This window comes from Mustela erminea, chromosome 3, assembly GCF_009829155.1.
Source record: "Mustela erminea isolate mMusErm1 chromosome 3, mMusErm1.Pri, whole genome shotgun sequence".
Lineage (NCBI taxonomy): Eukaryota > Metazoa > Chordata > Mammalia > Carnivora > Mustelidae > Mustela > Mustela erminea.
In genome coordinates, this window is record NC_045616.1 from 110,869,425 (window position 1) to 111,013,603 (window position 144,179).

The 144,179-nt window shown below is 37.0% G+C and overlaps 1 long non-coding RNA gene and 1 pseudogene across 1 annotated transcript; both read left to right on the forward strand.

Moving 5' to 3' along the window:
• Positions 1-6,062: 6,062 nt before the first annotated feature.
• Positions 6,063-101,425, forward strand: LOC116586739. The gene is made up of 6 exons (XR_004284129.1): positions 6,063-6,171; positions 18,787-19,051; positions 46,074-46,177; positions 47,266-47,435; positions 93,018-93,288; positions 101,379-101,425. It is a non-coding gene; the product is annotated as an uncharacterized LOC116586739 (long non-coding RNA).
• LOC116587409 lies at positions 71,051-71,150 on the forward strand (annotated as a pseudogene).
• Positions 101,426-144,179: the final 42,754 nt, after the last annotated feature.

A 144,179-nucleotide genomic window follows, 5' to 3' on the forward strand; every position in this document is an offset into this window, starting at 1 on the left:
GGTCATGGACTCAGGGTCCTGGGATTGAGCCCCACATCAGGCTCTCTGCTCAGCGGGGAGCCTGCTTCCCCCTCTCCCTCTGCCTGCCTCTCTGCCTATTTGCGATCTCTCTCTCACTCCCTCTCTGTCAAATAAATAAAATTAAAAAAAAAAAAAAAGAATCGGACTTCTCAGAGTTAAACTCTCTAGATTCAAATCATGTTGCACTATTAGATGCATGAGCTTGGAGAAGTTTCTTAACCTAGCTAAGCTTCTGTCTCTGTAAAATGGAGTTGATAGTATTTACTTAACCATGTGCCAGAATTGAACAGATTATGGAAACAAGTAACAAAATACATCTATCAGCTCACCAAATGATAGCTACTAACATTATCATTATTTCTTACTATAGGAGTACTGAAGAAATAATAGTAATAGTAATAGCAACTATACACTGAACTCCTACTATGAGCCAGGAGCTATTTAATCTTCTTGGCATTCTAATGAGGAAGACACTATTATTACTCTTTCTTCACAGATGAGGAAACTCCAGCAGAGAAATGAAATAACTTCAGAGGGCTGCACAACCAACAAGTGAAAGTCATCAGAAACATGTTAAGAAAACTGTTTTCCATGGAGCCCTCTAGCTCATAGAAGAAACTTGTCCTCTTCTTTAACAAACAAAAAATAATACTGTATTCCAAGCTTCTCTTAAGAGGTATCACGCCATTTCTAAATTTGTCTAAACTCTTTAAATGTTCATTTATGTTTTCTGCCTCAGCTATCTGCTAATGATTCTGTAGTGTTTTCCTTTATTTTTTTCCTATAGTTACTTTCCTCAAATTACACACAGTATTTCCTTAGGCTGGAATTTCCCGATTTGGACAGAAAGTCAATTTGCTGCTTACAGCAATGGTTCTAACTCTAGCTTCATGCAATAACCCCTTGTCCCCAGTCCTTTACTAGATCTTTTTTAAGTGCTATTATATCTTTTTGAGGTGTGATGGCTAGAGTTATATCCAGTATTTCAGGATAATTTTGGAAGCTGTGTTAAGTCTGGTTTGAAGTACCCTTTTTGTTTTTAAACAAGCCTTGCTCTCAAGAAGCTTAGACTATAGTTGAGAAGAGAGATTAATACGTTGACATAATGTCTGTTGAATGATAAAAATATATTTGTTTGTTCCTAGAACCCACAGTTCATCTTTCCCTACTTACCTAAATACCATTTAAGAGAATAGCATGAAACCGTGCATCTACAACTGATCAATAGTTCATCATTGTTTTGTGGGCTGTTAATAAAGATGCTACAAATATGTTTAGTTCCAACAAGCTGGAGAAAGGCTGATTTCAACAGAGTAGAAGGTTGTTGTTGTTTTTGTTGTTGTTGTTGTTGCTGTTGCTGCTGTTTAACATCATAGGAATTTTCCAAGGCTTCAGTATACTCCTGCACATTGTGAATCTCCAAGGAAGGGAAAGCTGTAGTATTTCCCAAACATGTATGACCATGGAATTCCAGTTAATACACTCTGGAACTAGTATACTATAAAACAATTATGAAAACCTATTAAAAAAATAAACCATGGAGATAAAAACAAGCATTATTTAAGGAGACACAAGAAAACCAGAAAAATTTAATTAGAACATCTATCATGGGGATTCCTGGACTGTGAAAAGTGGAGGGCAGGGAGTAACACCAGGCAAAGGGATTCAGTCTCATGCTGGACGAAATTGGAGTTCATTTTCATGGAATATATTAGTTTAAGTATTCGGTCACATAAATATAAATGAGTTTAGCTACAGTTTAATATTCACATTCAAGATTGTTACTGCTTAGCAAAAGAGAGCTCCTGGCATATCACTATTGTTTTGCATAGTACAAACATAAAAGGTAAAACATTTGACCTTCTGCCATCATTAATCTCCTACTGTGCACAAAGTTCTATAAATTCAATTGACACCTAGAAAAAACTGGTTGTCTGTTCAATGGAAAATTACATTATGACTATTTAGAAAGACTGAGGTATAAATTAATTTTTCAAATCCCCAAATGAAAACTAGTTATTGTTTTCTGAAAATGGGCCAAAAAGACATGCATGACAGAAAACTTTCCAAACTGTCATCCTTGGTATAATTATATCATTCAAAAAAAGAAGTATGCTGAATAATCTTATTATTTAAAGACTTGGGGGTTAAATCTCAGATGGAATAGCTAAAATAGAGAATGGAAAATTATGTAGGGGCAGGAGGTTGTTAGGGAAGGAGCAGGGGACAGCTATTTCTAGCTATGCCTTTTAGTATTGTTTGATGTCTGAACACTTGTAAAAATTACTTTATCAAAAAAATCAAATACGGGGCACCTGGGTGGCTCAGTGGGTTAAGCCGCTGCCTTCGGCTCAGGTCATGATCTCAGGGTCCTGGGATCGAGTCCCGCGTCGGGCTCTCTGCTCAGCAGGGAGCCTACTTCCTCCTCTCTCTCTCTCTCTCTCTCTGCCTGCCTCTCTGCCTACTTGTGATCTCTCTCTGCCAAATAAATAAAAAAAAAAAAAAAAAAAAAAATCAAATACTTTTTACAAAGAGTGCATAAGATGCCATTTAATGCTCATTTGCTAAAATATACAAGTGCAGAAATAAATATTTAACCTAAGGATGGTATGGCTATAATATATGGCTATCACTGTGATATGGGGCCTATTCAAAGTCTGATTAGTAATAAAATATCTACACTCTATTTCCAAGCAAAGGAGAGAGTTTAAAGTTGATGAGGGCAGCTTGTTTAATGAGAAAAATTTTAAATTTGAATCATTTCAAATGAGATTTTCTCCCTTCAATTTGAAAATATAATTTACTTTTTTCTTCCCTATGGCATTCACTATCTGTATTATTTATCAGACAATTAATCTTTTACAACTAGTCCATAAACTCTTTGATGAAAGGTCTATATTTTCTTCAATTTTTATCTCATATAATCACTTCACACTGAGGATGCATGATGAAGGAAGAAAGAAAGGAGGGAGGGCAGGCAGTTAAAAGAAATAGAGAGGAAATTTTTATGCAAGGGTTTTACAAACAAAAGTGTTTTAAAACCATCTTGAACTCTAGCAGCATTGTTTTTCTGCTCTTTGGGTGTTTTTATTTAATTACACAAGAATGATCTCAGAAGCTCATGGTTTAAATTTATGGGATAGAGAAAGTTAGAGAATTACCCTTCATAATATTTAATTAAACATTTCTATCAATTACATTGAATAAATATAGAGTCACAACTACCACTGGTTCAGCTGGCTTTTAAAAAGATGGCATATATTAAAGCCCCAGTTTGGCTATGCAACACATTAGATTCGGTTAGCAAACAAAGCAATTGCTTTTCCTAAGAAAACTGTTCCTTTTAATTAAAGCATTTGCTCTTCTCTTAGCATTTTACAATATGTGATGCAAAATAAACATAAAATAGTTAACACAGATTTTTTTTTCTCAGCTTTCTCAGTCCAGAATCAGAATAATTTGATTCAGAATAACTTCTTAGATATTTACTTACTTGGAGTAGGAGAAAAAAAAATACTACTGGCAATTCTGGTAATTGGCAAAACCACTTTATCAATACTACTTTATCATACTACTTAGAAAACTCCTATAGAAAACATGAGGAGATAAACTGATTGGAATCACTTCACTTCTTTTCACTAAGTGACTAACAAACAAAATAAATCTTCAGTCTTGTATTAAGATGTATGTTGAAAAAAAGTTGAGTCACATGGGGAAATGACTGTTAACACCAAAGAGCAGGTAGAAATATAGAATATGGATCTTACTGTGATATATATATATACAATGGAATACTATGCAGCCATCAAAAGAAATGAAATCTTGCCATGTGCAACAACGTGGACGGAACTAGAGGGTATTATCCTAGTGAAATGAATCAATCAGAGAAAGACAATTATCATATGATCATATGATCATATGTGCAATTTGAGAAACAAAACAGAGGAGCATAGAGGAAGGGAGAGAAACAAGATGTAATCAATTTGATTAGAGGGAGATAAGCCATAAGAGACTCTTAACCATAGAAAACAAACTAAGGGTTGCTTGAGGGGAGATGGATGGGGGATGGGGTATTAAAGAGGGTACATGATGTAATGAGCACTGGGTGTTAAAGACAACTGATGAATCACTCACCTCTACCTCTGAAACTAATAATACACTATGTTAATTATGAATTTAAATTTAAAAAAGAACATGAATCTTGAGCCTAAGGTAATTTATCAGAACTCAGTGTTATTTCTTTTTTAATTACCGCAATTAGGTAAAAAGAGTAAGCTACTTTTGTTTTCATTTTCCTTAACTAATCACTGATCATAACATATACTGACCTACTCTTCAATTATAATTTAGAGATGTTGCAATTCTTTTGTTTGTCTCTTTTTAAAAACAAGTGTTAGATGAAAAATTGTTCATCTAGTATGCCTGAATCATCAAAAAAAAAAAAAAAAGAAGAAGAAGAAGAAAAAGAAGAAGTGTGATTTTGCTGGATTTTTCTCTTCCAGTGAATGTCAGCAGAGATGCTGAAGCTCTAGAATCAGTTTCCTACAGAACCAATTCCAATGGAAACTAAGTACAGAATTGTCAGCCTATACACACACCTGTGTGACTGAACTTTTTAAAGAAAAATGAAACCATTTTTTGTTTCATCTGGACCCCAAGTGATGCTAAATAAAATACAGGTTTCACTTTTTAATCAGGTGTTTAGAATTGTAAGGTTTTTTTTTTAACTACGGCTAAAAGAAGCAAAAAAGCATCCCACTCCCCAGAAATGTGTGTGTGTGTGTGTGTGTGTGTGTGTGTGTGTGTGTGTGTATACATGAAAGTTAAAAAGGTATGTCACAAAACTAGAGACACAGTTCATCTTTTCTCATGAGAACACACGATTAGGAATTAAAACCAGAAACTAGGGGCACCTGGGTGGCTCAGTGGGTTAAAGCCTCTGCCTTCGGCTCAGGTCATGATCCCAGGGGCCTGGGATCGAGCCCCGCATCTGGCTCTCTGCTCAGCGGGGAGCCTGCTTCTTCCTCTCTCTCTGCCTACCTCTCTGCCTACTTGTGATCTCTGTCTATCAAATAAATAAATAAATCTTAAAAAAAAAAAAAAAACAGAAACTATGCCTTCTACCCCTCCTTGAGTCTCTAAAATAAATACAAGCATGCCCACCACCTGCCTCATATCTTTGTCCCTTTTCCCCACATTCTTCTGATTCTCCTCTCTCCCCTTTCTACTCAATATAAAGAGAGTCTCTTTTTTTATTCTGAACTAGGTCCCTACTCCCTCACTCAGAAAAAAACAAAATTAAAATGTTTAGAATTTGATTTATCAACTAATATGAAAATCTCCGTCAAAATTCCAAAGGAATTGACTAAGTTAGTATGCATTTTAGGACTCTGTTGACAGTCACTTGGAACAAGGACTGGGTGATATATTCTGGTCCTTTCGGGAATACATGTCCTGCAGATATGGGTATACAGAAAAGGTGACCAGCTCCTGTTATCTGCTGTTTCCCAAACACTAAACATACTCCAGAAATAAATAAGGGCATTTATGGATATAAAACACTAGAACAGAAATAAAACAACAGAAATCCAGTTTGAGGCAAGAGAATTAACTTTGAAACTAAAACACTTTGATTCTATTTCTGACTGAATTATTGTTAGATAAAGTAACCCTGAGAAAATAACTTATCCTCCATGAGTGTCTGTTCCCACATTTGTAAAATGGAGATAATATTATCTTCTTGGTAGGATTGGAGAGATAATGAGATAATGTATACAGGAAGTTTGTGACACAGTGACAGTCTTACAAATAGTGTGTATGGCTCAGAGGGGAGGAAACGTAGGTTATCAAGTGTAATTCAAAAAATATAGAAGAATATCTGTTATTCTCAAATCTGGTCAGGATCTTCTGTACTGTCTTAATCCCTAAACTTTCTTCTCCCAAAGTGCAAAGTGCCAGAACAAAGGGCACTATGGCAACTGGCAGCTTAAAGCCTGCATGGAACATGGAACATGTCTTCATCATAGCTACCCCTGGCTAGCCTCTATCCTTTCATTCTAAGCTTCAGTGCTCCAAGACGCTTTATCTTACTGACTGGTGTGCCTCCCAAATCCTTCTAGCTGGTCCTGAAGCTATGCCCTGTGCCATAATGTAAGTCATTAATTTGTTGCATCTTTTTTATCACACTAGGAGATTCTTCAGAGCAGGGAGAATTTCTTGTTCACTGTTGACTGAGTCTCTAGCAGTGAAGACAGAGTCTGACAAATGTGTGGCCACAGTTAGCATTTGCCATTTGTGTTTTAGTATTCCAGCATCCAAAAACCCTTCTGACTTCTGGGAAACCTCTAGTGCATGAGTCAGGGATGATATGATACCAGGAAAAAATCTCATTTTTCTGACATATGGAAGTTAGTTAGACCTTGAGCATGAGACCTAGGCATGGCCAACTGGACAGCCCTACCTAGGACTCTGAATCCACAAAAAAGAAAACAAAACATATGAGACTGAGATGATTCACAGTGGCATGTGTACTATCAGTAGTTCTGTACTGGCAATCATAGGCATAAAAAGACTGTGGGCAAGCTTTGGCCCCTTCCTGACGATAGTCTATGTTGTCATGTGTCTTGGGTCCAGGTCTCTGGTTTTATAAACTACAGTTTTCTACAAATAAATTAACCTGTTTAAATTAGTCAATTAGTTAATGAGTTAAACAAGTGATTTATATAAGGAAGGAACTCAAAATTTTAGTAACTCGATGGTCAGATGGATAAAATAAAAATAATAATAATAATTAAGCCAACAAATGAATGAGTAAAACAAAAAATCAAAGGAAAACTAGATTTAATTTCCATGGTTATTTGCCATTCTTTCTCTACCTCTCCCCATGATTAGGCCTCCCAAACTTTTCCTTAAGAGCAACTAATTTTTAAAATGAATAAACTTTCCAGTTTCCTAGAAACTTCTATGGTTCTCATATAACTAATATTAATGATTCCTAAGATACTGTTTAATTACATTCAATGAGACTGTGAATTGGTTGAAGTAAGAGCTCTGTATTCTCTCCTTTAAGTTCATTTAGTATTTTTAAACTAAGAAAGAGATTAAAACAAAGGAAACAAGAGTCTTTTCGTTTAAAGAAATGAGCTGAGCTTAGTACTGTATTAAAGCTTGAGTTTCAATAAATAATTCTACTCATGAGTCTAAATAGCAATTAGAGATCTTCCTGTGAATATCCCTCAGTTACCCTACATTTAATAAGTCTTTAAAAATTAATTTACATTTTTAATTCCAAACAGGGTTTAAAACTTTTTCGTTCCTCATGTTCTAGATGAAAACAAAGTTCTATAGACCTCCACAACATTTTACTTTCACATTTCCTTAAAATTAATATGCAATCCAGTAGAACAAATCTGTATTACTACTGGGGAAAAAAATTTTTAACTGTCCCACCAAAAGATAGATATTTTGAGGAAATTTCATAACAACAGAAGGAAGAAATAGGAAGTGGAATTTCTATTATGCAAAGGAAATGCCAAGATGGGAAGTAGTCCCCAACAGAACTATCATTAGATATAAAGAGAACTGATCCTATTAGAGCAAGTTTGTAACATGGCAGCAAGTTCATTAACACTTCTCATTAAGATGTGGCAATCTATGAAATGTCCATTTGAATCAAAGCAGGATTTTGAATGCCTTGACCATAAACATAGCAGACAGGACTCTATGACTTGTAAGACTTTTAAAGAGCTAAAACATGATGAATTTGTGCTCTGTTCCATGTACACTCACTAATGGAACACTGGACCTCCATGTAAAAAGTCTTACTGTTCTGAGAAGCCCATGCTGGGAAAGTCAGATATAAGCACTCTGGTTGACACTCCCAGCTGAGGCCAGTCTCCAGCCACCCATGTCAAGCTACCAAACATGCCAATATTCCTAACCAGCCTTTTTGCTAGCAGAATGTCATCAAGTGACCTCCCCATCAATGCCCCCTTAATCAGAAAAAAAATCAAGTAAAGCCCTGAATGAATGCCTAACCCAGAAATTTGAGAGATATAATAAAACGGTTGGTGGTTTAAACCCCTGGGTTTTGTAATAGTTTTGTATGCAGCAACAGAATTTAATAAAAGAAGTGGTAAAACTAAAGGTATGCATGTGGCATGGATTTAGAGAATAGGCAATGAATGAAAGTATTATGGGCTTAAAGTTGGCTGTCAAAGGGTTTAAATGGAAAGCAACAACAATCTTTTGGAAGCTGGAAGAAACACTTGGTATGCAGTAGCAGGAAGTCTACAGACCCTATTACCTGGGGTACTATGCAAAATAGGAAGTACACATCATGGTTTCAATGACCTAGTTAAAGAGAATACTGGACAGTGCTGGAAATACCATCTGACCTATTCTCAATGCCTATAATGAAGTGAAGAAAAGAGCAATGAATCAAAGAATGAACTCAGTTTTTGAACAGAATTTGGAGGAAATGTAAAGAGTCTGGGATATGCATTCCAAGCAACCTAGTGTTCTCAAAGACATACAGCTTTAGGGAAAAGATCAAATTCAGAGTACTGCAAATAAAATATAGCCTCAAGGTATCCAAGTTTTGGCTATAAGATCCTTTCATAAGATGTGAGAGATTCAAGTCAGCACCTCAAACACTCTTTCATTTATACAGAGAGGCTTCTAAGAACATTAAGAGCATGACTCATAGTCCCTCTCAACTAGACAACAGTGCTTCTAAGACTCCTAAGAACCCCCAAATCTACAGACAGAATAGACTAAGAAAGTTACTCAGCTGTGATATTGGCTATGCTTTAGGGAAGTACAACTGAGAAGGCAGAACCAAGGGTTGCAGAGAATCATTCACAGGGAGCAGGACTGAGCCCCAGTAATGAAAGTGACAATATGTACACAGCTGAATTTCAGAATTGCTCTCACTCGTAACGCCACATAGCTGCCATTTCCCCCCTTTATATGGGGGTATCTAGTCTGCCTCGTTCTCTTCACTGTATCTTGCCTGTATGTGTATGCTGGGGAAGGGAGGCAAGGCATTATTTAAGTTCACAAGACATCAGAACAAAAGGAATTGTGCCCAAGTAATTGAACTCTAACAACTTCATGTGCTACTGGAGAGCATTTAAATGAGAGCCCAGACTTCAAGGCAGATTGTGACAGTTTTAAATGTGGATGCAAAATCCGTGATACTTCTCTCAGAAAGAAGTGAGGCATACATACCTTTCTGCCAAACCAGGTAAGCCAGTGGATGCTTCAACTAATAGGATATAGTATCCTATTTCACAACCAGTGTACGCTAAATGACTTCTGAAAATAGCCCTTAACAAGCCATGCGGCTTCCACCTTGTGCAATGGGAATCTGACCACCGTGAGCTGCCATGCTAGAGAGACCATCTGTTAGCACTTTGGCTGATACATTCAGCTGAGATCAGCCTCACAACCATTCTCATCAAGTTGTGGAAAGTTACTGAAACCACTCTGGATATGCTAGCTTGGCTCTCAAAACCAGCTGAATACCATGAGGTGACCTCTATCCATACCATATAAAAGAATTACTCAGCAGAATGGGTACAAATTAAAAACCAATTCAGCTGTGTACATATTGTCACTTTCATTACTGGGGCTCAGTCCTGCTCCCTGTGAATGATTCTCTGCAACCCTTGGTTCTGCCTTCTCAGTTGTACTTCCCTAAAGCATAGCCAATATCACAGCTGAGTAACTTTCTTAGTCTATTCTGTCTGTAGATTTGGGGGTTCTTAGGAGTCTTAGAAGCACTGTTGTCTAGTTGAGAGGGACTATGAGTCATGCTCTTAATGTTCTTAGAAGCCTCTCTGTATAAATGAAAGAGTGTTTGAGGTGCTGACTTGATATTACTTCAAGGATGATAGACTGCTAAAAGAGAGTGTTGGTGAGGATGTGAAACAACTAGCATTCTCATTATTTGTTTGGAATGTGAATGATACAACCACTCTGCACAACTATGGACAGTTTTTGATAAATAAATCACAGATCTACCTCATGACTCAGCACAGCTACTATTGGCTATCAATTCAGGGGTCACCCTGCCTGAATTGTCAACTCTGAAAATCATAAGCTATAATAAGATGTTTGTGCTTTTAAACTACAAATTCGGTGGTAATTTGTAAACACTCACTGAAGTTTCAGAGTATTTATCAGGCAATTCAGGCCACAGAATCAGGAATCTACTGTGGGGGGGAGTACAACTCGTACCTGTTACAAACAATAAACTAAGTAATGTGGGGATTGCTGCTAGTGCCACAAAAAGAAATTAGTTCCAGCTAATTATATATAGCAAGCCACAAAAGAAAAATTCCTTATTCCTTAAAGGATCACTCCCCCACAGATATTTCCAGCCAGTCACAGTAACTCCCTAATTCCTCACTGAGATTCATGCTAGGAAAACTAAGTTACAGTGACTTTTTCTCCCTAACCCCACCCCTTCTTTTGTCTTTCTCTAGAATGTGTGTATAGGCACTCAAAGAAACTAACTGAGCTTAAATCCAAATTCTAGACAAATATAAATATAAGTAAATAGAGAAGAGTCTCTGAGTATACAGAAAAATTTAGATATTGAAAACAAAGGGAATAACCTTCTCTGATCTTATTGGACTAGTCTGCTTTGGACAAAGTCTCCTCCTAAGAACACCTAGAAATCTGGATTAAAATTTTTTATCCAGAGTGAAACAAAGAGTATCACTTATTCAGTCACCTCAATCAATAAGTTAAATAACTAAAAAGCTGAGCAGAAATTTTTGTAGTCGACTTCTCTAGCCCTCCATATAGAAAAATGTGATAAATCATAAAATCAAGATGTAAAAAAGAACATTCTAGAAAAAAATGTAGAAGAAAATTTCTGTGACAGGCTTGGGATCTCATGGGATAGGTTTGAACAGGACACAAATGATACTGGGGGAGAAAATGATAAAATGGACTTCAAAAAAGTATCTGCCCACACCAGGTAAGAAAATGAATAAGCAAGCCACAGACTTGGAAAAATATTTTCAGCATATCTATTTCACAATGGATTTGTATTCAGAATAAAGAACTCCCATAAATACCAATTTAAAAATATCCCAAATTCCTGGGGCACCTGGGTGGCTCAGTGGGTTGAGCCTCTGCCTTCCGCTCAGGTAATGATCTCAGCGTCCTGGTATCAAGCCCCGCATCAGGCTCTCTGCTCAGCGGGGAGCCTGCTTCCCACTCTCTCTCTGCCTGCCTCTCTGTCTACTTGTGATCTCTTTCAAATAAATAAATAAAATCTTAAATATGTGTGTGTATATATATATCCCAAATTCCCAATTTAAAAAATGGATACAAGACTTAAATACTTTACAAGAAAATATATTTAATTGGCCAAGAAAATGTACTCAGCATTATTTGTCACCAAGGGAAAGCAAACTAAAAACCACAATGAGATATGATTTCAAAGATGTTAGACTGCTAAAACAGAGTGTAGGTAAGGATGTGAAACAACTAGCACACTCATTCTTTATTCGCTGGGAATGAGAATGATACAAACCATTTTGCACAACTATGGACAGTTTTTGATAAAAAATAAAACAAAGATCTACCTCATCTACCTCATGACTCAGCACATCTACTCTTGGGTATCTACTGAAAAGAAATGAAAATATCTATACAATGACTCCAAGAATGTTTATAGCAACCTTCTTACTAACTAACCAAATGCCAAAACAAGCCAAATGTCCATGAACAAAACAATGGATAAAGTTTAGTCATACAAGGAATACTACTCAGCAATAAAACGTGAATTAAGTATTGATATATGGATACCCTTTGTTCTATATGCTCAATTTTTAGGAATGGCACAGGAAATAAATTAGAAGATGTGTAAAATTTAACTAAGATAATCATTACAGCCTGTGTACAATAGTAAATAATTTTTTTTTAAAGATTTTACTCATTCATTTGACAGACAAAAATCACAAGTAGGCAGAGAAGCAGGCAGAGAGAGAAGGAAGAAGGCTCCCTGCGGAGCAGAGAGCCTGATGCAGGGCTCGATCCCAGGACCCTGGGATCATGACCTGAGCTGAAAGCAAAGGCTTAATCCACTGAACCACCCAGGCACCCCCAACAGTAAATAATTAAATCAATTAAAGTTCGTCAATTGGAAATAGGTTAAATTATCTGTAGTTTATATGTACAATGAGATAATATAAAAAATTAAAACTGGAATACAGTTTTATGGAAAACTAGTCACAATATGTTAACTGAACAAACCAGCTTACAGTATATAAATTATAGACAACAGATGCCCACTTAAGTTTATATAATATTTATGTATTTGTATATATGTGTACCCTTGTGTATGATGAGCATGTATCCTAAACACATTGCATAAGTGTGTGTACATCTGTGGAGAAACTAATGTGGTAGAGGTAAGAAAGAGTCATGTAGAAATAACGTTCTGGAAAGTCTTTCTTCAATGACATTGCTGAATCTTATTTTGTTGTTAACAGATGTTAGTTGCTAATATAATAAAAACAAACTGAGTGTTTTTGAAATTGAGTGTTCACATCAAATAATAAAATATGCTTATTGGTATGCTTTTTATATAACTTATTCATTAAAATGAATCACAACTTTTCATCAGATGCTTTTCATACAATAAGTATACAATTGCTATTTCCCCTAAATCTGTGAAGCCAGCCCATATTTCTATTGAGAAACACCCAGAGGAAAGAGCTGTGGATATGCTTTTTTTTTTTTTTTTTTAAGATTTTATTTATTTATTTGACAGAGAAAGAGAGAGATCACAAGTAGGCAGAGCAGCAGCCAGAGAGAGAGGGGAAGCAGGCTCCCTGCTGAGCAGAGAGCCCGATGCGGGGCTCGATTCCAGGACCCTGAGATCATGACCTGAGCCGAAGGCAGAGGCTTTAACCCACTGAGCCACCCAGATGCCCCGATATGCTTTTTAATGGTTTGTGAAACTACATAACTAAACTCCATGATACCATGCCCAAGACTCACCTCACCAAACCCTTTTAGGTGTAACAGGAAAAGGTAATGTTTCCATTGACTAAACTCTCCTTAGAGCACTTAAAAAAGATAATAATAATATTTATTTATTTGAGAGAAACAGTGAGCAAGAGAGAAAGAAAACAGGAGCAGGGGCAGAGGGAGCGGGAGTAGGAAAAGCAGGCTCCTCCCGTAGGCAAGGAGCCCAATGCAGGGCTCAATCCCAGGACCCTGAGATCATGACCAGAGCCAAAGTCAAATGCTTAACCAACTGAGCCCCCAGGTGCCCCTACTTAGAGCACTTTTTAAATCACTTTGCAGCTTTATAAGAATAAGCAAACTTTTTCCATAAAGATCAAGACAGTAAATATTTTTGCCCTGCAGGCTACTGGCATCTATCACAACATAAAATCTATTGTTGTAGTATAAAAGTACCCACAAATACAAAAAAAAAAAGATTGTGGCTGTGTTCCAGTAAAACTTCATTCATAAAAACAGGCAGTGGGCCAATTTAGCATACAGATCACAGCTTACTGATGCCTTCCCTATATGATATAAGTAATCATAATAGTGATATAAAGAGTAATGAAAATCTGGAATTAGTAGAATAGAAATGGCATGGACAAGGTAAGACAAAGACTGATAAACAGATTTTATACATTGAATACTAATTTTGCTAATGTAAACTATTTTGCCAAAATGTTAGTAATATGTTTTTTTCTTATATGAATATACAGTTTCTAGCAAGTATTTAAAATATTTATCAAAGAGGAATCTTGTAGTAAAAGGAAGAATTACATTTGAAGAACTTTCTTTTTTAAAGATACGTATTTTCAGAAAAATACATACAAATTTACTAATGGCAATTATTTCTGAATATTAAACAGATGAGTTGAGTGACTAGATAATTGGAAAAATTGGGGAAACAAAACAAAGCTAAAATAATTAAAATATATGCTTTCTGAAATACATATTTATTGACCAATAATTTTGTTTCACTATCTATTAGATTTATAAAAACAGTTCTATTCAAAACTTATTGCCAAAAATGAAGGAAATTATTTCTAAAAATAAAAATATGTACACATGTTCACTCAAGCAAAATTTTTTCTACTAATTAACTCTACTTTTAAAAGCAGCATAAGGGGCATCTGGGTGGCTCAGTTGGTTAGATGCCTTTGACTCAGGTCATGATCCCAGCATCCTGGGATCAAGTCCCACGTCAAGCTCTCTGCTCAGCAAGGAAGCAAGGAGCCTGCTTCTCCCCTTCCCTCTGCCTGATGCTGCCCCCGCTTGTGTTCTGTCTTCCAAATAAGTAAGTATTTTTTTAAATAAAATAAAAATAAAAGCAGCAAAAGGGGATGGCTGGGTGGCTCAATCAGTTAGGCATCCATCTCTTGATTTCAGCTCAGGTCATAATCTCAGGGTTGTGAGACCCTGCAATCAGGCTCCATGATGAGTGTAGAGCCTGCTTAAGATTCTCTCTCTCTGGGGGCACCTGGGTGGCTCAGTCTGTCTTCGGCTCAGGTCATGATCCCAGGGTCCTGGGACTGAGCCCCACATTGGGCTCTCAGCTCAGCAGGGAGCCTGCTTCCCCCACCCCCCTCTCTCTCTGCCTGCCTCTCTGCCTACTTGTGATCTCTGTCTGTCAAAGAAATAAATAAATTTAAAAAAAGATTTTCTCTCTCGGGGTGCCGGGGTACCTGGTGTCTCAGTGGGTTAAAGCCTCTGCCTTCAGCTTGGGTCATGATCCCAGGGTCGTGGGATCAAGCCCCACATTGGGTTCTCTGCTCGGCGGGGAGTCTGCTTCTTCCTCTGTCTCTGCCAGCCTCTCTGCCTACCTGTGATCTCGGTCTGTCAAATAAATGAATAAATAAATCTTTATTAAAATAAAAAGATTCACTCTCTCCTTCTCCCTCTGCCCCTCCCCCCCACTCTCTCCCTTGGTAAGGGAAGGGAAGGGAAGGCAGGAAAGAGAAGGGAAGGAAGGTGGCTTAAGAATAGTTATTCCTGGGATGCCTGGGTGGCTCAGGTGGTTAAGCAGCCGCCTTCGGCTCAGGTCACGATCCCAGCATCCTGGGATCGAGTCCCACATCGGGCTCCTTGCTCAGCAGGGAGCCTGCTTCTCCCTCTGCCTCTGCCTGCCATTCTGTCTGCCTGTGCTTGCTCTCTCCCCCTCTCTCTCTCTGATAAATAAATAAAATCTTTAAAAAAAAAAAGAATAGTTATTCCTACCATTTGTTTTACAATATCTTATCACAGGCACTGTTCTGAACTCTGTCTTTTATATAATCTTATTAGTATTTTATTTAAAAGTTGCTTACAACCTTCAAATTTGCATTTTCAGTTCATAAGTTTTACATTGTTGACACTTTTTTTTTAAAGATTTTTATTTATTTATTTGATAGACAGAGAGAGATCACAAGTAGGCAGAGAGGCAGGCAGAGAGAGAGGTGGGGAAGCAGTCTCCCCGCTGAGCAGAGAGCCCAATGTGGGGCTCGATCCCAGGACCCTGAGATCATGACCTGAGCTGAAGGCAGAGGCTTAAACCACTGAGCCACCCAGGCGCCCCGACACTTTTTTTTTTTTTAAGATTTTATTTATTTTATTTGACAGAGAGAGAGATCACAAGTAGGCAGAGAGGCAGGCAGGGGCGGGGGGGAAGCAGGCTCCCTGCTGAGCAGAGAGCCCGATGCCGGGCTCGATCCCAGGACACTGAGATCATGACCTGAGCCGAAGGCAGCGGCTTAATCCACTGAGCCACCCAGGCACCCCCATTGTTGACACTTTTAATTGGCTCTTCACTATATACTATTTTTAACTGAGAAATTATTCTCTATTTAGGTTCTGAGGTAAGCAGAACAAACTGCTAAATGGAGAATATTCTCATTTATAATATTTTCATGTAAACTTTGTAAATATTTTAGTCCATTATATTTATAGGTACTGACTTTTTTTATATAGATATGGATTATATTATGAGAATCTTTCTTCACAACCATTTTTACAAAATAAAACTTTTCAGGGGCACCTGGGTAGCTTAGTCCATTGAGCATCTAACTCCTGATTTCAGGTTGCATCATGATCTCAGGGTGGCGGATAGAGCCTCCCATCAGGCTTTGCACCAGGTGTGGAGCCTGCTTGGAATTCTCTCTCTCCCTCTCTCTTTGCCCCTTCACTCCTCTTTCTCTCTCAAAAAAATTTAAAAATTTTTTAAAAATTAAAAAACAAAATAAAACTCTTCAAATAAGCTTTCTCTATGTTTGATACATTCATGTCTTTCACCAAATATAAATGCTGAAAACTGATAAAATTACTCAAACTCAATCCTTCCCATTACAAAATATAAATTTAGTTAAAAAAATATAATTTAAAAAATATAATTTAAAGAAATATAATTTAGTTAAAAACAGGGGCCCCATTTGAAGTAATGTACAATGGGTGTTATACATAAGAAGTAATGTACAATGGGTGTTATATGTAACTGATAAATAACTAAATTCTACCTCTGAAACTAAAAAAAAGAGAGAGAAAGAGATACATACATATATATATATTATATATATAACTATATATATAGTTTTGGTTAAGCTGATCTTAGGTGCTCTTGCCACATACATACAGACACACAAAGAATGGTACTTTTAAAAGTGAGGTCATTGATATGTTAACTAGCTTGATTGTAATAATCATTTTACAATATATTTATTTGTCAAAATATCACATTGTAAAAGTTAAATATATACATTTTTATTTGACAATAATAGTTCAAGAAAATGGAGACAAAGAATCATTTCAATAAGGAAAAAAAAAACAAAAAAACAAAAAACAAACAGAAGCCCTATCAAAAAAAATTTCTCCACAGTTTGAAATATTCCAAAGTACAATTACAGAATTTCAAACTTAAGAAGAAGAATATTTTATTTATTGTGATCTTCCTTTGCTTTTATAGGGATACACTGCAATAGTTTTCTGTTCATAAATTTTGTTTTAAACAATTGTCATTTGCTGAAAAGCATTAAGAGCTGGTATTTCTTGGGGCACCTGGGTGGCTCAGCTGGTTAACCATCCAACTTTTGATTTCAGCTTAGGTCATGATCTCAGGGTTTTGAGATTGAGCCCTGCATAAGTCTCAGTATTAGGCATGGAGCCTGCTTAAGATTGTCTCTCTCCCTCTCCCTCGGGCCCTCCCTACTCCCTCTCTCAAAAAAAAAAAAAAAAAAAAAGAACAAGAGAGAGGGCTGCCATTTCTTGGTTCTCCATTCATAAATACATTGATTAAATATTTCTGCCTTATTCTGCATAAAATGTAACAAAAATTTTAGATGATTCATTATTTAAAAAAAAAAAAAAACAGTATCATCATTGAGCACTTAGGTTTATTTCCAAAGTTTTCAGAGCCTCAAACATTTCTATCTGATAGTGGGCAACAAAGATGCAAAGCACATCTGCCAGCTAAAATTCTTTTTTTGTCCTTATTTTTTGTTTTATTCTCATATAAAAATTGTGTAGTTCAGTTACTATAAAGTGTGTGTAAATCTGACATCTCTAGCTTTTGTTACCACTGATAGAAAAGGAACAATGATAAATTGTGTGTTTACCACGATGAATACCAAGCACATTGCTCAAGTTTTCTTAATTTATTAACAATACTATTTCCAGTGATTCTATGCTCCACTATTTTTAGTAACACAGCAAACCAAGTAATTTTACTTTGAATGGTGAATGAAACTTTAAACCGAATTTTTACAAAGGCATCCACCATAATATCAGATATTTCACATTTGACAGAATGAACATTCAAAGCCTTTACTTTGACTCCACAGATTGGAAAGAAGAAAAAAATGATCCCTTATTAGAATTAACAAGTTTTCTTTTTGAAGGATATGAACATTCTGATATAAAGCTGCCATTATTTAGTAACTGGAGATATTCTTCTGCTAATAAAGCCAAAACATTCAGAGCTCCTGCTCAAGTTTTCATACATTCACAAGAAAATCTGGATAACAACTGAATACGAGCTATTTTAAAAGTCATTTTATCTAAATGATAAATGATATTTCACAGAGTAATAATGTAAATATACCATCTGCAGCTGCATATTAAATCAGTCCTCAGGCACATTCTTCTTAATATAATTATTAACTTCTGAAGTAAATTCTGATGCTTCCTCAGCATATTTGTCTTCTGTTTTCTATATAGTCATTGATATCACTATGGTCTCCATGGCAGGTGGTAATTGTCAACAAATATTTTGCACAGACTAAATTTCTCCTTCAACTTTATTGAAAAAGAGAAATTTAGTACTTAATTTCAAGTATCCACTTTCAGTTTTTTAGCTCATTATACCCAAAAGGATTTATCCCAAAATTAAATGTATCACCAAATAATTAACTATATATGTATATTTGTCTACATAGTAAATATCAATACCACTGTAGCAATAATGTTCAGAACACTTTCAATATTCTCAGCATCTCTTTCCTGCTATTTCATGTACATTTAACTAATAAATGTCCATGTTACCCACTGATTCCTTCCCCTGGTTATCTGTAACTTCATGTACCTCACTGGCCACAACAGTGTCTGTCTGGCACACCAAGAAGGAAAACAATGAATATTTCTTCCACTAACACCGAATAATGAATTAGCAATCCCTAGCCATTTCATAGCCGTTACCAGGTAAATGAAGAGGATAAAAAATATAAACAGATCATAACTGAGTATTTTGTCTTATTTTGCTTTGTTTCCCAGATTTTATCCTGTGATAAAGTGAAACCTCTGATCATTGCGTGGCAGAAGATGGACAGTCAGAATGGAGCTCTATAAAACCTTAACAAGAGCATTTTTCCAACAAACATTTGGAAATTGGAATTAGAGAAATAATACTATAAGCAATAGCATCAAAACATGAATTACTTAGGGATAAATTAAAAAGGGGTGTATACAAAATCTACAAAGTATTGCTGAGAAAAATTTTAAAAGAACTAAAGACATAAAAAAAAAAACCATAATCACGGTATGGAAAGCTCATTACTATTCAGATGTCAATGCTTCTATAGTTAGTTTATAGATTCACTGCAATCACAATCAAAATATCAGTAGATTCTTAATAGAAATGGAGAAACGGATTCTAAAATTAATTTGGAAAGACAAAGGAAATTTAAAACACTCAACAATTGTGAAAATGAACAGAGCTGGAGAACTTATATGGCTGGATTCCAAGACATCCTAGAAAGCAGTAGTAAGACAGTGTGGTACCAGACAGTCACATAAATCAAGAATAAAGGAGAGGGGCACCTGGGTGGCTCAGTGGGTTAAAGCCTCTGCCTTCAGCTCGGGTCATGATCCCAGGGTCTTGGGATCAAGCCCCGCATCGGGCTCTCTGCTCAGCGGGGAGCCTGCTTCCTCCTCTCTCTGCCTGCTTGTGATTTCTGTCTGTCAAGTAAATAAATAAAGTCTTTAAAAAGAAAAAAAGAATAAAGGAAAAAATACACAATACACATATGTATGAATTCATTCATGTAACATTATGAAAAAAGCAAAACTTCTGGACTAGAAAAGAGGTCAGTGATTTCCAGGGACTAGGAGTAAGAGTAGAAGTGTGACTGCAGAAAGCCACAAGAGAACCATGTTGTGGTGACAGAAATGTTATCTACTGATTATGGTAGTGGTTATGCAATTGTGTATGTTTATAAAAAATCAGGGAACTGAACATTTTTAAAGACGATTTTATTATATGTAAATTATACTTCAGTAAACCTTACTTTTAAAATAATAAGAAAAAGGAAGCCTCTGTTGTGCTATTACTTCTTCCTGGAAATATTTCTTCCTTTTATTATTTTCCACCTGGCATCTCACTCCAGCAGTTAAATGGCCACTCTCTCTGATGTGCCTCTATCCTCATGGTTACTATTCTAGGTTAAACTCATGGATGTTCTTGTCTGTTCTCCCAACAGAGAACAGGGCTCCTTGAGGGCTTTTCCCCCAAAGCTGAATCTTCATGCTTGAAGTCACATCTAACATGAAGATTTAAAAAAAAAAAAAAAATTGTTGGGAGAGGCAAAGAAAGAACGAAGGGGAAAGACACTCTTTTCATTACTGCTTTCTTCTGCCCTTCTGTAAACACCAAAGTTAACCTTAATTATAAAAAAAAAAATCTTGGATTTATGTTTTCAAATGAACTTGGGATTTTTTCATTCTAGTATGGTGAGGCTAACAGATCAAGAGATGACTGCCATTGAAAAGCCCATTTGTCACTCACAGTTCCCAAGGGGAGGGAGCATGCCATGCTTCACAAGACCACACAGAAAAGGAGTAGCATCAGTCAGGAAGCAAAAGGAGTAAGGGGAATGGGCAGGCAAAAGACTTCATTGTGGTTTTCATGAGAAGGAAAGGGTAAGGCAGACTAAACAGCTGAGCAGGTTTAGTACTGGATAGTTAGAATAACTTCAGTGGGCTCTGGGGTATAGGGGTAACCTCTAATCTAGCATTTGATCTTGGGGTAATTTATGGCAAGGGAATTATGTCCCAGACTTCAGGAGCCTCATTAAAGATGACAGAAGGGGGTAGAGACTCAGGATTGGTCAGTTTGCATACTAAATTCATGCTCACAGAATCCCCCGTGCCCATCCACTCCCTCAACCTCCACTCCCCACTCTTAACATGCCATATGTTAGGAATACAGAAAATAAGAAAATATAGTTAATACAATTTATATAGTATCTTTCCTTTATATATTATAGCTTATTCTATAACCTTATAATAAAAGTGAGTGTGCATCTCTGGTTATCTAGGTGTTACCACTATTTTTAGTCTGTAAAATCAGTCTAACCTTTTGCTAAATATCAAGTGAAAAATTGCTTAGATGATGTGCATATTCCTCTATATTCTGCATTAAGCACTATGTAAACATTGAGAGAGATATTTAATTTGTGTTTGGAAAGATAGATTACACAGTCAACTTCTTTAACTTTTATTTCTTACTATGAATCAACAGAAGCCACGCTTTAGTACCTCCCAGGATAAGTAATAGAAAATGCCACAGACGAAAACTACTGAGTTATCTTCCCCCTTGTTCTTCTATTTAGTATTATGTCCATGTTATTTCATTTAATAAAAGATACAAGGGTTGAGAAAACACAATAGTGTGTCTGTTCATGTAAAGATACAGGAGAAATCAATTACAACATAATAGAAAGCATATTTTCTTACATACATTTTGTTTAAAGTATTAGGAAAGGGTCACACTATATCAGACTCTAAAATATATTTACCTTAACACAAACTCCACTCAAAAGAATAAAGCATTTATTACTGTTCTAATATCACTATTAGGTTTTCATTTCTAATGTTTCTTCTGCATATCTGATTTGAGCATTATACAGGGTTAAAGTTGGGAACAACAATAATTAGAAGACCAGGAATTCTTGCATCATAATGTTCTCAACTGCTGAGTAAATGTACAAAACAACATATTCATTTAGGAAATTGTGTTTTGTGTCTCAAATGGCCTTTCTCAATTGCCCTCTCACTTCCAAGAATACAAACACTAGTTAGCTCTAAAAAGGGTTTTTAAATATAACCTGTAATAACAATAGTAATATTAAACAGCTAATATTTGGAATCTTACTATGTGCTTATTAAGTGTTAGACATACATTATTCCATTTATTCCTCCAAACAACATAAGGGATGTATTTATGCCACTCATTTGCAGATGGAAATATGGAAGGACAGACAGATTAAGAAACTCACTCACTCAGCTAGTAAGTACTGGACCCTAAATTTAAATGCAGGGCTCTCTGACTCTGAATCTATATTCTGAACCACTCTATCATGTTGGATCTCAAACATAAGCAGCTTGATTGGAGCACTTTCCCCTAGAAACCCATGTTACAGTGTTTATAGTCCTAGGACTACCCCCAAAAGCATATTGCATTCATATAAAAGTATGAATTCTTTTATGCAGAATCTGATCATAATATGCAAAGTTGCCTCTGTGAGACAATGCATTCTAAGATTTCCATTCTTGGCATATCAAGAATAGATTTTTTGGTATTTATGTAGCTAGATTATGGAATTGCTCCTCTTTCCTGTGTCCTCTCAAACCTAAATACAGCTGATTATGTGGGGTTTTGTGATATAATGAGTGAAATAAATATAATTTTCACTATTGGGGGGACACGAGGTAATTCTACAAAGATTAAAATAATTATAATGGGTAAAGTAGATAAGAATCTGTTCCACACTTGTTTTTATGAGAATACATTCTTATATATCTACATTTTCTAATATCTTGCTAGACATCTTAAAGTATTACTTCTAACTCTCACAGTAGCTTTTTGAGGTACATATATTCTTACTTTATAGTTTAGTGTCAGCTGAAACTAAAAGTGGTTTACACAGTCAGGGAACCAGGAGAACCACCTCTGAATTTCTGTTATGTCCAGATCCCAAGTCTCCACTACATGTGTGTGGTCATTATTGATAAAAGATGTCTGAGAGGGGCAGTAAACTACCAGCCTAAGGTTCAGGTTGTTCCACAGCAGTATTTTATTTGGGGCACAAACTTAAGTAATTTTTATCTGAATCCCTTGTCTCACCAATCTGTAACAGCCCCCCCATATACAGTCTCTACACTTAAGCTTCCAACTCAGTTACATTAATTTAATGGCTCCTGAAAGAATTTAAGAAGCTGGGTAGAAGATGAGAGGATATCGAGATATACAGAAGCACTTCACTAAATGCTTTTCATGCATTATCCCAAATTTATTCATTACCACCTAATGTGTTAGATATGGGTATTCCCATTTTACAGACAAAGATGTTTATTAATTTGCCCAAGACCATGTACTCTCTAGTGGTAGAGCTCAGACGTGAACTCAAGTATATGCTACTTAAATTGTGTGCTCCTATCTACTAAGTGTACTGCTTCTACTAAAGGACTATGTTGCATATGTTGCTATTAAGAACAACTCCTGAACAACAGCTAAAAACATCACAATATACTCTAAGACCCAGCAAAGGAAGCTGATTAACTTGCTCATCAGTGGACTTTCCCTTTAAAAAAAGAATCAGCCAACTCAACTACAAATACCCTCTACTGAGAAAACCTTCAGCCTAGGAGGCTAAATTAACTGTCTAGAGGTTTTGAGGCCAAATAGTGTGTCCTTTGATTTCACTCTTGAATCAATGGCCCTTATGTCCTTCTGTCAATGTGAAGACTACAGCTTCTCATCTCTAGACAGCAGAAGAGCAAATGTACTAGAAGGGAGGTTCGCTGATGTATTAAAGAGAACTGCAACCTGGGCAGAGGATTGATGGTGGCTTCAAGAGAATGTGCTCTCCCATCCACTCACAAGTGTAATTTAAAGAGGATTTTTCAAGGCATGGATAGGCACCATTACTCACATCAGTTCCCACTGCCTTCGTGCTCTATAACTCTTTACCAATTCTGGTCCACAGCTACTCTGCCCTGTTTAATCAACAGCATGCATTTCAGAAGTATTCTCCAGCATCCCCAAATGAATTTCTTATAACACAAATTGAATGAAGTGGTGAAAATGATAAATATGTCTGCAGTGTAACATATTTGTTTCAAGTTGTATGATCCGCCTGAGGGTAAAAAGGACTCCCCAAAGAAACTATGCCAACTTCAGATTTAAAATGATCTATTTGACCGTGATCTCACTCTCACAGTTTGTATCCCATGATTTTTTTTTTCTGTGAAAGTTTTCATCTACAATGTTTTATGATATTGAGATCAATTCTCTGCTTTGAAAGCAAATATATAAAGTTCAAGGACATGAGTTTATACACAACAGAGATTTCATAAATTAATGTATATTTGCTTCATAACCCTTCCCCATATGGTAATTGGAGTAGACAGAAAAATATATCCCCAAAGATGTCCATGTTCTAGTCCCTAGAACCAGGGAATATGTTATGTTGGATGTTAAGGTTACAGATGGAATTAAGGTTCCAATCAGGTGACCTTGAGATGGAGAGATTATGGTGGATTATCTGAGTGGGCTCAATGTAATCACAAGGGTCCTTATAAGTGAAAGAGAGAAGCAGGAGGGGAGGCTCCAAGACAGTGGAGGAGTAGGAGACCTAAACTTCATCTGTCCCAGGAATTCAGCTACATAGTTACCAAACCACTCTGAACACCTGCAAACTTAACAGGAGATCGAAGAAAAAAATAGCAGCAACTCTATGAACAGAAAAACAACTTTCTGGAAGGTAGGACATACAGAGAAGTGAATTTGGGAAGACCGACTGCAGGGGCAGGTGGGATGGGGAAAGCCTCCGTCAGCCAGCTACCAGCAAGTGACAGAGCTGCAGAGCACAAAATCTGAATTTTCAGAAGTCTATTCTGATGAGGGATGTTGCTCCAGTGGCTAAATGGGGGTGGAACCTTTGCTGGGCCAGTGTGGTCTCAAGACTCTCAGGGTCAGAAAGAGCAGGGGTGCCTAAGTGTGGCAGAGCTCCCAGGTATTGGAGCAGTGAAGCTGACTGCAAATACGGAGCCAAGGAGTGGGCTCTCAACTCAGGGATGCCATAAATGGAGATCAGCAGCTCAGTCAGGCCACTGCTCTTCAAGCAGGGGCCCAAAAAGAAGCAGAAGCAGGGAGACTCCCTTTCCTCCCCTAGGAGGAGTGGCATGGGAATGCACTTCAGGTATCTGCTGGTTTTGGAGACTCCAAACAGAATCATGTGCCAGAGATAGAAACACTCAATCACAGGCCGGTGAGCATGGAGGGTGGACAGAGACCAGGGAGACAAGAGTGATTAACTGCTTTAGTCTGAAGGCTCACTGAGGAGTGGGGGCCTGAGCTCTGGCTTCCTCTGGGACTGGAGAGTAGGAGGCCACCATTTTCATTCTTGTCCTCTAAAGCTGCACAGAAAGCCTTCAGGGAACAAAGGCTACCAAGAGCAAACCCGAGCAAATTACTTAGCCTGGCCCCTGGCAAGGGTGGTGCAATTCCACCTCAGGCAAAGACATTTGAGAATCACTGTAACAGGCCCCTCCCCCAGAAGATCAGCAAGAACATCCAGCCAAGACCAAGATTACCAATCAATGAGAACTGTAAAACTCCAGTGTTAAGGGACTACAGCACATGGCATTCATGGCTTCTTCCCCATCAGTCTTCAGTCTTTCAAAGTTAATTTTTTTTTATTTTTCTATTTCTTTTCTTTTTTAATTTTTCTTCTTTCCTTTTTCAACTAACTTCTTACAATGACTTTTTTACTTCTTTACTTATCAATTACTTTTTTTAGTTTTCATTTTAACAGTCATATTCTATCCCTTAATTGTATTTAACCTTATTTTTGTACATATATTTTCCTTTATTCAAAATTTTGGGATACAGATTCTTCTAAAAGACTAAAATATACCCTAAATCTACTGTATGGCTTTGTTCTATTCACCTGCTTGATCATATTCTCTCTCTCTCTTTTTAATTTTTCTTCTTTCCTTTTTCAACCTATTTCTTATCAATTACATTTTTTAAATCCTTTTTAATTTTCATTTTTACAGTCATATTCCATCCCTTCATTACATTACCTATATATGTATGTACGTACTTTTTTTTTCTTTCCTTAAAATTTTAGAGGCAGTTTCTTCTAATCAAAACACACCCAAAATCTAGTGTATGGCTCTGTTCTATTCACCAGTCTGATCATATTCTTCTTTTTTTCTTTTTTTTCTGTTCCCCAGTTTCAGTCCTCTTCTGATTTATTTAGGGTATATTTTTCTGGGGTCATTGGTACCCTTTTAGCATTTTTGTTCTCTCCTTACATCTATTCTTCTCTGAATAAAATGACAAAAGGAAAAAGTCACCTCAAAAATTGGAACAACAGGCAGTACCAACCGTCAGGAACCTAATCAACAAAGACATGAGTAAACTGTTGGAATAGTGTTAAAAATAAAAATTACAAAGAGGCCAGCTAGGCTTGAAAAAAGCAAAGATACTAGAGAATCCCTTTCTGGAGAAATAAAATCTAACCAAGTTGAAATTTAAAAGGCTATTAATGAAGTGCAATAAAAAATGAAGGGTCTAGGGGCACCTGGGTGGCTCACTGGGTTAAAGCCTCTGCCTTCGGCGCAGGTCATGATCTCAGGATCCTGGGATCAAGCCCGGCGTTGGGTTCTCTGCTGAGCAGGGAGCCTGTGTCCCCCTCTCTCTGACTGCCTCTCTGCCTACTTGTGATCTCTTCCTGTCAAATAAATAAATGAAATCTTAAAAAAAAAAAAAAAAATGAAGGGTCTAACTGCTAGGATAAATGAAGCAGAAGAGAGAATTAGTGACACAGAAGATTAAATGATGGAGAATAAAGAAGCTTAGAAAAAGAGAGATAAACAACTATTGGATCATGAGGGGAAATTCAAAATAAGTGATACCATAACGTGAAACAATATCAGAATAAATGGAATCCCAGAAGAAGAAGAAAAAGAGAAGGGGACAGAAAGTATACTAGAGAAAATTATAGCAGAGAATATCCCTAATCTGAAGAACAGAAAAACATCAAAATCCTCCTGTTCCAGGAGGAACAGAGAACCTCCCTCCAAAATCAATAAAATAGATCAATACCCCAACATATAATAGTAAAACTTATAAATCTCAAAAACAAAGAGAAAATCCTAAAAGCAGTTCTGGACAAGAAGTCTGTAACCTACAATGGTAGAAATATTAGATTGGCAGCAGACCTATCCACAGATACCTGGCAGGTCAGAAAGGACTGGCATAGTATATTCAGGGTACTGAAAGAGAAAAATATGACTCACAAGAAGACTATATCGAGCTAGGATATCACTGAAAACAGGAGAGAAAAAAGCTTCCAGGACAAACAGAAACTAAAAGAATTTGAGATCACCAAACCAGACCTATAAGAATTATTGAAAGGGGTCCTCTGAGCAAAAAGAGAGCATAAAACTTACATAGGCCAGGAGGGAAAAGAGATAATATACAGTAACAGTCACGTTACAGGCAATAAAATGGCACTAAATTCATATCTTTCTTTAGTTATCATAAATGCAAATGGGCTAAATGCCTCAATCAAAAGACACAGGATACCAAATTGGATTAAAAAAACAAGAACCTTCAATATACTGACTCCAAGAGACTCATTTTAGACCCAAAGACACCTCCAGATTTAAAGTGAGGAGGTGGAAAACCATTTACCATCCTAATGGACATCAAAAGAAAGCTGAGGTGGCAATCCTTATATCAGATAAATTAGATTTTAAGCCAAAGACTGTAATAATAGATGAGAAAGAACACTCTATCACACTTAAAGGGTCTGTCCAAAAAGAAGATATAACAATTTTAAATATCTAAGCCCCTAACATGGGAATAGCCAAGTATATAAACCAATAAATAACAAAACCAAAGAAACACATCAACAATAATACAATAATAGTAGGGGACTTTAACACCCCCCCTCACTGAAATGGACAGATCATCTAAGCAAAAGATCAACAAGGAAATAAAGGCTTAAGGATCAACAAGGAAATAAATGGACCAGATGTACATCACAGATATATTCAGAACATTCCATCCCAAAGCAACAGAACACACATTCTTCTCCAGTGCACATGGAACACTCTCCAGAACAGATCCCATCCTGAGTCACAAATCAGGTCTCAACTGGTACCAAAAGATTGGGATCATTCCCTGCATATTTTCAGACCATAATGCTTTGAAACTAGAATTCAACCACAAGAGGAAAGTTGGAAATAACACAAATACCTGGAGGCTAAAGAGATTCATACTAAAGGATGAAAGGATCCACCAGGAAATTAAAGAAGAATTTTTAAAATTCATGGAAACAAATGAAAATAAAAACACAACTGTCCAAAATCTTTGGGATGCAGCAAAGGTAGTCCTAAGAGAACATATATAGCAATACATGCCTTTCTCAAGAAACAAGAAAGGTCTCAAATACATTATCTAACCCTACACCTAGAGGAGCTGGAGAAAGAACAGCAAAGAAAGTCTACACCCAGCAGGAGAAAAGAAATAATAAAAATCAGAGCAAAAATCAATGAAATAGAAACTAAAAGAACAGTAGAACAGATCGACAAAACTAGGAGTTGGTTCTTTAAAAGAATTCATAAAGTTGATAAACCCCTGGTCAGACTAATAAAAAAAAAAAAAAGAAAGAAGGAAAGAAAGAAAAGAGAAAGAACCCAAATAAACAAAGTCATGAATGAAAGAGGAGAGATCACAACCAACACCGAAGAAATACAAACAATTATAAGAACACATTATAAGCACTATATGTCAAAAAACTAGACAATCTAGAAGAAATGGATGCATTTCTAGAGACATATAAACTACCAAAACTGAACCAGGAAGAAATAGGAAACCTGAACAGACCCATATCCAGCAAGGAAATACAAACAGAAATAAAAAAAATCTCCCAACAAACAAGAGCCCAGGGCCAGACAGCTTCCCAAAGGAATTCTACCAAACACTTAAAGAAATATACCTATCCTTCTGAAACTGCTCCAAAAAATAGAAATGGAGGGAAAACTTCCAAACTCATTTTATGAGGCCAGCATTGCCTTGATCCCAAAACCAGACAAAGACCCCATCAAAAAGAAGAATTGCAGATCAATATCCTTGATGAACACAGATGCAAAAATTCTCACCAAAATACTAGCCAATAGGATTCAACAGTACATTAAAAGGATTATTCACCATGACCAAGTGGGATTTATTCCTGGGCTGCAAGGTTGGCTCAACATCCAGAAATCAATCAATGTGATACATTACATTAATAAAAGAAAGGAAAAGAACCACATGATACTCTCAACAGATGCAGGAAAAGCATTTGGCAAAGTACAGCATCCTTTTTTTTTTTTTTTTAAAAGATTTTATTTATTTATTTATTTGACAGACAGAGATCACAAGGAGGCAGAGAGGCAGACAGAGAGAGAAGAGGAAGTAGGCTCCCTGCTGAGCAGAGAGCCCCAATGCGGGGCTCGATCCCAGGACCCTGGGATCATGACCTGAGCTGAAGGCAGAGGCTTTAACCCACTGAGCCACCCAGGCGCCCCTACAGTATCCTTTCTTGATCAAAACTCTTCACAGTATAGGCATAGAGGGTACATACCTCAATATCATCAAAGCCATCTATGAAAAACCCACAACGAGTGCCATTCTCAATGGGGAAAAACTGAGAGCTTTTCCCCTAAGGTCAGGAACATGGCAGGGATGTCTACTATCACCACTGCTACTCAACACAGTACTAGAAGTCTTAGCTTCAGTAATCAGACAACAAAGAGAACAAACGGCATCTGAATTGGCAAAGAAGAAGTCAAACTCACTCTTTACAGATGATTTGATCATTTGACACCACCCTAAAACTGCTAGAACTCATACAGGAATTCAGCAAAGTATCAGGATATCAAATCAATGCACAGAAATCAGTTGCATGTCTGTACATCAACAGCAAGACAGAATAAAGACAAATTAAGAATTTGCATCCAAAACCATAAGATACCTAGGAATAAATCTAACCAAAGAGGCAAAGAACCTGTACTCAGAAACTATAGAATACTCATGAAGAAACCTGAGGAAGACACAAAGAAATGGAAAAATGTTCCATGCTCATGCACTGGAAGAACAAATATGTGAAAAGGGCTATGCTAGCTAAAGCAATCTGCACATTTAATGTAATCCCTATCAAAATACCATCAACTTTTTTTTAACATAAATGGAACAAATAATCCTAAAATTTGTATGGAACCAGAAAAGACCCTGCATAGCCAGAGGAATGTTGAAAAAGAAGAGTAGAGCTGGTGGCATCACAATTCCAGACTTCAAGCTCTATTACAAAGCTGTCATCATCAGGATAGTATGGTACTGGCACAAAAGTAGACACACAGACTAATGGAACAGAATAGAGAGCCCAGAAATGGACCCTCAACTCTATGGTCAACTAACCTTCAACAAAGCAGGAAAGAATGTCCAGTGGAAAAAAGACAGTCTCTTCAACAAATGGTATTGGCAAAATTGGACAGCCACATGCGGAAAAATGAAACTGGACCATTTCCTTACACCACACACAAAAACAGACTCAAAATGGATGAAAGACCTCAATGTGAGACAGGAAACCATCAAAATCCTTGAGGAGAACACAGGCAGCAACCTCTTCAATCTCAGCTGCAGCAACTTCTTCCTAGAAACATCACCAAAGGCAAGGGAAGCAAGGGCAAAAATGAACTATGGGGACTTCACCAAGATCAAAAGCTTTTGCAGAGCAAAGGAAATAGTCAACAAAACCAAAGGACAACTGACAGAATGGGAGAAGATATTTGCAAATGCCATATCAGATAAAGGGCTAGTATTCAAAATCTATAAGGAACTTATACACCCAAAGAATAAATAATCCAATCAAGAAATGGGCGGAAGACATGAACAGACATTTCTGCAAAGAAGACATCCAAATGACCAACACACACATGAACAAGGGCTCAAACTCACCTGGCATCAGGGAAATCAAAACCACAGTGAGATACCACCTCACATCAGTCAGAATAACTAAAATTAACAAGTGTGGAAGTAACAGATGTTGGCAAGGATGCAGAGAAAGGGAATCCTCTTACACTATTGGTGGGAATGTAAGCTAGTGCAGCCACCCTGGAAGACAGTATGGATGTTCCTCAAAAAGTTGAAAACAGAGTTACCCTAAGACCCAAAAATAGCACTACTGGGTATTTACCCTAAAGATACAAATGTAGTGACCCAAAGGGGCATGTGCACTCCAATGTTTAAAACAGGAATGTCCACAAGAGTCAAACTATGGAAATAGCCTAAATATCCATCAACAGATAAATGAATAAAGAGTATGTGGTGTGCATGTGTGTGTACGTCTGTGTGTATGAATGATATGATACACAGACACACAAAGACACACATACTCTCTTTCTCAAATGGAATATTATGCAGCCATCAAAAAATGAAATCTTGCCTTTTGCATGATGTGGATGTTACTAGAGGGTATTATGCTAAGTGAAATACATCAATCAGAGAAAGACAATTATCCTATGATCTTACTGGTATGTGGAATTTGAGAAGGCAGAAGACCTTGGGGGAAGAGAGGAAAAAATGAAACAGGCCGAAACCAGAGAGGGAGCTAAACCATGAGAGACTCTTAATCTCACGAAACAAACTGAGGGTTTCTTGAATGGAAGAGGGTGAGAGAGAGAGGTGCTGGGTGATGGAATATTGGAGTGGGTATGTGCTATGGTGAGTGCTATGAATTGTGTAAGACTGATGAATCACAGACCTGTACCCCTGAAACAAATAATACATTTAAAATTTTTTTAATTAAAAAATTTTTTTAAAAACAGTTCAATAAGAAAAGAGAGAGAGAGAGAGAAGCAGGAAATTGAATGTCAGGGGATGTAATGTGAAAAAGGAAGTGGCTATGAGTCAAAGAAGATGAACAGCCTACAAAAGCTGGAAAAGGCAAAAAACAGATTCTCCCTCAGAGTTTCCAAAACAATGCACTCTTGCCAACACCTTGATTTTACCAAGTGAGATCCTTATAGTGTTCTGACCCTCAAAACCGTAAGATAACAAATCTATGATTTTTTTTTTTTAAACCACTAAGTTTATGGTAATCTGTTAAAGCAGCAAAAGAAAACTTAATACAGATACTGGTACCTGGAAGTAGGATGATGCTATAACAACCATCTAAAAATGTGGTTTTGTAATTGGGAAATGGAAAGAGAATGGAAGAAATTTGGTGATCACAGTAGAAAAAGCCTACACTGCCTCACCAGAGTATTAGAAACATGCTTAGAATTAGAAATTTAAAAAATGCTAAAGACTCTGCTACTGAGGAATCAGAAAGAAATGAAGAGAATGGTAGAGAAAATATATATTATGTCTCAAAGAATACCTCAATCATCATGAACAGACTGTTGTCAAAGCTTTTTTTTTGTTATATGCCCATCAAACCTGGGAGATAACTCAGATATATATAGAGAGATATATATAGATATATATCTCTCTATATATATCTCCCCATTAATTCTAAGAATTATGGAAAGGCCAATAGGAATATTGGTGAAATAAAAAAAAAAAAAAGAGGTAAAACTATTCACAGGATAAGTAACCACAGGTATAATTTTTAAAGTTTTTTAAAAAATAGGCTCCACTATGAACTCCAACTGCTCTTAAAGAGAACCCCCCTCACCCACCACAATCTTCAAATCCAAAGGGTGGGAACCTTTGGAACACACTGGGAGGAGCAGAAAGCAAGGGGGGGGTGTTATTCAGGCATGCTGGTTGGTGATGATCATTTCCTTGATCTGAGGAATGATCACATAGGTACTCGTCTTTGTTTTGTGTAATTTTATGTACACAGATTATATTTCACAACAATAATGGCAAACAGCAAATTCAAAGGTACAAGTAGGAAAACCACAGTGCTCAAGTTCCTCAAAATCTTCACAAACAATCCTGTTTACATCCTACCTGCCTTTCTTTTTTTTTTTTTTAATGAAAGTAGTTTTCTTTTTCATTTATTTTTTTTAAGATTGTTATTTATTTATTTATTTGACAGACGGAGATCACAAGTAGGCAGAGAGGCAGGAGTGGGGGGGGGGGGGGGGCAAGGTACCCTGCTGAGCAGAGAGCACAATGTAGGGCTTGATCCCAGGACCCTGGGATCATGACCTGAGCTGAAGGCAGAGGCTTTTACCCACTGAGCCACCCAGGTATCCTTTACCTGCCTTTCTAAGACAAGATGGTTATGAGCTCAAATCATGATTTTTACTCCATGGATATAAATCATTACCATTGGACATGACCATGCATTTGAAAATTATTTTCCGTAAATGTACACGTATGTCTCTTTGTCTCTTTTTAAAATCTTTAATACAGAGAGCATTCCACACTTACAAAAAACAACAAAGAATAACAGAATTGTAAAAACACATCACTGTGTCCATTATCTCTGTGGTACTGGAGTTGACCATAAACATGTACCTACATTAGAGAGGGAGAAAAAGAATGTGTTTTTAAGTAATAGCTCTTCCACATATAGTGTGTGTGAATAAATAATTTTTGACTAATAGTATCATACTTATTTGTCCTAAAAGTTACTACAACTAATTCTTTCAGCAAATGAATATTACATGATCATTATTATCTCTATTAGTAGTTTCAGGTGCCAAAAACCTAACCCTCTGATGAGAACCTTAGACATATTTCCTTGGTACAAGGGAATGCAGTATCAGTATTCCATGTGTAAATAACTTCAATTAACAACGAGTTATAATTGTACAGGGAGATGAAAATTAGTTTAAACAAGTCAATTAAATCATAAACATTTCAGAAATAAGAGGATGTGTTTGTAATCCAATTAGTGTGTTAATATACTAATAAATTTACTGATTTGAATAGTATCTTAATTGTATAGTAAAGCACCAGAAGAAAAAAACCGTATATCTTAATTGTCATAAAGGGAGCTTTGGCTGCAGTCTGACTGCATAAGTTTGGAGAAAATTATCTATGTTAATGAGATCAAAATGCTTCTATCTAGAATAATAAATAAGGTTACTTGATGGTTTGGCTAATAAAAATGCATCCAAGGGACAGGGGAAATGACTGAACACAGTGTTGTCTGCCAGATGCTAATTACACTAAGTTCCTGATGCGAGAGAATGGGACATTTTATACTGTGACCAAAAAACCACTTCCATAGTTTGAACACTCACATAATCATGGGAATAAAATATTCCAGAGATAATTCTTTATTGCTACCTCAATTACCACAAATTAAGCTGATATTAATATACTTTACTGCTGCTCAGCCTTAAGTGAAATCAGTAGCACTTCACAGATAACTCAAGGGAATGAGCTGATCTCCTATTTCTATGTAATTACCCATAATTTATGGAACAAAGATCCATGAGCAGTCTAGTCAAGGTCACCTAAGAAGGTTGAATTGCTTTGTTTTCAATCACCATCTGTGATCTGGGCTGAGGCTGCCACCTCCCCAATAGCCAGAAGAGAAAGGAATAGCTCCCAAGCACAAGGGTCTTTTATGTATTCTTATTACTAGTTAATGCCTTTTCTTCTCAGCTTAAAAAAGTCCCTTTTAACATTTCTTGTAAGTCCAGTTTAGTGGTGATGAGTTCCTTTGGTTTTGCTTCATCTGAAAAACTCTTTATCTCTTCTTCAATTCTTAATGATAATCTTTCTGGGTAGAGTTTTCTTAGTTTGAGGGTTTTTTTTTTTTTCCTGTCAGTGCTTTGAATATATCATGCCACTCCCTTTTGGACTACAAAATTTCTACTGAAAAATCTACTAATCGTCTTAGAGGGTTCCTTTTTATGTAACAAGTTGTTTTTCTTTTTCTGCTCATAAGATTCTCTATCTTTAACTTTTGACATTTTCATAATAATGTGTCTTGGTGTGGCTCTCTTGGGTCCACCTTATTTGGAACTCTCTGGGCATCCTGGAACTGGATGTCTCTTTCCTTACCCAAGTTAAAGAAGTTTTCCACCATTACATCTTCAAGTAAGTTTTTTGCCTCTCTATCTCCACTCCTTCTGGAACCCCTATAACATCAACATTGTTCCACCTGATGTACCAAGGGCTCTTACACAAGGCGCACATATTTTGGTTGTTATTTGAGTGAGTTTCATTGCCCTGTCCTCTAGATCACAGATCCATTCTCCTGCTTCCTCCAATGTGCTGTCAAACCACTCTAGTCTGTTTTTTAGCTATTGTATTCTTCAGCTCTGTGACTTCTTTTCGGTACTTTCTAACATTTTCTGTCTCTGTTGAAGTTCTCACTCTATTCATCCACTCTTTTTCAGAGTTTAGTTAACATCTTTACGACCATTACTTTGAACTCTTTATCAAGTAGATCACTTAACTCCATTTTTCTGAGGTTTTATCTTATTCTTTTGTTTGGAACATGTTCCCTTTTTCCTCATGTTGCTTAGGCAAAGTTACCTCTCCCAGTCTTGAAGAAGTGGCCTTGCACAGGAGATGAATATTATTATTCAACCTTGTTGCAGCTTTTGACAGTCCCTTGAATCTTTGTGGTTTTCTAGACAGCTTGATTTATTCTTTTTTTTTTTAAGATTTTATTTATTTATTTGACAGAGAGAGAGAGAGATCACAAGTAGGCAGAAAGGCAGGCAGAGACAGAGGGGGAAGCAGGCTCCCTGCTGAGCAGAGTGCCCGATGTGAGGCTCAATCTCAGGACCCTGAGATCATGACCTGAGCCGAAGGCAGAGGCTTAACCCACTGAGCCACCTAGGTACCCAGAGCTTGATTTATTCTTAATAGGTCCTCATTGTTGAGAAATTGCCAAGACCTGTCAGTGTTCCAAAAGGAGGGATCTCAGGACTTGGTTTCAGGCTGATTAAAAACCAGATCCTCAGGCAGCAGCTTTTAAAATATGCAAATATATATAGGCCTGTGGGGCTACAATTATAAACTCTGTTGGCCTCCAGATCAGGAGATCATAAGGTGTCCCCTGGGTGACAGCTACAAATATTAGGGCTCCAGATGGACATATAAGCTCCTTTCTGAGGAGTACTAGTCAACCATAGTGAGGCCAGGGGAAAGCGCAAAGACCTTATCTCCCTAACTATATTCCTGAGAGTCTCCCATAATCTCTAGATATGGTAAACCTGAAACCCATCCCTCAAGCTAAAACTCCAGGACAAATAAACAGGCCTTTTTTCACAGGAGGACTGGAAGTATATTTTGGTCTACTACTGTTTGTGCCATGCCCTGGGGAGGCAGCCTGCCAAGAACTGTCTTTCTGATTGATATAGTCCTGTGGAGCCCAGGAACTCAAGCCTCCTTGCTACAAGGTCCAGGCAATGAAGGTGCATCCCCTCTGTGGATTACACATTTCTGATGGCTTTAGCAATGCAGCTGCAGAGCACAGAGGGTAGGAAATGCCCCCTAGCTTTAGCAAGGTTATGGGATAATGCCTTGGCTACACAAACCTGCCAGCTTTAGTGAGGCAGCTGGAGAGCATGAGGAGGGGAAGGGGGGCATTGCCCACCAGCTTTAGCACGGCAGCAAAGAAAATTCATTGGCTGCATGCCACCAACTTCAGTAAGGCAGCAGGATGTGCCATGTCTGCACATGCCTACAACTTCTGCAAGGCTGCAGGAATTCCATAACCACTTGTCCCCACTGGCCTTAGCAAGGCCACAGTAGAGTGCCACATCCTCACATACCACCTGCACTAGCAGGGTAGAGGAAGAGTGCTGCAATAGCAAAAACAATAGCATTTTGTAAGCTAACATCAGGAAACCAACATAGAGGATAATCTCATATTATTTAATTTAACAAATATGTAATTAACACTTGGCTTTGTGCTGACTTCCAAAACACACAAGGCCCCTAATGGTCCAGAGTTCACAACTCCAACTTTATTGCTTGGAAGGCAAAGTTAAACAAACAAACAAGAGTAAATATAAAACATAAATGATAAATGAGGAGAAAACTAAGGCAAGATAAGGAAGGGAAAGAAGAGAGGGGGAGGGGAGTTTATTTGCAGTAATAAAAGAAGGTTTACCTAACAAGAAATATTTGACCAAAAGTAAGAAAGAAACAGTCAAGTAACTATTGGAGAAGGAATGTTTCAGTAGAAATAAGAATATGTGAGATTGGGCCATGACAGGTAGGTGTGTGCTTGCTTCGCATGTTTGAAAAGAGGAAAAAGGCCAGTATGGCTGAAATTTAGAATGCATAGGAGAAAGTTGCAGGACATGATATTTGAGAAATCACAAAGAGCCAAATATCAAAAAGTGATCCCACATGTTTCAAAAGAATCATTTTGACAACTGGGTTGCTAATAGTACTTTAACATAGGAGAGAGAACAGTTGGAAGGCTATTCCATTAATCCAGGTTGGAAATTACAGTTGTTGAATCAGGAAGAAAGCCGTATAGGTACTTCAAAATTATGAGAAAATGACAAGAAAAACAGGATGGGATGGAGAGAAGAACTGACAATTAAACTGTGTGTATTTTAAGTGTGAGATGCTAATCTGTCATCCACATGAAACTATTGACAGAGCAGCCAGATGAGTTCACACTGGTCCAGGCTGGAGATACAAATGTAGACATCATCATTTTTTTTAGAGCCTGGATGAGATTACTCTGGAGTTAGAGTAAATAGAGAAGAAGAGATCCAAGGACTAAGATGGGGAGATGAGGAAATACTAGCAAAGGAGATGAAAAGGACATATCTAGCTTCCAGGAGGGAAACAGTAACCCAGATGCAAGTATCTGAGGCCAACAAAGAAGACTGACGTGTGACCGCTGGATTAGCCACATGGAAGTCATTGGTGATTTCTGACAAGTATCTTCAGTGAAGAGGTGGTGGTAAAAACTGTTGGAGTATGTTCAAGAGAATATGGGAGCAAGCAAACAGACACCTCTTTCAAGGCACTTTGCTGGAAAGAGAATCAAAGAAATAGTGTAGAAACTGCAGGAAAATGTTAAGTCATGAATTTTTTTCTTTTTTTTCAGATGTGAGAAATTACAGCCTACTTGCATGCTGTAAGAATAAATCAGTTAAAAATGAAGTGGGAAGAGATTCTGGGGAACAAGTGCTAAGTTTGGCATTAGAGAGAAACAGATTTCATGGGTATGTTCTCAAGTAGAATGGAATTATGTCAAAATGGATCACACAGAAGTTTTCTTTTACGTGCTTCTAGTTTCTCAGTGAAATAGGAAGGCAAGTTATCAAATAAGAATGAAGATTAGAAAGCATTTATTAAAAGTTCAGTAAAAATGAGAATAAAAGATAACAGTCATCTGGGAGAGTAAAAGAATAATTGAGGAAAATGAAATAGGGTGACTTAACAGCAGACAGGCCCACTTGAAGAAAGTGACCATGAATTTCAAGAAGACTGTCCAGTATAGCTTTGTTTTTTTCCAGTCATGTTCAATTATGCATGTCCAGAAGCAAAGTAGAGAGCTGGATTCAACAAGGATTAAGTGTTATCAGGTAAAAACAGTGAAAGAACTAAGGAAGAAAGGGCAATGTAGTTGAGAGTATATGCACAGAAGTAGTTAAAATGGCAGACCTGTTAAAGAATAACCAAACACTAAAAATACCACAGATTAACTGATTGCCCTGACAGACAAGGGAAAGTAACTCTGGAGTAGACAGTGAGTTTCTCTGAGAATGAAGTCCGAAGATAGATACAGTGCAAGAAAAAGGAATTTCTATCTGAACAAGACAGGATTCTGAAAGGCACTTTTGGATTATAGAGGGTATTAAAAGCCTTTCCTAAGATTGGTCATTAACTTCAAGATTAGTCATTTATCTCAGCGTGACTGGTCATTTGTATAGTTATAAAACAGGGTCTGACTCTCAACAAGATGAGACAAAGTAACAGCGTCAAACTGTCTTAGGGTAAAGAGCAATCCAGTCCTTATGAACAGATGCAAGAATGTATCAGACTTGGGGCACCTGGGGTGGCACAGTCAGTTGAGATTGGTTTCAGCTCAGGTCATGATCTCAGGGTCCTGGAATCGAGCCCTGAGTCAGGCTCCATGCTGAGCGTGGAGTCTGCATGAGAGTCTCTCTTTCCCTCTGTTCCTCCCATTCGTACTCTCTTTCTCCCACTCGTACTCTCTAATAAAAATAATCTTAAAAAAATAATAATATATCAGATTTCAGGCCAAGCAACAATCAAATCCTTAAGTGCTAGTACAAGGTTTGAGCCAAGATATTTCATAATTAGACCACAGAACTCAAGCTAAGTAAAATATATTGGAGAGAATAGCAGTGAAAATGTGGTATTAGCATACAACCAATGGAGTGAAAAAATTGTTTGCTAGTATACTTGGGAAGTAAGCTAGAAGGATGAGAGGTGGTGGTTGGAACGTAAGATGCTTCAATAATGGAAGCAGTGTAATTTTAGAGAATCCCAAAGTCTGGGTTTCAACTAATGGAATATATGGCTGTTTAAAGGTAGAGGAAAAGATTCTTCAAAGAAAATGACTTATAAATCAGGGTAGCTGGAAGAATTACTAACACAGAAACTAAAATCAGTCACAATGGTGATGAGAATGTGTAGAGAAAGTGACAGTGAACTATGGGCTAAAATCTTCATGAAATGAAGTGATGTGTCTATGAAGACTGTAACAAAGGAGCGGTAAGCTGTAGTCTGACTTCTTGGGTTTCAAGACTGGAGAATTGGGAGGGAGACAGAAAGACAATGATCTCTAATTGACAATGATAAAGATACCACATTTTTAGGAAGAGAACAAGACAAAGAAGGGGAAGATGGAATCAGATAAGGGAATGTGCAGAGCCAAATGAAGAGGAGAGTCCAGGTCATGAAACATACAGAACCTGGGAAATCTTAGGCCTCTTGAAGAAGCTGAAGCATACAGGAATGAAGGACATACAGGATTATTTCTGATGGATTCTAAGTCAAATTTCAGAGAAAAAACAGGAGTGTGGGCGACAGAGAGAAGTAGAGCTCTTGCTGGGAGCTCACTGAGCCCCATTATGATGACTTTTAGTTCTTCTTTTAGTTTTCTTTTCTTTTTTTCTCTTTTAGCTTTCTACATTAGCCCTGGAAAAATGATTATATGCATTGTTATGAGTTCCCCATAGTACTTGGCAACCATCCCCTGCTTTAAGAAAACCTTTGCATAAGAGACCTTGTCCTTCTGTAGCATCAGATACTATATACCCTTGGCAGAAACCTGAATTATGTACCACTTTTGTCCAGGGCCCCCAAATATACAGTACTAAACGAGCTGCATATTATTATAAACATTTACTTTGCAATGAAGCAAGCTGAAGAGTTTAGCTAAAATCTGAAGCTATAACTTCAAGTCTTCTGCCTTTGCCTTAATCAGTAATCAGTCAATTCTCAACCAAACTTTCCACTTCATTTCTGTTTCTTAAACCCTGTCCCCAGTTTACCACTTCCCTGAATTGGTTCATTCTTTCAACCAAAAGTTATCAAGTACCTGTTAAGTGTTATGTGCAACAGGAGACACAAAGATAAATAAGATGCATCTCTGCCCTGGAGGAGCTTAAAGCCTCAGGTGAAAAGCCAAGTGCAAACAAGTAACAGACCACTTTCTAGAATCCGGCCTAAGAGAGGGATATACAAAACAGAGTGTTGTTCCCAGACTTCAGAATCCACTTTAGAATTTATAATGAGTTTTTATTTTGTCTTTTTAACATGCTGGCAATTTTCTAACTCAAAATGGAAGAGATGACCTTCCTTTTTTTTGTATTCAAAGTCTTGCTTAACTCAAGCAAGAATTCAGAGCTCCCACTCCCCCAACTTTCTTTCCAAGACTATTTGTTAGCAACTACGACCCACCGGCCTCCTTCATGCATATATGAATACTTGAATGAAAAAAGGAATGGAAATTGAAAATAGGTGACTTCAACCAACAATCTTTATGTGGTAACTTATTTACTTCTTTATTCATTCATTCATTCACTCATTAATTCGTATAAATATTGATTAAACAAAACCTAAGTGGTGGGCACTTAGCAAAGTCCTGCTTAGTGCCAAATGAGAAGAAATCGAAGAGACCATTCATATACCTTATCATAGCTTCTTGGAACAAATATCCCCAAGTAGAAAGCCAATGGGGGTAGGATAAAGGTTCATCTATCTGTAATTCATTGTATCACGAAAACAATGTGCCAGTCTGGAAACAGACAATGAGAATAACCTTATTCCCAGGTCATCTGGAAGGAAGTACCCTTGTAAGAGAGGGTTCAGCCCCAGCCTAAGGTTCTACACAAGAAAAGAGCTTTCCCTTCATCTGTTGCTGGGGTTTGAGCCATATCAAGAATGATACTTGGTATCTTCATGATATGGGCAGTATAGGATTCTAGGTTTAAGAGTGAAATGTAGTGGGAATTTCTACTGGGTGATTTCCATTTTCTCACTATAATCACTTATACCAAAATAATAAATGACCTTCTGCTCTTAAACCCAAGGGTCATTTTCCTGTTCTTCTCTCTAAGCTCTTCACAGCTCTTCACACGTATGACATGTAAATTGTTCCTTGTTTCTCAAAATGCTCTTGTCTCTTGGCTTCCCTGACAATTCACTCTACTAGATATTCTGTTGTACTTCTTCATTTCTTTAAAATGGTGTGCCAGTTAAAACTAAAATGAGATACCAATGCACACACTAGGATAGCTAAAATTAAAAAAACAAAGTGCAGTATTGGTGAGGATGTGGAGTAGCAAGATACTATTTGGAGGGAATGTAAATAGTATAGCTACTTGAAAAAGTCTAGCAACTTCTTAGAAATAAAACATACATGTGACTTAGCAATTCTATTCATAGGTATTTACCCAAAAAGAAATAAAAACACTGTTCATAAAATGATTTGTACACAAAAACTCATAGCAGCTTTATTCATAATAGCCTAAGATTGAAGAAGAAGAAAAAAAGTCATCAACAGATGAATGAAAAACTAATCGTGAAAAATAATAATAATAATAGAAATAAAAATTTTTAAATGCTAGATTAGAAAAAATACTTTCCACTAAAAGGGCATAATTTAATATAGTATAATGGCAGGTATAAAAGTACTAGGAGGCTGAAGTCAGACTACCTACATCGTAATTCTTCTTTACTAGCTGAGTGACATCCCATGAGCAATTCTGCTTGCTAAATACACACACACACACACACACACACACACACACACACACACACACCACAGAAACATAACTGTATATCCATCTGAAGGGAAAATATTTTTAACATTATACAATGACTATTCTCACTTTATTTTACTTAGTGTTTGAGGTTAGAATTTTGTTAGAATATAAGATCCCACAATTTGAATTCCAGACTCAGTTGACAGATTTCTATATTTAAATTGATCCCAACTTTTCTTTGTTATTAATAATGTTGTGATGGGTAACTTCGTATATGATTCTTTTTGGTTCAACTTAACAGAGGATATTCGTTATTTTAAGGTTCTTAATCTATAATACCATGGTAATTATTAAAGTATGTACTTAAGAAAAAACTAATCATGGTACAACCATACTATGGAATACTACCCAGCAATCAAAATAAATAAATCACTAATATCTAATTTATGCAACAATATGAATAAATCTCAGCAATGTGCTGAGCAAAAGAAGCAATACACCAAAAAGTAGTATTCCATTCTTCCATTTATGAAACTAGAACAGGCAAAACCAACTTAGAGTGACAGAAAGCAAAAATGGAACAAATATCCCCAAGTATCCTTGGGGCCAAGGAAGGGCATATGCAGCAAAGGGCCTGAGAGAACTTTAGAAGAGGATGTATGATCTCAGTTCTGTGATAGTAAATGCTTCACAACCAACCAACTCTCTGAAAAAAAGCATATGTGTATGTGTATACATACGTACGTTTTTATAAGTTTTACTGATACAAAAAATATAGTACACAATTTATAATATACAATGCACTTTACTATAAATTCCACATAGCCAATTAATTCTCACAGAATGCTTTTACTGCTTTTTCCCAAACTCTTATATGCCTGAGCTACCTCTGCTTCCAATTCAAACAAATTTTCACAAATAAAGTTGCATCCCAATTCTTTAATTCTTTTCCCAATAAATGTACTTTCATTACATCTGATATATGACACATTGTTTCTCATTCTCTTTAAAATTACATTTATTAAGCTTAAGCACTACTTGTTCATCAATGACATGAGTTATTTCTTTCCTGAATCAGATAATAATTTTCAACAACAGGAAGAATATGTCCTTAAATTCCCTAATTTCTTGTGCTACTCAAAGTAACAGGCACAGACAGGGCACTTTTAAATCTGATCTACCTTACTGGTGTTTCCCTCTTCACTTACTTATGTTGAGACAACATAAAAATAAAATAAAAATAAGTCAATCCTTGATTTGCACTGTTTGCCAAATTCTATGGAGTAAATATTCTCACCATGGCTGATCTTAAGTTACCAACATAACATCACTGAACACACACAGTATTTCCTCCATTTAAATAAAACACATGTTGGGCACCTGGGTGGCTCAGTGGGTTAAGCCTCTGCCTTTGGCTCAGGTCATGATCTCAGGGACCTGGGATCGAGGCCCACATCCGGCTCTCTATTCATTAAGGAGCCTGCTTTCCCCCTCTCTCTTCCCTGCCTCTCTGCCTACTTGTCATCTCTGTCCAATAAATAAATTAAGAATCTTTAAAAAAAAAGACAACACATGAAAATAACCCCAAGATCATAGGCAGTATTAAGTATAGGAAATAACTATTAAGTGTTAGATTTTGAGTATGTTCTCTTTTTAATATAATTTATTTTAGTAATTTAATAATTTTAAACTAATGGCTTATATTTAATAACTAGCATCTAAAATTCCTAAAAATTAAATAATCAGAACTTGCAAGACAGACTCAACACAACACTAGATATTTTCTGTATCTTGATTAGTGTATTGATGATTGGGGTATATACATGTATCAGTATCACTGAAATATTTACTTAAATTGCATGCACTTTATAGTATATAAATCATACTTCAGCAGAGACAATTTAAAAAAAGATAATTGGTATCCCTTAGAGTTCTATGTTAGGCCTCCTTTTCACTCTACTTGTACTTGCTGGGCCAGTTTATCTCCTCCCCTTGTTTCAATATCCGTATCTTGATGACTTCTGATTGTGTATGTCCACATTTCTCTCTCCTGACTGCCATTTCATATAATCAACCTCCACCTGGATGTTACAAAGACTTTCCAAACTCAGTGCAACTAAAACTGTACTCAATATCAAACATTACCCACACTGTTCTTCCTCACAGCTACTCACTTCAGATAACTGTACTTCTATCCACTGAGGTACACAGCCAAACATCAGTATGAAATTTCAATCTCTACCACTTCCTAACACCACATCTCTATAATCAATTCATACCTGTCAAATCTACTCCTAAATATCTCTTATGTTCATCGATCTCCAGGTCCCCATTCTAATTGCTCCAGCTCAGACCACAATTTTCTCTCACCTGGATTTCCCCCAAAGCCTCCTAATGACCTCTTGGCATTTATTCTTGGCCCCTCAAATCATTCTGCAAATTATGTAGAGAGAGGTTTTTATACATACAATTCTGACTTCATTATTTACCTTACAAGTACCTGCATGATTGGGCCCTGATTTTTCTCCTAGATATTTCCTTGATATTTATCTTCCAACCTCACTGAATTTTACCTTCCAACCTCACTGAAATTTTTTTCACTTTCTCTATACAAAATAGTCTTTTCTCCTCCTTTTCTGTAGCTATTTCCTATGTGTCCTTCAGATACCAGCTTATGCATTACCTCTTGGGGAAATCTTCCCTGACCCCTTACACTGGATGCCCCACCTGTATAAACCCATAGCTGGTTTCACACCAATATATTGCATACATAATTTTCTGCCTACCCTACTAGACCAAAAGCTCCTTTAGATCAGGGACTATTTTTATTATGATTGCTGCTGAAAGACCAGCTCCTAGCAAGGTGCCTAGAAAACAACAACTTATCACTGAATATTTATTGAATGAATCTTAGGAATACCCCGACCAAAAGGTTACCAGGTACCGCTAACTCTTCTTATCTCATACACATCAGATTTCAGGCCCTGTGCCTCAAATTATACTGCAAATTCCTTGAGAGGTTTAGGGTTCTGCTTTAAATTTATTAAGACCTACACAGCCTTCATATAACACTAATTATAATTCACTAAAACCTGATCAATTATGTGGACTCCTATTTACCCCCCAAACCCAAATTCCTACCAAATTCTCAAGCTACCATTGAAGATCTATCTCTTATCAAGAAAATGTCGGGGCGCCTGGGTGGCTCTGTGGGTTAAGCCGCTGCCTTTGGCTCAGGTCATGATCTCAGGGTCCTGGGATCGAGTCCCGCATCGGGCTCTCTGCTCAGCAGGGAGTCTGCTTCCTCCTCTCTCTCTGCCTGCCTCTCTGCCTACTTGTGATCTCTCTCTGTCAAATAAATAAATAAAATCTTTATTAAAAAAAAAAGAAAGAAAAAAAAAAGAAAATGTGTATCTGTTTTGACCCTCTTCCTAAAACATAGATGTTATGTTGTTCTTTAGCCTATTTTAAATACGTTCTGTCCAAACTGACCCCTAAGTTCACCTTCTTTTTTCCTTCCTCCCCTCTCCCCACCCCTGGCCTCTACTCTGTTGCCATTATCTTAAACATCTTCATCTCTTGCACTTAATATCTCACACTGTTTTCAAAGGATCACTTCAGTTCTTGGCTTTTTCCTGATTTCTGTTCTTTGTTTTAAAAACATTTTCAATTCTCTGTGTTCCAAGAATAGCAGTAGATGCTGAAAAAACATTAAGTGATAGACTATGTCATGGAAGAGCTTGCATGATGGGAGATGGCGGTGGCTGGTAAATACATAGATTGAATATAATGTACTAAAGGTACTATAGAAGGCACTGAGACAACTTTGAGAAAGGAATACCTTCTGACTGAGCATGGAATGGGGAAGAAGAGGGTAAGTCATCAAAAAATTGTTATAGCTCTTTTCGTTATATTCCCAAAATAAAATACCATGTCACATTCATTCCAGCACTTTCTGTGGCTAACATCTGTTGAGCAAAATCATTATCTCATTTAATTCTCATTAAAACTCTACAAGTTATAATGACATAGATAATATTACAGTCAGCACTTTATAGCTGAAAAAAGAGGCTTAGAGATACCCAAACTCTTAACTACTACACAGCATATCCTCAATCTTCGATGGGTGAAATAAAACACACTGGGGGCAAAGAGAGGGGTTACATGTGTCACATGAATCCCAGGAAAATAACAGACACACAGTATACTGTTTGTAAGCTTTTTTTTTGGTGGGGGGCATTATATATATGGACCAACAACAATCTATACACCAAGTTCAGGGACAGAACTGAAATCCATAGCTACTAACCCTCGATTCCAATATGTTCACACATCAAAAATAGATTTTTCTCTCTTTTGTACATTTATTTGTTTAGTCTGAATTGGGACTGAGCATGCTGTTTGTTTAATGAAGAAAACTCTTTTAGGAAGAATTAAAAAGAAATACCACAATACCTGCACCTACAGGAAATAAGCCCAGGTAAGAGAATTTGCCAACATTTCCCCCATTTTTATTAGAAAACAGGTCTCTTTCTTGCATCTCTCAGTGTAGACACTGAAGCAGTCAGGCCAGCCCACAGATTCCCTCATCCTCTATGCACACCACCAGGTAAGACCAGTGACCAACTGCCCTTCTGATACTTCTCTCACTTTTTGCATGAAAGAAAAGCTTAAAATAAAATTTACTCTTTGCTCCCAGCAAGAACTAATACTTATCAAATGCCCTGGTCAAACACAATAAAATCATACTGTGTAAGGAAATTGCTTTTGTAATTGATTTACTAGTTTTCATAGAGGAAAAACATTTCAGTAGAATTTTCATTAAATTGCTTGTCTACAACCACCAAAAAATATCTAGTTTTCAGTTTTTAAAGACCCCATATCTCTGTCATTTGGATTAAAAAAAAAAAAAAAGTAATAGAATGAGAAAAAATACTAAACCTAATGGTGCACTATATGGTAAATAAAAGATCCAGACATGTCCTTCATTGCAGAAAAGTATAGAATTACAGATTACATATAGGGAAGACAGTGCTTTTGTCTTTGCTGTCTTAGGTTGTGAGACAGAAAAATAGAGGAAGAAAGGAGTAGTTTGGCTTTGTATATATTCAAAAAAGCCTTAAACCACTCCCCTGCGCCTCAGAGAAGCGGCCAGTAGACAAAGAGCAAGTTCTACTGTTCAGATTCTGCTCCCAGGGATTCTGTATGTCATTCTAGGCCTCACAATGAGCCTGCAAGCACCAACAAAAAGCTTTTAGCACTTAAAATACACTTGGTTCAAAAGAGATCAAGGTAATAAACTGCACTAGTGAAATTTCTTGACATATAACCAAAACACTAAGCCTTTGGCTAAAAATCTGTATTTTGTTATTGCCATATTAAATTGTAAGCACCATAAGGACAAGGTCTGTATGTGTTGCAGCTGTGTCCCCAGGGCCACATACAGAATGTAGCTCACAATTAATATATGCCTTTTGAATAAATAAATGAATTTTAATTTCCCATTGAATAAAAGTGTCTTTGAATGGATGACTAAACAGTATCTTTCATCATTAAATTTCACAACAGAAATCTTCCCAACCTCCTACTTGATCTTCCATATTTAGAGTGCATCAAAAGAAGAGAAAGATTTGGGAGCAGGGCAGAAAAATAGGAGAAGGAGAAAGACAAGCTATAAGGAATGAAAAAATGTCACTTGGCATAATCATATCAAAAGCTGGAGCTCCAAATCCCAAATGGTAATCTTTGCTTCCCAATAGACATAAATACTGTTAAGCTGTGACTACATTTTGTTGGCACTATAAGAAACTAAGAAAAGTAAAAAAATTTCCCTTAGACAAGCTACCAGTATTCCAGGAAACTCACCTGATGTGCTGAAATAAGCTAAGAGTGTTCATTTATCCAACAAATATTTATTGACCTGCTAACTGCTAAGCACTGTACAAGGTGCCACATATGGATTCAACAGTAAATCTGCTATGCATATCTGAGATTTTTTTTTAAGGTCCTTGATAAATTTAAGAATCTGATATATAGACCCTCTCCCAGAGGGATGGGTAGTGGGGAAAGCATATTCAAACCATGTACATGTACATGTTCTGCATACAATTTCGGGAAAGCTGTAGATCCTCCAAAACCAATTCACATACCAAGGGTTTATATATGTAGCAATCCTATAGATTCCATTGCCCTCTGCCCAAGCAATAATCTAACATGCTGCTGTATTTGGGGTTTTTTATTTAAATTAAATTCAGGTAGGTTAGAGGCACCTGAGTTGCACAATCAGTTCAGCGTCTGACTTGGTTTCGGCTCAGGTCATGGCCTCACGATCCTCTAATCAAGCCCCATGCTTGATTAGTCTGCTTACAACTCTCTCACTCTCTCCCTCTGCCACCTCTCCATTCTCTCTCTCTCTAAACTATATAAATCTTTTTTAAAATCAATTGATTAATTAAAGTCAGTTATGTTCTAGACAGAAACCTCTTGATTAGAAGTGGCTGCAAAATGAAGATCCCAAAGGCAGGGCAAGATGGCAGGTGATCTCAGCCCCTTCCCAACCTTAGCGAGCTTCCTGAAGTAACTCATAGAAATTACATAAATAATTTTAATACAGTTTTTAGAAACCTTCCCTAACTTGATTAATCAACTTAGAACACTTTCCATTTCAGAGGTTTTACTCATTTAAGGCACTTCTGCATTTTCAACATACAGATAACAATCTAGATATGATGTAGAATCTTCAGGAAAAAATCAAGCCAAGGTATCCAATTCCACACAGAAAGAGAATGCCAAATTGACATTTAAAATACCTGTTTGTACAAAGGACACTTTGGGGGTTTTTTCAATTAATTATCCTGCTCTCACTGCTTTATATATTACAGATTACTAGAATTCATAATTGAATAATATGTAGATGTCACCAGGAGGTGCTAAACCTCCTATTCGCCTACTTGGAATTGCCTGTCTCAATAAGAATGACACTAGCATTTTCTCTCTGATTAGAGACACTATAGATTTGCAGTCGCCTCCATGTAATATAAATCAATAAAGAATAATTTTCCAGGCAGTAAATCAATTGTCAGTTCACAGACCCAAATACCCCTGTGCAGGATTTATTGAAAAAATGAATGGCAGTCTTGTTAGGAGATGTACAGCATGCTTTATAGGGACATAATAGTGTAAACCCCAGACTATTACATTCACTACAGTGAGGAATCCAACAGAAATAACCCTTTCCTTCCCATGGAACACATACTCAACTGGGTTTTTCAATGACAAAATGAAAAAACTTAAAAAACAACAGAACAGTAACATATCTCTGTAGTAGGGTGGGTATACCAATCTTAGGAACACTTCGGAACACTTTCTGCACTTTGGGTGTGGTGGACCTGATTAGTTAATTTTCTAAATCTTGCCATCCAATAGCATCCATTAGTCAAGAGCAGTTTTTGAATTCTTGTTGATATGGCTAGTCTAAATTGACATGTGATATAAGTATAAATAAACACTAGATTCTGAGGTACCTGGGTGGCTCAGCCCATTATGCATCCAACTTGATTATGGCTCAGGTCATGATCTCAGGGTCATGGAATGGTGCCCAACTGCACTGAGAATGGAGATTGCTTAAGATTCTTTCCCTCTCCTCTACCCCTCCCATTCCTCCCATGCATGCACACTCTCTCTCTAAAAAAAAAAGAAAAGTATTTAACAAAAACACTGGGTTTCAAAGACTTAGTACAAAAATTAATTTCAATTCTTTATCTGTTTTATGTGACTACTAGAAAATTTAAAAGCACTTATGTGGTTCACATAACTATTTCTATCATACAGTACTATTCTGCACAGTAAAGTGGCTCAGGTGACAGACTGAAAAATTTTATCATGGTCAGCCAACAATGCACCAGCAAATCCTCAGAGAACTAGATATTTAAGTAAGGGAATGACAAAATAAGACTTCACTTTTTAAAAGAGAACAGTAGGTAGTTCCTCTAAAGAAGTAGGAGAAGACAATAATCGGATGTTCATGAGTAGGAAGACTGATCCCAACCGGCCATACAGTAATATTTAAAGTGCTGTCAAACAAAACTAAAGAACCTGAAAGAAGAGAAGTAGCAGACCTGCTAATGGTGACATAACCAGATTTCAACAAATGAGGGGTATAAGAAGAATAAACAAAAAAAATTTTGATTAATGCCCTACGAAGATACAAAAATTATCAAAAGTTATCTTTGGTTTGGGGCACCTGTGTGGCTCAGCTGATTAAGTGTCTGACTCACTTAGGTCATGATCCCAGTGTCCTGGTATTGAGCCCTATGTTGGGCTCTGCACTCAGCATGAAGTCGGCTGCGGATTTTCTCTCCCTCTCCCTCTGCCCTCCTGCTTGTGCTCCCTCTCTTTCTCAAATAAATAAATATATCTTTTTAAAAAAATTTCTTGGGGTGCCTGGGTGGCTCAGTGGGTTAAGCCTCTGCCTTCAGCCCAGGTTATGATCTCAGGGACCTGGGATAGAGCCCCTCATCAGGCTCTCTGTTCAGCAGGGAGCCTGCTTCCCCCCCCCTCTCTCTCTCTGCCTGCTGCTCTGCCTACTTGTGATCTCTTTCCCTCTGTCAAATAAATAAATAAAATCTTTAAAAAAATTTCTTCAGTTCAATAGCTACAAGCAGCCTCATTCATTACTAGATGCTCAGAATCTTACACAAGGCCTGACTCTAGAAAACACTCAATAAATACTTGCTAAACTAAAGAATGAATTAAATGATTAAATATGAAAAAAAAAGATCTAATGCACCTAAATTATGATGCAAATGCAAAAAAGAAAAAGAAATATATTAATTTTTCTACTGCACTAAACTAGAAATATCCATGAAGCAGAGTGGAGACACTGGAACTCTAAATAATGAAGAAGGAAATGCAGAAACAAAGTAGAAGACATTTTTAGACATGAAAGTAAAGAAAAATTAAAATGTATAATAGCATTAGTGAATCCTAAATTGGGGGAAAATAATGAGAATTTTAAGATATTATAAGATATAGGGTGACAGAGTCTAGAAAAATTGCTACCATTCTGTGGCTGAATAAGGCAAGTCATAGCTTTTTGAATCTCAAATTTTGAATTTGTATAATGAAGCTTTGGAATTAACCTAAAATTCCAATAGTCTATAATATCAGTGATACGAGGCAAATCAAAGGATGCAACCAACTATTCCCAAATCCTCAGAAAATCCTTCGAGAGATTTAACATCAAGGAGAAAATATATATACAAACTTAAGTGTTTCTCAATCAGGGGTGATATTACTCAGGGGACATTTGGCATTATCTGGAGAGTTTCCAGGTTGTCACTCTTAGGGAGTGCTACTAGCATCTAGTGGGTAAAACCAGAAATGCTGCTAAACATCCTACAATGCACAAGACAGTACCCTAAAACAAAGAATTACCTGGGGTAAAATGTTCATGATGCAATGTTAAGAAATTGTAATCTAGAGTAATATATAAATAATTTTCACAGAAACCAGTAAGGCAGAATAAGAAAATACAACAAATTTCGAAGTCCTGTACCAATAGTACAAATGAGCTATTAGTATAAATCTTGGACTTAAGAAAAAAAAAAGAAAGAAAGAAATAACACCTAAATTCATCATTCATCCCTGGTCCTCCTCTCTCAATATCACTTCTGAAGTTTTGCTAGAATTTTTCTTAAGAAATCACCATCCCTAAGAAAATGAGAAAAATAATTCAAATTTATATGGGAGATATATGCACATTTTATGCAGAGGAAGTAAAAATTGTGCTTTATTCTATTATGAATAAAAAGATTTGTCATAAATTTAGACTGGGTTCATTTATTTATGTTTAATAAAGCCTACACACAAGCACCCGAAGAGAAAGTAGATAGAAATTGTAGCCATTAAAATATTTACACTTCCAAGTAACCTAAAGTAGTAAGAAATATAGGCTTAATTATCTTCTCAGATTTTCAGTTAGCACATGAATTTGCAGTCCTACTATACTTGAAAAATAGAGAACACATTCAATTCCAAATTTAAATCTACTGCTCTTAAAATACCTTCCTTTGGGCTGCAAACTATAATCAAGTATTCTGTATCACCATGAGTTTCAGTACATTAATATGATATAAAATATGCTTTAAAGATATATCCATGATTTATAATAATTGCAACTCTCAGAAACTAATAGCCAGAAGCATTTGACTTTTACCTTCAAATATCCTCTCTCAAATCCAGTTAAGATACTGTCTGAATCAGCATAAGAGCTTCTATACTAAGATATTAAAAGTAATCATCATTTTTTAGAGAATTCTATTATGTTAATACTGGATATGTTACTTTTCCCAGGTAACATATTTTTATTTTGATAGGAATCTATTAAGAATATGCTTCAGCAGAATTCTGGTGGAGTTATTTTCAGGAACCCAAAGCTATGAAGCATACACTCTATGGGTGAGTGGAGGGGAAGGGAAGGAAAGGCAGACGTTTTTAGAGTATCTCACCATTTAGTTTCTTGAGGCTGTTATAAACAAATACCACAAAACTGTATGGCTTAAAACAACAGAAATCTACTCTTTCACATTTATGAACACTAGAAGTCTGAAATCAAGGAATCAGGCTGGTTCTTTCCAAAGGCCCTGAGGAACAATTTGTCCTTTACCTCTATCCTAGCTTCTGGTGGCTGTCACAATCCTTGGCACCATTTGGCATTACCTGTCTTGTAGCTACATTTAACTCCAGTATCCACCTCCAGCTTTATATGGTCTTCTCTGTATCTCTACCTCCTTTGTGCCTGTCCTCTGCCTCCGTGTCCACTGCTCTTTTAAGGGTAACAGTAATTGAATTTAGGGCCCACCCTAATTCTAGGATAATTTCATCCTTATATGCATCATTCTTTGTATCTATATTTCTAGATTCTTAACTAATTATAGCTGCAAAGTCCCTATTTCCAAATAAGGTCACATTCTGAGGTTCTGAGTGGATGTGAATTTTGGGGAGATACTGACCCACTACACACACTCACCATACTTTATTTGTGGTCAACTATTTTATTTAAATAAGCTTGTGTCTCCTTCTCTCTTTTCCTTGTGACACAAAACCTGTAATTATATATACTAACCCTCCCCAAGGAACCACTGTCTCATCTATACAATGGCACTGGCATCAACAGATGTTAATGAAAGAATCCAAATTGACCTGGAATAAATACAGAGATCATTGTACCAGCTTGGGTTTTTCAAAAACTACCTGACCATCAGGTAAATGATGTAACTTCTTAATGTCTGTGTTACCAGGAAGATTAAATGAATTAACCATGATACAGTATACTTGGGAGTTTGATCCTAAACTCTTCCACTGAATGGCAGCTAATCAAACAGATGAATTAAGCAACTTCCCTTAATCTCGGGTCCTTTATTTATAAAACAAGAATAATGCTGTACTGATTTTAATGATAAAATAAAAATCCAGCATATGAATATGCCTACTACAATAGATCCAGTGGTTAGCCAAATGACAAGTTTTATTTGGCCAGCACAATGGACTTCATTTTTACTTGAATTTAAATAACTTTAAGCACAGAAGGCATTTTTAGTTTGCCACTGGCACCACGACTCCACTGCCGTAAGCTGAGTTTATCTATCCTGGGAAGCCTATAAGTTTGTTACTGTAATGTAGATAAATATTAAATATCAATAAATGAAAATGGTATCAGAGGCTACCTGCCCCGATACTGACCATCCAATCTAGCAAAAAGCAATTCACTACCTAGAGGGAGAGCTAATTCCATGGTGGTTGTTTTTTTCCTTAAATAATTCCATTTCCTAGTAAATTCTTCCTTCCATTTCTGTAAGTTTTAGTCAATGACCTTAGTTTTTACTCCTAAAACAACATTAAATAAATCTAATCTGCAAGGGCACCTGGATAGCTCAGTCAACTAAGCCACTGGTTCTTGGTTTTGAAATCTCAGATCATGATCTCAGGGTCACGGAGAGTCCCATGTCCAACTCCGTGCTCAGCTCAGAGTCTGCTTGAGATTTTTCCCCCTTCCCCTCCCTCTCCCTCTGTTCCTTCTCCTGATGGACTCTCCCTCTCCCTCAAATAAATAAAATCAGGTCATGATCCCAGGGTCCTGGGATCGAGTCCCACATCGGGCTCCTTGCTCGGCAGGGAGCCTGCTTCTCCCTCTGCCTCTGCCTGCCTCTCTGTCTGCCTGTGCTCGCTCGCGCTCTCTCCCTCTGTCTCTGAAAAATAAATAAAATCTTTAAAAAAAAAAAAAAAAATCTAATCCTGTATCAACTGTCTTTCATTTATATGAACACATCACTGTGACTTCCCAATACATGAAATAATTTCTATGACAGCATTCAAAGGCATAATTATAAATTACAATTAAGATACATCATTAAACCATTCATCTTACTGCTGTCAAAAAACAACCCAAGGAAATTTTTATGCCATGAGATGATTATATTCTTAGCTTATAGACAATCAGCCCTCCTTTGGTTTTTTGACTTTGTGAGATATGATGTGAAAACCCCCAAAAATCCCTCCCAATGTTTACTAGAAAAAGGAGAATACCATACTCTTCTGCAAATTTAACAAGGGTTCTTTGTCCATTTCTTAGGCCCAAGGATCACAGAATCAGATGAATGAGCAATTTTGCTTATGAAAATATGAATATAAATATAAATATAAAATAATGAAAAATTTTTTTTAATCTTTTTTCCTTTTACTTGACAGAGATCACAAGCAGGCAGGCAGAGAGAGAGAGAGAGAGAGGAGGAGGAGGAAGCAGGCTTCCCAACTAGCAGAGAGCCCAATTTGGGGCTCAACCCCAGGACCCTAAGATCATGATCTGAGCCGAAGGCAGAGGCTTTAACCCACTGAGCCACCCAGGTGCCCCATGAAAATAATTTTTAAACCAATCCTAATTACTTTCAGATTTACTAATAGAAATTGTCGCTTTCTCCCCACCACCTCACCTCCAGGCCACCTTTTCAGCTCTAGAAGCCCTTACAAAAAAACTGAAGTCTGGGTACACTGAAAATGCTAAGTTGAAACTACTAACGAATGGCTCATATGTCAGGAGTCTAGAGAATTTGACAGGAGCTCTGAATCAGCCTTGGTATTCCTAGTATTTAGAATGCATGAGAAAAAAATGCATGAGAAAGAACAGCAGCTTCTCATGCAAAGGCTGTAATTGCCAAGTGACCAAGATGTCAATAGAGTCAGCTCCCAAGAATGGCTATAGAAATTCTATGGGGTCTGGAATGTCGAGATACTTACTTATTTTGCTGACAGCAAAATAAACTACTGTCACCAAGTGCTTGAAATCAGGCCCTGTAGAAGTTAATTCTCTTTAAAGATATGGCAATCCACAGTGCTATAGTTAATGTACATTAACTACTGGTGATAGGAAAGACAAGGATGGGGCCATTGTTAGTAATTAATAAAGTATGTAATATTTATATTTCTTTGCTATTTCTCCATTCAAACAATGATAAACTTACCCAACTAATCCTTTGATTAATGAAATGACTGTATTTAAAATCTTCAAAGCAAAAGTCTATGGTTAGTTGGACTCTATTAATATATCAATTACAAATTTAGAAAGATTCTGTAAGCCAAAGGGTTTAACTATTTTTAAAATATTTAATTAAATATTTAAATAATTTTTAACTATTTTTTTAAAAACCTACAGAAGAACTCCAATGTGCATTATACACAAATATAACAAATATAGTAAAGCGGTGCCAGGGTTGTGGGGGAGGACAAAAATAATTAATCTTAGCCATCGAGGATAAGAGGTGGTGGAATTTGGATTTCATAAGGCACCTTTCAGATAACCAAAGATTTATAATACGGAAGGTAAGATGATTATCAACTTCATATGGCATGAAGGAGGAGGAAGCAGGCTCCCCAACTAGCAGAGAGCCCAATTTGGGGCTCAATCCCCGGACACACATTTTCAGTGTACCACAGTTCTGCTCAAGGCAGCATTTTCCAAAGTCATACTATCCAACTGGACATTCTGGCATCAGGTCAGCCTTTCCTATATTGGCAAATTGAAAACATTCTCAAAACTTCCTGACCCTTGTTGCCATATAATTTCTCATATATTTATAATGGCTAGTCAAGTTAGTCCACATGATAACCACATTTTATTATATGTAATAACTAAATCCATATAACTAAGCCTTAAAATCCCTCATGTTTAAGAAGTCCAGTTCAATAAAAGTGAGCTTTCTGCAACTTGCTGGTTGATACTTGATACATTTTTATTTAGTTTTTAGAATTAAGAGAGCCTTATTAAGCAAAGATAGCAAAGTAGGCAAATATAAGCAAATATATTTTAAGAAACTTTAAGACATTAAAGTAATAAATGTAGAGTCATAGTATTATTTCTTAAGGACACAAAAAGAAAATTATAATTAAAATATATTTAACCAAAATTATTCCTCACTTCCATTATGCTGGTGAGCTGTGAGAGTCCCTAAGTCTGAAATAATGGAATAAAAACAAATGGCTACACTTGGTAATTATGGTTAAGAATTTATAGGCTTTTAGAAAATTATATACATTCCAGTTCAAAACTCTGAATCCATAATCCAAAGACAAGATGAATCAACCATAAAATCATATCAAACAGTATTTAATAAAAGTCAACACTGGATAAGAGATAGAATCATCAAGAGATTAGACCCCAGTAGCAAGAGGCTAGGAGTAGCAGGAGGCTAGGAGTAGAAAAGGTGGACCAAAGGTGCAAGTTGGGGCATCTACTATCATGGCCATAGCCTCTGAATATGAAGAAAAATCATACTCAAAGAAGGTAAAATCTTATGTCTACACAAAAACCTGCACATTTATATTTGTAACAGTTTTACTCAAAACTTGGAAGCAACAATAATGTCCCTCAGTAGAGATAAGTAGGATGAATAGGATAAATAAACTATGGTATTTATAAATATTTATAAATAAATAATGGAGTATTATTCAGTGCTAAAAAGAAATGAGCTGGGATGCCTGAGTGGTTCAGTTGGTTAAGCATCTGCCTTTAGCTCAGGTCATGTGATCCCAACGTGCTGGGATCGAGTCCCACATCAGGTTCCTTGCTCTACAGAGAGCCTGCCTCTGTCTGCTGCTCCCCCTGCTTGTGCTCTTTTTCTCTCTCACTCTCTCTCTCAAATAAATAAATAAAATCTTGAAAGAAAGATAAAGGATTTAAAAAGAAAGAAAAAGAAAAAAAAAGAAAGAAATGAGCTATCAACCAATAGAAGACCTTAAATGCATCTTACCAAGTGAAAAAAGCCAATCTGAAAAGTCTACATACTGCAAGATTCCAACAACATGACATTTTGAAAAAGGCAGAACTATGGCAACAGTAAAAAGATCAGCCGTAGGCCGAGGTGGGGGAAGAGGGAGTAAATTGGCAGAACACAGGCTTTCTAGGGAGTGAAACTAATCGGTATCATACTGCAAATGTTGGATACATGCCATTACACATTTGTCTAAACCCCCAGAATTTGCAACATCAAGAGTGAGCCCTAATGTAGACTAAGGATTCTGGGTGATAATGATGTTCCAGTATAGGTTCATTACTTGTTGGACATGTATACCTCTGGTGGGGAATGTTCTTAACCAGGGGAAGAAGTCTACACGTTTAGTGCAGGAAGTGTATGAGAAATCTTGTACCTTCCTCTCAGTTTTAAAACTAAAGAGTAAAATATATTTGATTTTTTAAAAAAGGAAATAAAGACATTTTCAGACACACAAGAGTTGAAAGAATCTATCACCAACAAAACTGTACTATAAGAAATGTTACAGAGGGAAGAGTCAAGATGGCGGAGAAGTAGCAGGCTGAGACTACATCAGCTAGCCGGAGATCAGCTAGATAGCTTATCTAAAGATTGCAAACACCTTAAAATCCATCGGCAGATCGAAGAGAAGAAGAACAGCAATTCTGGAAACAGAAAAACAACCACTTTCTGAAAGGTAGGACTGGCGGAGACGTGAATCCAAAGCGACAGGAAGATAGACCCCGGGGGGAGGGGCTGGCTCCCGGCAAGTGGCGGAGCAACGGAGCACAAAATCGGGACTTTTAAAACTCTGTTCCACTGAGGGACATCACTCCAGAGGCTGAACCAGGGCGAAGCCCACGCGGGGTCAGCGTGGCCTCAGGTCCCGCAGGGTTACAGAATGGGGGTGTCTGAGTGTCACAGAGCTTGCGGGTATTGGAACGGGAAAGCCGGCTACAGAGACAGAGCCGACAGTAAGCTCACAGCTCGGTGTTACCTTGAACCGGTTGCAGGCTCGGTGAGCTTGGAGCGCGGCCAGAGGTCAGGCAGACGGGAGTAACTGGGCGCTGTTCTCTGAGGGCACACTGAGGAGTGGGGCCCCGGGCTCTCGGCTCCTCCGGGCCGGAGACTAGGAGGCCGCCATTTGTATTCCCGTCCTCCGGAACTCTACGGAAAGCGCTCAGGGAACAAAAGCTCCTGAAAACAAACCTGAGCGGATTACTCAGCCCGGCCCCTGGTAAGGGCGGTGCAATTCCGCCTGGGGCAAAGACACTTGAGAATCACTACACCAGGCCCCTCCCCCAGAAGATCAACAAGAAATCCAGCCAGGACCAAGTTCACCTACCAAGGAGTGCGGTTTCAATACCAAGGAGAGCAGCAGAATTCCAGAGGAGGAGAAAGCAAAGCACAGAACTCATGGCTTTCTCCCTGTGATTTTTTTTTTTTAGTCTTGCAGTTAATTTAATTTTTTTCTTTTTCTTTTTTTTTTTTTTCTTTTTTCTCGCCTTCAGGTAAAAAAATTTTTTTTTTTAATTTTTACCCTTTTCTTTTTTAACGTTTTTTAACTAGTTTATCTAATATATATATTTTTTCTTTTTTATATTTTTCTTTATTCATTTTCTTTTTTTAATTCTTTTCTTTTCTTTCTTTTTTTTCTCTTTTTTTTTTTCTTTCTTCCTTTTTGAACCTCTTTTTATCCCCTTTCTCCCTCCTCACGATTTGGGATCTCTTCTGATTTGGTTAAAGCATATTTTCCTGGGGTTGTTGCCACCCTTTTAGTATTTTACTTGCTCCTTCATATACCCTTATCTGGACAAAATGACAAGACGGAAAAAATCACCACAAAAAAAAAGAACAAGAGGCAGTACCGAAGGCTAGGGACCTAATCAATACAGACATTGGTAATATGTCAGATCTAGAGTTCAGAATGACAATTCTCAAGGTTCTAGCCGGGCTTGAAAAAGGCATGGAAGATATTAGAGAAACCCTCTCGGGAGATATAAAAGCCCTTTCTGGAGAAATAAAAGAACTAAAATCTAACCAAGTTGAAATCAAAAAAGCTATTAATGAGGTGCAATCAAAAATGGAGGCTCTCACTGCTAGGATAAATGAGGCAGAAGAAAGAATTAGTGATATAGAAGACCAAATGACAGAGAATAAAGAAGCTGAGCAAAAGAGGGACAAACAGCAACTGGACCACGAGGGGAGAATTCGAGAGATAAGTGACACCATAAGACAAAACAACATTAGAATAATTGGGATTCCAGAAGAAGAAGAAAGAGAGAGGGGAGCAGAAGGTATACTGGAGAGAATTATTGGGGAGAATTTCCCCAATATGGCAAAGGGAACCAGCATCAAAATTCAAGAGGTTCAGAGAACGCCCCTCAAAATCAATAAGAATAGGCCCACACCACGTCACCTAATAGTAAAATTCACAAGTCTTAGTGACAAAGAGAAAATCCGGAAAGCAGCCCAGGAAAAGAAGTCTGTAATATACAATGATAAAAATATTAGATTGGCAGCAGACTTATCCACAGAGACCTGGCAGGCCAGAAAGAGCTGGCATGATATTTTCAGAGCACTAAACGAGAAAAACATGCAGCCAAGAATATTATATCCAGCTAGGCTATCATTGAAAATAGAAGGAGAGATTAAAAGCTTCCAGGACAAACAAAAACTGAAAGAATTTGCAAACACCAAACCAGCTCTACAGGAAATATTGAAAGGGGTCCTCTAAGCAAAGAGAGAGCCTACAAGTGGTAGATCAGAAAGGAACAGAGACCATATACAGTAACAGTCACCTTACAGGCAATACAATGGCACTAAATTCATATCTCTCAATAGTTACCCTGAATGTTAATGGGCTAAATGCCCCTGTCAAAAGACACAGGGTATCAGAATGATAAAAAAACAAAACCCATCTATATGTTGCCTCCAGGAAACTCATTTTAAGCCCGAAGACACCTCCAGATTTAAAGTGAGGGGGTGGAAAAGAATTTACCATGCTAATGGACATCAGAAGAAAGCAGAAGTGGCAATCCTTATATCAGATCAATTAGGCTTTAAGCCAAAGACTATAATAAGAGATGAGGAAGGACACTATATCATACTCAAAGGGTCTGTCCAACAAGAAGATCTAACAGTTTTAAATATCTATGCCCCCAACGTGGGAGCAGCCAACTATATAAACCAATTAATAACAAAATCAAAGAGACACATCAACAATAATACAATAAGAGTAGGGGACTTTAACACTCCCCTCACTGAAATGGACAGATCATCCAAGCAAAAGATCAGCAAGGAAATAAAGGCCTTAAACGACACACTGGACCAGATGGACATCACAGATATATTCAGAACATTTCATCCCAAAGCAAAAGAATACACATTCCTCTCTAGTGCACATGGAACATTCTCCAGAAAAGATCACTTCCTCGGTCCTAAATCAGGACTCAATCGGTATCAAAAGATTGGAATCATTCCCTGCATATTTTCAGACCACAATGCTCTAAAGCTAGAACTCAACCACAAAAGGAAGTTTGAAAAGAACCCAAATACATGGAGACTAAACAGCATCCTTCTAAAGAATGAATGGGTCAACCGGGAAATTAAAGAAGAATTGAAAAAAAAAATGGAAACAAATGATAATGAAAATACAATGGTTCAAAATCTGTGGGACACAACAAAGGCAGTCCTGAGAGGAAAATATATAGCAGTACAAGCCTTTCTCAAGAAACAAGAAAGGTCTCAGGTACACAACCTAACCCTACACCTAAAGGAGCTGGAGAAAGAACAAGAAAGAAACCCTAAGCCCAGCAGGAGAAGAGAAATCATAAAGATCAAAGCAGAAATCAATGAAATAGAAACCAAAAAAACAATAGAACAAATCAATGAAACTAGGAGCTGGTTCTTTGAAAGAATTAATAAAATTGATAAACCCCTGGCCCAACTTATCAAAAAGAAAAGAGAAAGGACCCAAATAAATAAAATCATGAATGAAAGAGGAGAGATCACAACTAACACCAAAGAAATACAAACTATTATAAGAACATACTATGAGCAACTCTACGCCAACAAATTTGACAATCTGGAAGAAATGGATGCACTCCTAGAAACATATAAACTACCACAACTGAACCAGGAAGAAATAGAAAGCCTGAACAGACCCATAACCAGTAAGGAGATTGAAACAGTCATTAAAAATCTCCAAACAAACAAAAGCCCAGGACCAGACGGCTTCCCAGGGGAATTCTACCAAACATTTAAAGAAGAACTAATTCCTATTCTCCTGAAACTGTTCCAAAAAATAGAAATGGAAGGAAAACTTCCAAACTCATTTTATGAGGCCAGCATCACCTTGATCCCCAAACCAGACAAGGATCCCATCAAAAAAGAGAGCTATAGACCAATATCCTTGATGAACACAGATGCGAAAATACTCAACAAAATACTAGCCAATAGGATTCAACAGTACATTAAAAGGATTATTCACCACGACCAAGTGGGATTTATTCCAGGGCTGCAAGTTTGGTTCAACATCCGCAAATCAGTCAATGTGATACAACACATCAATAAAAGAAAGAACAAGAACCATATGATACTCTCAATAGATGCTGAAAAAGCATTTGACAAAGTACAGCATCCCTTCCTGATCAAAACTCTTCAAAGTGTAGGGATAGAGGGTACATACCTCAATATCATCAAAGCCATCTATGAAAAACCCACCACAAATATCATTCTCAATGGAGAAAAACTAAAAGCTTTTCCGCTAAGGTCAGGAACACGGCAGGGATGTCCATTATCACCACTGCTATTCAACATAGTACTAGAGGTCCTAGCCTCAGCAATCAGACAACAAAAGGAAATTAAAGGCATCCAAATCGGCAAAGAAGAAGTCAAATTATCACTCTTCGCAAATGATATGATACTATATGTGGAAAACCCAAAAGACTCCACTCCAAAACTGCTAGAATTTGTACAGGAATTCAGTAAAGTGTCAGGATATAAAATCAATGCACAGAAATCAGTTGCATTTCTCTACACCAACAACAAGACAGAAGAAAGAGAAATTAAGGAGTCAATCCCATTTACAATTGCACCCCAAACCATAAGATACCTAGGAATAAACCTAACCAAAGAGACACAGAATCTATACTCAGAAAACTATAAAGTACTCATGAAAGAAATTGAGGAAGACACAAAGAAATGGAAAAATGTTCCATGCTCCTGGATTGGAAGAATAAATATTGTGAAAATGTCTATGCTACCTAAAGCAATCTACACATTTAATGCAATTCCTATCAAAGTACCATCCATCTTTTTCAAAGAAATGGAACAAATAATGCTAAAATTTATATGGAACCAGAAAAGACCTCGAATAGCCAAAGGGATATTGAAAAAGAAAGCCAACGTTGGTGGCATCACAATTCCGGACTTCAAGCTCTATTACAAAGCTGTCATCATCAAGACAGCATGGTACTGGCACAAAAACAGACCCATAGATCAATGGAACAGAATAGAGAGCCCAGAAATAGACCCTCAACTCTATGGTCAACTAATCTTCGACAAAGCAGGAAATAATGTCCAATGGAAAGAAGACAGCCTCTTCAATAAATGGTGCTGGTAAATTGGACAGCCACATGCAGAAAAATGAAATTGGACCATTTCCTTACACCACACACAAAAATAGACTCAAAATGGATGAAGGACCTCAATGTGCGAAAGGAATCCATCAAAATCCTTGAAGAGAACACAGGCAGCAACCTCTTCGACCTCAGCCGCAGCAACATCTTCCTAGGAACATCGCCAAAGGCAAGGGAAGCAAGGGCAAAAATGAACTATTGGGATTTCATCAAGATCAAAAGCTTTTGCACAGCAAAGGAAACAGTTAATAAAATCAAAAGACAATTGATGGAATGGGAGAAGATATTTGCAAACGACATATCAGATAAAGGACTAGTGTCCAAAATCTATAAAGAACTTAGCAAACTCAACACCCAAAGAACAAATAATCCAATCAAGAAATGGGCAGAGGACATGAACAGACATTTCTGCAAAGAAGACATCCAGATGGCCAACAGACACATGAAAAAGTGCTCCATATCACTGGGCATCAGGGAAATACAAATCAAAACCACAATGAGGTATCACCTCACACCAGTCAGAATAGCTAAAATCAACAAGTCAGGAAATGACAGATGCTGGCGAGGATGCGGAGAAAGGGGAACCCTCCTACACTGTTGGTGGGAATGCAAGCTGGTGCAGCCACTCTGGAAAACAGCATGGAGGTTCCTCAAAATGTTGAAAATAGAACTGCCCGATGACCCAGCAATTGCACTACTGGGTATTTACCCTAAAGATACAAACGTAGTGATCCAAAGGGGCACGTGCACCCGAATGTTTATAGCAGCAATGTCCACAATAGCCAAACTATGGAAAGAACCTAGATGTCCATCAACAGATGAATGGATCAAGAAGATGTGGTATATATACACAATGGAATACTATGCAGCCATCAAAAGAAATGAAATCTTGCCATTTGTGACAACATGGATGGAACTAGAGCGTATCATGCTTAGCGAAGTAAGTCAAGCGGAGAAAGACAACTATCATATGATCTCCCTGATATGAGGAAGTGGTGATGCAACATGGGGGCTTTAGTGGGTAGAAGAAGAATCAATGAAACAAGATGGAATTGGGAGGGAGACAAACCATAAGTGATTCTTAATCTCACAAAACAAACTGAGTGTTGCTGGGGGGAGGGAGGTTGGGAGAAGGGGGTGGGATTATGGACACTGGGGAGTGTATGTGCTTTGGTGAGTGCTGTGAAGTGTGTAAACCTGGTGATTCACAGACCTGTACCCCTGGGGATAAAAATATATGTTTATAAAAAATAAAAAATTTAAAAATTAAAAAAAATTTAAAAAAAAAGAAATGTTACAGAAAATCTTTCCAGCATATATTATGGTAAATGATACCAGACGGAAGGAGAACCTACTACATAAATGAATGAAAAATACAAGAAATGACAGCTACATGGATAAACAGGCCATCTCCTATTATTTATCTACATAGAGAATAACTGACTGCCTAACAAAATAATATTTACCAATGTAGCATGAGATTTATAACATACTAAAAAAGTAAAAGATATGACTAAAAATATCACAAAGGCTGGGAGTCAAAAATGGAAATATACTATTGTAAGATTCCTATATTATATGTGAAGCAGTATAATATCATTTGAAGGTAGACTGTGATTAAACATGGATATCATAAATCCTAAAGTAACCATTAAAAGAACAAAGCAAAGAATCATAGCTAATACATCAACCAATTAGACAAGTGAGAATCATACATTCTATCTAACTAGAGAAAGAAAGAATAGGTGGGACAAGGGGAAGATGGTACATTTTGGGACACCTGGGTGGCTAAGTCAGTTAAGCATCTGCGTTCAGCTCAGGTCATGATCCTAGGGTCCTGGGATCAAGCCCCAGTTTGTGCAACTTGCTCAGCAGGGAGTCCGCTTCTCCTACTCCTGCTACTGCTCCCCCTGCTTGTGCCCTCTCTCTGTCAAATAAATAAATAAAATCTTAAAAAAAAAAAAAAGGTTGTACATTTAAACTTTATCAACAATAACATAAGGATATAAATACTTTAAATAGTCCAATTAAAAGTCAAATTTTATCAGACTGGAGACCAAAGCAAAACTCAATTATGTCCTTCTTATAGGAAATACACTTCAAATATAAAGACGCTAATAAGTTAGGGGCGCCTGGGTGGCTCAGTTGATTAAGCAACCAACTCTTGATTTTGACTGAGGTCTGGATCTCATGGTCATATGATCAAGCCCCGCATCAGGCTCTATGCTTATAGCAGAGTCTGCTTGAGATTCTCTCTCTCTCTCTGCCTATCCCCCTGTGTGCACTCTTCCTCTCTCTCTCTCTCAAATAAATAAACATTTTAAAAAAGACATTAATAAGTTAAAAGCACCAGATATAAAATCAATATACAAAATCCACTGCATTTCCATATACTAATGAAGTGGCAAAAGGAGAAATTAAGAAAACAATCCCATTTACAATTAAACCAAAAATAATAAAGTATCTAGGAATAAACTTAACTAAACAAGTGAAAGACCTATATTCTGGGAACCATAAAATGTTGATGAAAGAAACTGAAAACAACACAAACAAATGGAATGATATTCCATGCTCATAGACTGGAAGAAAAAATATTATTAAAATGTCCCTCTTAAATTGTTGGTGGGAAAGCAAGTTGGTGCAGCCACTTTGGAAAACAATGTGGAGATTCCTTTAGAAATTAAAAATAGAGCTACACTATGACCCTGCAATTGCACTACTGGGTATTTATCCCAAAGATACAGATGTAGTGAAAAGAAGGTCCATCTGTACTCCAAGGCTCATAGCAGCAATGGCAACAACTGCCACACTGCAGAAAGAGCCAAGATGCCCTTCAACAGACAAATGGATAAAGAAGATATGGTCCATATATACAATGGAATATTACACAGCCATCAGAAAGGATGAATACCCAACTTTTGTATTAACATGGACAGGACTGGAGATTATGCTGAGTAAAATAAGTGAAGCAGAGAAAGTCAATTATCAGATGGTTTCACTTACTTGTGGAGCATACGGAATAACACGGAAGACATTAAAGAAGGAAAGAAAAAGTGAATTGAGGTAAATCAGAGGGGGAGACAAAGCATGAGAGACTGTGGACTCTGAGAAACAAACCTAGGGTTTTGGCAGGAGGAGATGGGAGGATGGGTGAGCCTGGTGGTCAGTATTAAGAAGGGCACATATTGCATGGAGCACTGAGTGTGATGCATAAACAATGAATCCTGGAACACTGAAAAAATAAAATTTAAAAAATAAAACAAAATGTCCCTACTGCCCAAAGCAATCTATAGATTTAATGCAATCCCTATCAAAATACCAACAGCATTTTTCACAGAACTAGAATAAACAATTGCAGAATTTGTATGGAACCACAGAAGACCCTGGATAGCTAAAGTAATCTTGAAAAAGAAAAGCAAAGCTGAGGGCATCTCAATTCTGACCTTCGAGTTACATTATAAAGCTGTAATAATCAAAACAATAATGTACTCATGCAAAAAAGACAAGAACAGAACAGAGAACCCAGAAATAAACCCACAATTATATGATCAATTAACCTCCAACAAGGAGATAAGAATATGTAATGGGAAAAAGAAAGTCTCTTCAACAAATAGTGCTGGGAAAACTGGACAGATACATGCAAAAGAATAAAACTGGACCACTCTCTTACACCATACACAAAAATAAGGCCAAAATAGATTAAGGACATAAATGTGAGACCTGAAACCACAAAAATCTGAGAAGAGAATACAGACAGTAATTTCTCTGACATCAGCCACAGCAACAATTTTGTAGATGGGTCTCCTGAGGCAAGGGAAATAAAAGCAAAAATAAACTACTGGGACTACACCAAAATAAGAAGTTTTTGCACAGCAAAGGAAACAATCAACAAAACTAAGACAACCTGCTTAATAGGAGGAAGTATTTGCAAATGACATATCCAATAAAGGGTTAGTCTCCAAAATAAAGAATTTATAAAACTCAACACCCAAAAACAAATAATCCGATTAAAAATGGGCAGAAGAGATGAACAGATATTTCTCCCAAAAAGACATGCAGATGGCCAACAGGCACATGAAAAGATGCTCAACATTATTCATCACCAGGGAAATGCAAATCAAAAGCAAAATGAGCTATCACATCATATCTGTCAGAATGGCTAAAATAAAAAACACAAGAAACAATGAGTGTGGCAAGGATGTGGAGAAAAAGGAACATTTGTATACTCTTGACAAGACAACCTGGTGCAGCCAGTCAGGAAGACAGGATGGAGGCGCCTGAAAAATTAAAAATGGAACTACCCTACAATCACATTACTGGGTATTTAGCCAAAGAATACAAAAACACTAATTCTAAAGGATATATGCACTCCTATGTCAGCATTACTGACAAAAGCCAAGTTATAGAAGCAGCCCAAGTATCCACTGATAAATGAATGAATAAAGAAGATGTGAGATACACACATATATACTCACATACTCACATACAAATACACATATACATACAATGGAATTCAGTCATAAGAAAGAATGAAATCTTGCCATTTGCGACAACATGGATGGACCTAGACAGTATAATGCTAAGTGAAATAAGTTAATCAGAGAGAGACAAATACCATATGATTTCACTCATTATGGAATTTAAGAGACAAAACAAATGAGCAAAGAAAAATGATAAACCACAAAACAGACTTGTAACTGTAGAGAACAAACTGATGGTTACCAAGAGAGGAGGTAGGTGGAGGGATGGGTTAAATGCGTGATGGGGATTAAGGAAGGCACTTGGGATGCGCACTGGGTATTGTGCATAAGTGATGAAAGTATCTAACAAAACTAACAAAACTCACTCAAGAAGAAATAGATGACTTTAATAATCTGTTAAAGAAATTTAATCTATAGCTAAAAATCTACCCAGAATGTAAACACTAGTCACAGATAGCTTCTTTGGTAAATTGTACCAATTAAGGAACAATAAAAATTCCACATAAAATCTTCAAAAAATTAAACAAGAAAGAATACTTTGCAGCTCAAATTATGAGGTCAGAACTCCCTGATACTAAAAACTGAAAGACATTATAGACCAATATCTCTCATGATAACAGATGCAAAAATCTTCAACACAGTATGATCATTAACGTTTCCCAGAATATATAAGAAAAGTAACAGAGATGACCAAATACCCTATTGTCTTAAGGTTCACAAATCAATCAACGTAACCTATCATATCAACATTATAAGGAACAACAACAAGAACACATGATCTTAACCACTGATGCGGAAAAATCATTTGACAAAACCTAACACCCACTCCAAATAAAAACTCTCAGAACTAGAAAGAGACAACTTCCTCCACGTTTTTCAAGTGCAACTACAAATAACCTGAAGCTAACACTACACTTGATAGTGAAAGACCAAATGCTCTCCTACTCAGATGAGGAGAAGGATATCCATTCTCATTGTCTTCAACAGTGTACTAGGGGTTCTAGGCAGTGCAATCAGGGAAAGGAAAGAAATAAAAGCATCAAAATTAGGGGGAAAAAACATAAAAACCCTTTATTCAGTCAACATTATCATGTATAAAAAATATCTAATGAAATCTACAGAAAGCTACTAGAATAAGTGAGTTTATTGAAATGCAGGTTAAAGATCAATATGTAAAAACCAACTATATTTTATTTACTATCAACTTGTTGATAAATTGTATTTATTTACTATCAATAAATGATCGGAATCTGAAATTTTAAAAATACCATTTATAATATCATAAGAAGTATGGAATATTTAAGGGTTAAATCTGACTTAAGATGTAAAAAGGTCTATACACTGAAAACTAAGCAATTCAACATAGTACTTAAGTCCCAGCCAGAACAACTACATAAGAAAAAAAAAAAAAAAGAATCCAAATTGGAAAGGAAGAAGTAAAACTGTCTCTATTTGCAAATATGAAATTATATACATCATAGGTACATATATATAACCCTAAAGATTCCATCAAAAGAACTGGTAGACCTAATTGACAAATTCTGTAAAGTTGGAGGATACACAATGGATATATAAAAATCAGATGTGTTGGAGCACCTGGGTGGCTCAGCAGGGAGCCTGCTTCCCCGCCCCCCTCCCTCTGCCTGCCTCTCTGCCTACTTGTGATCGCTGTCAAATAAATTAATTAATTAGTTAATCTTTTAAAAAAAAAAATCAGATGTGTTTCTACTCAACAATAAAAATTAGTACCTAGTGTTAAACACTGTAACCTGGATAAATCTTAAAACAAATATGAAACCAGGGGCACCTGGATGGCTCAGTGGGTAAAAGCCTCTGCCTTCAGCTCAGGTCATGATCCCAGGGTACTGGGATAGAGCCCCACATTGGGCTCTCTTCTTAGCAGGGAGCCTGCCTCCCCCCATCCTCACTCTCTCTGCCTGTCTCTCTGACTACTTGTGATCTCTGTCAAATAAATAAATAAAATCTTTTTTTAAAAAAATGTTTAAAAAAAATGAAACCAGACAAGAAAGCGCACATACTACTAGATTTCATTTGCACTGACTTCCAAAAAAGGCAAATGTATACTGACAGAAAACAGATTCATGTCTGCCTTTGGGGGTGTGGGGAGAAGGAGAGGGATTCAAGGAATTATAGGAATGAGGAAATTTTTAAGAGTGATGAATACTTTCATTATTTCTGTTGTGATGGCTTCACTGGCATATATACATATACCCCAATGTATCGAGTTTTATACTTTATTACGTGGCTTACATCAATTAAGCTTTAATGAAGTTACTTTTAAAATTAACCAAAAGCAAAGAGACAAAAGTTTCAATGAAAGTTAGAAAGTATTATAACCAACATTTGGAAATAAGCCAGAATTAGATTAAAATACAACTTTTTTTAAGATTTTATTTATTTATTTGACAGAGAGGGATCACAAGTAGGCAGAGAGGCAGGCAGAGGGAGAGAGAGACCGGGAAGCAGGCTCTCAGCTGTACAGAGAGCCCAATGCGGGGCTCAACCCAGGACCCTGAGATCATGACCTGAGCCAAAGGCAGGGGTTTGACCCACTGAGCCACCCAGGCGCCCCCAGAGTTTTTTTTAATTGATGAAAATGTTAAAAGGCTATAGTTCACTTATATTTACTTTTAAAGATTATTCTATTAGAAAAATCTGCTCCATCCAATTAGGGCTTCAAAAATCCAACTACAATTATACAAAACTACAATTATACAAAACTAGTTATTTTCACAAAATAGGTTTTATAGCCTAACAATTACAATACTTTACTCTTGGCTTCTGAGTATTAACATATATTTCATAAATTTCATACTAGTTTGGAAATACAATTCCAACCCATATATTTCATTTTTAGTAAGTATTTTGTATCAGGGGAAATCTTAGGTATAAGCACCTAACATTTCATAATACAGATTATGGGGTTTTTTTTTAAAGATTTTATTTATTCATTTGACAACAGATTATGTTTTAAATAGCGTAAGAATTCAATTTCCAGGGTTAAAACCATCATTTAATATAAAGTGAGTACAAACAAACCTCACAGTCTCTCACCACATTTCTGTATTTTATATAGACAGAAAAATGGTTATGCAGTGCAAAGATTCCCAAAGGTAAAATTCATCTCTCTTATAAATTTCCAGGTACTTAATATGTACTTTTTATATGAAATATTATGGGCTAGGGGGTATAACGTATATTCAGTGGTATAATGTATTCTCTGCCCTCAAGGAGTTTATAATCTAACAGAGGAAATAAGATTAACACAAAATAGTAAAATCAACAGGTGACAAGACAAAAATGAGTAATGTAATTAAGTGACCAAGGAGTAGTATTTATGAGTTTAGAAAAACACATGGTTTGGGATGGTTTCTAGATGATGATGAGATGAAAGTTTATCATACTGTACCACAACTGTTTATTTACCTATCAGATTGATTCCCCGTTACAATGTTAAGCTCCTTGAAAGCAGAGATCCTCTTATTATATGAGTTAAGCACAAAGCTCATGCCTACAAAGGTATGCACTCAATACATAGATGGTAAATAATATATATAAAAAAAAGAACAAAACTTTAAAAACCTAGGCAAGGAGGATCTAAATACAAAAATAATAAAATTCAATTTTTGGCAGAGCTAGTAGTATTAAGCAAAAGCATATGGGTGGAAAAGTAAGAATGATTCTGCAACAGTAGGTTAAGCCAACATACCCAGAGGGTAGATCATGAAGAAAAAGCAGAAGAGATTGAAATGGGATAGTTAGTACAACCTCAACTGAGACTGAAAAGTTAAGTCCAATTAGGAAACTGAAATAATGCACACATAACCCAAAGAAGACCTAAGCCAAGATATGGGTAGTGGAAAAGGAAACTACTTATAACCCAACATCCATTAGAAGGAAAAATTGTACTTGCTTCAGTAGTACACACTAAAATTAGAATGATACAGAGATTAGCATGACTGCTCAGCAAGGATGACATGCAAATTCATGAAACATTACATAGTTTATTTAAAAAAAAATTGCCAGCATATGTTGACCTTGTTAGAGAGAGACTAAAAAAGTGTGAAAAGTAAGGGTGACCAAGCCTTCAACTTTGGGTAACAGGAAACATAGTGGTGCATTTTCAACACAGGATGGGGGGTTAATTTTGATTATTAATCAAATTATAAGTTGTTTTAATATTAAACTCGGATTTTTACCCATCTAACAATAGATTTCAAGGAGGAAGTATGAGATTTTCAGACAGACCATTGGAGAGATTCAGACTGGATATATTTCCTTTAAAAAAACACTTAATCAGAGCTTTTGGCTGAATCCAGGAGAGCAAATCTGAGCTGTAGGAGATACCAGTTAATTTTTTTTTAAGATTGTATTTATTTATTTGACAGAGAGAGAGACACAGCAAGAAAGGGAACACAAGCCCAATGGAAGAACACAAGAATGGGAGAGGGAGAAGCAGGCCTCCCCCCAAGCAGGGAGCCCAAGGCGGGGCTCGAACCTAGGACCCTGGGATCATGCCCTAAGCTGAAGGCAGGCGCTAAATGACTGAGTCACCCAGGCACCCAGATAACCGTTAATGTTGAAGGACACTGGAAAAACGAGGAAAAGACCAATGGAAAAAGACACTCAAGATAATGCAGCACCAAAGAGGCTAAAGAGCAATCTTAACTCAAGGGCTGATAATAATGGAGATACTACCAGAAGATTAAGGAGAAGGATTTGACCACCATGGAAGACACCAATTACCTTTGAGAATCTAAATCAGGTTCTCAATTTTAAAGGAGAACAAATGCTGAAAACTTTGACATAATTTACATAATATGTACATAGTACTACTTCAAGAAGTGTGGATATAAAAAAATTTTAATGCTTAGCAATAAGTTAGTGCGTGCGTGCGTGCGTGTGTGTGTGTGTGTGTAAAACCAGGAGGGGAAAGGAAGGGCAGGGGAGTGGGAACTGGTGCACATTTAAACACAAGAAAATATACTAATAATCAGAATCCAAGAATAAAATAATCAAGCTGGCAGACTGAATAACTAGTTGTTGACTTTTGTTCCACAGTCACATGTGGATAATGGTTATTATACGGGACAATGCATATATTTCCATAATCCTTGAAACTTTTAGTGGACAGCAATGCTTCATGCCACAGCCTTTTGAAAGTATGTAAATTAACTCCAAACATTTCTGAAATGTGCTTGAATTTAATGGAACAATGTATTCATCCTCTTTGGTCCTTCTCGAGGGCAAGCACAAGCACCTAATGCACGCACACATATAGCATTTTACTGAGAAAGTCATAAATCAAAAATAGAACTCAACTTGCACTGAACCATTAGTTGATTACGAATCCCCAGAAATACTACATGACTGGTGAATGTCTTCTTTTTTAGTTGTTTTTCCTGACACATCAATTCATCAAGCATTTTCAATAAATACAATTCACAGATGGGTTCCACAGATGGGCAGACTGAGGCTTATCATGAGGAACAGTTAATAGGGAACAGCTATGAGGCATGTCAGTTGCTCCAGTGTTTCTCTCTCTGAGGATTCTTTTTCAACAGCCAGAGCTTAGTCAGCTCCCTTTCCATGTACAACCAGAGACAGAACTTCCTTTAACCTTTCTGACAGGTATCAAAATCTCACCCATGGGCTCTGTCAAATGCTAGCTAAGAAATCAACCATGGACCAGGTACCTCCTATTACATGTGTACTATGTAGGTAGGTGGATATTTCATCTGAGACAATTATCCACTGTACTATTATGGCATAATAAATACCCAGTTTCATACTGCCTTTCTGCCAAGAAATGAAATGAAAACTGTTCAAAAAAGCATCTTCTCCAGTTCCCCTGTATTCACTATAAATGTCATTACTCATATTTATCTGTATACATTTAATACAGTTATATTCCTAAATGCATCCAGAGTGGACTCCAGCAAGTCTTAAAAACAGATGTGAATAATAGAAGGACACACATTTTGAAGGGATAGGAAAAACTAAGAATAATTCCAACCTTCTCTACTTTCACAGTGGAATACTGGATTTGTCACAAACCCATGTCCAATGACTCACATGATTATCCTCCTAAAATTCTCAAGTATTTCCAAAGATTTCCCTTCCTTCATTCAACAAACTCATGAAATTCAACATCCTCCAAGAAGTTTCTGTTTCAGTCAGTGGGTTTAGCAAATTGATATTCTTTGCCCCTCTCCCCTACTTCCTGTTATTTCCATTCAGATCACAGCTCAAATACCATCTCCACAATGAGATCTTGCTTGGTTATCCTCTGCCATCAACTGTCACTAAGTCAGTCACATCATCATATTTAATTTTCATCACAGCTTTTGCCGCTAGGGGAAATTATCTTTATATAGGTTTCTAATATGTCTGTTAAATATATGTCTTCCCTAAATAGAATTTGAGCTTCATGACCAACACTTGTCTGTTTGGCTTAGTGAACTGTGACTGGTACATTAGACATTCAAACAACCATTGTATGAAATTCAATCAAGCCTCTAGACCTAAATTTCGGTGCATAGTAAATTCAGGAAATAGAGGTAAACATTAAATAACACCAAGAGGAAACGGGCAAATCAAGAATCTGGGAGATAACACATAGTAAATGTCTTAAACTCTTCAGTAAGTCAATGTTGTGGAGAAAACAAAAGGGTGATTTTGATTTATGGAACTGTTATTTTCTTAGGAATGATAATGAAATTGTGGTAACTTAGGCAAATGCTCTTATTCTTAAGAGATCCAGATTAAATTAAAATTTTTTGATATGTGCAACTTGAACTTTCAAATGGAATGGCAAAACAGGGTGTGTGTGTGTGTGTGTGTGTGTGTGTGTGTGTGTGTGTGTGTAGGGAGAGCAAGAAAGAGGAAGTACAGATGGTAAATCTTGAAGGATCTTATATAGGTGCTTATTGTACTTGTCTTCTGACTTATTTGTAGGTTTTATTTTGAAAATTTTTGAAGTTGGGGAAAAAACATTTGATGAAAGGTAATAAATTTCTACTGATTCTAGTCTACCTAATACCAAATGCTCAGGACCCACTATTCCTCCAATTTATCATGATAAGAATACTTATTCAGACTTATTTAATAATCTAAGGCATCTCTCTATTAACTACTATATGTCTGTTATATGTCCTTTATTCAATTTGGTTCAAAGATAACCCTTTGAAAAGTGAAAGCCCAGATGTTGGAAATCATGCCAGTCAATTCATTTCCACTGCCCATACTAGAATGACAAGCAGAGAGATGATTAGCAAATTATTTGGGGGAACAAATATATGCAGATCAGTTACCCATTCAGGTTAAGTCATGGAATCTGAGAATCTAGACAGAGATTTTTAAACCAGTCCCAGAAGAGCTGGCCATGAAAAGGAAAGTACTTAACCTATCAAATGAAGTTCAGTTCAGTTCCCAAATGCTTACACTGCAAATTCTGCCAAGCCTGCCTCAAACATCATGGTCATTAAAAGGGCATCCTGAGGGCCCAACATGACATACGCAAACTAATGAATTCCTCACTTCCTTTGACCTACCCAGGTTGCTCACTAGAAAATAAGCTGCAAGAAAAGAAGAGTTTGACTATTTGTTCATGCTTCTGTACTATCAGTGCCTAAAAAGAAAGTCTAGAATTTATTATATACCCAATAAATATTTGTTGAACAAATTAATTAATCAAATGCCAGCAGAACAACGGTTCTCCAACTTTTGCATATATCAAAATCATCTTGAGCACTTGCTGTAACACAGACTGCTAGGCTCCACTCCCACAATTTCTGATTCAGTATTTCTAGAATGTGGCCCAGGAACATGCATTTCTAACGAGCTACCATGTAATGTTAATGCAACTGGTCTGGGGACCACATTTTAAGTTGCAGTGCTGTAAGAATTATCTCTTTCAACTTTGCCCCTTGCTTCAGATAGCTGCTACCTCAGAAGCAAACACAGTACTATGCAATCCTTTTGTATAAGATACCTAATGTACCTCATTGTTTATTTGACAAATAATCTTCTTACAGTATTACAGAAACATTTAAGCTTGAACTTAAAATTCAGACACTCTCCCATCAATCAGGCCAAATATTTACCATAGGTATTTTACGCCCTGCTAGGGGAAGCTAGAATTCCACATTAGCAGCTCAGCATACTACTCCTCCAGCTCATTTTTGTGCATTTGGAAGAAGGCTGGGAAAATATACACTATCTCTTTGCAGCACAATTGCTCGGTGAAGCATGTCTGCCCCCAGAGAAATCAGGTGCCTCATGCACTGCAGAAATTTATGTTAAAGAAAGTCTGTTTATGAAAGGCGAATGTGTAACCCAAATTTATCTCCCAGTGACAACTTCAGAATCTGAAAATCTCCAACTTCTCCCCTTGTGAGTTACTTGAAATTGCTGTTTTTCAAGTCAAGAACACCTGTTTAGTGTTTTTCTCCTCGCCCTCCCTGGTAAATGGAGCCACTAGGAAAACAGCATCTGAAGGTTTTAATGAATAAGAAACACAAAGTATTGACAGATTTCAGCACATTACACAACCCTTACCCTGTCCCCCTAATGAGGTAGGATCAAAAAGGAAGAAAACAGTTGTGATATTGGGCTCTGGAGTTTGTTTTTAAACTGCTGCAAATGAGCTCAGATAGAGTACCATTCTACTGGGTACAGTCATAAGCAATTTGCACATTGCTGTGAAATAACATATACAGACATGACTATGGTAAGTGAACAACTAAAGATTTGATGTTCAGCATCAGGCACACTTCCAAATAACTTTCCATCTCAACTATACAACACTCCAGCAATCAAAATTCCACTTGCGCTTTTACCACTGGGTCAGATCTAACTACAAAGAAAAAAAAAATCAAAAAGTCTGAGCCACTTACTGAATCTTATTCTAATTCAATCGTTACTGAGGTCTTACTGTATAGGAATACAGATTCTGAGAACAGAAAAGGAAAATATTAATTACAGCTAGATGGGATCATGAATCATCTGATAAATGGTTATAAAGCACTTATTTTATGCTCGTCATGGACCTAGGTACAAACATTTATTTAATGATGGCAGTCCCCATTTGTGGGTCTTGATCTAGTCATAAATACAAACAAACAGGTCAACGAATAAATGGATATGTAATTACAAGTCAAGAAAGGTACACCAATGGGATGCCTGGGTGGCTCAGTTTATCTTTTAACAATGAATACAGTAAATAAATAAATAAATCACAAATTTTCTCTCTTGGCTTCTTCCTTTTTAAAACCTAAATAATGGGGTACGTAGGCGGTTCAATCAGTTAAGCATCCAACTCTTGATTTCGCTCAGGTCATGATCTCAGGGTTGTGGGATTTGGCCCCAGGTAGGCTCCATGCTCAGCAGAGTCTGTTTGTCCCTCTCCCTCTGCTCCTCTCCCTGCTTTCTCTCTCTCCCTCTCTCTCTCTCAAATAAATAAATTCAAAAAGTCTTTTTAAGAAAGCTATTTACACTTCTTATCTAATTTTTAAAATAAAAAGATCAGTATGGCTTTCTTATTTGACCCATATGGACACAAATCATGAAAGAAACCTTGACAGAGAGGGTCAATCTTGCCCTCACTTGCAGTGCTTATATAAGCTGCCCTAAGATGCTATGGATATGGGTAATTTAAATTAGTAGAATTCTTATAATACTTTATAATAAGAAGAGGACTCAAGGAACATTTTATATATCACTCAGTTGTTCATTATCTCAAGGGAAAGTATTTAAACAAGTTACAGAGTTATCAAATTAAAGATAAATTATACATTTTTTTTCAGAGAAATTTATTCCAAATTTCCAGGCCTCTTCTATGATGACAACAGATCTAAAATGTCATACATACATGCTTTATCTGTTCCTTCAAGGCAAATTTAAATATTTTTATAACTAAGAAAGAACCTTCAGGCACCTGGGTGGCACAGTTTTTTAAGCATTCAGCTCTTGTTTTGGCTCAGGTCATGATCTCAGGGTTGTGAGATGGAGCCCTGCAATGGGGTCTGGGCTGAGCACGGACTCTCTTTCCGTCTCCTTCTTCCCCTTCCCCAATTCTCACCTCCTCTCTCTCAAATAAATAAATACATAATTTTTTTTTTAATTTTAAAGAAAGTAACTTCTTTTAGGAGAGAAAAAAGATATGGAGAGAACGTTTAGAATATCACTGTTTGGGAATATTCACATTTTTAAATTTTCTGTTATCAAATACATAAGTATGTCATGTATTTAAACAAATATATATCAACACATTTAAATTTGGAAATTGAATTTTTTCATTTGTATATGAATCTTCTAAATGAGTTTCAGATGGTTTATAGACATTTGTTAATAATACAAAAATGCCTGAGATTAATTTACAAGATTAATTAATCTGCAAGAAAAACCAATTAATGTTAAAGAAGGTAAAAACATACCTGTCAAATTTCAGTAAAAAACATTTTCAGACAACTAACGGAGAAGACTGAAAAATAAATATGACAGTGCAGTAAACAATATAATCTCTCTTATACGTATATTATGAAGCAAACTTTTTTAGTTGTAACATCTATAACAAGTATCAAAATAATCTGAATGTAGTCTGAGATACTGAATATTAAATCAAAGTGTTAAACCAGGGGCTCCTGGATGGCTCAGTCAGTTAAATGTCTACCTTTGGCTCGGGTCATGATCCCAGGGTCCCAGGAGTGAGCCCCATGCAGGGCTCCCTCTCAGGAGGGAGTCTCCTTCTCCCTCTCTCTCTGCCCCTTCCCCTGCTTGTGTTTTTTCTGTCTCTGTCTCCAATAAATAAATAAAATCTCTTTTTTTAAGTGTTAAAAGTGTTAAACCAAAATGTTCATAAACTAATGATACATGATTTCACCTCATTTCTATCATAGATAATACAACTTTCACTGAAAAATAGAAAATTTGTACCATAAACAATATTTTACAATATCCTGAAATCTCGTTTATTTCATCTTTTGCATATAATTTTAAATGCTTTTATTTTCTTATAAGTACATAAAATATTAGTACAATAGCATATGAACAAAAATAAATAAAAACATATTAATGTGTACACAAATTTGTACTGATAGGTTGCATAATTAAAACAACATGCCTTACTGAAAAGGCTGCCAATGAAACTTTTTGAAGAGAGATATAAATACTCTACACCAGACTCTACGGAAATTAGTATGCTAACAAAGATTAGAGATGAGAAACTAGTGGTAGAAAAAAAAAAAAAAGTCAAAGACTATTGCAACAATCCTAATTAATGGGCCTGAAATAAAAGTTACATTGTGACCATAAAGGGAAAAATGGGTATTATAGCTATTGTGATAGTCAGAAAAATACCCACCAAACAAATATCTATAGCTCAATTTCCAGTACCTGTGAATATATTATATTAAATGACCAGAGCAAATTAACATGGCAGAGGAATTAAAGTTGCTAACCAAAAAAAAAAAAAAGTTGTTAGCCATATGACTTTAAAATAAAGAACTTAATATGGGTTATCTTTGTGGCCCCAGTATAATCATAGCAGTTCTTAAATGTGGAAGAGAGAGGAAGAAGAGTCTGTGGCAATACGATACGATGTGAGAAAAACATAACATGTACTGCTGGCTCTGAAGATGGAAGGGGCTGTAAATCAAGAAATGCAGGAAGCCTTTCTCTAGGAGATAGAAAAGCAAGACAATGAATTTACCTTTAGAGCCTCAAGAAGGAATGCAAAATGCAGCACTGCGAACATCGTGATTTTATCCCAGTGAGACCAATTTCAGACCACTGCCTCTAGAACCATAATAAATATGTGTTGTTTTAAGCCACCAAGTCCATAGTAATTTGTTACAGCAATAACAGGAAACTAATAAAAGTATTACGGAAGAAACATAATGCATAGTAATTAGAAGAAAAACCAAAAAGTTGAAGATGAGTTGGATGTTTAAAGTTCAGGAGACTCCAAGGGTGAAGTTTATCATTAAAAAAATCAAAGATAAAAGGAGAAAAAAAAAAAACAGAGATAGGGAATAACCTTAAATTACTCTTATAAAGCCATCTAGGGTTCTAGTTTTATATTTCATCCTTAATACATACAAATGATCTATAACAAGGAAACCATCCCCCAATTCAGTGAAATTTTCATTAACCAATGACATATTAAGCTTTTATAATTAGACATTTAATTACTGAAATTGGGAAAGATGTAAAATAAAGAAAGCATCTGCTTGACCAGCAATTAAATGTTACCCTATATAGAAACCTATCCTAAATACAATCTCAGTATCAAGAAAAAGAAAACAATACTAATATCTTGTCATTGTTCTTGTCTTTGGCTTTTTCCTCCTCCCTTTAACGTGTTGTATTCCTATACATAACAAGATACTTTTGCACCTAAATTTAATGCACTCACATCACAATATTGCTTTGGAATAGGAACAAGAAATTATTTAGAAGGTTGAAATGGGTTAATCTAATAAATGTACAAACAAATGTCTCTTTTCTGCTTTTTATGTCATGCCTCCTGAGCTACTCATTGAACTGCTTGATTGACTGGAAGATGAGCCAAGAATGGATGCTAATAGAACCCAAAAAGCAAGTGCAATTTTGAATTAGACAACAGGGCAACACACAGAGTTTTAGATGCTGACAGAGAACTTGCTGTTGAATGCATAAAGCCTTAAGGAAAGAACTAAACAGAACAGTCACCTGCTATAGAACTCTCCATTTTATTTTTTGGCTGGAAAATTTGGGTAGTGTTCAACTCAAAAATTTCCTCCATATGCAAGTAGTTCAGCAAGATGCTACAAGAACATTTCAAAGTATATACCCTCTGACCTTGTAATCCCATTTCTAGTACTTTATACTGAAGAACCAGGGGTGGGAGTAGGGCAGTGTGTCAGAATAATCTCTACAAATGTTCATTCAATTTGGTCTTTCTATATTCCCACCACCTTTCCCAAGTTTCAAGTAATGGCCAGGCTATTGTTTGCTTCTTTACCTCGTGTATTTTTCAGGGTAAAAAGCAAAAGAAGCCCAAGTTCTTTCTATGGATGATAGACTCACAGAAGACATAATTTTTAGTTTTAAGAAGGGAAAGAGAATACAAAATTAAAGGACAAAGAAGTAAGAGAAGTCTTCTCATACCAAAGTAAGAAGTGAGTACTGTAAGTCTTTGTACACTACATATGCATCTCAGTTTTTATTTACCGAAGGAACTCAGACTGGATTTTTAACTCCGCTCTGCCACTGACGTGATGAGTCATCTTAGTTAAACCCTGTTCGAGGTGCTGGAGATAAAGGCTGTGATCAAGACAAACAAGCCCTATCCCCATGGAAGACAAAACAAAATAAGTAACTCATACTCTGGCAATAAGGTTACCCAAAACCAGAAGAAAAATTAGTCAAAATAAAATTTTTCTTTAAATCCTTAACAATGACACAGATTATGTAACTATTAGACTAATACATTAAATCAGCTAAAGTAACTATGTTCAAGTATTTATAGGAAAAAACAAACAAAATGAGAAGCAGATGATATGAAATCTAAATGGAACTTCTAAACATGAAAAATACAGTATCTGAAATGAAAAATTCCCTGGGAAGTCTAATAGCAGACATCATTTTGCAAAAGAAAAGATCAGAGAACCTGAAAACATAGCAATAAAATGTGTCAAAACAAAGCACAAAAAGGGGGAAAAAAAAAACACACACACAACCACCACCAAAAAACAAACAAACAAACAAACAAACAAACCCGAGCCACAGTAAACTGCAGGAAAATAACAAGCAGAAGAACAGCAACAGAGACAGAAAAAGCATTTGAAGAATAATGGCCCAATTTTTCAAATATTGTGAAAACTTTCAACCCACAAATCCAAAAAGATCAGCCAAATTCAAGCAGGATAAATACAAAGAATACCCCATCAATATATATAATAATTGAATTGTTTTTTTTAAAAAAAATGATTAAAAAATCTTAAAAGCAGCCAGACACAGAAAAATAAGGAGATATATACATAGTAGAAAAAAATTAATAAATATAAAAGACTTCTCATCAGAAACTATGCAAGCAGAAAGACAATGGAATGACAACTTCAGAGAAAAATAATATCACCATTTGGCAAATCCTTAATAATAGATGTAGGCAATGATTATCTAAGTTGCTAACATCACAAAAGACAAACAACTTATATTATCTGTCTCCTGACAAAAGTACACAAACCACCTAATATGTATTATTGCCAAAAAATAAAGTAAGAACCTGAATCAGATCAAACCTCTAAATGCAAAATAAGTTTATAAGAAATACAAGGGACAGAGGAGCATATTAAATGAAACTTACAATCAGCAAAATCCAGAATGAAGAAAATCCTACAAAACAATACATTTTCCTTATCTGAATAAACTTCAAGGAAATAGAGACTTAAAAGACATATCAACCAAATGTATGGATTTTATTTATATTCTGATTTTAACAGATTAACTATAATCAAAAAATTTGCACTAACTAAATATTTAATGATATTAAAGAATCAGAGATCAACACTAAAATATCCATGGTATATGCAATATACAGGATATATAAGTATAAATTAAACTACAGTGGCCATTAGTTGACATTTGCTGCACCTAGATGGAACAGTACATAAGAATTCATTGTTCTCTACTTTTACAAATTTGCAGAATAAAAAAATTAAGAAAATGAAATAAAAGAAATGCAATGTTTTTCATATATCTCAGCTTTTGGAATAAAACTGATATTCTCTATAGCTACAGAAATGATATAGTGTCATAGATCTGAAATGGGGTGAGGATAAGAATATAAAAAATGTATGCAGTATGACTGAAATTTAATTTTTAATTATATAGAACTATTTACATATGCCTATAAATGAGAGGGAGGAAAGAGAGAGAGAGGAAAAAAGAATGTCAAAATGTTAGTTGTAATTATTTCCAAGAAGCAGAACTGATTTATTCCATTAAAATGTTGTTTTCCAAATTTTCTTTGTAACTTATTACCATAATTAAAGTATAGATTTGAAAGAGATCAAAACAAATATATCCAAAATCAAAGTCATATTAAGAATTTGATTAAAAGTACTGTCTGCCCTTTAACTTTGGAGTTCATGAATAAAGGGATAATACAGAAATAGTCACAACTACCTGTGTATCTGCTATGTCTTCTCCATGCAGGTTTAGTCCCTTCTGTCTTCTTTTTTTTTTTTTTTTTATTTCCAGCATAACAGTATTCATTATTTTTGCACCACACCCCGTGCTCCATGCAATCCGTGCCCTCTATAATACCCACCACCTGGTACCCCAACCTCCCACCCCCCGTCCCTTCAAAACCCTCAGATTGTTTTTCAGAGTCCATAGTCTCTCATGGTTCACCTCCCCTTCCAATTTCCCCCAACTCCCTTCTCCACTCTAAGTCCCCATGTCCTCCATGCTATTTGTTATGCTCCACAAATAAGTGAAACCATATGATAATTGACTCTCTCTGCTTGACTTATTTCACTCAGCATAATCTCTTCCAGTCCCGTCCATGTTGCTACAGAAGTTGGGTATTCATCCTTTCTGATGGAGGCATAATACTCTATCCCCAGGGGTACAGGTCTGTGAATCACCAGGTTTACACACTTCACAGCACTCACCAAAGCACATACCCTCCCCAATGTCCATAATCCCACCCCCTTCTCCCAAACCCCCTCCCCCCAGCAACCCTCAGTTTGTTTTGTGAGATTAAAAGTCACTTATGGTTTGTCTCCCTCCCAATCCCATCTTGTTTCATTTATTCTTCTCCTACCCACTTAAGCCCCCAAAAGACAACTGACAGAATGGGAGAAGATATTTGCAAATGACATATCAGATAAAGGACTAGTGTCCAGAATCTATAAAGAACTTAGCAAACTCAACACCCAAAGAACAAATAATCCAATCAAGAAATGGGCAGAGGACATGAACAGACATTTCTGCAAAGAAGACATCCAGATGGCCAACAGACACATGAAAAAGTGCTCCATATCACTCGGCATCAGGGAAATACAAATCAAAACCACAATGAGATATCACCTCACACCAGTCAGAATGGCTAAAATAAACAAGTCAGGAAATGACAGATGCTGGCGAGGATGCGGAGAAAGGGGAACCCTCCTACACTGTTGGTGGGAATGCAAGCTGGTGCAGCCACTCTGGAAAACAGCATGGAGGTTCCTCAAAATGTTGAAAATAGAACTGCCCTATGACCCAGCAATTGCACTATTGGGTATTTACCCTAAAGATACAAACGTAGTGATCCAAAGGGGCACGTGATCCAAAGGGGCACGTGCACCCGAATGTTTATAGCAGCAATGTCCACAATAGCCAAACTATGGAAAGAACCTAGATGTCCATCAACAGATGAATGGATCAAGAAGATGTGGTATATATACACAATGGAATACTATGCACCCTTCTGTCTTCTGAAAACACACTGCACGTCTCTTTTTTTAGTGCTTCTCATTATAATTATTAAGTGCCCCTTTTCTTCTCTTGTTTAAATGTGGGACCTTAGAGACCACAGACCACATTTTACTCTTACTCATCTTTGTTATCTCAGCACAGACACACAGAAGATGTTCTGATATTCTGTGATGAATGAGTTGCTACTGTGCTTTTTTCAAAATAATAGCATGAAATTAACAGAAACATGAGAAAACAGCAAAAAAAATAGGGACCCCTGTTATACCACGAGATCCTTTGATGAGATCTACTAACCAATTTTTATTCATTTAAATAAATAATATTAAGTTTCAATCTTGTGCTAGGTAGTTGGAGAAATAAAAAAAAATCCAATTATCTTCTCTCACAGATTAAAATCACATAAGGAAAAAGAGAGAATCATAAGTAACTGCACCGACAAGAGAAGAGATGCATGAATGGTACCAAGAGTCCATCATAGAAAAGGAGAGAAAATTTACATCCTATAGGGAATACCAGGCAAAGTTCTGTGGAGAAAATAGTACTGATACTGTCTATAAAAAGATAGTTGGGAAAAATATATATATATGGATAAAGAATAGCATGATTAAAAGAGAGAAATATATGCATACTTCAACATTACCAGTAAAAATGAAAAAGGCAGAACTTGGATGAAACTGAGATGCTTCTGATTACTATATTTAGTAATTAAAAGCCAACAACTGGTCAGTTACTATCTCTTCCAGAAAATGTTTATTAAAAGATCTTGGGCATCGGGCACCTTCCTGGGCATCAGTTCACCACCATTATGGTCCGACTTCTCCTCATCTTTCCACCTCAAATATTTCTTTCCCCAACCACATATGTCATGTCTTAGCCCTCTACCTTCTTCCTTCCTCACTATCACCCTTTCCTCATCTCCCTTTCATCCCTATCCAACTTACCTAATAAAACTCCACTTAGAAGTCACTTTTTTCAGGTAAATTAATATTTCCTGCTACCTGAGATGCTCTGGATGGGTGCCACCCACCCCCTGCAACCACCACCCTCATCATAACCAGCACTAGTAGGACCACCAGCACCACCACTTTCAGTATGTATCGCAATTAGATACTAATTAAGAACAGCATTCCCTTCTGATATCAATAATTAATGCTTGATGTATCCATAATATATCAACTAAAAGTCAATGATAAGTTGACAGTTGAGAGAACAATGTTATTAACAGCAAATGTGTTTGTTAAGGAAATTTGGTACATGGAGTCTCAAATGGTATCTTATCAGCTCAACTTGCTGTGATGACAGCAAAAAATGTAGAGGTGAACACTGTACTATGTGAAGTGTCTTTATTCCCTCCCTTATTTCTTCTATTTGTAGAAATGTGTAGGGGAGGGAAGGCATCCGTAAACATCCTATCAAGACTAAAAGTTTTTCTTTCAGAACTCCCACCCATAACAAATCTCAACAGACTTGGAAACAATTTTCTCCAGGCCAATCAGGTCATTGGTACTCAGTTTCTCTTTACAGAGAAGTATCCTAAATGGCATTTTATGCTTTACTTCACAAAAGGAGCCAGCATATCTGCCTCATTTTCTCCAAACTACTTACATCTCAGCTAGTGTCAGATTATTTCCTGGTCTCATGCTTGACTACCTCTATGTTGTTGACTTAATAAATCAAACTTACCTGCATGTCCCCAGATATGGCCATGAAAGAGAACCTAATTTTTTTTTTTTTTTAATAAGCACACACTCACCAATCACTTAGACTTCTTTGCACTTCTAGAGCTAAGTAGACATTCCCATTACCTCCCAATGTCTCCTATTAGTTCTCTCTGGTTTTATTAAAACCCTTTCTCTTTCATTAAAATAAAAAGCCTCTGAAAAACTACAGTTACAGATTTTCTGCAACCCACAATTTATGGCTGCTACTTGCAACCTTCAAAAGCTTTTAAAAATAGTATTGGCTCTATTATTCTATATTATGGTAATTGTAGTAAAGATTTAAGAGGCACTTTAAGACTTTTTAGCTCTACAGTATATTTCTGTTCCAATTTCTTGCTTAGGCATTTGGGAAAGAAGGCTTATTTAAAAGCTTTACCCTCTGCCCTCTGATATACAGCTTCCCTCTTAACTACAGTAACTAGACCTCACCACACAATTAGGGAAGCAAGGTCTCCAATTAGAGCTCAGCCTAACGTGGGGCAAAGCACATCTTTCCAGAAGCCCATTCCATTTATATGCACCTGACAATAATCAAAATTTTTCTCTTGTACTACGTACCTTTGACCCCTTTGTTATGCTTCACATCCCCTTGTTAACTCCCTACCCCTCCTTTGCTCCCATAGGAAATCAGTGAAGATAATCACAAGATTAAATAACTCCAATGCCACTGCTAAAATGTTCAAAGCCATTAATATAACAAACGCCCAAGTGGCCACAGGGATTTATGTAGTATTGAAATTAAACTGACCTCACACTATCTTCGACATAGATCTGTTCTTTCTAGTTAACCTGTGTTTTTCTCTTGTTACCTAGTCTAGAATGGTTACAATTCAAAACAACCAAGGAAACAGCTAATGGAATTTCCACAACTGTGAGCATGCACAAAAATCTCAACCTGAAGGTTGCCCTGGCATCATTCTTTGTATTCAATGCACCAAAGGATATGAGCATTTTAAACATAATTCCCTCCATACACCACATTACTAAAGCATTTTTCTTGGGCACACACCATATGGAAGAACCATACATTGCCTGTTCCTTCCCGTCCCTCCTTTAGGACTTCAGTAGCATCTGGACAGCACAAATCTCTGACAGTCCCCAACTCTGCAAAGGATAGAGCCAAGTCCCAGACTTTCCTTGTTCTGACAAGAACCCTCCTACTGCAGAGCCACAATCTTTTATTGTGTCAACAGTTATCAGCTGGGGAGCTTTTCATATGAACTTCCTCATGGAGTACATTTCCCCCAACTGCCAGCTTTCTTCCAAAGCAAAGGATAGCTCTATTCTATACCCACAGTAAATAATCTTAAGTGTTTCCGCTTTGTTTTGCCTTGTTCCAAGTTTCTATGTAAATTTCAGAATAGTGAAACACACAGTGATTTCTATACACTGGTATTTTATGATTTTAATTTGCTCAAAAGCTCTGAATTACATTATATTTTCCCATTTGGTGCATGGGATTTTTACAGTTAACAGATGTTCACTTAATAGAGCCTCCTAGTGAGCAAATCAGTTTTTTCCCTCCGGTATTCATGTAACTTTCTAGTCCTGTAGTAGCTTTTGCTGGTGCCTGCCAAGTTATCTGGCAGTAGAAGCTCAAATCGAAAAGTGCAGCAGCTCTTTAGAAATTTGTGTTCTCATTTCTTCAGTCCCACTCATTCTAACATAATTATTCCTCATTAACACCATGAGAGAAAGTCCTCAGGGCAAAACATGGGCATGACACCCGAAAGGTTTCACTTGCAGATGCAAAAATGTTCTGCACCCACATAAATAGATTTCTTAGCCTATGGCCTCTGCAAATACCAAAATTTTTAATTCATCCAAGATAATACAGGCAGAGTTTTCCAAACAACAATCCTAGGCCAGTCTCTCAACTTGGGAGTTGTTCAGAGTTTATAACTAGAATACGTCTCAGGACATTAAAATAAGTCAAAACACCAAAGTAAGATTTTCTTATCCCAGGAATCCAAACATGTCTGCTTATCCAAGAATCTCCCCAATCCATGGAAGATATGTCCTAAGACCCCTATTGAATGCCCCAAATAGTACAGGCCACTATAAATATTTTCCTATACATATATACCTATCATAAAGTTTAATTTATAAATTAAGGAATAATAAGAGATTAACAGTAATAACACAGAACAATTATAATAATGTACTGTAATAAAAGTTATGTGAAGATAGCCCCTCATTTCCTCAAAACATCTTATTCTACTGTACTCACCCTTCTTGTGATATAAGATGACAAAATGCCCACAAGATGAAATGAAGTGAGGTGAATGATGTGAGCATTGTGACATAGCATTAGACTACTACTGAACTTGTGACAATACATCAGAAGGAGGATCATCTACTTCCAGACCAGACTACAGCTGACCATGGATAACTGAAACCACAGAAAGAGAAACCACAGATGAGGAGGAACAACTACAGTATTTTACTTAACCAGAAAGGTTCTGTGCGTATCTGCAAAGGCTATTATCATGGGTCACCTTCAGGTTGCAAACACAACCTAAAGGTCTGAATATCCAATGATCCACCAAGACTCCCATTTGATTCAGGATACAAAGAATGATCTCTCTTGAGAATCCTTCTGAAATGTCAAATTATCCAATAAGTAGCAGAAGTACAGGACAAGTTTCTTCACAAAGAAATGAAAGAACTCAACTTGCTGGAAATCCTCATGGTCATTTCTTGCTAGCACTCTGAAGCTTAGGGCTTGCAACCAGCAAAGCATAAGGAAAGGGTATGAGAAGAACTGGGAATGTTATCACATCTTATTCCTTGTCTCCTGATTGATGATTTTTGAACATCTGCAATGGGCTTGCTCCTCCTTGGATCCTGTCAAGAGCCATATGGCCTTCTAATGTGGTATTTTTCAATGCCCTTATCTAGAATGTTTATATCCCAACCAACTTCCAAGTTCAGCTGTGCCTCTGGGTTGGTCATCCTTCAGGACTCAGACAAACTGTCTCTCCTTCATGAAGTTCTCCCTGAGCTTTACCATTTATCCTCATCTGACTATCTTTTTGTTGCTGAGAAATCCTTTACTTTGCAGATGTCTTACTAAAGAGGTAAGTAAGCTAAGGCCTTAGGACTTAAAGTCACCTAATCTCTCACAGATGGCTAAACCCAAAGACAGAAATTAAAGCTGGTGTCCAGGCTCTCACCTAAAGCACTTTCTACTATCTCAGTTACAAATCTCCTTTGTCTTTTCTTTTATTTTTTTACCTTCCTTACTAGCCTGTATCCCTAAGCATTTTGAGGCTTACTAAGCATCTCTTATATGCTAGGTGCTTTAAATTCATTCTTTACTTACTCCTAGAAATGTTAAAAAGTGGATTTATTAGGCACAGTCTAGTCAGAAAAACAGAAATCACTCTAGGTATTTCAAACCAAGTGTATTTGACATAGAAAATAAGTTGCAAAGGTGTTAAAGAGTTGCAAAGTCTAACAGGGAGGTTAAGGCTACCAAGAATTTAGCCAAAACAGGAAGAAGCTATTCCCTTAGGGCCAGAGGGACAAAGAAGAAGGCATGTCTCTAGAATCCACAGGTCAACACCCGTGATGGAAGCTGAAGCCATAAGTGACTTGCTGGGGTAAATGGAGCCCTGGAAGAAAAGCAGCAGCTGCCACAGGGACTCTAAGAAGCAGAGAGAGGTAGAAACACCCACTTCTCCCTTCCTTCAAACCTCTGCTCTCCCACCAGTGCTTCCCATGGGCAAACCCCAGACCAAGCCAACTAACAAGGGAGCTTGCAGAAGTCAGTTCTCACTATGATTCTGGGCAGAGCGGTGGAAGGCTGAAGAATGCCTCTGAGAGCAAACAGGCAAATATCTGGCACAGTCAGATATTAAGTCAATGAAGTGACTTAACTTCAGGAGACTTAGGCTGGCAACTAAGGATACTTCTCCAACGTTAGATATCTAATAAGCAATGGATTCTATATTCCAACTTTAACACTGTGCAACTGATGCCAATGCCCATAAATCTCTGAATGTTCTGCCTTCACCCTCTCACCACACCCACGGGTGTGAGTACTACGAATACTTCATAGTACATATACACCCACGTGTGAATACTATGAATTCACACATGAATTCCTACTAGGTGCTTAATGTGCAACCAATGAGTTAGATGTAATGTTAAATAAGCAGTTTGGTTCTGTTCATATGTGAAGGTCTCCCTATTTGAATTTCCAGAGGTTACTGATTCTGTTTAGGTTTAGAAAAATTCCCACTTATTTCCCACTTGTTGAAAAGAGAGATGCTATTATGAACTCAAATCATGAACTTTCACTGAAAATGCTTTTAGAGCCAGTCATGAGTGACTCATGTTTTAAAAAAATAAATAATACGGTTGTATGAGCAACTTTACAATTAGAATGAGCTGTATACAAGCCTCTGCTTTACCACCTACAGGCTGAGTGACTGGGCAGGTGAATTTCCCTCTCTGAATATCAGCTTCTCAATAAGTAAAAGGAAAATAATAAAATCTACCATGCATGGTTGTTAAGAGAACCAAATCAGATCAGTTATATAAAAGAGATACTATCATGCCTACCCAGTTCAAACACTCACTAAAGTTTAGGAAAGATAGTAATAATACATATACAGAAAAACATTCCCCAGGAAGGAATCCAGCTTCACACAAACAGACTAAAGAGAAAAGCCTCTCTTGAGAACTCCTGCAAAAACTCATGGTTCTATGGTGATTAAAGAGTAAGCTGGCAATAAGCCAGCAACACTGGTCATCAGCAAATCCTGGGGTCTGTACTACTACTGTGGGAGCACTTAAATGGTATTTTTGACTCTTAATTGGCAACAAGTTAGTAACCCAAGAATTATAAAGAATTCATTTATCTGCATCCAGCTAATCAATATTCACTCAGCATGCTTCATCTACTAGCATCTCAGAGGAATAAAATAAATTGTCAGTCAGCAGCAACACAATTTTGTTGTGATGGTGGTGGTATTTTTTTTCTTTTGCTAAATTATTCACCTTCTCGAAAAGCAATTTGATAAATGTTTATTTCTTCATAATACATTCTAACAACTGCTGATTTGTGACCCTCACTGTGGAATGAATTTAAATTGGGAAGGAGATGAGGACTCGGTGAATATGCCAAGACAGAACCACAGACAAGCCCAGGAGCTGTTTCTTTCTTGCTCTCAGAGAGCCTGCTGGCTGCCCTTGCCATGAGGGCACTGACTGAATTTAAGAGAGTAGAAAGTGAGAAGTAGTACACACAAACACAAACAAGCATATACTGGGGGCTTGGCAGAATATTCTGTGGTACAGCCCAAGGGAGCAGCCCCAAAGCCAGGCTGAACAGGGAGTCTGGGAATTGTTCTGTAGAGCAGTCTAGGTGACAACGAGACAGGAGAAAGACAGGGAAAACAGAATTCTGAGTATTTTCTGACCAGAAGATTATATCTAAATAACAATAGAACATATATAAGATTACTGTCTTCTTGCTCTCTCTGCTGAATAATCTCCACTGTCCCTTCCACTACTTTTTAGATGCTCTCTCCGTTTGAGAAAAAGGAAATGTTTCTTGCAGGCAGCTGGGTAGAAAGGTGGTATACCCAAGGGGCTCTTCTCCTAGTGCTTCCCTACCATCGTGATACTCTTGATGGCAAATGACTGAAGGTTTTCACAGTCTTTTCTCCAAACATTTAAGAGGATTTAAATCAAGAAGAACTGAAGCTCAGTGTGCCAGGAGCAGCAGGGCAGGGCATTATTTTCCTTCACGCAGGAAAAATACAGAAGTTAACACATGCTGCTTGGCACTTGTCCCTGCTATATAATCATGCGATAGAAATTCCCTCTCAGTGAAGGCCCACCACACACCTTGACTTTTGTCCTGCCAACAGCATGAGGCAGATTGCTCAGATTTAGCTTGGTTGGGACTACAAATTTCTTTATCACTCACTCACATTTCCCATTTTCAAATTCTCCAACCAAAAATTCTGGGAAACGACCCACACCAAATACTAAAACGCAGCTGCTTCTGAGCATTAGGACTGTTTTTTCCCCAACTACCATGTTTTACATGTATAACTTTTAAAATACCATAGAATTTATTTCTAAGTGAGGCAGGTTCCTAAGTTTTTGTATTCACGGTCACTATGTTTTAGTGTCAATCTCTGAGCATTTGGTGTGGTGGCCCACCCTTTAGATTAAGGATACCTACAGAGGTCAAAAAAATCAATAATGAGTGAAGCGAGCCAGGTCAGGGAGTATAAAGCAATGGTGAAGAGTGTAGAAAACTTAAGAGCTCAGACACATAGGGGCATCCATAGGGGCAACTGCTACTTTGATCCAGAAAATACCTTCATAGGGAAATGAAGTCTTAGCGTTGTCAGTTTTTCTAATTTTTTTTTTTTTTAAGAGAGAGAAAGAGAGGAGGAAGCAGGCTCCCTGCCTAGCAGAGAGCCAAATGCAGGACTCAATCCTACGACCCTGAGATCATGACCTGAGCTGAAGGCAGAGGCTTAACCCACTGAGCCACCCAGGCAGCCCCTAATTTTGACAAAGAAATGCCAAATTCTAATTCTTTAAGAAAAGCTAGAAATTTGCATTTTATATAAAATTAATTTGCAAGAAATTCAATAAAAATAAAACAAACACAGTGTATGCCAACACGTAAAGCCGCAGTGTATGATGTTGAACCAGTATTAACCCCTTCCAAAATTCAAACACTTTGTATTAGGCTGTACTGGGCTGCAGTAGGAAAGTAAACCAAATGCCTTGTGGCTTAACACAACAGAAGATTATTTCATGCTCATGTAACTGTCCATGGCAAATCCAAATCATGGGTGGGGACTGAGGATATGCGGAGAGTCAAGAGAGGTCACATATAATACAATCATTCAGAAAGCCAAGCTGCATGGCTCTGCATCTTCAGTACGTAACTTCAAGGTCACCCTGACAGTAACTCCATCCTAGTCAAGTATTAGTTTCTTTTTACTGTTCCTTATACATGAAGGCAAGGGGGAACAGAGGTGAAAGATGGGAACAAAAGAGAAAACCTGACTTTCTTCTAACATAACCTATTCTATTAAGGACCTAAGGATTTTATTCTAGGAGAATTTACAGAGAAGTTGGCATCTTTTATCAGTGTTCTGTTTTGTTTTGTTTTTTTTTAAGTGACAGATCAAAGACTGTATGATATTTTAAAAGTTTGCTAAACATACATACACTATTCTCCACTTTCAGGTGGAAAAAAATAAAGTTAACAGTGACTGGTAAAAATGGGTATTATTTCATGAACATCATAGAACGTTAGAGCTGAAAGCATACTTAAAGATTTATCCCAGTCGCCTCAATTTCAAGACAAATGTTTGTCAGTGATCATACAACTCATTTAAGGCAGATATACAATTTAGAAAAATCCCAAATCACTATTCCTTTACTACTTTATATATTATCCAAACTACAATGTAAATCACTTCACCACCTAGCTTAAAGGATTGATATTGTAAAATGGTCCATTTTTTCATAGACTTCAAAAGCCAAAAGTAAAATAAAAGGGCAGGGGGAATGTGATGGACATGTGTCACTTTTCTGCCTTCCCAAAATACCCTTTCTCTCTTCTGACAACAGCACTCTGATTTTCCTTTGAGAAACTACCTGTCCCCCATTCTAAATGTTGTATGACTCCATCTGCTCTCCCAGCTCCAGGAAAAAGCAGATGTCCCAGCAGACCTCGCCAATCAATGCATTCCTGCTGTGGCCACAAAGTCTGATTCAGGGATAAACACGTGTTCCAAGAAGGCAAAAAGACCAGTTCAGGAACTTCTGTTAGATTGCTTGGGAAGAAAAACAAGATTTCTGCTGGATTTTAAGATTAACAAGAGAATGTGAGCCAGGAGCTAATGGGCCTATAGAGTAGAAAAAGCCCGCCTAATCATGAAGCCAATAAAGAGGAAAACAGAATTACCTGATGGTAAGAAAGTCCTTCTAACATCATCTGAAGCTTTGGCTTAGTTGTCCGTAACAGAAATCTACGCCACCACTCCCGGCTTTTTTTTTTCCTTGCTTAAGTCAATTTGGGCTGAGTGATAAAAAGTCTTGCTTACAGAAAAAAAATATTACAGGGAAATCAAATATCATACCCAATGGTGAAAAGTCAAAACTGACAACTTATTTACTGTTTGCGAATGAAGCTCTTTTTTGGGGAGGCAGACAGACAGATACAAAAGATAAATAACAGTCACAGTGGTAGTACACAGTAAATGTTAGTTCTGTCAGATGCTGCCCTCAAAACTTTATATCTATTAAATCATTTAAACTTCACAAGCCTGTGAGGTAGGCATTATCCTCACCTCAATTTCACTGAGACAGAGGATTTCAGGTCTATAGAGGTAATCTGCCCAAAGTCATAAAATTAAGAAGTGGTTGAGCTAGGAATCAAATCTTCATTCTATAAAATTCAAAGACGTAGTACTCATTCTTGTTGTCATACTACCTTGAAAAACATTTCGTCACTGAGGATGCTGGTCCAAGAAAGGGGCAAGAGAGTTCTCTAAGATGTTACTGGGAATACAACCCGTTGTTATCAAACTTAGTCTAAAAGGTAAGTGTTCCTCACTGAGCATTTTACCTAGTCTGTTGGTCTGTATACACCTCTGGGCAAATGCAGCCTTGTTTCAGAACTGATAACCATAGTCATCCTCTCAGCCCAGTGCTTCTGTACGGTGCAACAACTATACAACCTGAAACAGCAGCCCTGAAGAAAGCCCAAGTTAGTTTAACAAACTGCTCAAAATCAAGAGATGTGTTAAGCAACAGAGATAGAACCATAATCACAGTCTCCAAATGTCCAAAACAGAAAAAGGGACAATTCAATCTTTTCCTGGGTCCTTTTCCTTACCAGAGGGTTGCTCACAAACTCACAGTATCATAAATACCTGCACCACGTTTTACCCATCAACTGTGTTAAAGAACAAAATTCGACTGAGTAAATTTCAAACCTCTTACTGGCTTCATTCAGCAATTCATGAATCAGGCAGCATCAAAGTTAACAGACAAAAAGGAGATCTGAAAAGCTGTACAAGGTGAGAGATTTTTATAGATGAAGGTGACATGGAACAAGGAAGTTATACTGGACATTTGTGCTGGGGTACTTTCTTATATGGAGCAAAGGGAAGTCTTGGAACAGGGTCAGGTAACTTGAACTGACCAAGCAAGTGTTCACTGATTAACCTAGGCCTTCCTTTCCCAGGAGAGCAGAGCACAGAAATTTAGTTAAATTGTGGTTTGCTGGCATAGGACTTAGCATACCCAAATCTGTCTTGGGCCTAATCTGATTACTTTAACATCTGCACAGAATAAAGGCAGCAACTAGTGACGGACAGACCTGGGTTTTAATCCTAGCTGTTTCTTTTGCTATTTGTCTGGCTTTGAGCAGGATGGATAAATTTCTAAGCATCAGTCTGCTCATCTATAAAGTAGAAATAGATATCTAGCCCAGCAGGTGGTTGACACATTGACTGCCACATAGCAAGTACCAAACAAATGAGAGGTCTTTCTTTCCCACTTCTGCCCACACCCCGGGATGTCTGCTTAGCTAGACTTCCAGAACAAGGCATATATTTTGGAAGCAGCTATCAATGAAGGTTTCAAGACTCCCTGTTCTGATTAATGAGGAGTGTGCAAAGCTCAGTGGCGCTGTGGCTAGGGTGTTTTTATATACCAAAAGCATTCCTCCCTTTGGTCATTTATATTTTAGAAGGCCCAGATCAGACATTCCACACCTAGTCTGTTCCCACAAAACAGAGTTAACACAGAAGTGAAAAGTGAGAATATCAGTGCTAACTGCCAGAGATGATGGCAATGATTAGTGAGAGGAGAGAAAAAGCACTTTGTCAGCTGACAGTAGAGGGCAACTGGAGGACAAATGGGAATAACCAAAAATACTGTTAAAACATCCAGATAAAGTAATAAAGAAATTCAATAATCTGGTTAAATGCTATTAGTTTGTACTTAAGTAGAAAAAAAAATCTTCCCAAATCTTTTGTTCACTCCAACAAAAAAGATGAAAGCAAATGTAACTCTTTCTTCAGAAAAAAATGTAAGTATTCACTATTTTTCTTTTTAGCATCTACTTTTTGTACTTTTTGTGATGTTACATATAACCCAAACTTGTCCCCTATGAAGCTTACACTTAGATGGTAAAAAGAAGACAAAAAGAGAGATGAATAACTATGAGAAAAATATGTTTACTTATCAGACAGTAAATTCAGAGACTATTAACTTTACAAGATAAAAAATCCTCTCAGATCTCCACACCTCCTGCACTTCATATCTATATCTAAACACCAAATCCCATCTTCTCCCCCTTCTGTAGTTCTCTTCAACTCATTCCTTCCATCACCACTGCCTCTCCCCTGGGTGGGGGCCCCAATATCTCTAGCTTTAACTATTTCAGGAGCCGTGAAGCTTCCTTCCTTGCCCCACTCCATATTTAACCTGGATTCATGTTTTTTAATACAAATCGATTCAGTGCTTAAACCACTTTGATGATACCCCATAGACTTCAGGATACAAATCAAATGACTTTAAATAATATGAGAGTCCTTTGTTCTCTGCCTGCCTCTTCAGTCCTAATCTCTTACAAATCCTCCCTGTATCCAAGGCCAAACTGAACACTTAGGTCTCCTGTCTAGTCTTTAATACATTCTCTTCTCTGTGCCCAGAATGACCTCACACTCATTCATTTTCTTATGCCTGGGTTATTCCTGTTCATCCTTCGCATTCAGCTTTAGAAGTCATCTCTTCCATGAAGCCCCCTCTGACCCTTCACACAAACAGAAAGGAAGAGATGTATACCACAACCTAGTAGGGTTAGGGTTAGGAAAAAATCCATCTAATTACTCCTCTGAGTATTATATCTACCCTAATCAGAGTATCATATTGGAATTCTGTCTGCTCCTCTGTCTCTCCATTAGACTCAGGTATCACTGAGACTGGGAGCTCCCCCACTGTAGATTTTCAGGGCCCAACAGATTCTAACAGACATCAAGCACTCAGACAATAGTTATTAAATGAATGAGTGGGTAGATCTGATGAGAAAGATGTTAGGGAGGAGATGGAATTCTAAATCAGTTTCAGAGGAATTTAAACTGGTATAGTAGAATGGAGGGGACTTTTCAATAATTTTTATCTTAAATAGAGCTTATTAAAATGCAAATATCCTTAATGGTTCATACCAGAAGGTATTAATTGTTTATCACCAAGCATGTTCCAATTTAAAATCAGGCTTTATATAAATAAGATAGAATATTGGAGGGAATAAACTTTTAGAGACTACAAGAAAACAAAACTCAGGGGTGCCTGGGTGGCTCAGTTGGTTAAGTGTCTGACGCTTAATTTGGGCTCAGGCCACAATCAGGGGATTGAGCTCAAGGCTCTGGTAGGGCTCTGCACGTGGTGGGGAGTCTGCTTGAAAATTCTGGCTCTTGGTCTCCCTTTGCCCCTCCTCACCACTCTCTCCCTCTCTCAAATAAATTAATAAATCTTTAAAAAAATAAAAACAAAAAGCCCCACTTTTTCTACACTAGATCCCTCCATTTTAGTCTGTTCCCTCTGCCAATAAGCAAAATTTTAAACACTTCAGTAGGGAAAAAATGCCCTAGATAATAAAAAAAAAAAATTTTTTCCAAAATTTTAAGTGCTGTAACTGAAATAAAATGCATGCCCCACAGAAGAATGTTCAGTAGTTCTTCAATACAGCATGAGCTCAAACTGTCTTAACTTGACACTTTACATTTCTCATTCTTCTTTTCCTTAGTTATCTCTTTCTGGATATTAATCTGTTCTGTACCCTTTAGAGTGCCATGACGTGTTATATATTCCCAGTAAACCATCGTTTTATTTTTATATCTCCTCACATTTATTTTTATAACTCTTCCCATCTTGTAACTTTTTTTCAGAATACCCTTTCCCTTTACTGAGCTGGTGAACCCACTCATTAATTCCCAATTCAAATTCTTACCTCCTCTCTGAAGCCATTTCTATCCCCTCCAAAGGCGAATTAATTCTCCCGTCTCCACTCTCCCATAGCTATCTCTATTCAAATACTTTCTGAGGAGTCCCAGTCACATGGAATATCAATAGGTCATTTAGGGACCAAGGGTTTTCATTTTCATTAAGTTGTGAAATATTTAGCTAAAGAGATATCATTTCTGTAATATTTCTGAGGTCTTATATGTACTGTGAAACTTAAAAAGAGATTACAGTGTAATATATTTTCCAAATTTGTATAGTCATGAAAGTCTTGAAGCCAGGAATCCCATTCTTTACAAAATAATTTGTAGGGCCAGTGATCTGCAGAATATTTTAGGTAATATGGCCTATTTTGTGATAATCTACATGTCGGTCTCCCTGAAGAGTCTGTGGGCTCGTTAGGAGTAGAAATCTTTCCTTATGGTCTTCATAATCTCAATAAACAATACACAATCAGATGTTAAAATCTTCTGCAAACAACCCTAAAATTTGTATGGAACCCCGAATTGCTAAGGAAATGATGATAAAGAAAAAACTGGGGGCATCACATTGCCTGATTTCAAGCTTTACTACAAAGCTGTGATCACCAAGACAGCATGGTACTAGCACAAAGACAGACACATAGACCAGTGGAAGAGAGTAGAGAGCCCAGATATGGACCCTCAACTCTATGGACAAATAATCTTTGACAAAGCAGGAAAAAATACACAGTGGAAAAAAGACAGTCTCTTCAATAAATGGTGCTAGGAAAACTGGACAGCTATGTACAGAAGAATGAAACTCGACTACTTTCTTACACCACACACAGACAAACTCGAAATGGATGAAAGACCTCAACATGAAGCAGGAATCTATCAAAATCATAGAGGAGAACATAAGCAGTAACCTCTTCAACATTGGCCACAGCAACTTCTTTCAAGACATGTCTCCAAAGGCAAAGGAAACAAAAGCGAAAATGAACTTTTAGGACTTCATCAAGATCAAAAGCTTCTGCAGAGCAAAGAAACAGTCAACAAAACAAAGAGGAGACCCATGGAATGGGAGAAGATATTCGAAAATGACACTACAGACAAAGGGCTGATATCCAAGATCTATAAAGAACTCCTCAAACTCAACACATACAAAACAGATAATCACATCAAAATATGGGCAGAAGACATACAAATGGCTAACAGACACATGAAAAAATGTTCATCATCACTAGCCATCAGGGAGATTCAAATCAAAACCATACTGAGAGGGACGCCTGGGTGGCTCAGTTGGTTGGGCAGCTGCCTTCGGCTCAGGTCATGATCCCGGCGTCCTGGAATCGAGTCCCACATCGGGCTCCTTGCTCAGCGGGGAGCCTGCTTCTCCCTCTGACTCTGCCTGCCACTCTGTCTGCCTGTGCTCACTCTCTCTCTGACAAATAAATAAAATCTTAAAAAAAAAAAAAAAACCCACACTGAGATACCACCTTATACCAGTTAGAATGGCCAAAATAAACAAGACAGTAAATAACATATGTTGGAGAGGATGTGGAGAAAGGGGAACCCTCTTACACTGTTGGTGGGAATGCAAGTTGGTACAGCCACTTTGGAAAACAGTGTGGAGATTCCTTAAGAAATTAAAAATAGAGCTACCCTATGACCCTGCAATTGCACTACTGGTTATTTACCCCAAAGATACAGATGTAGTGAAAAGAATGGCCATCTGTATCCCAATGTTCATGGCAGCAATGGCCACAATCGCCAAACTGTGGAAAGAACCAAGATGCCCTTCAATAGATGAGTGGATAAAGAAGATATGGTCCATATATACAAGGACGAATACCCAACTTTTGTATCAACATGGATGGGACTGGAAGAGATTATGCTGAGTGAAATAAGTTAAGCAGAGAGAGTCAATTATCACAAGGTTTCACTTACTTGTGGAGCATAAAGAATAACACAAAGGATGCTGGAAGATGGAGTGGATAAGTGAATTGGGGGAAATCGGAGGGGAAGACAACCCATGAGAGACTGTGGACTCTGAAAAACAAACTGAGGGTTTTGGAGAAAAGGGGGATGGGGGAGTTGGGTGCACCTGGTGGTGGGTATTAAGGATGGCACATATTGGGGCGCCTGGGTGGCTCAGTGGGTTAAGCCGCTGCCTTCGGCTCAGGTCGTGATCTCGGGGTCCTGGGATCGAGTCCCATGTTGGGCTCTCTGCTCAGCAGGGAGCCTGCTTCTCTCTCTCTCTGCCTGCCTCTCTGTCTACTTGTGATCTCTCTGTCAAATAAATAAATAAATAAATCTTTAAAAAAAAAAAAATGGAGAGCACATATTGCATGGAGCACTAGGTGTGGTGCATAAATAATGAATTTTGGAACACACACACCAAAAAAATTAAATTTAATTTTTTTAAAAAATCCTCCAAATTAATTTATAGAAAGAAGGTAAGAGTACTAAAAAATGGTAATAGGAATGGCCAGTCCCCATGTATATCTCACGACAGAAGATAATGCACATCTGCATACATCCCCCTTCCTGTGCAAGCCTGAGTTGCAGGTCACAGAAACCCAACTCAGGCTAACCTTTGCACAAGAGAAACATGTTGGTAATGCAGCTGAATACTAGTGTTCATTGCAAAATTAATGGAAAAGCTGCAGAAATCTAGGACCTAGAGGGAAAAATGAGCAACTCCATGCTATTGAGAAACACATGTTCTCTCTGTGTCCATCTTCTATCATGGCAACGCTGTTTCTCTTTGCATTTATGTGTCATTTCTTCTAAAATTAGGATTGCAGAAAACATGGGAACCACGACCAAAGTAAGTACCCTTGTCAGAAAATGTGAACCTCTTTGTCCCAGTGTCTCTGTACCAGTATCATTTAAGAACTCTGCTGGTATTTGCATGGTTCCTGAGCCCATGCTTAGGGAGATAGATAATTTCTGTTGCAAGGGAGATAGATAAAAGAACCAAGGCCTGGCCATAATTCCAGCCACTCCTTTATTCAAGTGCCAAGCTGGCAAACTACCCAAAAAGGAGAGATGGAAAAGCTTGACGAACAGACCAGAAAAGAGCTAGCTGATTAAATATGGCTGAACTAAAAAGCTGTCCAGGTACTTTATCATTGTTAATACAGGAAAATAATATTTTGTTGTTGTTCTTCTTGTTGTTGTCGTATAGAAAGGTTACTCACTTTCTGTTCTGGCTTCCAGCATTTTCACCCACTGTGAAGAAAGAGCTTTTAGAAAAGCAAAACAAAGGGACATGGAAAATATATACTTAGCTTACCAAAGCACAAAGATGCTGAATTTGTCCTTAAAATGCAATATCTGAACACTTTCAAAACCCGTGGAAACTAGGTTACAAAAGAAACACCTCTCTGATTAGCTAACCATATCAATTTAGGTATTTATTTCATTTTTTCTGGTGGAGAATCACAATTTGACCTCCAGACTACCCCTAAAATCTGGGAAAAAAGAAGCTGAGTTATACATAAGACTGTTGGAATTGACATAAATTTAACATTATTTAATACTTATTTTCCCACTTCACCAGAAAAAAATCTGGAAGAACCACTTAGTTTCTACTTCCCCATACTGCTTACCTAGAGTTTTACAGTCACCAATAGAGAAGAGTTTAATTTTTTGAGAGATAGAAAAATGAAGAATTAAAATTGTAATTAGAAAAATTGCCTCAATCAGAATTGCACTTCAAGATGCTTGAATAGATGGGCTAAATAAGTTCAGGCATCCATTAGTTTCCAAATTGAATTAAAATATACTGAGTGCTAATTCAAAAATCTAAAGGCAGCCAACTGGAATAGAATGAGAATCATCTGGGTCTAAAAGGGTAGTGTAGATGACACAAAGCAAGGAAAGACGATGGCATTTTTGCTGACCTGAAAGAATGAAACAGAAATCTTAAAACCACTAGTAATTTATTACAGCCCATTATACTAATATCACTGTTTACTCCAAGCCTGCATCGCGGGGGGTCCCTTTTGATTTTGCAAGGCACAATAGCCCAATTCTAATCCTCCTCCTCTGCTCTTTCCCACAGGAAGCCCTTTTTCTCTGCCATTTGCTGTGTGCAGCACAGATGACCTGTGGTAATTGCTGAAGACATTTTCACCCATATTTTTTAGCAAATGTAATTTCCTTTTGATGCTGCCATGTCCTCTCCCTGCCCTGCTGTGACAACAAACTCCAATAATCATGCAACTAACATTCAGATAGAGATCAAGTAATGCAGCCAGCTGTATCACAACTTTTGACTTTCAACTTTGTACTTACTTGGGTGCACATATCACCATTTAAGGAAATGAAAAACATTTTATTCTCTAATGAAAATAGCTTTTGGCTTGGGATGAGGCTGGTGGTATTGTCCTGAGCTTTAAAAAAAAAACAAAAACAAAAACTTTACATAATTCGGCTCTAACAAAAGTCTTTAAAAAATAAAAAGTGAATCCTTTTTCATAACACACGTTTTTAAAATACTCCATGATTAAAATACTCATTATTTATGATCTTGAAGTAACACTCCTTATTTTTTTTAAAGATTTTACTTAAAGAAAAAAAGATTTTATTTATTTGACAGAGATCACAAGTAGGCAGAGAGGCAGGTAGAGAGAGAGAGGAAGAGAAGCAGGCTCCCCACTGAGCGGAGAGCCTGATGCTGGGCTTGATCCCAGGACCCTAAGGTCATGACCTGAGCTGAAAGCAGAGGCTTTAATCTACTGAGCCGCCCAGGCGCCCCAACACTCCTTATTTTTAAGACTCTCTTTCAAATATTCTAAATCTTTGAAGAAATGTGTATTTTGAATAAAAAGAGGGAGGTAGAAGAAAGAGGGGTGGAAAGGGTTGCATAACTAGAATTACACAACAAATTATTCTAAAACTTAGTGGTCTAAAACAACCATTTGTTATGTTCAGGTATTCTGTGGGTCAGAAACTTAGGACACAACATGGTCAGCGTGACTCCTCTCGCTGGTGGCTAAAGTCTCTGCTGGAAGACTTGAGAGATGAGGTATAGAAAGCAACTGAAGACTCACTCAGATGTCTGCCTGTCAATGGTAGCTATCAACTAGAGAAGTCAGCAGTAGTTCATGTCACCGGGAACACATAACCATGGCCTCTTTGTTTGGCTTGGGATTCCTCACACCATGGCAGTTTACGACCAATATGACGTCTGTCGCCCAAAAAACAAAACACACCATGCCGTAATATCACTTGCCCAGACACCTGGTGAATTGATGGACTAACATCTCATTGGAGACCAGCTAGGAAAATTGAGCCAAGGTCAATTCCCCCATGACATCAATCTCGGGAAAACAGAAAAAAGGCTGCTTAAGAAGAAAAAACAGGGGGACCTGGAAGGCTCAGTCAATTAAGTGTCTTCCTTCTGCTCTGGTCATAATCTCGGGGTCCTGGGGTAGAGCCCTGTGTCAGGTTCCAGGGAACCTCCCTCTCCCTCCGCCCTTCTCCCTTGCTCATGCTCTCGCTGTCTCTCTCAAAATGAATAAATAAAAAAATCTTAAAAAAAAAAAAAGAAGAAGAAGAAGAAGAAGAAGAAGAAAAAGAAATAGACTTGGTAAGTTCCTGAACTTTGAGCTACTTACCAAAAGACTGTTTTATACTGGAAGAGATTCATTTTAAACATTTAAATATTTTTTTAAAGATTTTATTTATTTATTTGATAGACGGAGATCACAAGTAGGCAGAAAGGCAGGCAGAGAGAGAGGAAGGGGAGCAGGCTCCCCGCTGAGCAGAGAGTCCGACGCTGGGCTCGATCTCAGGACCCTGAGATCATGACCTGAGCCAAAGGCATTTAAACATTTTAAACTCAAAGAGATTCTTATAAACAAAAATAAGATGAGATCAATTATATATATCATAAAGAGAGCCACTTTATTTTTATGTGTGAGTTTTAGTACATATATGTGTGGCCCTACTAAACTAGGAATCTTTTTTAAGTTTTTAATATGCTAAGAAGCAAGCTATTCTTCAGACCATAAGCTACATGAAGTCATGAACTGTGAGTCCTTTCACCCACTTAATCATTTTTTATTGAGTACCTACCATGACCAAGGCATTCTAGTATAGGCACTAAAAATAGAGAAATGAATGGTATAGTCCCTGCCCTCAGGGAGCTCAGAATCTGTAACACAGAAAGAAAGCAACCAATTACTTTAATAGGGGAACTCCATAGGTTCAGTCACCAAAAAAAAGAGATCCTGTACATGGTTTAAAAACCTTAAGAGGGAATGTAAGAATCATCAAAGTTAAACACAAATTCAGAAAATATGCCAAATCCACAGAGCATTTATTATTATCTGCTTAGCTCAGTTAGTGCAAACTAGCAACAAAGTCAGGATGGTAGATTCATTTATTTTGTGGCCCAGTTATCTCTGCATGTGACAAGGTCTATCCCAGAGCTATAAGTTACATTCCTATTTCTGGTCAATCATTGTGAAAATGCACAATAAGGAAGGCTGATTCTCAAGTGTATATGGTTAAAAGGCATCCATTCTCACTATAAGAAAATATTTAATATTTTAATATTTAAAAGCTTCTGACGGTAGCTCTATTCTATCAGATCACCATGAAGCTAGGGAGATGAGAGGGAGGTCAACTGTAAATCATTTTAGAAACCTAGACATAGCATATTTTGCCAAATCAAAGACATCACCAATTTTAAGATGTTCCATCATTTTATTTACCACCAAGAAAGAAAAATGATATCAAATAAATTATGACACTACACTAAGACATTCTCAATTGCTGGTCATATCCCAAGTTCAGAGATGTAAAAATATTCTTAAAATTTCATCTTTCTATGAATGCAATGTGGTATCTATGGAAGCCCTGATAGATCTCCAGGGAGAAGTGATAATGAGACAAGTTCTGATAACTTTGGGATAAGAGTTCTTAAATAGGAATGGTCCTAATTTGGTTTAACGGTTTAGGATCCATACCCTTTGCCCTGGTCTACAGTGTTCTATACAATCTGGTATCTTCTGGGCCACCCTGCTCACTACTCACTCTTCACCAGTCTCCCTGGCCTTCTAGACTTATTCCTGGCTTGATCCTGTACTTTGTGTCCTCCTCTTGAAACTCTATTTCCTATTTCTCCCACTGATACAAGTACTTCATTAGTGCATAGAAAGTATATTTTCTCAATGTTAAAAGAATACATTGCATAAAATAGACACAACATATATTTTAATAAGTTGTAAAGTTACCTAAAAGTAAAAAGAACTAAGGTGTTCAACCCATTCCTGAGTCTCTGATTAGCATAAAGAGGGAAAGAATTTTAAATATGAAATGGGGTGAATGCTAATTGAGTTATCCTCAACAGAGTCCCCAAAAAGATTTATTCTCAATTTTTTTGAAGGTTATTGAAGGGGCAATTAGAAGTTTAAAAAAGCAAATGAAAAGTTGCAACTTCCAAAGAACCAAACTAAAAGGGTTAATTTTTATGAATACAGCATTCTTCTCCTCCCCCTTCAGGGACTCAGTATCATTGGCTTTGGGAATAAAGAGGTCACCAGAGATGAAGAAAGCGTTAACTTATAGTATAATAGAGTGACAGGGATCCATTAAGAATCAAGAAAAGGATATGAATAAAGAAACAGGAAGCCTCTGAAAGGTGCCAGGACCACCCACCACAATGACACCCATCATTTTCTAAGTCTGCAGGTACAGAGTACTACTGGTGTTATTGAATGACTTGTATGGGTTCATTTCATTCATTTCCCACCTGTCTTAATTTTCCTTACCTACCGCACAAGGTTTATGCAAATTATGAAGTTTTTAAAAGGGACACACACATACACATACCTCATTTATTTTGCTATGTTAGAACAAAGAAAAAAAGATGGTAATATCACCAACTTCCAAGCTCCTTAACCTATTTGTCTATCCGTGCTTTCAAGAATCATGTATGTCATGTTTGGGGATAGATGTGGTTTATAGTGTGCTTGATGCGATGATTCCTCTAGAAACATCTTTCACATCCCTGGAGGAGTTACAGGACTTGAGTAGATGTAGGATCCAAATGATATCAAGATCCTACTTGGTCTTAGGACGTCACTGGTGAATTTCAACAGCTCTAGTCTGTATCTAGAGTTCACAGAATTTAAAGATCCTCTCACAATTTATGTTCACTTGAGCAGGACCAGCTTCTCCTTGTGCCTTTCTTCCAAGGATTACACACCAGAATGAAGGGTAAGGAAAATTCCTCATGGGGTTAGTTCATAATAAGACCCAAGAGAAAAGAGAAGCTGATGTTACTGGCTCAGCTATTTTATCTTATTTAGAGATTCAGGAAAAACAACTTACAGCATCTATCTGGCAGTAGTATACTAACTGACGCAAAATTATTATTTTTTTAATAGACTTTTTTTTAAAAGATTTTATTTATTTGACAGAGAGAGAGAGAGATCACAAATAGGCAGAAAGGCAGGCAGAGGTGTGGGGGGGGGCTTCCTGCTGAGCAGAGAGCCCCATGAGGGGCTCGATCCCAGCACCCTGGGATCATGACCTGAGCCGAAGGCAGAGGCTTTAACCCACTGAGCCACCCAGGCGCCCCTATGCAAAATTATTTTTAATTCATTGGTATATCTGCAAAGTCACCATCAAAAGCCCTGGGCCTACAGTATGACTAATTCATTTTCTTATATCAGGAGAAAAAATAAATTATAAAAGAAATTTGTCATAACACGGAGCATGGTGGGGAGGCAAAGTGAGCTTAAACAGTTTGGTTTCAGGGTGAAGCAGTTTAGAGGTACACCTAATCACCGCTCAGCTTATCTCTACCTCAAAGTTCTGTTTCTCACTGAAAGAGAAAGTGAACTAGTGCTTTGCAAATGGGTCTCTCATAAACTCTCAACTGTGACTATTCAGACACAATGAGAAATTCAAAATTTAACCACAATAACTGGCATTCTTCCCATTTAGTAGATCAAAACATGTTCTCAGGGCCACAGAGGCAGTAAATAGCAAAGTCCCAACTTAACAATCAGTTCCTTCTTAACCATGAACAAAGAGGCTAACATCAGCAGCTGGTGACATCAGGGAACATGCATAACATTTCAGAGCTCTACTCAGTGATGGAAGGGACCTAGAAAGAGTGGTTTCAGTGACTCAACCAGATTTTCAGTATTTCAACCAATCATAAGTCTTCAATTCAAACTGGACTCCAAGGTGTTTGCTTAAGGGCCTCTAGATAAGTCTTAGAGAAGAAGGAAGCATGGATTTTAACTGCCACCCCCAAAAACTTATTTTAATTTGTTGGAAGGTGACGGTATTACCATTAAAAATCAACTGTGTGTGTGTGTGTGTGTGTGTGTGTGTGTGTCCACGCGCACGCACATAGATCTAAAATAAAATATACATTTTATAATATATAATGATATGTGTGTACACACAAATAAATCAGGAGAATTAGACATCAAAAACTAAAGATTAAGCTTTGGGCGAAGGAAAGTGGGTTATTATTATAGGTATCTTTCATTTTCCTTGTATTTCCATAATGTTTCAGTGTTTGAGATTGAGCACATATAATTTTTATATTTGGGAGAAACCAAGGTGGTTTTAATTTTTTGATCATTTCAAGAAAATGAAAGATCAGCAAAAATGATAACAGTATTAGAGTCATTAAAAAAAGGAAAAGATTTTAAAAGTTTAAAAACAGAAGTGAAGGCATTTGAGCTAAGGAAAAAGAACTAGTGTTCTAATTACCAGTATTCTCATCTTTCATTTTCAGAAAAATAGATAAGGTGCAATGTAAAGGACATAAGAGAAAAGAAAGAAGTCACTTTCTTATTACTTGGAGGAAAAGGATTCAAAAAGAACAAAGATGCTCATTGACAGGTCTAACTGTAGACATGTTATTAGAAGGGGGGGTAGTATTCAGAATCATAGGTATTTGTTTCATCTGTCACACTTCCTTCTTCACAGAGGCACAGTGAATTTGCAAGCCAGCTCCTAAAGAAGAGTGGCCAAGTAAAACAGAGAGAGGAAACAGGAACCAGCTATTCCCCCTAGGAACTCAGTCAATTAAATGCAGCCTGGAAGGGATCTAATCTAATATCAAAGAGGTTGTCAGGGGATTCATTCCCCAGAGTTTAGGGTTAATGATGTAGAGCATGGCAGCCTGGCCAGGAGCAGAGTAAAAGAAACCTCACCAAGATCAGGTGTAACTAGAAAAGACCAAAATAAAATAAAATAAGCATTTCCAGAGTAATGGAGGACATTGAACAAAACCTTTTGCAGACACGTCACAGTATCCTCTGCTTGTAGCAGTCTTCAAGGGGTTGGGTTCTCCATGATGTAGCATGTTTTACTGTAAATCAAACTTTTTGTACGTAAAATCATATTCAGCATTGACAAGTGACCTCCCTCAATAGCATTCAGAAGTCCTAGTAGACCCAAACTAAGTCCCTTTTCCACCCAGGGATCAGTAAGCATCATATCAATCCTGAAGTTGTCATACAAAAGAGCTCTAAGATGAAGATCATTGGTAAAACTCTACCTAGAAATCTGAGTGTGAATTCATTAATTACCAGAAAATTGACCACTTGTTGAAAATCAGTGACCAACACAAATGGGGGCAAGGTGAACTACTAAGTGCTAGGCCTTTACTAGCTGTGGTCATCACATCCATCCTTTTTTTTTTTTAACCTATAATTTATTTTTTTTTTAAGATTTTATTTATTTATTTCTTTGACAGAGAGAGAGATCACAAGTAGGCAGAGAGGCAGGCAGAGAGAAAGGGGAAAGCAGGCTCCCCATGGAGTAGCCCAATGTGGGGCTCGATCCCAGGACCCCAAGACCATGACCAGAGCTGAAGACAGAAGCTTAACCCACTGAGCCACCCAAGTGCCCCACAGCCATCCTTTTAAAGAACTGTAAATTTGTGAAAAGTTTCCCCCATCATTTCACAGGTAAAGTAAGAAAGAAATATTACCCATTAAAATAAACAGGCAGACAGACTACAGCCCATGTTTAGAATTTAATCTTCAAAAGTTACTAAAATTCATAAGCAACGTTCCTTTCTGTTTTCCTACATTTCATTGCCAGCAATATGGTAGAGTAGATATACTGACAGTTCATTCTACCTGAAGGATGAACTTTCCTTTCTCCCTTCCCCCTTTCTAAGCACAATTCAGGAATTACCCTGAAAACTGGTATTTCTTTTAGCTGGATACACTGGGGAAAACACACACACACACACACACACACACACACACACACACACAATCCAACATGCCCCCTAAGCCTCTGACAGGTGCTATGCTTTTCATCTCACCTAATTCTTTTATTTAACTATTTTATTAAACACTTTTGTGATGTACATTTTCCATAACGTGTAAATTTTAAGTGAGATAATAGAAAGGCAATATGAGAGACAGAGGACTTTGTTAGCCTCACTGGAATTAGCCTCTTTGATGAAATCAAAGAACAAACAACACAGTGACAGAGCTGTAACAGGCACTTTGGAGGGAAAATAGAAAATATCTTGTATTCCTCAAAGCAGGCACGGAAGCCTTACCATTACTTCAAGTTTAATGGGTCTGAAAAATAGTAGTGAGAAAGAAATAAACCATTTTTTCCTTTTGAAAAAAAAGTGTTAACTCTTTTAGGATATCATTCAGAGAGCTAAGAGAGCAAGCTTACTCAATGATGCATCCATCACCTCTAAAAATTAATAGACCTTTCAGGGGTTGCTATTTATTACCTGATGCTGAGGTCTTGAGCTAAGCATTTTTGAGTGAAAAAAAAAAAAAGGTATAGAAACACAAATGCTCACATTGGCAAATTAAAATGACTATGACTTTTGCTATAGCCTATTATCCAATTCTGAGAGTACCAATGGCTTCTGTGGATGACATTTATCTAGCACTTACTAAATGCCACACATCAGGCTCATTCCCTTAAGTACATTAGCATATTTAATCTTCACAACAACACTACGTAGTAGGTACTGCTATTATCATTGCTTTACAGAAAGAAGCTGAGCCTTAGATTAAGAAAGTGGCCCAATAAATCCCCACAAAGGAAAATTTATAGGCACAAGGGGGAAAAATTATATACTAAGCATTTCTGTTTCTGGACAGAAATTTCTGAACGGAAGTTTCTGTTTGCTCAGAGGCTAAAAAGCCAGTATGCCTCTCAATATGATACAGAGCAACTCAAAAATCCACCTCAGTACACAATCTCAGGAACACCATGAAATCTAACCACAGAATTCAGAATAAACCACAAACAGCAATGAAGAATTTAACACTAAGGGAAAAACAGAAGCAATTAATATTAATAATTTCATATGGACATTATAAAACCATATTTATGAGACTCAGAATCACAGACCCTCAGGCGCATGACCCCAGAAGTTTTTGTAATGGCAATAAAACAGGATCTGATTAATGTGAAACTAAATTATCACATTCATACCCTTTTATTTCACAATCCATCATGTAAATGCGACAGAACCAAAACACAAATTTATCAATGTTTATGGTGTTTGGCTTGGAACTTCCCTACAGACCAACACTTAAAAGAGCTGTCTGAAGTTTCTAACAGCTATCAAGCTCCCAAGTTCTTAGTCCAAGTAAAGTTCTGAACAAAAAGGGTAGTCATTACAGTTGATCCATTAGATTTTCACAATCACCAGCAAAGGTCCTTTGAACCCTCCTTGGTTTATCTTTACCGAAACTATCACAGTGATGAGGGAGCAGGAGGCTGGCTGAGGACAAAGCAAAAGCTGGCGCCTTGCACCCCCTCTTCACCCACTCCCCTCCATATGTGTAGCATTCCTCAGGCACCCCTGATGCCATAAAACGATAAATAGTTAACTTGCAGGAATCGCAATCCTGCAGAACAGGAATCTCCCTTGCTTTACAGATGTCCTAGAGACCTAAACAGGGATGTTACCTTATCAATAGCACAAATTTCCAGAGGCAAATAACTCTTGGTTCCTGAAGCCCTAATGTCTCCCTCCCACCATAAACTGGAGGAGACTGAGGTAGAAGGGAATGTAAATGATAGCCAGATCATAATACCCCACCAAGAATCTCCCAACTATCTTGACGTTAATGCCTGACCTAAAGACGACATTGATCAAGCCATAAGGGCAAGGACTACCCCCGGCACCTTGTAGGCCCTCCCTAACATGTGAGAACTCTGTTGAAACCTCCCATCCCTTCACCACCTCCCCCCAACCGTGGGGTATATAACATGCCTACCCTCACAACCCGGGGCAGCAGCTCTTCCTGCCCACAGGTCCTGTCCCCGTGCTTTAATAAACCACCATTTTGCACCAACGACGTCTTAAGAATTCTTTCTTTAGTCGTCGGCTCCGAACCTCCTCACCCCACCGAACCTGACTTAGGTTCTGGGACTTCATCAACAGTACCTGCATAAGGGAGATGAAATTGCTTTTCAGCAAGTGACTTAAATACAGGATGGGGACATCTGGGTGGCTCAGTAGGTTAAAACCTCTGTCTTTGGCTCAAGTCATGACCTCAGGGTCCTGGGATCAAGCCCCACATTGGGCTCTCTGCTCAGCAGGGAGACTTCTTCCCCCTCTCTCTCTGTCTGCCTCTCTGCCTACTTGTGATCTCTGTCTGTCAAATAAATAAATAAAATCTTTAAAAAAAATAAATAACAGGATGAAATACAAATACACACATACACATGCATATAAACACAGGTCTACTCACACGTGTGTTTTATATATACATGGTATTAAAGAAAATGACTAACCTCTACATGATAGTAATTTTGTCTAAATAAGCAACAAGTCAAATCCTAGAAGTCATTCACTTCATGTGCCTGTCCTCAGCAGCAAACAATGATTATAACCATCTAGACGGAAGAAAGGATTACCATGAAAGCACTGCCTACACAACCTGACCTGCTTTGGAATGCTCTAAAAGGACATTACCAAAACTTTTTAAATTGAAGGCATGTACAAGGTAACAGGTGCATTTAAATTTCAAAATGCTAACGCAAAAAAAAAAGAAAAAAAAACCCACCATTAAAATATAAATGGCTTAAGTACCTGCCAAATAAAAGCATTACTTCACACAGGATGTAATAATAGGAAAACCACTAACTCCTCCTCAACTGGGGGCGGGGGGGGGGGGGGGGGCAGGGGGGGAGGACATAAATCTCATTAAGGAAAACAGATCAAGAAATATATATTAAGGAAAATATGATGTCTATTATTCAAGGTTGAGGGGTGCCTAATTGTTTAAGTGTCCAGCTCTTGGTTTTGGCTCAGGTCATAATCTCCAGGTTCTGGGATCAGCCCTGCAATGACAGATTCTGTGCTCAGCAGGGGATCTGCTTGAGATTCTCTCTCTCCCTCCCTCTGCTCGTGCTCTCTCTCTCTCTTTCAAATAAATAAAAAAATCTTAAAAACAAAAACAAAAAAGGTTCATGTAAGTCAAGAACACTAAGTGGGTCCAACCATTCCTTGGGCTCTATTAGCAACACCACTCTAGCCTATGAAGATTATAATCTGACACAGAACAGACTGGTGGTTGGGAAGTAGGGAACTGGGGTGGGGGAAATAGATAATGTGATCCACAAGGTACAAAACTCCAGTTATAAAATAAATAAGTCATGAGGACATAAGGTACAGCATGACAACTATAGTTAATAACACTGGACTGCACATTTGAAAGTTGTAAGAGAGTAAATCTTAAAACTTCTCATAAGAAAAATATTCTTAACTCTGTATGACAAGAGATGTAACTAGACTTATTGGTGATCATGCACAATGTGTTCAAATATTTAATCAACGTGCTATATACCTGAAATTAATTTATGTTAAGTATACCTTGATAAACCCATAAAAAAGGATTTTAGATCACTTACTTAATGTTATGAATAAAAATTACTGTTTTGTTAACTATACTACAGGGTGTTTTGAAGTCCTTGAGACCTGGATTCAAAACCTGCCTCCCTTCCTCTACCCTTCCCCATACCCATTCTTCTTGCAAACAGTAATAAGCACTAATCTCTGCTAAATATTGTGCTGAGCACTGGAGATATAGCTATAAATTAAGACAACTGACAGTTTAGTTGTATGACTAGCCGACTAGCTTTGAGTCTCAGTTTCACCACTGGTGAGATAGGAATAACACCACAAGATGGTTGATAAATAAATTACAAAAAGTCAGATGAAGTAAAGGCTTATTATGTTAACTTATAAAACATACATTAATTGTGAGATTGAAACAAGATGCTTATTATAACTCCTGGTATGTGCTCAACAAATGCTAGTTCTCTTTAATTTCCCTACCTGAATGAAGTCTTGGGAAAGTAAGAGTTGCATTTCCCCTTCCAAATGTACAATACTTCTCTTAGATCCTTTGGTAGGTTAAGAAGAAACAAAAAATGAGAAAAGTTAAATGATTAATCAGAGTTCAGTCAGTAAATAATGACATCACTGAATAAAGAGCCTAGTTTTTCTAAGGTCTACCTCCACCAATACTAACCTATTTTTTCATTACATTTCAGACTATAGTATATGCATTATGAATGAGCTCAGAGTAATTTGAAGAGTATTTATTTATAAGGGTTGATGCAGAAAGATATGGGTATACAGAAGGAGAAAAATAGTAATCTGAATCTAATAGCAGTGGAGATATTACCACTCTGAGGTCAAAGAAGGACTGGAAGCAGTTACCAAAACCTGGAAGAAAAGAGGTGATGTAGCAGAATCCTCCTTGAGTGACCTGTATTTGGGGGACATATCTAGCTAAAAGTAACCTTGCAAGAAGAAAACCAGAACCATTCCTCGGCCTCACCTTCTCCAGCTCTCTAAGAAGACTGTATTAGCTTAATCCAGCTGGAGGCCAGAGAGCAAGGGATCACTACTTCTCTATAGATTAGTCTCCCAGACACAGAGGAGAGAACTTGAAGAATAGATTTAAAGAAACAAATGCAAGATGTCCAGCACAAATTCCAAAGTACTAATTCAAATGTTCACCAGTGTTGTTTACAACTCTGAATACAAATTTTTAGTGGTGACTGTTTTTTGTAAGTAAGCCACAAAAGTCTATTAAATTCAAACATACCTCAGGAATAAAACTATAGTGGTAACCCTCTCCTCCAAAGCAGTTGGGATGAATGGTTGATAAATAAATCACAAAAAATCAGATAAAGTAAAGAATTATTATGTTAATTTATAAACATACATTAATTGTGAATCTTTGGTAAAGGGCCAAGGCGTTTTTTTTTGGTGTGAATCTATGAACAACTGAAATTACACATGGTCTTTAATTCATATGGCTCTCATAGCACATCCCCTTCATTTCCTTGTATTTATTTCTTAAAAGTTGTATGAGAACTTAAAAACAATTGTTTAGCATTGCTGGCATAGAACACTTACAGATTTTTAATAAATTTTCCCAATATTCTGTAGTCATCTTGCACACCCCAATTTAATAGACATCTTTTTTTTTAAGATTTTATTTATTTATTTGACAGACAGAGATCACAAGTAGGGAGAGAGGCAGGCAAAAAGAGAGGAAGGGAAGCAACCTCCTTGCTGAGCAGAGAGCCCGATGTGGGGCTCGATCCCAGGACCCTGGGATCATGACCTGAGCTGAAGACAGAGGCTTAACCCACTGAGCCATCCAGGCGCCCCTTAATAGACATCTTTTGATACTCTCTTGGGATTTTATAAAATAGCCAATGTAGGTTTTTTTTTTTAATTTTATTTATTTATTTGACAGAGATCACAAGTAGGCAGAGAGGCAGGCAGAGAGAGAGAGAGAGGAGGAAGCAGGCTCCCTGCTAAGCAGAGAGCCCAATGTGGGGCTCGATCCCAGGACCCTGGGATTATGACCTGAGCTGAAGGCAGAGGCTTTAACCCACTGAGCCACCCAGGTGCTCCTCCAATGTAGTTTTTAACTTACTGTCTAATTTCATTACTTTGTATAATATTTACTTAAGTGATAATTATAGTTATATTAATATAAGTTATAATTTAATTATAACTATAATATATAATTATATATAAATCATAACTTTATAACAAAGTTATAATAAACATAAGTTATATTATTATTATTATAATTATATAATTATATATAATTATATTTTATATACAAAAATATATATGTGAAGTCTTAGGAAAGTAAGAGTTATTACTTAGTTAGTAGTTAGTTAAAAATATATATAATAAAAATTTTATTTTTTATTATATAAAAGACATATAATTGTAATTATAATAAAACGAAAAATGTCAGAGAGATACAGAAATAAAAACAACTGCCTTTCTGATGATTCACAGACTTGTACTCTTGAAGCAAATAATACATTATGTTAATAAAATAAAAAACTAAAAATAAATTTTAAAAATTTAAAAACTGTCTTTTATTATACAAAACTCTAATGGTAGAAGTAAACAGACATAAGTATAATTAAGAACTGCCAGCTTCCTGTGAGCCTTCAGGAAGCAAAAGAAACTTACAGTCAATTTTACAAGAATGGAAGTCAGATTAATCTGGCAAGTCAGCTAATAGAATCAGGTTAAGAAACAGTCTACTATAATAAATAGCACCAGTTTATCCAGATCTACCATTTGCAACACTGCCTCTTAGAGTCAACGTGCTTCACTTAGCTCTACAAATATATATTTACTGGATAAATGGGTAAAAGAATGGATGGCAGAATGGATGAAGAAAAGGAAGGAAAGCAGGGAGGCAGGCATTTAGAGATTCAACTCAAACCACCTTCAAATACATGTGCTCTGTGTCAAGAAAACAGGAGAGGGGGAAACAGCAGGGATGATTATTAAACCACCATGCATATACACTAGAATTGAATAATTCAGTAAATAGATGGAACATAGTAGAAGCCAAGTCTGTCACGGCACAAATGGGAGGTTACAAACAAAAAAACCCATAACTAGAATGATCATGTAGTAATGGATTATAGTTGGAGACATCAGTAGTAACATGTTTATCTTGATATAATATTAATAGATATATATGTATAAATATTTACAGATATGTATGCGCATATGGTCAGTATATACAATATTATTTTCTCACTCTATCAGCTAAGAAGGCCTAGAAGCAAGAACATCCCTGTAGCAATGAGTAAATCTAAGGCTCATGTCTTTCTTTCTAATGACATTCTTCAAAAAAAGGAACAAGCTATCCTTGAAGAAATGACAGCCTCAAGAGCTGAAGTAGGGAATATACAAGACAAGCCTGAAGAATTTTACAGTGCCAAAAGATAAAGTGTTAAAACCAAATGAACAAACAAAATAAAAAACAAAGAGAACATAATAATAAGGACAAGTCAAAGGACAGAAGCCAACTGAAGTGGAAAAGAAGACCCCAAACCTCAGGGGAGACCCCAGCCCACCACCTGGTGAGACCCTGAGCAGAGACCCCAGCAAAGTGCACATGGACTTCTGACCTACAGAAACTGTGAAAGAAAAAATTTGTCTTGTTTAAAAAAAAAAAAAAAAAAGCCAACTGAAAGGGCTCCAATGGTCAAAGCTGGAACAGTTTCAGCAATAAAATGAAGTCAAATAAATGGGGGAAAAGAACTAAATCTCCCATGCAGAATTCTAAATACCTTATGTATAATATTCTACCCTCAAGAAAGTAAAGTATAACTCCCAATTCTTAAGTGTAGGCTACTTATAATGACTTCTTTCCAAAGAGGATGGTATGTAAAGGGGGATAACCACACAATGGAGAAACCTGACAAACACTATTTCAGCCAGAAGATAAAAGGTAATAGCAGCAGTGAAAAGTTATATTCAAAGTATGTGCCTTTTCATAATGTGATGAGAATGGCACTGGACATTCTCTGCACTCTTCCTCCCCAGAACTCATAACTCTAGCACAATCATGAGGAAAAACACCAGACAAATTCCACTTGAGGGACAATCTACAAAGTACCTAATCAGTGCTCCTCAAAACCGTCACAATCATCAAAACAAAAAAAGTCTGAGAAACTGTCTAAACCAGAAGCAATTAAAGAAACATAACAATTAAATATAATATGGTATCCTTGACAGGATACTGGAACGAGAAAAAAAAAGTATTAAGTAAAAACTAAGAAAATCTGAATAAAGTATGGATTTAATAAATAATGTATCAATATTGATTTATTAATTGTGACAAATTCACCATACCAATGTTTAATACGGTAATAATAGGGAAAAGGGGGTATATGAGGCAGAACTCAGTATAATCTTTGCAAACTTCTACAAATCTAAAGCTACTCTAAAATTTAAAACTTTTCTGAAAATCTTATTAAAAGGGATATGTTTTGGCAACCATGAACCTATAATCTCTACACTTGTCTAAGCAAGGAAAAATAAAGCTTATCTTACTTACTTCCCAAGCTCATATCAAACAATTATTTCTCCCTTCTAACCATTTTGGACTACTTTTCAATCTTCAAGGATGACATTTCCTAAAATTCTGGACATGCTGTTCTATTGCCAGAAAAACTCCCCAATTTTCACTTATCTGATACTTTCTTTTCTGTCTGAAGCAATCCACATGACCTATCTCATACACAAAAGCTATCCAGAAAGAGCAGAGTGGCATATGTAATCTTTCTTTGAATTTGGTAGAAAACAGCAGAAAAATAGCCCCCATTCATAATGCAAACAGGTAGTGAGAAATTCAACAAGAGGTAAAGAAGAGGTACTAATGTTATGAAATGCTAACTCCCTATTCCCTTCGCAGTTTCACTTTTGATGCCAACAAGGTTTTCCCCCTACCTAGAGCTCAGAAGTTCCTTTGCTCCAGTTTGCAGCTAGAGAAGCAATGGAAATAACAAATTAAGAGGCTAGGGGCCATTTGAGGTGGAAGATTTCAGTCTGCTGAAACTACTAAATTGACCCTAACAACTAACTACAAGTAAGGACTGTTACTGGCAGCATGCATGGCAAAATCTGTATGAACTTTTCTTGTTTAAGTGCCAGGTGGTAGACAGCAATACTTTTTTTGCCCACAAGTGCATAAAGAAAACATAATTCAAACTTGTCTAAAGGGATAAAATCAAGATAAAAAAAACTACTAAAATTATACCTAGCCACTTGGCAAACCAGGACTTACTAAAAAAAAAAAACAGGGATAGTAGTAGAAGAAAGGTAGGCATAATTTTACATGGCTTCTCTCCCTTTTAGGACCTGGAATAGGTAAGGGTCAAATTAAAAATTTTGTTGGGGCACCTGCGTGGGGCAGTCAATTAGGCATCTCACTTTTGGTTTCAGCTCAGGTCTGATTGCAGAGTTCTGAGACTGAGCTCCACATCTGGTTTTGCTTGGGTTTCTCTCCCCCTTCCTCTACCCCTCCCCACTGCGTGCACACTCGCACGCTCTCTCTCTCACTAAAATAAATGAATCTTTTCTTAAAAAATTTTGTCAATTTCCTTTTCTTCTTTGTAGCGCTCATTACTCCTGTAATTATTTAATATCTGTTTCCTGCTATAATGTTGCAAGGATCATTCCATTTTGTTAACTAAATCCCCACAATTGCAAGGATCATTCCATTTTGTTAACTAAATCCCCACAACCCCACAACAAAATACCTTAGTGTTGTTACACAGTAAATGCTCAGTTAACAAACCTCTTGAGTGATAAAATATTTATGCTTCTTAGCTAGTTTCTGAACTATTTAAATGCAACCAGATGTATTTTTTTTAAACTCTACTTCTTGATCCTAATAAAGTACTTAAATCAATTTTCCTTCAGGGGCTCAGCTATCTTACTAATGAAATTAAAAAACTGTTTTAATTATAATTTCTCAGTCTACATTATGCCCAATGACACAAGAGTTTAAGCAGAAATTTATTTATAATTAATTTGTCCTATTTCAAAAAGGCATAGAAAATGTCTGTCACTCACCTTTGAAAGACCTGGCTAAATGGTTCCTTAAACCTTCTGGTTAATCTATCCTTAGGGAATATTAAATATTTATGAGTGAAGTGGCATCTAGTTTGTCAGAACAGTTCCATTTAAATCATACTCCCTTGTAACCAATTGCAACTGATGATTTAATTAGGTGTATGGAGTGAGTTACAGTGATCATTAATAAGCTGTGTTAATGTCATCAAAATTCCTATCCTCCAGAGTTGAAGGAACAGAAAGAAAGAAGAAAAAAACCTACCTGTAAGGAAGATGGCCTATTTTACAAAATTCACGTTTTTTTTGTCCGTCCAATAATTAGCCTTGTTTTGTTTGGCATGTTCCATACTAATTACAGCAACAGTTTTACTTTACTTTGTATAAAAGACTGCTTCACTTTATAACATTTGTAGAAAAAGTATCCATTGTGTAGCTATTCAGCTAAGGTATTCATTCATAAAAGCTGTTCTTTTTATTAAACCTGGGTCAAATAAATAGAGTGTAAGAAAACTAATAGGCATATAAAATCATGTCCTTTTTTTTTAAGCTTTTATTTTTTTATTTGAGAAAGCAAAGTGAAATAGATCACAGAGGGAGAGAGAGAAGCAGACTCGCAACTGAGAAGGAAGCTCGATGCAGAGCTAAATCCCAGGACTCTGGGATCATGTCCATGACCTGAGCCGAAGGCAGGAACTTGGAACCACCCAGCTGCCCCCAAAATTATGTCTTTAGAGATTATATACTTCAATACCTCTTAATACACTTTTTTGGGGGGCCCATATGTACACTCCAAAAATAAAATTTTTTTTCTTTTTTTTTTTTTTTTTTTTTTAAAGATTTTATTTATTTATTTGACAGAGAGAAATCACAAGTAGATGGAGAGGCAGGCAGAGAGAGAGAGAGAGGGAAGCAGGCTCTCCGCTGAGCAGAGAGCCCGATGCAGGACTCGATCCCAGGACTCTGAGATCATGACCTGAGCCGAAGGCAGCGGCTTAACCCACTGAGCCACCCAGGCGCCCTAAAATTTTTTTTTTTTCATTCCATCTTCTAAACAAAAAAGACATGGAATAATGTCTGTGAAGAATATCCTGTAGGACCCTGGATTTACTTCAGAGGCTAACAAGATCAAGAAAACTTCCTTCAAAAACAAAGCAAAACAAGAACTTCCTTGAATTTTGCTCAGACAGCAGGCAGACAACGATATAGAGTGGGAAGGTGGAAACCTATATCCAGTGTGGCAGGACCCATTATGATGTGCTGATCATACTAATTCCACATGACACCCACAAATAAAAGAGGCTTTCACTTCTCATTAGTTATGTTGAAAGGGATCTCAGCAATGAAGAAATTCTTTTTCAAATTCCCCAGTTATCTGAACAACACACCCTATTCCATTTGCTCATAGGAACAAGAGGAAAAATGGAAGTAGGCTTAGTCCCATGATAAGAACAGCAGCCATGGTGGATACTTTACTTAAAAAAAAAAAAAAAAAAAAAAAGTGCTTATATCCAAAGTAACTGCCTTTAAAACTGACAAGAAACCCCCACAAAGGATTCATTATTTATAGGACTCTCTGCACTGAAATGGGTTAAGACTTACTTGTCCTCAAAGAAAGAAATGTAAGACAACTAATTCAATAGAAAGGATTAGTTTATCTCTTGAACCAATTAAAGCCACTATCATCTAAAAAAGTAAGGTAACCTGAAAAAATGTACCACAAGCCTGCTAGTTTTATTTGAGAGGAGAAGGGGGCAACATTAAGAAAATCCCAAAGAGGGCGCCTGGGTGGCTCAGTGGGTTAAGCCGCTGCCTTCGGTTCAGGTCATGATCTCAGGGTCCTGGGATTGAGTCCTGCATTGGGCTCTCTGCTCAGCGGGGAGCCTGCTTCCTCCTCTCTCTCTCTCTGCCTGCCTCTCTGCCTACTTGTGATCTCTCTCTATCAAACAAATAAATAAAAAATCTTTAAAAAAAATAATAATTGCAGAACACATTGGTCAAGTCTACCATTGACAGACACAATAGGCCTTCATTCACTCTTTCAACATCTTCTACAAAATATGCAATATATTCAAAGTCCTGCACGCATATGAAGTGGGAAGAAAACAGAATGTAGCAATGGATGAATACCACTTAAGTGCCAGCAGCTTTACATGTGTTACCTTATTTCCCTCTCCTTATAGCCCTGTGAAGTAGGTTGTCGTCTTCATTTTACGAGAGAAACAGACACTACACAGAGCATTAATCAGGTTGCTCAAGATCACATACCTATAAAGTGACAGAAGCAACATCTAAAACTTCTGCTGATACAAATTGCCACACAAGTTCTTGCAGAAGAAATAAAGATATCATCTACCCTCCAAAAATTGATCCCTGAACCAAAGAGAAAGAGCACAGATAAAGACCATGGTAATAAATACATCAGCGACAGTGCTATAAGGAAGAGTACATGTAGCACACTAGGAGTTGAGAAATAAGGGAAGATTTGCAAGAAATTAAATTTAAGTTGGGCGCATGGTAGACTGTAACATGAGACTCATGAAGCATTGCAGAATAAAGAGTGTAAACAAAAGAACAGAAACAAAATTGTATAATGTAGATTTGGGATACAAGAAAAGCTTGATTTTGGCTTCAGAGTAGGGCATAGGTAAGCAATACGCTTGATTTACAATGCAAAGTGGTGATCTGCAGTATCAGCTCTAGAGGGAGACTATCTGGATTCAAATTATTACAGCTTCACCCCTTGTTAGCTGTCTGAACTTGTGCAAATTATTTAAGTCCTCCAAACTTCAGTGTCCTCATCTATAAAATAAGGATAATGATACATATCCCTAGATTTGTTTCAAAGATTACATGACATGATATATGTCAAGCTCTTAAGATGACACCAAGCACATAAAACGTGCATTAACTATTATTAGTAACTATTGTTATTATATGGGGAAGTAGTGGGAGATAAGCTTGAAAATAAAGGTTGAGCCTATACTGAAGACTGGTGTGAATGCCACAGAGAAGAGTTTAAATATGTATTAAAGGAAAGAGAGAAGTAATACTGAAAGTTTTTGAGTCAAGCAATTTTATAATAAGAGCCTACTTCAGAAAGAATGTGTTGGTGGTATTCAGGATGGACTAGAAAAAAGAGAATAGCATTAGTGAATAAATTAAGACAAGTAAGCAAAGGTACAGGAAGATACCCACAATCCAACACTACCATCTAAAGTGGTAGAATGGAAATAAATATAAGTATAGACAACAAAGATAAAATAGACCTGGCCCTCACATCCTACTATAGAGGCAGTCTGGGGTTACTGAGGCAAATATATTGACTTCTAAACTTATTGAGTCTGCATTAATAAGAGATGCAGTAATAAGATCTTGTGGCAATAATCGACTATGTAATTCTACAAATATTAATTGACTTTGTCCAGTTTTTTCTGCTCTGCAACAAATGTCTGTGATACAGTACTGAATATTAGCTTACATTATTCCCATCCTCAATGCACTCAGAGTACAGTATGCTATCTAATGAAACATAAATTAGTTGCCCAATAAATAGTGAATGGTAAAATGAAATTTGATCACATCAATGGCATTTCTGAGGTTAAACAGACCAGCATTAAAATCTCAGCCTAAGCACTTACTAAATTTATGATCTGGATGAATTACTTAGTATTCCTGGTCCCAGTTTCCTTATCTAGAAATAAGAATACTGAGAGTTATAGAGTGACATAATCATGGGGAGGATTAAATGAAGTCTTCTTACATTTGAAGACTATCAAGACTAGAATTATATGATCTAAAATGTAAATTGAGAATATTTAGAGGCACTTGGGTGGCCCAGTTGGTTGAGCATCAGTGTCGGTGCCCGAGTGGCTTGTAGAGCATGCGCGGTGATGCTTCTGGGCTCCGCCATGCCTGCTCGTTGCCTCGGCCGCCGCTGCCTCAAGCCGTCGCCGCCGCCGGGTGGCGACGGTGCGGAGCTGCTCTGGCTGGGCCTGCGGGGGGGCCCCCGGGCGCCGCACGACTTTTTCGGTGCCCGAAAGTAAACACGCCATTAAGATGGCCGCTGGATGTGAGCCAGTAGGCGGAACTTAGGATTTTGTATCTATGTGGCTGCGAGTGATTGGTTGTGCAACCTTGGTATATATAGACATGCACGGGCGGGGGAGAGAGAGATCCCAACAGCTACGCAGAAAATAAAGCTTGCTTCACGGAGGTCTCCTGGTCGTTCTTGCTGGCGAGAGCGACACATCAGACTCTTGATTTTGGTTGAGGTCATGATTCAGGGTCAATGGGATCAAGCCCACATCAGACTCCATACTCATCAGGGAGTCTGCTTGAGATTCTCTCTCTGCCCTTCCCTATCATGCTCACTCACACACTCTCTTTCTCTCTCTCTCAGATAAATAAATCTTCAAAAATAAAAGAACAATGTGTTTAAGGAAATTAAAAAAGGGAACTGGGAGCACAGAGGAAAAAAATACTATTAAAAATATCAAGAACAAAAAAAATAACAATAACCCTTGAAAAAGAATCAACGAGAAGTATCAGAAATAGAAAATATAAGTAAAATTTAAAATATATTGGATCAGCTCACCCCTATGAACTAAAAAAGACAGAACAGAAGAACTAACTCAGAATGAAGTACACAGAGTCGAAGAGAAACAAATAAAAAAGAAGTTAGAACAGAAAAGATAAGGTGTAAATTCCAACACAAATTTGGTATTCCAGAAATAATGGGAAAAGCAAAGGAGAGAAAACATTTTGATAAGAACATTTAAGATTGCTTAATACAACAAAGAAAAGAAAAGTCTAAAATCCAAGAAATGTTAAAAAGGAGGGATAATTATGGATAAATATTTACTCTAACAGGCAGTGATGATGATGATGATGTCATCTACTTGTGTGGCTGGAAGTAAAATATTTGATAAATATTAAGAAGTAAAATATTTGATAAATAATATATTAATTAAGAATGGGCAGGGGCACCTGGGTGGCTCAGTGGGTTAAGCCTCTGCCTTCAGCTCAGGTCATGATCTCAGGGTCCTGGCATCAAGTCCCGCAGAGAGCCTGCTTCCTCCTCTCTCTCTCTCTGCCTGACTCTCTGCCTACTTGTGATCTCTCTCTGTCAAATAAATAAATAAAATCTTTTTTAAAATTTTAAAAAAAAATTTTAAAAAAAGAATGGGCAGTACATGTTGAAGTATCTTTAAGTCTTTATAATGTTTGGGGCGCCTGGGTAGCTCGGTTAAAGCCTCTGCCTTCAGCTCCGGTCATGATCTCAGGGTCCTGGGATCGAGTCCCACATCAGGCTCTCTGCTCAGCGGTGAGCCTGCTTCCCCTCTCTCTCTCTCTGCCTGCCTCTCTGCCTACTTGTGATCTCTCTCAGTCTGTCAAATAAATAAATAAATCTTTAAAAAAAAAAAGTCTTTATAATGTTTGTAAAATGACAAACTGATTTAAGTTAAATGGCAAAAATAAATCCAGCCTCTTGTTATTCATAATAAATGTAAATGAACTATGATAAAAAGAAACAAAAAGAATAAGGTTGGATATGCCAAGTAACTAATTATAAACTAGCTATAAAACTTGTAACTATATAAGTTATATAAACTAACTATATAAAACTAAATAAAATCAGGGAAACAAATTTATGTAAGATAACACACAGCCTGACCACATACCTTAAGCGGAAAAAATATTCTAAACAGACAAAAAGGGGATAGTATAAACAGGCTAAAGGAATAAAATAGAGAAACAAGAAAAAAGTCATAAAAGAAGGAAGAACAAAAGGAAGGAACAATAAAGATAAGGACAAAAATCAATGAAACAGAGGGGTGCCTGGCTGGCTCAGCTGGGAGAGCATGCAGCTCTTCATCTCAGGGTTGTGAGTTCAAGCCCCACATTGGGTATAGAGGTTACTTAAAAATAAGACTTAAAAAAAATTTTAAAATCAATGTAACAGAGATGACTAGCAAAACCAAAAGCTGGTAAGTTAACAACCCTTCAGAAAGACAAATCAAGAAAAAGAATTAAAAATGTATGTATCAGAATTAAAGTGGGTAAATTATTACAAAATGATAGAATTTAAAAATTTTTAAATGCTATGGAAAACTATACGATAACAAACTGAAACCTAGACAAAAATATATTTTGGAAATATATAAAATACCAAAATAGGAAAGCTGAGCAGGCCAACAGCCATCATAAAACCTAAAAGTAGTAATTATGGCAGTTTATTTATTTATTTATTTGTTTTTTAAGTAGGAGTCACAACCATGAGATCAGGAGTTGCAACAGTCTACTGACTGAGCTAGGCAGGCACCCCTATGGCAGTTTATTTTAAGTTAAGCTAAAAATGATGTGTTAAGCTAGAAATAAGATTCCCAGAATCCTCTTCCCTGAATAGTTGAGTTAAAGCTGGCCAAAAGAGAAATGTGTAAAAGATTTGGAAGGCAGAAATGAAGCAGCTGCCATTACTCTCTGAAGGTTGTCATAGTCAGATGTGGTGACAGACTAGTGGTATGCTGGAAAGAGCCTGTGCCAGTTCACAGGAGCTGATTATGCATATTTCTTCACAACTTCAAATATGAAGACTTCACATTGGTAGCTTTAAATCAAACATGGTGGCAATATTTACACCAACGAAATTGGCAAATACTTAAATCAGTAAGCTCCCCCCTCCTTTGCTCCAGCCTGTTGTTAAATATTTTCAGCACAACACTGTAACAGATAGAAAAGTGTCAATGGGTTTCTTGCTCATCAAGGGTAACCCCTGGGCCCACTGTCTGATGCTTTGAAAGCAACGATGATCTTATTCAAGAAATTCTAGGAAGTAAATACCCTGCAGCGTGATCATGGGATCATAAAGTAGTTCTATTTTTAACCTTCTAAAGAACCTCCATACAGTCTTCCACAGTGGCTGAAACTAATAGAATACTTAACTATACTGGAATCAAAATAAAAAACTTATTGAAAAAAAAGAAATTCTAGGGGCACCTGGGTGGCTCAGTGGGTTAAGCCTCTGCCTTTGGCTCAGGTCATGGTCTCAGGGTCCTGGGATCGAGTCCCATGTTGGGCTCTCTGCTCAGCAGGGAGCTTGCTTCCCTTCCTCTCTCTCTGCCTACCTTTCTGCCTACTTGTGATCTCTCTCTCTCTCTCTCTGTCAAATAAATAAATAAAATATTAAAAAAAAATTTTTTTTAATAAAAAAAAGAAATTCTAGAGAGTATAAAAAGAATGTAAACTCCCTGATTATATTGGAAAGCTAAGTATTAACTTTAAACCCAATCTGGATACAAGAAATGACATTATAGGATCATTTCAACATATAAACATAGATCCTAAAATCCTAAATAAGACATAAACTAACTACTCTAAGTCTATATCATGACCAAAGAGGGTTTATCACAGGAATGTAGCAACTGTAACATCCTAAAATCTAATCACCATAATGTACCACATTAATGAACTAAGCGAGAAAAAAAGACCTGGTCATTTCAATAGATGCAGAAGACATTACACAAATCTCAATAGTTTATAGATTATTACAAAGAAAAAAAAAAGTTAGAAAACCAGAAACAGAAGAGGACTTTCTTAATTTGATAATTATCTGCCCAAATTCCAAAGCAAATACATAATCAATGGCATAAGTTCAGACATATTCCCTATAATATCAGAAACACTGCCACTCTTAAACGTGTATTAAAGGCCATAAGCCATTTTTAAAAAAAGCAAGGAGCCAATATCATAAACCAAAGAAAAGAAACAGAAGTATAAGGATTTTAAAGAAAACCAAAATCTTATTTTTACAAATACTATTATCTCTTGCACAGCCAACCCAAGAAAATCAACAAAATACTTTTTTAACTAAGAGTTGAGAAAGGGTTGCAAATAAAATATTACCATGAAAATACATAGATAGATCTGTAATAATAACAAACTAAATAAATGTAAAGAAAACAAGATATTAACAAAACCCTTACAAAGTACCTATCAAGTATCTAGGAATTACCCTACAGTAAAAGGCCATTTGCAGGGGAAAGAACTCTATTAAAAATGTTTAGAACTGGGGCTCCTGGGTGGCTCAGTGGGTTAAGCCTCTGCCTTTGGCTCAGGTCATGATCTCAAGGTCCTGGGATTGAGCCCCTCAGCAGGGAGCCTGCTTCCCCACCACCACCCTCGCCTGCCTCTCTGCCTACTTGTGATCTCTGTCAAACAAATGAATAAAATCTTTATTAAAAAAAATGTTTAGAACTGAGTAAAAAGTCATATTATGTGCATGGATGAAACAAATAGTTAAGATACCAATTGTCTCCCAGACTACTATTCAAATTTCATGTCATTCCAAGAAATAATGAATAAAACCGATTGCAATTTAATAGGCACTCTCTATAATTTATAATGAAAACAGAATTGTTAAGTAGGTAGACAATTTAGAAAAATAAGAAAAAAACAGAGGACTTGCTCTAGCAAATATTATAAAGCCAAAAAATAAAGATAAGTGGCAGGACGATTAGACAGATAGATAAGCAGACAGACAGACAGTAATTAATGAGTTCAAGAACAGACAATTAGGTCAGAGGAAAAGAACTGAGGAGCATTGTAAAAGATATCATAAATCAGTAGGTTTGGGATGCATTCTGGAGGTAACTGTACGGGACAGTGCCTCAACATAAAGAAAAAACAATAATGCAAAAACATAAAGCTAAAGAAAGAATATGTAGAAGAAGGTACTTGAGACCTTGGGGGTAGAAAAGGAAATCATTTCTTAAAATAATCAAAAGTATATACCATAAGAAAAAATTAATTTTCATGTAAATTTCATAAAATGTTCCTGTTCAATGAAGAATTTCACAAATTATGAATGACAGATTGAGAAAGGGATTCAAAGTAAAGAGAGTCAAGGATTAATTATAATAAGGTACATGGAATCCCTATACAAATCATTCCCCCCAAAACTGGAAATCTATAGGTAAAATGTGCAAGACTATGAATAGACAATCTATAAAAAGGAAACCTTTAATGGCTAATAAGCGTACGATGCTTGACCTCATTAATAATCAGAGAAATACAAATTAAAAGGACGAGATGACATTTTAGCTACATTAAAATAGCAAAATTTGAAAGATCAGATAATACCAGTTGGTAAAAGCCTCATGAATTGTTGGTGGAAGAACATTTAGTATGAATACATCCTGAAACCAAAAAGTTGTCGTCAAGGGGACACCTACAGAGATAATTATTGAAGCATTATCTTTCATACCAAGATGACAGAGGCCTCTAAGGTTCCCATCAGTAAAAGAATGGGTAAATGAAATATAGTAAATGTGTGTGATAGAAACAACAAAAAAAAAATCAAATAATATACTGTAGTAACAAAATATTTTTTAAATGTTGAAAGGGAAAATTAGCAGTGCATTGTATAGCATAACACCATCTACATAAATTAGAAACACACATACACAAATAGCGGGTTTGTTAAAGAATGTGAACATAAGAAAGGCAAATGTTAAATTCAGAAAAATGGGTGCTTATAAACCCAGTGAAATGACTGTAAGTAATGAAGACAAAGGGGAGGAACCAAAAAGAAGACAAAAGATATTAAGCAGTGAGGAGACTGCCATGAACTGATTAAAACTAACTCAATTCTTACACTTGAAGTTCACACTAAGAAAAACAAAATGGTCTATGGGCCTCATCCTCAATATCATCACATATTAGAAAAGAAAGACCATCTGTGTCCTGTAACTAAATGCCAACTGACAGATTACATTCCACCCAACTGATTTCTTAGGTCCAAATGATAAACTTGCACATCCAAACAGAAGGGGAGAATGTTTTTTCTCCCTTCTGCCCCACCCACCACATGCAGAGGAAGAACTGACAGTGGCTTAGAAAAAAGCTGCCATCTCTAAATAGTATGCAATTTTTCAAATCATGGTTTTATTATCTCTCTACTTCTGCAAACTCCCAAATCTCCAAAGAGGAATAACTCATAGATACCAAACTCATTCAGGGGATAAGCCTAAAACAGAAATAAAATAAGGCATAGCTTGTCTAGAGACTTTTTCCTAGAAAACATAAACTACTCTATGCAATTATGTTGAGAATTAAAAACTGCTACAGATGGCTTACTAAGACTATTAATACCCTAAGACCATTATATGCAATTCTGTCATTAATTGCTAAAATCCCATTGATTTTAATTTACAAAAGTAATAAATCCAACATACCATAACTGCTTGTATTTTTAAACCCTAAGAGATTAGACATTTTAAATCTTGTCTCTGCCCTTAACTAGGGAATTTAAATATCAGAAAATAAATTTGAAGCTTCTGCTTTCAGGATGAAAACATAAATTTTGTCAGGAAAAACATAAAAATAGATGAGTTCAGCGTGCACCACTTGCCTCACTATAGGGTTTCCACAAAAAGAGGGAAAACAAAAATTTAGCACAATTTAACATCCTTGACTCAGAGCAAGATCAAACATGGTTCTCAGGTCAAATAATATTGCAATCTTGTTATACTTTAGAACACATTTTCTTAATTGTGACTATAGTTACATATATCTTATTGTACTTCTGTTTTAAAATATTTTCATAAAATTATTCTCAAATATACAGTCACAATAATGTAAATACATTTTAGTAGGTTTTATCTTTATAACTTAACACTAGCCAAACAAAAGTCTTAAAAGGGTTCTAGAACACACTGTACACTTAATGTTAAAGAATATAAGAAAGTGGGGATTGAGAACAAAGAGCTAAAAATTTTTAATCCTAAATTATCTTGAATTATGTTATTTCCGTATATTTATATGTACAATTTTGAAAATCAAACAGAGAAACGAAACTGCAGATTATAGTTGTATCTGGGAAGTAAGATTACACGAGATATTTTATTTTCTACTTCATACTTTTATATATTTTTCCAATTCTCTTCCATGGGAATATACTTCTTTTTTACTCAGAGGGAGAAAAAACCTTAAAAGCAAAACAAATAGGGGGCGCCTGGGTGGCTCAGTGGGTTAAAGCCTCTGCCTTCAGCTCAGGTCATGATCCCAGAGTCCTGGGATCGCCTGCATTGGGCTCTCTGTTCAGCGGGGAGCCTGCTTTCCCTATCCCCCTTCTGCCTGCCTCTCTGCCTACTTGTGATCTCTATCAAATAAATAAATAAAATCTTTAAAAAAAAAAAAAAAGGCAAAACAAAAGGAATTTCACTACCAACAATATAGCCAACCAGATATATGGTGTACAGACCACTTAAAATTCTATGTAAAATATTTTTTAATTTTATTTATATATTTATTTATTTATTTATTTATTTTTATGAACATATAATATATTTTTATCCCCAGGAGTATAGGTCTGTGAATCGCCAGGTTTAACACTTCACAGCACTCACCATAGCAAATACCCTCCCCAATGTCCATAACCCCATCCACCTTCTTCCAAACCCCCTCCCCCCAGCAACCCTCAGTTTGTTTTGTGAAATTAAGAGTCACTTATGGTTTGTCTCCCTCCCAATCCCATCTTGTTTCATTTATTCTTCTCCTACCCCCTTAACCCCCCATGTTGCATCTTCACTTCCTCATATCAGGGAGATCATATGGTAGTTGTCTTTCTCCAATTGACTTATTTCGCTAAGCATGATACCCTCTAGTTCCATCCACGTTGTCGCAAATGGCAAGATTTCATTTCTTTTGGTGGCTGCATAGTATTCCACTGTGTATACATACCACTTCTTCATTATCCATTCATCTGTTGATGGACATCTAGGTTCTTTCCATAGTTTGGCTATTGTAGACATTGCTGCTATAAACATTCGGTTGCATGTGCCCCTTTGGATCACTATGTTTGTATCTTCAGGGTAAATACCCAGTAGTGCAATTGCTGGGTCACAGGGTAGTTCTACTTTCAACAGGTAAAATATTTTTTAAAGAAGATTGCTTTATAAATCTTTCACCTTTTACTTTAAAAAAAAAGACTTTTTTTAAAATTTATGACTAAGAATTTTTTAAAAAGGAAATAGGGGCACCTGGGTGCTCAGTCAGTTAAACATCTGCCTTCCATGATCCCAGTGTCCTGGGATCAAGCCCTATGTCCAGCTCTGTCAAATAAATACATAAAATCTAAAAAAAAAAAAAATTAATAAACACTTGTTCCCATCTAGTTTATCATCGTATCACCAGTCTTACTAAAAGTCTTATGATCTCTGTACCTAACTTTGTCAGGCACATTAATTTCTATAAATCTGGTAGATATGAATGTCATGGCCAGTGCAACAAATTGACCAGGAACATGAGGGTAAGAGGATGAAGAAAAGAACTCGAGAAGCAGAGAGATGGGGGCAGGAGGAGCACTGAGGAGGATGTCCAGCAGTGCTAACTTTATTCAAAGAATTAAGGCCATATATATAGTGATAACAGGAGAAGCAATACATCTGTGTCTAGTTAAACAACCATGAGTTCCCATAATAAGTTTCACATTTAACTATAAGCAGACCTCGTGGCACCAAATGGCTGATGCCAGTACAATGGTTCTGTATTGATACAGCAAAACTGAAAGTAACTTATGGGCTATACTAGGGCAGCAAGGACCAGCAACGAACTTATGACCCCAACCGAATTGTTCTCATTTGTTGAGCAAGGGTGTGGGAAGTCACGTAGGTGAGCGCACAACACATAGCACAGACCCTTTCTTAGTGCTATTCAACTTTTCCCGTCCTAAACCTTTTGTTAGGTTATTCGGACTTTAAAGAAGGCACAAGTCAGGGCCTGGTTTGGTCCTCGTCTCAAGCCTTATTGCAGTCTCCCACATATGAAATGGTATCAAGTTTTTGAGTATCTCTAAAGAGACTTAACTTCATTTTACATAATTATTGACCAGTCATGTTTGCACTTAAGTAAATTGCTTATTTTTATCTTTGCCCATTGCTTGATTGGGTTGTCCTTTTTGATTCATAGGAGTTTTAAAATATTGTGGATATGCATACTTCGTCATTTTATATCTTAAATATCTTTCTGTTGGTTATAATTTTTCTTACCACTCTGATATATCTTAGAAGAAAGAGAGCTCATATTCATTCATCTTTTCATTTATAATTTTTATTTCTATGATTGGTTAAAAAAATTCTTTTCTACCCAGAAAACACAGAATTATTTTCTGGTATTTTTCCCCCAGAAGGGATTTAATGTTTTGTCTTTAACATTTAAGTTTTTAACGGCACCTGGGTGGCTCGGTCAGTTAAGAATCTGCCATTGGTGCAGGTCATGATCCCGGGGTCCTGGGATAGAGCCCTGTAGGCATCAGACTCTCTGTGCGGTGGGGAGTCTGCTTTTCCTTCTGCCTCTCCCACCAGCTTGTACACTCTCTCCCTCCTTCTCACCCACTCTCTCTAATAAATAAATGAAATCTTTAAAAAAAAATTGAGTTTTTCAGTCATATTAAAATTATATATATACAAACCTACATACATTTTATTGTGGTGTAATTCACATAAAAGAAAATATACTTAAATTATGCAGTTTGGGGTTTGCTTTTTTTTAAGATTTTATTTATTTATTTGACAGACAGAGATCACAAGCAGGCAGAGAGGCAGACAGAGAGAGGGAGGAAGCAGGCTCCCCTTGGAGCAGAGAGCCCGATGTGGGGCTCGATCCCAGGACCCTGAGATCATGACCAGAGCCGAAGGCAGAGGCTTAACCCACCAAGCTACCCAGGTGCCCCCACAGTTTGGGCTTTGATGAAAGTGTACACTCACTTCACCACCACCACAATCAAGATGTAGAACATTTTCATCACCTCACAAAATTCCCTTGCATCTCTTTGCTGTTAGTACTTCCAGCTCAACCACTGATCTGTTCTATAACTAGAAAGTAGTTTATCTTCTCTAGAATCTCCTATAAATAGAACCATACAGTATGTATAATTTTGCATCTGGCTTCTTTCACAGCAAAATGCACCTGAGATTTATCCATGTTATTGTACGTAGTAGTAGCTGGTTTCTTTTATCTTTTCTGCTGAGTCCTATTCCTTCAATTATATGTATAGTCTACAATTTGGGTATCTATTTACTTGTTGATGAACTCCTTCCAGTTTTTTTACCATTGTGAATAAAGCTGCCTTAAACATTGTATTTAAGTCATTTTGTGGACATAGGTTTATCTTCGGAAAATATCTAGAAGAGGTAAATTTATGTTTAACTGTATAAAAACTGTCGAACTGTTTTCAAAGTAGTTGTATATTTTTGTGTTACCACCAACCAATGTGAGAATTTTAGTTACTTCACATTCTCACCAACACTTGGTATTGCCAGTCTTATTAATTTTATATATTGGAATATGTGCATAGTAACATCTCATTATGGTCTTAGTTTGCATGAAACTGATTTATGTGAAAGATTCAATTTGATTCCTTTTTTTCATCTGACCAACAACAAACGGTCTTGGCACCATTTATTGAATAAGGTAAAAATTTCCTTTTTAAGGTAAAAAATTTCCTTAGTAAATGCAGTGATAGTTCTGTCATGTTCTGAGATGATACCAAAATATTTAAAATCTGGTGTGAAAATGGGTACTCTGTTTTTTAGAGCTTTCATTAAAATATTAAAGTTTAGCATGTATATTTAACTTTATGCTTTGTTAATCAGTATTTTAATAAGCTTCCCTTTGAATTTGGAAGGTGATCAGTTATCCAACCCCACTTTACTGTTCTCTCACCCACAGTCTTGTTTTCTTTTAAAATATATATATATATTTATTTGAGACAGAGAGTACAGGCAGGGGAAGGAGCAGAGAGAGAAGCAGGCTCCCCACTAAGCAGGGAACCCTGACATGGGGCTTGATCCCAGGACCCCAAGATCATGACCTGATCCAAAGGCAGATGCCAAACTGACTGAGCCACCCAGGCACCCCAAAAAGTGTTTATAAAACTATTTAGCATACCTAGTAAAGTTGAGTATGTCCATACCCTGTGACTTAGCAATTCTACTCTCTGGAGTAAAATATTTTAAATTAATACAACCTAGGTAATTTGGCTACACTAAATTTACTTTAAAGCAGTAGTTCTTGATCTTAGCATGCATCAGAATCTCCTAGGGAACTTCTTAAAGTACAGAGAGATCCCTGGGCTCATCCCACAGTTTCTGATCCAGCAGGTCTGGGAAGAAACCCTAGAATTCACATTTCGAACCAGATTGCAGGTGATGAAGATGTTACTGATCTGAGAACCACACTCTGAAACCACTGCTCTAAAGTAATGTGCTGTCCCAGATTTACACCTTGAACTACAGAAAAAAAAAATTCTTCTTTTGCTTGAAAGAGCTCTTGTGATATTTCATGAAGAAGCATTAACTTTAAGAAATTAAAACAAAATTGAAGAAACACTGACACACGTTTACTCCAAAAAAGTAGTGTATCTGAAAGGAACGAGCAGCCTCTTTGATTTTAACACACAATAGATACTCCAGGTTAACTTACCTGCTTTAAAGTCTTAGGATCTGAAAATTAATGACACTAATACTGTATCAGCCTTAAAAAACTAATCCATCACTTTCTAATTGGGAGTTTTTTCTGTCAACATTTCTAGTTTTTTACTAATCTGTATACTGTGTTTTACAGAATATTTAGTTAATTATGCAAGAGATCTAATTATACCTATTTTTCAAGAGACGAGAGGAGTAAACCATGAACTTAAATAGCAAGAAATGAACATCTCATTTTAATTTACTTGCTCTCAATAACAGGAATATGAAGAAAATTCCAATTACAGATTACACTGACAAAATCTAGTACAGACTGACAACCAAACAATTTATTTCAAAACAATTGTTCTGCAATTCCCAAAGATATTTCCCCTGGATTTTCCACCTCAGCTTTAAAATCATAAAATTATATAAAAATTATTCAAGCCATATAATGTGAACAGATTTGTCATTTTAAGTTATGGCATCATCAAGCAATTTAATAGAACCTAATAACCTTCCATGACTAATAAAACAAGATACAAAATTATTCAAAGAGGTTTGAAATTTTTTTATGAAGAATTATTTTATCATACATATGAGCTTTTTATGTGTCTGAATATGAACAAACTCATTCATATAGGTTGCTAGTAACTAGTCAATTAAAAATTAATGTAATAATTATCATCTAAACCTAATTTCCACTAAAAAGATAAATATAATTATACTAGATTCCATGAACAAACAGTAATTATAATAATTAATAATATAACAACTGAGAAAATTATTATATGTGAATAAATCAATAAGAGAGATAAACCTGAATAAGTATACGAGAATGGGTAAACAGATAACTGGAAGGAAGCAAAACCTGATGAGGAAATACAAGGAATTGTTTAGTCAATGAAGAAACCTACCAAAGTTGTTACTGAATAAAATCCTGTTGTCAAAAGCCAAGATATGCCCCCAGCTATATAACCATGAATAGGCCAATTCACTCCTCAAAGGTAATGTTTTCATATCATAAAATGGGAACAACTGATAAGGCTGCCTCATCCAGATGCAAGGTTGATGGACCCCGTAAAGGGGTTCAGTTTAGAGGGGCTTTCTTCACACAAAGGCATAATATAGACTAGAAGCAGTCCTGCTGATACAGCCTATCCCATCCCGTTGTTTCACGAATTAAACTATGTATGTCAAATATATATGGAGGTTAAAAACAGTTAAATATGTCAAATAGTGTAGTAACTAGCACATTTAATAAACATTAACTATTACTATAATGTCAGCTTTCATTAAGATCTCAGGATCAGGACTATGAAAATATCATAATGGACAGAAGGATTTTAATACTACTAGTTAAAAAACTACTCCACCTGGATCCATTAAAAAGAAACATCTCCACTTTTTTGGAATGATGTAAAGATTCTGTGTCATGATTATGGTGTTGATTACATGACTGTACCACTGTCAAAAGTTAATTTGCACCCTTAAATTTGCTAAATTGTAAGTCAATAAAGCTGATTTTTAAAAATAAAATAAGGGGTGCCTCAGTGGCACAGTCAGTTAAGTGTCTGATTCTTGGTTTCAGCTCAGGTCGTGATCCACTACAAGGTGGTAAGATCAAACCTTGCATGGGGCTTCATATTCAGCATGGAGTCTGCGTGAGACTCTCTCTCCCTCTCCCTCTGTACTTACTGCTTGTGCTAACTGTTCGGTGCCTGACAAAAAGCCAGGAGAACATAAGGCGATCTGCCTCCCTTGCCATCCTGGCAGATCTTCTTCTTCCTACCTTGAACCTGGTCATGTCAGGACCAGGTTCTATATATTTGGCAGTCATTTCTATATATTTGGCAGCCATTTGTGACCAGGAGGTAATACACCCCAGAAAGGAACTAGGCAATTGTAGAAAAGATGCAGAAAAGACAAAATGCCCCTTTAGTGACATCACTGAGCTATCAAAGCCTCCGTGTACTTCTGTTAATGCAATAGGCAATGATGTTAAAATATGAATATTCTGAGATTTGCAGAACAAAGCATTCCAAACTCAGAAAGAAAAATTATGTAGGGAATATCAGGTGTTGCAATGAACATAGTCTTCAAATACAGAGTAGTGGGTATTTACTGTTGTTTCTTTCTAGTACCTTTCCCTTCTTTCAGAAACAACATGCTTTTGCAGACTTGGTCCTCTTCCACTGGACCAGTGCCCTCACCACTGTGTAAATTAACCATTCAACAAAGTTTTTGTATTGTTTTTACTGTACTTTAAGTAAGTTAATAGTTTATCTTAATCCCTCAAAGATAAATAGCATTTTTTTTTTACCTGGAGAAACAAAAGGAACTTCCTTGGGTCATTCCCTCCTAACTAGAGCTGAAGCAGGTCCCCACCATACAAGTCTAACTAAAGCTACCTCCCCTTGAACTTTTCAGCATTTTACTACCTATGAACTATGTGTGCAGAGATGTATATTGTGAGAAAGTCAGTCTGAATGCTGATACTGGCATGACAGCTGATGATTAAAGTCTGAGCCATAACTTGTTGTAAACAACATGTAATTTCAAGTTAAAATAAATAATACCACGGACAATTCCTAGTGCAAACTTCATATTTACATTTCCACTTAACTCAAATTCTTCCCATCATTCAGGATGTAGCTTGAGCCTCCTTTTTAAGGGAATTGTCTCAAACTATGACAACCCATATGATTTTCCCTTATCTTAAACACTACATATATATCTGAGCTATGCATATCAGTATTTTGATCATTTCACAATTAATTTTATTTCCCAATCTCATTTCCAAATATAGCATGAAACGCTTGACATATAGTAGCTTCTTGGTAAATACTTTGAAACTATCAGTCCGTCATCTAACTAGATAATGGATAGCATGGTAAACACCAACTGGGTAAATTTATACTTAGTACTTAAATAAATATACCAAATACTAAATTAACTCCTCCTTTAAAATCTTTCTTTTTAAATTAAAATATCAAATCTTAAAAATAACACAGTTTAAAACTTGTAAAATATTGATCTTCCAAATAAACCAATGGGTTTCTCCAAGGCCTATGAATAACATATTAAAAATAGACCTTTACGCATTTTAAGTATTCAAAGTATTTTTTTTAATTCTGATTTCTCACATATGCTTTGAGAGACACATTAGATAGAGATTATTAAGCCCTATGACATGAGAAGATACTGAAGCTATATGAGTAATAACTGGGCTTTCCTAAATCTCAGCTCTCTACCTATCTCTCTGGAGACAGAGCTATAGAAATAGGATTCTCTCATTATCCTAAAAAGGGTTATATTCTCAATAAAACACAAGGGATACAAAACTACTAGGTGCTAATAAGCTGTAATCAACCTAATGAGTTAGCATGTCCCTTAAAAGCTTCCAGTTTTTAAAAACCCATTTTTCAATGACAAAATATGATTAAAGTAATGTGTGAATAGAAATAGAAAACAAAAAATCAATTCTATATATTTACAGTAAAAACAATGATACATTCAGAAATAAAGCCGCAAATTTCTATACTGGAGGTCCTATTAACAATTAAACTGTTAAAACTTTAATGTTATAGGACATACATGCCCATCAGCATTACTGAAGAAAACTGAAATGTAGGTGATGTGTCCTAGTACAAATACCTGCTATCCTCCTCATCTGGAATAATTACTGTTCAAAAATAAAAGTAACAGCCCCCAAAATGCCTATATCAAATCTTAATTTCTCCTTAAATCCTAAACATTTCATCCACCTCAGCATTTATCCAGATCTAATCTATGTTCTTCCCACTAGTCTTAGAAGAACTACCATTATTTTCTAAAAAGAGACTTGAGCTTTTTTTCCCCCTCTCTTCCCACCTGCATATTCTCCTCCACCTAAAGTTCTTAATCTACCAAGCATCACTCAAGTCTACTTTTCTTTTGCCTCCCTTCCTCTCTTCACCAACCAAAAGCTTAAAGAACAGCTCATACTTGCCCCTACCACTTAATCCCAGCAATGGATGGCAACTGTCATCCCCAAAAGGTTTCTAACGACCACTTCATCACAAAGAATCCTAAATCTATTTCTCAATCCCCCTGCTCTTTGATCCCTATGTAGCCATTCATAGTCTTGATAACTCTCTTATCTCATGAGACCATTATTTTTCTGTGTGTCTAATTCAACACAGGTCCTCCGGCAGCTCTTTCACTAAATGTGAGCTCCCACAGAAATACCCTGATGCTCTTCTCTGTTCTCTCCTCTTCTCCAACTACCCTTTTTCCATTTCTTGATATTTTAATACAGTCTCATAGCTTTAAATACCATCACATGCAGAAAACTCTTTGATCCATATCTCATCTCTCTCTTTCCAGCCCAGACTCTTCTATCAAATTCTAGTCTCTTTCCTGATCTATTCAAGTTTTAAACACTTCAGTCACTATATACTATAGTAAATAAAACTCTACTTTGAGAAATATATACAATCATGCTTCTGCTTTCAAAAATCTTTATTAACATAACTACTGAATATCTTATTTTGATAAATACTGAATATGTCAACTTGGTTAAGTCTAAAGATGAAACCATCTTCCTATTGCCCAGACCTGTCACCTTTCTCTTCTCCCTCCTTCTGGGCTCATCACTTTGGTTAATGACACTGCTCTTCTTGCTAGTTTAGACTATGTTAAACAATTTCCTCTCCTCTGCTTCCTACTAATACTTAGTTTTGGAATCCACTCCTCCACTCTACTCCCACTAGAACCTGATTCAGGTGATCACTATTTCAGGGAGGAAGTGCAGGACAGACTTTAAAAGTCTAAGTACTGCAATCAAAATGCCCAAATTCCTCACCTTACAGTGGAACAAAGCTGGAAAGCAACAGTAATGAGGAACCCACAAAAAGAGAAGGAGCAACATACATGGCCAGTCTCCTGAAGCTTAGGACAAAGAGAAAAATGATAGGTGGAGATCATTCTTATCAGAATAAGGGCTCTGATGGGCACTAGGAAGATGTTTGGGTTGTTTGTTTGTTTTTTTGTTTTTAAGATTTTATTTATTTATCTGACAGAAAGAGAGACAGTGAGAGAGCGAACACAAACAGGGGCAGTGTGAGAGGGAGAAGCAGGCTTCCCACTGAACAGGGAGCCCAACTTGGGCTAGATCGCAGAATCCTGGAATCAAGTCCTGAGCCAAAGGCAGATGCCTAAAGACTGAGCCACTCAGGTGCCCCGTAAGAGTGTTTCAGTCATCAGAGTACTCACCAGTGAAAAGGCAGGGAGTAGAAGAGAAAAAGATAGAAGGGAGGACACCTACTCCAGTGACTGAGGCTCAGAGTAATACTATTTTCATCAACTTTTTTTATTAGTATGCACAATATCTGCCTTCTACCATAATTTCTCTTCCCAGTACCTAGCCCATATATAATAGGTATTCAAACATCAGTTGAGTGAAAATTAGCAAACAGCACACATTTATTAAGCACTATCAAATTTATTAAGCACTAGTTATCAAACACTAGTCAGAAAAAGTCAATTCACATATATTGGAAATTATGTCATGCTACTTAGATTATAAAAACGAGGTTCCAGTGACTAAAATATTTTGCCCAGCATCCCATATTTTGTAAATGACTGAGTGAGAATTAAAACCCAATTCTATTCAACATGAAAGTTGTTTTCTTTCCACTGTATCATACTTAATTCTTTGAAGTATTAAAAAGTATTCTGAACATCCTCTAAGGGCTTTGACCATGATTTAATGTTTGCATGACCCTTCATCATAAAAAATAGAATTACTCTTGAAATACATAAAAGTGGGGCACATGGGTGGCTCAGTGGGTTAAAGCCTCTGCCTTCAGCTCAGGTCATGATCCCAGGGTCCTGGGATTGATCCCTACATCGGGCTCTCTGCTCAGCAGGGAACCTGCTTCCCCCTTTTCTCTGCCTGCCTCTCTGCCTGCTTGTGATCTCTGTCTGTCAAATAAATAAATAAAATCTTTAAAAAAATAAATAAATAAAAAGATTGGGCGCCTGGGTGGCTCAGTGGGTTAAGCCTCTGTCTTCAGCTCAGGTCATGATCTCAGGGTCCTGGGATCGAGTCCCACGTTGGGCTCTCTGCTTGGCAGGGAGCCTGCTTCCTCCTCTCTCTCTCTGCCTGCCTCTCTGCCTATTTGTGATCTCGTTCTGTCAAATAAATAAATAAAATCTTAAAAAAAAAAGAAATACATAACAGTAAAGTTATTGTGTGAAGGAAAGTGTTAAATTTAAGTCATTTTTATTCCTTTTATTTGTAAGGGGGGAAAAAAACAGAGAAAGGGTTATATGAGTAAGGAAAAAGAAGGTGAGAAGATAGAGCAAGACCGAGAATATCTAAGATTCCTACCTCAACATACGTTACAATTTTGCCTAAGGCTGGTCCTCAATTATCATCTCACATATCCTAGAAATAAGACCTAACTCAAAGAACCAGCAGCCTTCGTTAAATATAGATGAACAGGAAAAGAGAGTATGTGAGAAAGGACTAACCCAAGTTCTACTTGCCCAAGGCAAAAACTTGGGAGAAAAACAATATGAGACCTTTTTTTTCTCTGACCTGTTAACATAATTCCAGATGCATGCACTTTAGCTCCAAAAAAATTAGGATCAATATGTTGAATCTTACCATTTTAAGTAGTTATGGTGAATTACTTATACCAGCTACCCGCTTAGTCTCCAATACTTCATGTAGAAAACAACACTAAAGCACAGTGGTTCTCTTTGGACTAAAAGCCCCACCATGTCTTAACTCTACATTCTAGCAAGTAACTTATTCTCTCTATATCTTAATTTTATTCTCTGTAAAATGTGGATAATTATAGGATTACTATTACTGAATGGTTTGTTATCTGTAGTAAAAGAAGAGGGTTTAGCATATGGTAAGCATTCAATAAATATTATTTTCATTATCCCCACCCCGGCAAAGGTTAGTCTCCTTTTTTGTTTTGCTTTGTTTTGTTTTAGGGAAGAGGTGACACAGGGAGAGAAAGAATCTTAACCACGCTCAGTGGCCCATGTGGAGCCCAACATGGGGCTTGATCTCACAACCCTGAGATCATGACCTAAGACAAAAAACAAGAGTTAGACACTTAACCAACTGAGTCACCCAGGTACCCCATGTTAGTCTCTTTTATACACTGCTATGTGCCTTCAAGCCTGTAAAATGTCTGTCATAGGGGACATATCAATAAATTTGTCAGTGAGTGAACTTTAAAATAAATAAAAAAGAAAAGTGAAAGTTGAAAGAACAAGTCAGTCAAGTAATCCTACTATTGCTCTACCAGATTACTGAGTACTGCTTTAAAGTCCTCTGGGGTAACAGTCCTCTGTTTCATAATTAGAAGTGTTTTAGGCAACTTCAGCCCTCCTCCTCATTTATCCTTTTGGTACTTAATACCTCCCATCTGTTCATCAAGTTCATCATATCAGCTGTGATCTCTAGGGAAAGAAAATACCTCTTTCATTTGGGGCTCTGACTTTTATGAGGAGAATGCTGCAGGTACTAAGATAATAATAATTAATGGAGATAAGTCATCATCATTACTTGCATTATGAATCCCTTTATCCCTGACTGGCCAGGTGTTTGATGGGCAGTCACTTCACTGCTCAAAACCCCACTGCCTGGAAACTCCTACAATGAATGCAAATATGTCTCTACCCGCCTCCTGGGGCAATAGGGAAAGCAATTAACAAATGTTCACAAAGTACTTGGAAAGAGATAATAGCACCATATAAATGTTACAGATTATTGCATCATGAAGCTTAAAATCATAATCAACTCTAAGATGGGTTAATTGGAAAGGTAACAAAAAAGTCTCTTGAGCCTCCTTTCAAAGGATTTCAAAAAGGTATCACCTTCCTGTGGCTGAGAAATCACCTTCTGACCCTTTGCCCGTCACCCACATCCTTTACAGAAGAATGGTAAGAAACTACTTGGTTATGACTGGGCCTGGTGGCGGGGGCGGGGTGGGGGATTAATAAAACCAAAACTAAACACAGAATCACTTCCAATTCAGAATTAAGCATGAGATAAAATTTGAGAGGCCTGGCTTTAACCTGGGTTACAATTCTAGGGTACTGCAAACACAATTTTTATTCAAGTCACAAACTGCACTTCACAGAAGACAGTGTGCACAAAAGTGGACAGAACACGCAATTTGGCTCTGATTGCTCCTAAACTTATGCCTCCAACCTGGGCCACCCATTCCCAGTATCTTGATTATCATCTCTATTGGATATCTAATGGGTAAGCACCCCAAACCCTATATATTCAAAATCAAGCTCCTGATCCTCCCCCAAAACCTGCACCCTTGACAGACACCATCCTCCTACTCTCTGCAAATAACAACTTTATCATTCCAGTTGTTCCAGGAAAAACCTTGGACTCATCCACAACTCTTTATATTACCTTACATCTGTCATTCGCCCCAGCAGTAAAACCTGTTGGCTCTAATTTCAAAATATCAAGATTCAGACAACTTCTCACTGCCTTTACAGCTACTGCTCTAGTCCAAACTACCATCTCCTCTTGCCTGAATTACTGAACCAATCTCCTAATTGGTCTAAACTCTACTTCCTCCCTTGCTGTCCTTAGTGTGCTCTTATGAAGTCAAATCACAATATTCCTGCGGTCACAATTCTGAAATAACTCCTCCCTTGATTCCAACTAAAAGCCAAAGAGTCTTTATAATGGATTTTACCAATCTACGTAATCTGGATCTCTAATCTACTCTCAGCATATGACCTATAACTCTTCCTTTCTCTCCCCTTACTCTAGCTGACAGTTTCCCTACCGTTTCTTGACCATGCTAAGTATGCATGAGCCTCAGGGCCTTTGCACTTGCTGCTCCCAGCTACTCAGATATTCACATTGGCTTGCTACCTCACCTCCTTCCCTCTATATTAGAAAGTTAGTGAGATTTTTCCCAAGCCAATTTTTTTAATTTCTAAATTTATAAGCCTCACCTCCCCCTGATGGTCTCTTTATCCCTTCTCTGCAATTCTTCTTAGTTATCTATCACCATCTGGCATTATTTGTTTATGTATTTTCTAATGTCTCTCCCCATCTGAATGTACTCTACATGATGGCAGTAATTTCTGCCTATTTCTTTTCTCTTTTTATTTACTACTGTTTCTCCATCCCCTAAAACAGTCTTTGACATATAACAATGCTGAATATGTATCTGTTAATTTTTTCCCCTTTTACTTGTCCTTGAATCCCAGATGTCATATTTACCACACTAATAATCTGTGCTAAAGAAATGGTACTATCGGGGCGCCTGGGTGGCTCAGTAGGTTAAAGCCTCTGCCTTTGGCTCAGGTCGTGATCCCAGGGTCCTGGGATAGAGCTCCCACATTGGGCACTCTGCTCCAGGAAGCCTGCTTCCTCCTCTTTCTCTGCCTGCCTCTCTGCCTACTTGTGATCTCTGTCAAATAAATAAATAAAATCTTAAAAAAAAAAAAAAGAAAAAAGAAAAAGAAAAAATAAACGGTACTATCAAGTAAAGATCCCAGGAACATGGTCAACTTTCTCTCAAACTCCTAATTATATAATTTCTGGGCATGGACATACTAAAGAGTAATGCTGGAATCTGATTCTTTCCATAGATATTAATTGAACACTAGCCCTCTAATCATAAAACACAAGGCTGGTTTTTACTCATGCATCAGGCCGGAGGGGAAGAAATCAAACCAAGATGTGCATTTCATACTCTGGCACCATCCCTTGGATATAAGAGACAGTTTTGTTCAACAACTAAAACAATGTTTTGAATGTGTAAATTCTAAAAGAAAATTAAAACTGGCAGCTATTTGATATTTAGGAGGGGGGGAAAAAAAAGAGCTCCTGTTCAGTAATCATTAAGATCTGGAGCTGCAGTAATTCCCTCTAATAAAAAATAATTTATGATTTTCTTGGAGCTGGGAAAATGATGGCACACCTGAGCCTCTGATTTATAAAAAATGCGTTTCCAGCTCTTTTTTTAAACTGCATCTTTATTCCAGTTTTACAGCTCTTCAAAGCAAATCATAATAGTAAAGCCCTCTACAAGAAGGTAAAGGCCACAGAAAGAGGAAAGATACTCCAAACTGCAAAAAAGGAGCAGACTTGCAGAATTATTCTGGAAGTCCCTCTCAAATGTGACAAAGAAGACTTTCCTGACCACTCAATCTGAAATGTGCCTCCCTCCATCTCCCAAACACCAAATTTTAATTGTTGGCAGGGCACTCATCTCTCTCCTGCTACGTATTACCCTTCCCCCAGTTTTAGAAGCTCCCAAAGATAAGGACCTGTCTGCTTTACTAAAGTACTCAACAGTGGCAGAAGTGACACCTGCCAAAGATTAGGTACATAATACAAATTTGCCATATGAATGATTACATTAAACATCTGAATTTTCTCCCTAGTGCTAGATCCAAGTAGGAGGTATGATTTCAACTCTTGCCAGTTAATGAATTAATCTCAACAGCT